Source organism: Triturus cristatus, chromosome 8 (assembly GCF_964204655.1).
Source record: "Triturus cristatus chromosome 8, aTriCri1.1, whole genome shotgun sequence".
NCBI classification, from domain to species: Eukaryota; Metazoa; Chordata; class Amphibia; order Caudata; family Salamandridae; genus Triturus; species Triturus cristatus.
Window position 1 is genome coordinate 644,950,779 of NC_140591.1, and position 144,179 is coordinate 645,094,957.

Genomic DNA, 144,179 nt, shown 5'->3' on the forward strand with positions numbered 1-144,179 from the left:
TGGTGGGGCCTTCGGATCTGTTCGTTTAAGAATCGGAATTATCGGTGAATTACATACATTGGAGTCTGTTTCCACAACCACTCCTTGGGCAATAAGCTCGTCAATGATTTGCAGTAAAGCCACTACAGCATCTGATGGTAACTTGTATTGTCTCATTCGTGGTAGTACCACTCCTGCCTTTAGTGTGACTCGATATGGTGTAATATTCATGCAACCAACATCAGTAGGGCCTTGTGCCCATAGATGTGTAGGTAAAGTCTGCAGTCGGGGATCCATGTCTCTAGACACATAGTGACCTTTAAAATCACGTAAAAACAATCTTACTCCTTCCGGAGAACAACATATTATAGCTCCTAGAGCTTTCAGTGTTTTTATACCTAACAAGTTTTCTGGACATGATTTAGTAAGCAATAAATCTGTAGTTCGGGTCAAAGGTCCTATCGTAAGTGGAAGAGGCTGTGACACTTCATTAACAATAGGTTTTCCTGAAAAACCAAGGGAAATATTCTGTGAGCCTGAGAGGGGTGCCCCTGGAACTTCACTACGTTTTATAGTTGTTCGACTTGCCCCTGTATCGAGTAAAAATTTTCTGTCTTGGCCTAATAATTCACTATGCACATAAGGTCCTTCTTGGTCTACAGGGACCTCGATAAGGGGTAAGTCAACTTCCCTCTCTAGGCTTGTTCATGCGTATCGTTGATAATCAGGATAGTCGTACTGTGCGGTCTGGTACAGTTGTCGTGTCGTGGTTTGTGTGGCAGCAACAGGCAGCGCTGGTGCAGCTGGCACAAACTGTATAGACTGTGGTGGAGCTGGCATGGACTGTGCATGCTGCGGGGCTCCTTGTTCATTCTGATCCTGTCTAGGTGGCCGTGGTCTTTCTTTTGTATTACCTATGGCGATATTATGTTTCAAAACTGGACAATCGTGTACGTAATGACCTGGCTTTTTACAATAGTTGCATGTCCCTTTTACAGGTCCTGTTGAATCACCGGAATGTGTCGTACCCTTTTTATGTCCTTCAGCTGGAACTGTCTGGGAGACTAGCATTTTCATTTTCGTGTCTTTCATGCGTCTTTGTTCATGTTCTTGTTCCTCTCTAATTCTATTGTGATGGTACTGTAACATTTGTAACATTTGTGATGGAGTGTTACCTTGCCAGGTACTCTCGAATTTTAATACTCTATTCTTCACTTGAGGCAAGGAATTTTCTACTAATTTTGTCACAAACAGATGTGGGTATGATTCGCTACTTGCTTTTATGCCACTATTTATACCAAAACATTTTTCAAATCGGGCATAGAAATCACTAGTGTCTTCATCTTGCTTCTGTTTACAGGCTGAAATTGTACCCCAATCTTCCTTTTTCGTAGTTAATAAGCGTGGCAGTACCTGTACTAGTAAACCTGGTAGTGCTTTAGTTTTATCCCCAAGTCCTGCTCCTGCAGTTCGGGCCTTTTCTTCTGCTTCTAATGCGGACCATTCTATCTTTTGGTCTCCTACCTCCCACTCTTTTTCCCTGAGTTTTTCATAAATGCCAGCAGGCATTAATACCTTTAATATTGTCATAATGTCGGGATAGGTATACTCTCCCATGAGTAACATGTCTTTAATTTCTCGGTGGAAACCCGCTGGGTCTTTGTCATGACTGGGTACCACTTTCTTCATTTCTAACAATTCTATTTTCGAGATGGGCGTATATACAAATACGCGTTTAAACTCATTGTCCTCGCCTTTTATTGGGTGTACTTCTCGTAAGGGATTCTGTCTGTCCATGTAATACGTGGTTCTTTCCTTGATGGGCAATGAGACATGTTCTGGGCATACAAAAAGAATGTACTGTTTTCTTGATTCTAGTATTTCTTTAATTAATTTAGTACCTGAACCTCTCCATCTATTCATGAGTAATTCAGTCAATATATCAGGCAAGGGACCAGGATCTGAATGCTGACTCTGATATAGTATAAGGAGTTGTTGAATCATATAAATCCCAGCTAAACGCTGTTCATCTGGGGTGAGATTCAAAAATGTGTGTGCTACTGTATCATCACCATACTTTCCGGGACTGGCAACCCAATGGACGGCTGACCTGGCTAATTCTTGTTCATCCATAGAATCGAGAAAATGATAACCCCTTCGTTCTCGGAGTAATTTGTCAGCGGCTTGGAACGAATGCTCGTTAGACCTTATATTAATTATAGGTGTTTGGAAATTCCTGTTATTATCTGGACATATCGGACGTATCGGGTCAATAAGACATCTAGTACTATTACAAGATCTTCCTCTACCTACATAGGCTATGGTGTCTGACTGTCCTGTGGGCAGTCCTGATCCTTCCTCCTCGCTCTGTTCGAACTGGTCTACCGATAATCTTTCTTCGTGTAGGCGTTCTATTTCTTTACGGATCTTTCGGCACATGGCTATTATACAATTTTGCTTATCATGTCTCCCTTCTGATATATTCTGGCTCCATCTGGTAAGAATTTGCATTGCTTCCGGGTCTACCCCCGGTCGGTCTTGATTTCTGATCACACAATTTATAAGGAAACGTAACAATTCCCCCTGTATCTCCACTTTCTGGTATTCCATAGCTCTGTTAATACATTCTGAATCTCGCCCTGTTTGGACAAAATGGTATATATTATCTAGATGCGCAGTCATTCCTGGTAACTTCCCTAAATACACTGCCGCTCGTCTGATACGTAATGATGCCAGGGTCATTTCGTCCTCTTTTCCGGGCACCGGGTCATATCTACAATCTATAAGAAGTTCCTTAAGCGTGCGGGCATTTATGAGTTTGGGGGTACGTGAATGTGCTGACTCTTGAAAGGTAAGTTTATTTATTCTGGGTGGCGTAGAAAAAATGTTGGTAGCACCTCCCGTAGCCCCGTCTGGGGTATCGGGCGTGAAAGGATTCGTTGAACGTGATACAGCAACTATAGGTGTGGACACAGCTATAGAAGTAGCTGTAGGAACAGATGTAGAAACAGATGTGCTCGCCGGAACTTGTGTCAGGATTTGTTGCTGTAGAGATACGGATACTGGATCTTGGTGTTGAACCTCCCTGGCAGGCGGTCTATGTGGGGCGGAATTTGCGTACTCGGGAGCTGCGTCATCTAAATATGAGGAAAGAAAAACATCTTCTGCGGTTCTCGGATGCCCCTTAGGATGTACTTTTATTGGAAATAATGGGGGTGGCAAGTCTTTTGGTATCTCCGGAGTAGCCTTAGGTAATCCTTCGGCCAGAAGGGGATACATACCATTCATAAGGGCATTTCTTTGTCTGTCTACTTGTTCTGATTTCACTCGGGTACCTTCTTCAATTAATAGATTTTCTCGGACTTTATTTGGATTCTCTCTATTTTTCTCTTCCTGTCGGAGTGCTTTTTCTGTACGTCTATGAGATTCTTTACGCCATAACTCAACGGCGTCTTTCTGTGACTGTCTGACTTTCCTTTTCCATAACTCTTCCTCTACTTTCATGATGCACTCTGCATCCCAGGTCCCAGCTGCGGGCCACCTCTGACTTTCTGGTAATTCCTTGGTGTAATCTACCCATAAATCAAGAAATAATATAGCGTCTAAGCCATGTTTATGATACATGAAGTACCCTGGAGTGTCCCTAGGAGGAATAGGAACGGCTTCTTCGAGTACCCCTTTTCTTGTTGTGATCTGTCTTAATTTCGAAAAGAGCGGCATATTGAAAACTGATCTGATACTTGATTTTGAACAAACTTAATACAGTAAACATAATAATGAACAGTCATTCACACCACAATATGCAGAACGTACTAAAAACATTTAACATTTAACATTTAACTGAGCAACAATGATGATGACGATCTAAGGAAAACTTAATCACTAAACATAATACTCGACTTTAACTGAATTATTCTGAATTTATATACTTGATATACTAGATATACTGCTAAACAGTACAGATACACTGCTGAAACAGTGCAGACCGGATTTGTGTACCCAAACCCGTCTTGACCGGCACAGCCTATGTGCACGTCAGAACGCCTCCCCAGTAATGGTACTCACCGGGTAGCTCGGAAACAGAAGGCCTCGGAAACTGAACTGAACTTGAACCGGACTGGACTCGACTCGAACACTTCGGAAACTGGACTCGACTCGGGACTTCGGAAACTGGTGGGCCTCTGTATACCTCGGATCTTGCTCTCTCAGCTAGGCTCTGGTCGGGATACTTCGCACTTCTCACCGCCTCGTCTGGGTGTTGATCGCAGCCTCAGTCGCCCCCGCTTGACCGGAGGGAGATACAGGAAATCCTGCTGGTACGCGTTGTTGTCCGTCCAGCTGTGGCAGGAGACCGGGCCTGCAACTCACCGCCGGCGCGTGAGATGAGAAAGTGTCCCTATTCGGGCGCCATTCATGTGGTAAATAATTTAATTACCGGGACTTAATTTGATACAGAAACATAATAAAATAGCTCAGTAAATAAGAGGCAGAATCCGTGGTATTAGAGGTTCGGAATGGGCTTTATTCCAATGGTCGATTATAATCGGTTGCTCCAAGTTCCATCACCACGAAGGTTCAGGAAGTGAAGTACATACGTTATTGACAATCAATCACTTTTATACAATAGGCATTACAGTGAAGCAAATACAAGAGGCGTAACAATTGATAGTGTGGATAATATATTCGTGCGTAGCAAAAATAGGCGTAACTGGGTGTGATGAAAGAACGTCATCAGATGTGATGTCATAATAGGGTGGTTCTATGAAAGAATTTCGCAATGTCAGCAGAAATACTTGGCAGAAATGCGCGCGCAGCAGCATGACGTGTAATTGACGTGCAACAACGTAGTGAAGGGGACTTGACATTTAGCTCTACATGTGGCGACAGAAGTCTGGAGGGTCAAGTCAACCTAATCCCAAATCATATCTAACATCCTATGTTTAAAGAACTATGTTATCCAAAAGAGAGGTCTTTTAGAGTAGAATCTTATTCTATACTGACTATACTGACTGTTAGTGCGTGTACAAGCGTCTAAGTGTCTACACTAGATGCGAGGGCGGAAATCTTCCATAGTAATAGGGCTATGAATTACTTGCATAAAGACAGAGAAGCCAGGCCTTTGCTCGGTAGCTGGCAGGATGTTTACTTAAACTACTAGACAGGAATGCATTGGGCAGGGAACGGAGCAGATAATTTCGAAGGTGAAATACAGTTTTTGGCAGGCAATAGGCTGATGTCAGGCTTCGTGAGCCGCGCAGGGAATGAGACAAAGTTCATGGTCACAGATGCAGGCTCAGACTGGAGCTTTCAGAGGCAGAAGGCAAGAAGAGTTCGATGACAGAATCAGGGCCTACTTGCCTGGACTGTAAAATGACATAAGTGAACCATATAAAGCCGGTGGCCTTTCATACTTAGGAATGGAATATCCGGCCTATTCGTGGCGGATCTGAAAGAGGACATGTTGACGGTGGACGCACATGTGTTTGCGTCTTCATAACTGGAACTGGAGGACACATACATGTACTTGTGATTCATACATGAAATCGTTGGGGTCCAAGATAGGGGACATAACTGATCAGAAAAATCCATATTTCCACAGATGGAACAAACTAGCCTATTGTTAGGGACAGGTCTCAGGACCAGACATGAGCACTTGCAGCCCGAAAGTTGAATTAGCAATCTATAAAAAATATCCCATCATTCTGAATGAAGGGACTGGACTAGTTAATGGCCTGAGCTTGAAAAGTATTTGTCAAGAATAAAGGAATGATAAGCATCTCTGTATCGGGCATAGATCTTCAACACCAATTTTGAATTCTTTCAGAACTCTGAGAAAAGATGAGACTGCAGTAGAAGAGGAAGGATAGACTACCTATGAAAAAAAACATCTTGATTAGAGGACACAGCTGACTTGCAATTCCTTGGACTCAATTGGACCCCTATCTCCCAGACCATCAGCACTGGCCTCCCCACTCCCTCTGTGGGAAAGTAAAGGGCGAACATACTAGGGACCTGGATGAGAGAGTTCCCCTAGGACCTCTTTAGAGCAATTCTCATTGAAGTATACCTAAGTTGGGGTACCTCAGATTGTCGCTTGACCCAAAGTTGCACTGTGTGTGGGCTAGAGGCCATGAGACCTCTGGAGTGCAGGCAAGCAGTGTTGTCTTTTCTTAGAATCTCTTGGTGCTGCTGCCTGGTGCAAGGAAAACAGCTGACATGCACCAGGCAGTAATATAGGTCACTGAACTTTCCTTCATAACGAGGGAAGGCCATTTGAAACACGCTCTAGAAAATGTCCTGGCATTGTAGTGGACAGGAAGCTTTTTTTTACAAAATGATTCTTTTTTATTGGTTTTAAAGACAGACAATACACAGAAAGCAGATACTGTTGATAGTTTGATAAGACACTTACACACTTTTCCATACAGAGTTGTTGAGTCACATGTCAAGAAGTACATAATATCTAAGTTTGCTATGCAAGGAGAAAGTCAAATAAAGATCATACTTAGGTTAAGTACTCACATAGTTATGTATGTTGTTGCTAAGCTGTTGAAGCTATGGGTTGAACTTAGTAACTGGGGAAAAGATGGGGAAGAGGGTTTTTCCAAGGGAGAGCACAGCAGGATTTATTCTATTCACAATGTCCAAGATAGGAGAGGGATTAGAACAACACCGGGGGATCCACTTTGTTGAGACAAAGCTGTGCAGCAAATAATGTCAGTTTGTGGGGTAGGGGAGAGGTAAGAATATAACAGTTTGTAGCGTTTGTCAGTGGGTTGCTGTGGGGAGAGGTCATCATTTCTAGAATGTTATACAAACTCTGAGAAAAGATTGGCCCATTGGGGAAGAATGGCCTTTTTCACCAGCCTCGCACCTCTTTATTACAGAGGGCATCTTCTTCAACTGTGCCCCATCTATGGACTGCTCCATACAAGGCATCAATTGGAGGGTATGTTTGGTGAGGAGAAGATTCAGGGAGGCAAACTGTGTGTGCACTTTGTGAGGTTTGCGACACTTGGAAATACAGAGTGAGAATGCCTCCCTTGTTTGGATATCAGGGAGCTCCGTGATTTGACCGAGGATGTTGTGTACTGTCTCTCAGTATTGGTGTAGGATTGGGCAGGACCAAAGCATGTACTGTGGATCTGCAGCTGGGGCCTGACATCTAGGGCATCCAGCATCTCCCTGGGGAAACATATCTGTTTATTTGGGTCGGGGCAAGGTATGCGCAGTGCAACATATAGAGTTGTAGATTCTTGAAGCAGGAATTCCAGGATAACTGATGCAGGAACTGTAGGACTATTTCCCACTCCTTGTAATGCAGCATCATAAAGCTGTGTCCCCAGACTCCCCTGGGCCACCGGTTCCTAGATGTTGCCTTGAAAACAACTGTCTTGATGACCCAGTTTTCAAGAAGGTGCAAGGGGATCAAATATGACACTTTTTTACAGAGAACCAAGTCACCACCAGTCCTCAAGAATAGTGGAATGAGACTCATTGAAAATAGTGATGCAGAATCACAGCATACAACGGGTCAGTGGGAGTCCACAAAACGCTAGATAATGAAATACAGGCTCTTGAGAAGCGCATTCCCAACTGAGTAAAGAGGCAGATCATGACCCATAGAAGCTTACATTCTATTACTTTTCCAAACTTTTACCACTCCAATTGACACAGTCACCTTTTTAAGTCTCGCCTGACCCAGCGCATGCGCTGGTCTGGCAAGACATTTTGTGAGGGCTCCAAAAAGTGCTACCAGGCCAGCCTAGACCTACAGTGCATGTGCGCAGGCGTGCGTGTCGCACTTTCGTGGCTGCTTTGATGTTTGATCGCGATCACTTTTACGGCCGCACGCCGCCTTGATGTTTTTATCCTCCTACTTAAAATATGGATTTTTGGACTGTCTTTGCATGATGGGCTCAGATAGAGTTGGTTACTGGGCCAGGATGCCCTTTTGGGAATCATTCGCTTTTCAAGTACACAAAATAAATAAAGAATACCTTTGAACCAGATGCCAAATAGGGCTAACAGAAATGATTTTGGCATGGAACCGTGTATCACTGCTCTCTACATCACATTATTGGAAGAAAACCTAGGTTTTGCTGATTTCAGCTTTCTTATTGGTGGATTATGGTATCAAGGTAGATGCAAATGAACCCTTTGGAACAGCAGGATTTTTGATCCAAAAAAGAAGGCGTAATCTTTTCCTCCTGCCCCCAAAATACCACGGGAAAGGCGAGGGTCAACCCGCATTTGTTTCCTGTCTAACAAATGAGCAGTGCCTTCTAGGCCCCTGTGACCTCATCTCTCCTCTCGATCCCCGTTTATTTGCTTCACCAATTCTCTATGGAAAACGTCACCAACTGGTTGAGCCTCGCATTAAAACTCGAGTTTAAAATGTAATCAATTCATTTTGCAATCTACCTTTAATTTTTTTCGAATAGTTTTTATCAGAGCTTTAAGTGGATCGGGTCTCAGCGCTGCTGAGCACCGGCAGGTTTTTTAAAGGAGGCCTCGAAATGGGTCACTATCGGGCTCTGTTTTGTGCCCTGGCGCAGGCGGTCCGTTTTTTCCAGCACTGCAGTGACAGCAGGCACATGGATGTGCGCTGCTCACACTGCTTACTTTTTAGGTCTCGCCTGACCCAGCGCATGCGCTGGTCTGGCGAGACATTTTTTGGGGGCTCCAAAAAGTGCTACCAGGCCAGCCTAGACCTACAGTGCATGTGCGCAGGCGCGCGCGTCGCGCTTTACCGCGATTACTTTCACTTTCGTGGCCGCTTTGATGTTCTCCGTGAGGCTTCAATAGATTGCAGCAGTTAAAACAAGCATTGGCATAGCCAATAGGTCTCGCTTTTGGGACCTTATAAGTGTTTAGTTATGCAACTGTGTCATGGCTAAACACTTATAAGGTCCCAAAGGCGAGACCTATTTGCTATGCCAATGCTTGTTGTATTTGAGTCCTCAATTTTAATAATATGTACATCGGAATCTCTTATATTTTTCCTCACAGCTATGATATGCAAATACTGAAAATCTTCATGTATTTTGGATTTTCTTAAGAAGAAGCATCACTTGCACAAGCTGAAGCATAAGCACGACTGTTTACTCTGACTCACATGAATGTACACAATACATACAGTATATACGTAGAATTTGCACATCCTCCTCCCTGTCCCTTCAGGATTTGCACAATTAGACCCTTTATTTGCAACTTAATAGGAGGGCAATTTGGCTTGAGATCCCATCTACAAAGCTATCTATTTGTCATGCAGACATTTCACCACTAGTTTCATGTCATATCTGAAAGAGATTTGAAAAACCTTGTAAACTGTTTATTCAAAAATTCTCTGGAAGAAGGTAGGCTACCCCCCACCACTGCAAAAGCACAGGTTACCTCATTATTAAAGCCTATCAAGCCTCCTTTTGAAATGTTCTCTTATAGGCCTCTCTCTTTACTCAACACTGAATATAAGATTCTCAGCAAAGTGTTAGCGCGCCAACTGCTTGCTATGCTCCAGAGACTGCTTTACATTGACCAATTCGGCTTAGTCCCTAATTGCAAAACCTTACTCAATATACACATCTTACGCAAGATCATGGACACCTTTAGATGCCGATATCAGTGGCACTTTGTCTCTCCATGGACCTAAGACAAGCCTTTGACCATTAAGCTGGGATTTTATGATTGCTGCCCTCCAGTGCTTCAATGTCCTTCCTACTTATATCCGCTGGGTATGATTATTATATGTTTCTCCCACAAAGAGGGTGCGGACAGGCCAACACATCTCTGATTCATATTTGGTACATTGCTGCACCAGACAGAAATGTCTGTTGTATCACTCCTTTTTGTATTAGCACTAGAACCCTTAGCACAGCGAATAAGGCAAGACGTCTCAGACTAGGGAATTCGATAGGACTCATGCAATCTTATTATATGCCGATGATATGATACTATGTATGAAATATCTTCACACAAACCTGTCTGCTTACTACATTTGCAACAATTTCTGGTCTCTGTATTAATGTCGACAAAACCTATGCATTCTTGTTTAAAGAAATGGATGATAGACAGATTTATCCCTCAGCAAAATTAGTATCTAAGTGGAGGCGGAGCTTGCTTGCATCCAAGATGGCCGCTTGTGCGTGGAGCACCCGCACATCACCACAATATCTGAATATTCATTGCATCCTGAGGCGTGTGGCAGGCGATCACAAAACTGGCTGTCGGAGTGTGCGGCGAGTCGTATGCTGCCGCTCTGAACTTTGTTTATTTAAGTTTAAAGTTTATTAAAAATTAAGGAAGAAAACACTGAAAAACATCATATATAAGAAATGACAATATAAGAGAATTATAAACTTCAGTAAATAAATAACCATTAGCGATATTGAAAAGGGAATAAGGAGGGAGAAGTAATGAGGAGGGAAACAGAAAAGGGGAGGGGGAGTATAATATTATAATAAAAATATTGAAAAAGGAAGTAAGATCTAAAACTTAATCTCTATCAGTATAAAAAGACATTTGCGAATACAAAGTATCCATAAGAATTCAAAACAGTGAAAGGAGTAATATTAGAAATATACTTAGAACTAGAAATAAAGATGAGTGCTTCAAGGAGGTTTTCTAACTTCATCAGGAGTATGAGCTGTTGTAGTAAGGGCTGAAGTAGTACAAGTTAAGTAAGTGGACAGAGGGAGCCATAAAAGTTCTCTTTTAATGGATAAAGTTATGGGTTTGACATGACTAGTATCAAGTCTGTGATGGAAGCAAACAGCATTCCACCATGCTCTGAAAGTAACTTTGTTAGCTCATTTCCAATTGGAAGTTATTAAATGGAGGGGTATTGCTAATAACAAATCAATTAGTGAGGGACTGGAAGAAGAGTGTGGCAGAAACGGTGATAAGGAACCTAAAAAGATGTTAGAAGGAGAAAAAGATAATTGAGTTTTGAAAATTGTATTAATTTGGGACCAAACTAGTAGCCAAAAATGGGTAATGAAGGGGCAGTCAAAAAGCATATGTTTTAAGTTCGCTGAGGGATGTGAGCAGGACCAGCAGGCTGAGGAAGAGTCTACAGGAAAGGGGGCTAGTTTCGTGGGGGTGAATAGAAGGCGTTTGTAAATAAAATAAAGTGTTTGGGACGTATTAGCTGCTCTCTAGGTTTTATGAATCTTCATCCATAAGTTATCCCAAAAGGGGATAGACCAACATTCTGACAAATCCTTTTCCCAAGCCAATTCAGTTTTCTCCTTGTCTCTATCAGAGGAGAGAAATAGTCTTTTATATAGAGAAGAAGCTGAGGGACCGTTAGATAATAAAGGAAAAAGAATGGAACATCTGGAAGGGAGAGTGGGAGTAGAAGGTAAAGAAAGAAGATATTGCAAAAGAGAGGAGCGGACTAAAACATATTGAACTCTGCACGAAGAGGGCAAAGAAAATTTTGATCTGAGAAGGATAAAGGGGCATTATCCGATAGTAATTGTGAAATCCATAGCAGTCCTTTGAGTCTCCAGGTTTTCCAATAAATGGTGCGACCTTTAATACCTAATAGGCGATTATGCCATATGGGTTGTTGATCTTACGTGGAAAATGAGGGATAAGAGGACGGCATAAGTGGTAAAAGTATTTTAAGGGTATGAGAGATAACATGAGGACGAAAAGAAGAAATATTATTAGTAAAAGTAAGGGCTTCTTTAAAATGGAAGGGAGCTAGAAAGTGTGTTTCTATATTCATCCAGATAGGAGGATAAACACATTGATCAAGAGAAAGCCAACGGGAGGACTGTTTTAGAGAAAAAGCAAAATGATATGATTTAAAGTCAGGAAATTTAAGGCCTCCAGAGATCTTGTCAGCTTTCAGAGTAGACAGAGCTATCCGAGGAGATTTGTTTTTCTAGAGGAATTTGTTTAGAAGAGAATCAATTTTCCTAAAATAAAATCCAGGAATATGTACTGGAATCATGGACAAAAGGTTAAGAATCAAAGGAGAAAGCTTCATCTTAATAGAGTCCAGCCGTCCACACCAGGAGAGGAAAAGAGGGTGCCAACGGTCAATAGAGTCAGATAAAGTTTTATTAATATAATTAAAGTTTCCTTTTAAAGTTACTGGGATGTTTGGAGAGAACCACAAGCCTAAGTATTTTATTTTAGGAGATTTCCAAGAGAAACCGGAAGATAGAAAATCTTGTTTTAGACAGTATAAATTTAAGGGGAGAACCTCACATTTGTCCGAATTGAGATGATATCCAGATAATTGGGAAAAAATATCAACTTGGGATAGAAAAGCAGGGAGAGATGTATATGGATTCGAACAATATAAAAGGATATCATCGGCATATACAGACATTTTAACATGAGTGGTATCAAGTTGAAATCCATTAATCCTAGCATCTAACCTAATTTTCGTTAAAAAGGGTTCTAATGAAATTTTTAAATAAAAGCGGAGATAAAGGACACCCTTGACGTACCCCTCTAAAAAGTGAAAAATAATCTGAAGTTCTACCATTAACAGAAAATAGATGCTCTAGGACTAGAATAAAGTAAAGAAATAAGAGAAATTAATTTAGTAGGCAATCCTAGCCATTTTAGTGCCTGGAACATAAAATCACAACCGATCATATCAATTGCTTTTTCAGCATCTAGAGTTATTGCAGCAATAGAGTAATCAAGAGAGAAAGCTTAACTCAGAATATTAAAAAAGACTCTAGAGTTATCGGAAGATAAATGGACTTTAACAAATCCAAATTGTTCCTGGCCAATAAGGGTAGGTAAAATGGGGTGAATGTGGATGGCAAGAATTTTTGCGAAGATTTTATAGTCTAAATTGACTAGGGAAATCGGACGGTAATTTTTGCCTAAAGAGGGATCTTTATTTTCTTTAGGAATTAAACAGATCATGGCCTCTTGAAAAGTTCCTGATGAAGACCCGTCTTTTATAAAAGTATTATAAAGTAATAAGAGCTGGGGGAGTATCAAAGAAGCGAAATGAGCATAAAATTCATTAGTAAATCCATCCGGACCTGGAGCTTTCTCTCTTTTCCACACCGATACAGCATGGGTGATTTCAGAAAGAGTGATATCGGATTCTAAAGAGGCAATATCGGTGTCGTAAGGGGGAGGTGAATTAATCAATTGAAAGAAAGTAGAAATTGCATCTGCAGTAGGTTGTTGCTCTGGCGCGTAAAGATTCTTGTAGAATGAGACAAATTCATTCAAAATATCATTATCCTTAAAAAGTGAATCACCTGCGTTTTTACAGATCAATTATATTTTAGTCCGCTCACAAACGTATTTTTAAATAGTTTGTGAGTAATTTCCCCATTTTATTCTGGCCTCTATAGTAACGGGCACTACTTTTTAAGATATAAGAGGAAGCGGCTTCAGTGGATAATTTATTAATGGTAAATTTTGCTTCGATAAGACTTTTTAACGAAGATTCAGAATTCAAGTGATAATAGGAGTATTCAAGTTGTTTTGATCTTGGCTAGTAACTGAGTATTTTTAGCCTCAAAGAATCTCTTTTTCTGTGAAACAAAGTTAATGCTAAAACCCCTTGCTGCGGCTCTAAAAGAATCCCAAATCATTACCAGGGAGGAATCAGGGGTAGAATTAAAAGAGAAAAATTCAGAAGCAAAGGAAGTGAATTGGCTTGTAAAATTAGGATCAGCTAATAATGGATGTATTAAAGCGACACCTGCCTGCTTGAGGGGAAAAAGGGGTGAATTCAAAATCAACAAAAACGGGAGCATGGTCTGATATTAGAATAGAACCAATCTCAGCATGAGAAACAAGTTGAGATAAAGGTTTACTGAAAAAGACATAATCTATTCGGGATTGTGAGTGGTGGGGGAATAGAAGCTAAATTCACGGACATCTGGTTTACAAGGCCTCCAGATATCCACTAAAGCTTTACGACGTATGTTGGATGTGAATTGAGAGTGCATCTGTGTGTTAGAAAATTTAACAGAAGAATGTCTATCTAATATAGGGTCAAAAACCTGATTACAATCCCCTCCAAAAATAATATAGTTTTCATTAAACATAAGAAACTTATCAGATACTTGAATCCAAAACGCATTATCAATATTACCAGGTGCATAAACATTAAAGAGTACTAAAGGTATTCGATCTATAAGTAATTTAACAATTACCCAGCGACCTTCCAAGTCATTTTTCTGATGAACTACTGAAATTTGATATTTTTTATGGCATAAAATGGAGACTCCATTCTTTTTTCCTAAAGCTGGGGAAGAAAAAACATTTCCTACCCAGCCTCTTTTTATTTTACCTGCTTCAGAGTCTGATAAATGGGTGTCTTGAATTAAAGCAATGTCAACATTTAATCTAGCTAAATGAGTTAATACACGCTGTCTTTTTATGGGATTATTAACTCCTTTAACGTTCCAAGTTACAACTCTAAAAATAACCTGTTAAAATGAACATGCACAATTATTATGTAAACATTTGAAATACCATGCTTATTACTCGGAGAAAGAGATTAAATAGTTGAAAGAGGAATAAAAAAGAGAATTGAGATTAAGAAAAGAAAGCAAGCGTACTTTAAGAAACTAATTCCAAGGAAAGAGGAGAGGAAAGAGGAAAAGAGAAGAAAAAGGACAGGGAAAATAAGGAGTGAGAGAGAACAAAAAACAGAGCAGATAGACACTACAAATCGAACCATTGACAGTGAAAAACAAAATCAAAAAGACATACCACAAATAAACAATGAAAATGGGGTGGGTGGAACTACATGAGGAAGGTAGCAGACTGGACCGAGGACTCCACGAAGACGCGGCAGAGAGAAACAACCTCCAGGTACAAACGAAGAGAACATAGTCAAGGAATCACAAAACTGCATCTGAAAGAATCAAACAGAAAAATAAATATGAAAAAACAGGTCACGCATCTTAACAGAAACAACTGGAATGAGGATAAAACATAGACAGCATCGAATAATGCATATATTGCAAAGCGATTAAGGTCGAGGAGTGTCCATAGACGCATCTCTGCAGGAATTCAGGAATTGTTGAAGAAGCGCAGGATCCTCATAGTTCGTCGTTTTATTGCTATAAGTCACTTTAAAGAGGCAAGGGTGGAATAGGCCATAACAGACATTCAGGGCTCAAAGAGTAGGCCTCATCTCTAGAAACGTCTTTCGATAATTTGCAGTAACCTTGGCATAATCCTGTGCAAAGAAGAGATTTGAGCCATTCCAAGACATCTTCCCTTTCTGTTTGGCAGCTTGAAGAACCTTAAGGAGATCCGTATATTGTAGAAAATACAAAATTACTCCTCTAGGTTTCATTGAGGAGGAAGATGGAGCAGCTGTGCGAGATATTGGACCTAGGCGATGGGCTCGTTGAATATTCAAGTTTGGAGAGGTAGAAAGACCAAGAAGAGTGGGCAAAAATGATTGAAAAAAGGATGTGGGATTAGATCCTTCAAGACCTTCTGCAAGCCCGTAAATGCGTAAATTGTTACACCTATTGTGGTTTTTCAAATTCTCAACCTGTTGTTTAAGATTTTGTACTTCTTTGTGAAGGCATGGAACTTGATCTGTGACTACTTGAACTGAGGCAAATTTTCTCTCCAACTCATCAACTTTTTGTTCAGTGTGTGAGCAATTATCTTCCAAGTTCTGAAGATGAGAATTTGTTTCTGCCATATATGGTTTGAGTGAGCGAATTTCTTCAAGCAACAATTCCATAGAAATATAGGAGGAGGAATTGGTAGGCAAAGGAGGATTCGTTTTCGCTCTTTTACCCATTGTAGAGACTGAAGAAGAAGGAATTTTGGGAATTATTTTTATAACCTGAGAGCAAGTTGTGAGAGGATGTACCTTTTGTTGTGTTAGTATCCATTGTAGCATCTTCCACACTATCTTGCAATACACTGAAAGAGCTAATGTCCTCCAATGACCCATTGTTTGTATTACTTTGATGAAGGCCACCTCGGGTGGAACAAGACATTGCCATTGAGGAAGAATTCGGTGTAGTCTTAGTGAGAGAAGCAAAGCCCAGATCACAAAATGGCGGTCAGAAAGAGCTGTTAGTATTCAAAACCACAGCAAAATATTTAAAAGACTTCCAGTGAGGGAAAGAAACTGGAGAAAAAGTATACTTTCAATGTGGGAAAAAACTGAAGAAAACGTGTATTTAATTCCCAGCAAAACATGCTTTATAATACTTAAAAGATGCACTGTGAGAATCCAGTCAGCGGATGCCACGGGGATCAGTAATAATTCAAAATGGTGGCCGCATTTCACTCATGAACCGCGTTAGGCAAAACAGCAAGAAAAAGACATAATGACCCTCACTCCGTGTATCGCAAATGCTGCATTCCAGGCAGCAGGCATTCCGATAATAAATTCTGCAGCTTTGAAGGTCAGGTTGCTGAAAAGAAAACCTGGAGGGCTCCCGTCACGCTACGGAGCCCTGCAGAGTGGCGGCCATCTCCTCCGGTGCATTAGCCACGCCCCCGCGGCTCTGAACTTTGGGCGACGTGAGACGGCGGAGTACGCCGCAGCTCCTTGGGACGCGGACGACTGGGCCTCCATCCCCGGACTCCAGTAGCTGCCACGACCGCCCTATTGTACACACCATCGCGGCAGAAAGTGGCACTATCACGGCCACTGAAGAAACGGGCCCCCTCTCCACGCCTGCTTGAATAAGGGCCCCCGCTGATTGCAGCCTGGCCGCGGGTTGCAATATTTGCTGACGATCTATGTGGGGGAGGTGCTGTTGAGCCCGGGCACCGTCTGATGACCTGTGTCTGAGCCCACGCGGATGGCACTACTGCGCCGGCCGAGAGCGGACCTGCGGAGGCCCAGAGGTGCACTGAAGATACGGAGTGTGTCTGGGGGCCCTGGATTGTAACTGCAGCACTGCCCCCTCATGCTTATACTGACGGATCATGGGCTGGATGAAGCCCCATTCCATGGATCAGGAGGGCATGTGTCTGCCATTTTGTGAGCCTACACAATACCTTGCCTGGGTTGCTGCTGTTTGGGGACGCCTGGTGAGCGGTAGTACCCCTGCGAGCTATATGGACTGAGCTACATAGTGAAGAGAGGAAGGTGCCCCTCCCTAAAGCTGATGCCTGACGGATCGACTGCTTTCTCCCCCTGGGAACACGCCAAGAGCATGACCAGGGTTCAGCTGCAATACTGGTGATAATGTGTCTACGGCTGCTGTAGCGCTTAAGCCCCTACCTGGCCTATGTTTGGTGCTAACTTGGGGCAGGGTTGTCCAGACACCCCAGATATAGATGGGGCATACCTGAAGTAGAGCTGTCCTGCCATTCTGGTTCAGCAAGGTGACGCAGTACCTCACCACGCTTTGGAGAGTGAGTCGACACTAACCATGGGTAAAGTGGACAAAACACAGCCGAAGATCACCTTTGATCAGAAGAGAGCTAAGAGTTGTGAGGTGGCCGCGGAGAACGAAGAGGTCACACAGGAATTACCCCATGTGGAGACGGCGGGAGACATTCGCACTATGCTGAAGGCAATGGAGAAGGGCCTGCAGGGTAGCCTATCGGCGCTGGTCTCCAACATGGATGCTCTCTCTTATCGTACGGATAGAATGGCTGAACGACTTGACAAGCATGCACAAAGATTAGACATGGTGACGCGCCGCACCACAGAGGTAGAAGAAGTGCAAGGATCACTCGATGTTGGACACAAACAGCTGGGGAAGGTCATGCAGATCCTACAGGACAAGACAGAGGACTTGGAAGCGTGCTCGCAACGAAAATATCTTAGAATCACCCAACTGGTAATATGGAGCAGTTAATTGAAAAGATGCTGGTGTCACTCCTCGGGCAAGAGACTTTTTCGTCCATGTTCATATTGGAACAGGCACACCACTCGCTAGGCCCGTGCCCGGTACCTGGGGTGCCCCCGAGGCCTATCATCGCAAAGCTCCTTAACTACCGTGACAGGGATGCAGCACTACGGGCGGCCAGGGTCAAACAGCCTCTTCAGTTTGAGGGTTCTACCATCTCGCTGTTCCCTGACTTCACCATCAAGGTTCAAGAAGCACGTCGCCAATTTGCCCCTTTCAAGAAGCAACTCAGGGACAACAACATTGACTACGCAATGCTCTACCCCGCCAGACTCTGAGTTAATCGTCAGGGCCAGTCTCATATTTTCACGGACCCAAAGGCCCTACAAAGGGCCATGAAAGGCTGGGCTAGGGACAATCAATGTAGCCCGCCTCTGCCACTGCTGCATGAAGCATCGGGAGGAGTACAGAAAGAGTAGGACTGAGGAGGAGGCTCTGTACTGTGCAGATAAGATGGTTTATTGCTGGGCCTGATGTGAGACGAGATATGGCGACTGAACGGTTTTCAGCACTATAGTAGTTTGAATGTGCCATAAGTGTGTGAAGGGGTCTTAGCTCAGGATTGAAAGGTGTGAGTATATGTGATTATGGAGGGTGTGCAACAGATAAAATGTTTCTTCATAGTACCAATTGGCCCGTCAGTTACTTGAAGAGAAGGTGGGAGGGTCCTCTTGTATGACTATTGCCTCAGGAGTGCAGGCACCCTAAGGCGATGGGGGGGGGCAGAGGCCACTCGAGATTTCTTTTAGAATATGTTTGGGAAGCGAGCTACCTCTGCCTGCGAGTGTTATGCAATATGGGGACATCGTTTTGGGAAGGGGGGTTGGGCCCTCACTGTGTTCTATCCATGTTGAAGTACCTATTGTTATTTCTTGCAGTGGCACAGGAGGTCTATCTGTTTGTTTCTCGTCTAGGCTGTGTTGGGGTTAGCCTGACGTAGGAGGGGGGTTGGGAGGGGAGGAGCCTTCAGCTAAGCTACATTGTCAAGAGGCACGACATGCACTACATAGGAAGGATGCAAAAATTGCTATTATATGGCTGACACTATCAATTTAAATACGGTGGTTATGAACACGACCACACGCGCACCCTGTAGGGTAGCTACACCTGGTTTCTTACGTGCACTCACATGGAACGTGCACAGTTTAAATGACCATAGGAAACTACGGAAAATAATAGCGTACTTGAACAGGCATGACATTGATATCGTACTCTTACAGGAAACCCACCTACCTCTCTCTAGCCTGCTATTTCACACAAAAGGTTTGCAAGGTAACATATATGCGGCTGGTTTCACTACCCACCCTAGGGGAGTAGTCACATGGGTCCGTCTGAAGTATTCCTTAACCCTGCAGCCATTACATACAGATGTTAATGGCCGGTTTACGATATCCAGTTGCAGGGGTAGAGGTCTGTAGCTAGTTGTTATTAATGTGTATGGACTCAATTACGACAACCCTGACTTTTATACAAACCTGTTTGACTGTGTACAGACGCTTGAAAGTGAACAGCAACTATGGGGGGCTGATTTTAACTTGACGTTGAACCCGGAATGTGACCACTCACGTGGTCCGCCTAGACGCGCTACAGCTTCGGCTGGTGCCCTGGCCGCAGCTATGACTCAGGTAGACCTACGAGGTGTTTGGAGACAGCGCTTCCCTGACAAAGGGGGGTTCACTCACTACTCAGCCTTTCATGGCCTGCACATGCGTATTGACTACTGGCTAGCTTCCAGACAACTGTATAGCCAGGTGCGAGCATGCCAGTTGCTCCCACTCACAAACTCAGACCACTCACGGTTCTGGTTGTAATCGCCACTCCCACGAGGAGACTTCCTCCTCACACCTGAAGGTTTCCTCCATTTCGCTCTTGGACGAGGTATTTTGTGCTGAACTAGCAGATATACTTCGACAAAAATGTGGACTCAGTAGAGAGCTTCCAGGTGGTGTGGGAGGTGCTCAAAGTATATATTCAAGGGATTGCGATCTCCAAGCACTCTGGAGTACTTAAAGCCCTACGTAAAAGACTGACTGACCTGGAGGCCTCGCTGGAATACATGGTGGCGCGACTACAACTTAGCGCAGATGATGTGATGAGGGCGGAATTCAAGACCCAATTGGCAGAATTCCACGAGACTGCTGATGCTGAACTTAAGCATCTGGGCAAATACGCCATGGCCTGTATTTATGTGGAGGGCGAAAGGCCAGGCACAATAGTCGCGCAGTTTTTACACAGCCGCCGTGACGACTCTGGGGTTACTGTACTGAATGCAGCGGAAGGCAAGGCACTAATGGATGAACAAAACATAGCAGAGCGGTTTAGGCAATTTTACTCAACATTGTATGCGACTTGCGGTACTAGCACTGAGGCTGAAATGGTTGATTATCTATCCTATATTATGTTGCCATGGCTGACAGACACGCATCGCGAGTTTCTGATGAGGCCCATAGAACGTGATGAAATTCTTCTAGCATTATCCGCTATGAGAGCGGGTAGCACACCCCGGAATGACAGCTTAACGGTGGCATTTTACAGGGCGTTCCTGGACCTCTTACTGCCCCAGCTAACTACTCTTTTTGACGACATGTGTGTGTCAGGCACGATGCCTCCCTCAATGAAAGAGGCGGTAATCAATGCCATTTTAAAACCAGGGAAGCTCCCTGCGGAATGCTCGTCATATTGCCCTCTTTCACTACTCAATGTTGATAAGAAGATTTTTGCAAAGATTTTGGCCAACCGCCTGGTGCCTCTGGTTCCTTTATTAGTGGCACCGGAACAGGCGGGGTTTTTTCCAGGGTGCAACATCACTTATAACTTGCGTACGGTGTTTGGGGCATACAGCAGAACACACAAGATGATGGATGGAATGTTGCACATTGGCAAAAAATTCACCCCCAGTCACAGACCTGGGTTTAATCCATCGTTATTTTGCTCACCACGCCATCCTAGTTCAGTCATGGCCATACGCAAATCAGTCTTGACCCTGTGCCTCATGGGAACAGTCCAGCCCGAACTTCCAAGCCATGTCTTCCCAGGACCGGAATCAAGCATCCTAGGACCGGTTTTGGGGTTTTGGGGTTTCACCCCTCTTCAGCCAGAATAGCTTGACTCCAGTGGCGTAGTGAGCACGGGACCCACGTCTGGGCGTACCCTTCCCACATAGGGCAAACAGCAAAACACAAAGATGATGGACGGAATGTTGCACATTGGCAAAACATTCACCCCCAGTCACAGATCTGGGTTTAATCCATCGTTATTTTGCTCACCACGCCACCCCAGTTCAGACATGGCCTTGTTTGGGGCATTACAACATACCATCCCAGAGTCGCGCGTGGTAGCAGTGTTTCTCGACATGGAAAAGGCATTTGACTCCGTTGAGTGGCCCTTCATGCAGAGAGTCCTGGAGCGCATGGGTGTGGGGCCAGTCTTTCTGCAGTTGTTGGCAGTACGAGGCAGGGCTGCCCACTCTCCCTAATTCTCTATGCGCTCGTTGCAGAGCCATTGGCTTGTACTCTAAGTGAATATCATGGATATAAAGGAATACGCATCCCTGGATATAATCTCTTTATCTCAGCCTATGCTGATGATACGCTTCTATATGTAAGGGACCCTGAAAGACACCTCTCCTCAGTGCTATGGGCGGTAGTACTTTATGGGCGACTCTCAGGACTGCAGGTCAATTGGCCCAAATCACTTGTGTTCCCCATCACGCCACCTACGTCCCAATTTGAACTGGACTACCCATTGCCTAGGTATCCAAGTACACTCTGACTCAGAGACAATCCTCAGAGACAACTACGGCGTGTTAATGGTAAACTGGAAGATGATGTAGAACTTTGGATTCGCCTTCCATTGACGCTACTGGGCAGAATTTCAATATTGAAAATTGTTATTCTCCCTCGTCTCCTGTATCTCTTCACGAACATCCCGATGGTCCTCCCCGCACATTTTTTAAGAAGCTCAACACCTTGAAGATCAAGCTGGCCTGGGCAGGCAAACAGCCTACAGTCAAATGGCAGATCCTCACCTACCCTACCACATGGAGGGGTTGGGAGCACCAGACTTTGACCTCTATTATAGGGCAGCACAATGTGCCCACGCGCATCTCTGGATACATGGCTCACCTGATATCCCCCACCTGTGCATCAAAAGGGAGGTTGCCGCCCCGAACCCACTGCCTATGCTGCTCTTTGCGCCTGCTGACCACAAGACGGGCATTCTGGATTCGATAACTGCTACTAATCATGCCTGGCATCATCTTCTGAAGTTGCAGGCAATGGGCTCTGCTGTACTCGCCTTTGGCACCAATTGACTTGTGTCACTGGCTGCTGCCCTGCCGAGACAGGGGCATTGTGCGTGCACTCAATTCGCTGGGGATACTCACAATGGGCGACTTATTCGAGAATGGAGTTATGAAAGATTGGGGCTCTGTAGCTGCGGGAGATGCTGAGCCCTCACGACTAACCAAGTTCCAATATCATAGAATTTGCCACGCATTGCTTCAGCAGCTTGGGAATGACCTGGTTGAACCGTCAGAGGTGACTGAACTTACCCTGAATATAAAAACGCAGGCTACAACGGGGATGGTATCTAAGATATATAAACAAGCTATATCATATAGAATGAACCACTATTCTAAACCACGACTAGCCTGGCAATCTGACTTTAATAAGGAAATAGACAATGCCATGTGGCTGTACTGCTGCCTTAGCACAAAACGAGTTTCTCTTAATGGGAGACATCATCTTAAACATTTTAAGTTTCTAAATAGGGTATACTGTACCCTAGAAAGATTATGCAGATATGTGCTCCGTGACAGCTCGCGATGTGAGCGATGCGATGAGCCTGTTGCGGACTGTGCACACCTTGCATGGCTTTCCCAGAAGTGGCTAAGTTCTGGAAACTAGTGTTTCTGGAATTACCAGCGATAACTGGGAAGGAGCTTACACCTGACCCTGCGCTAGCACTGCTGGGGTTCTCAAAACCATTACCTAAGGGGCTGCGAAGGTTAGCCGACAAGGGTTTATTCTTAGCAAAGCGCAGGGTGGCAATCTGCTGGTCTAGAGGCCATCTACCTACATTTACCCAATGGGCTTCTGATATGGTATATTGCTAGACACAAACGGAGAATTTTAGTGCCCTTATACCCCCACGCAATAGACCCAAGAACTTTTGGACACTATACAATACAGACAAGGCTAAAATAACCCCTTCGCTGCTAGGCCTTTTCCCCATTGTGCTTGTGCTAAGCCTTTTTTGGCTATTTGAGGTTAGGGGTGGGCGGAATGTGCGAAATCCACTTTCGCAAATTATCGCAAAAATGTTAAAAATTATCGCGGAAATATCGTGAAGATGCGGCAGTTTTTTCCCGCATGTTCGCGAGATTTTCTGCATGGTTGCAGCTCGCCAACTTACCCATGTGGTTGCTCGCGGGCGCGGCCATCTTGTTTTCAGTTGTCTCGCGGTGCATGATCGTGAGAAGAAAGACGTGATCGCGCGACACATGACGTCACTGCGGGCGCGAACTGTCGCGAGACAGCGCAAATGGCTAAAAACAATACAACATCTCATGAAGAACGCGACCGGATCAAGAAAACTTGTCGGCGAACGCAGGGATTCAGGTAAGGCGATCGTGCGCGCACGAGAATGTATTATTCTACAGCGCGAGCAAGATTCAAATTATCGCTAAGCTGCGGAATGCGGAAATTTTGACATTTTTGCGCTTTCCGTGGAACGCGAAAATGTCAAATTATCGCAATTTCCGCGAACGGAAGGAAATTTTCGCCCAGGCCTATTTGAGGTAGTTCACGCTTAGGCCCCTGTAACTTTTTGACCACATAAGTAAGTAATTATTTATTGCTCAGTTAATTAAAACCATTGCAATCAGTTACATGTAATACGTGCAAACGAGCATAAAATACAAATTTATCTGGACCTTTTTATGAATGAGTTTGTTAAAAATTATGTTAAAAACATTCAAACAATTTCATGAGGCTAAAAAGTGCATTGTGGAAAGTGTAGGCATCATTAGCATTTTCCATAAATTAAGGTAAGAGTAAGTCATTATATGGCCCAGAGTGTCTGTGTTAAAAAGCTTGCAACTGCAAGATCTTAGGGCAGATTTGAGCAGCACTGTCAGGTTGGCATGACACTTGAAAAATAGGCCTTCGAGGGAGCCTTATGGCTGGTTGCAAACGGCTTCTGCTGTTTTGTAACGTACAGACTTGCGTTGGGGTGATTGTTCCTTGTCAATGCCGAACGGGGCAAATAGATTTTAATTGCTGTATGGATTTGCTTCGTCCAATCTCTCCCTTCTGTCGTTCTGCTTTTTTTCTGCTTTTTCCAGCCGGCAAGTTCTTATTCCCAGCTGGTTTAGGGTTGGTTTTAGATGATGTCTGCGCTCCTTTTCCAGTCATTTCCAAATGCATATTAAGTGAAAGATGTCCTCTTTTGGGTCCCCGCATAAATGGCAGTTTGTTGTCGTTTGGGGCCGTTTCCACGGGGGAAGGTGGTTGTGTGATGGAAGTATGTCCAGACGTAGGCGTATAAACCTCTCCTTTGTGAGCCGTGTAAACCCGACTCCTAGATAGGTTTGACAGGAGCTGCTGGTATAATTTTGGATGACTGTCCAGCCGTGAGACCTGTTGGCTAGTATTGCTTTGTCCTTCATTAGCGAAATTATTCTTACTGATTTATTTACTAGTTGTTTAAAGGTATTATGGGATCCAATGCTCTTCCAGGCTTCTTGTAGATACAAGGAGTCTATTGAGGGCTTTAGATAATTTGCGGCAGTGCCTTTTTTCTTCTTTCTAACTCCTTGCAGAGATGGTAATTCAAGCTTTTGACTTCGGCTCCCTGAATTTTATGCCAACTTTTGGCCTAGGCACCCATTCGTTCAACTCTTTGATTCCTCAGGCCAAATTCGAGCCTTATTTGTGCCTGTGAGGTGTAATTAGGCAGGTTGAATATCATTCGCATTGCCCCAGCTGTTATGTTGTCCAATATCTGCGCGTTCCTCCCTCTGAGGCATTCGCTTCCGTAAGTAATGGCCGGTGTTAGTTTTGCTTGGATCACTTGTAGCAGTGGGGTAAAGCTACTGCCGGCTGATTTTGTTTTGAGATTCCTCAGTGCGATCACTGTGCTGATTCCTCTCCTTTTTATTGCTTCTTTCTGTGGTTGAAATGACCACCCTTTTCTGTCCACAATTACGCCCAAATACTTATATTCCTCCACTGTTTCCAGTGTTAAGCCTCCCATTTGCCAGCAAAACTTGGGTGTAGCATGTTTGCGTTTATTCTCATGGCTTTTGTTTTTGAAAGGTTAATGCTGAGGCCATTCGTTGCTGAATAATTATATGTTGTGTTGATTAGGTGTTGTAGCCCTATCGGCGTTCGGCTGATCAGCACAATGTAGTCAGCATACAACAAGTTCGAGAGGTTAACTCCTCCTAAGCTCAGGTCATGAGAGTTACTTTCGTCTATCTTCTGTGAGAGGTCCGACATAAAGTTGTTAAAGAGGGTCGGGGCTAGCACGCACCCTTGTTTGAGGCCCTTGGTCATCCGTATTTTCCTTGACAGGCAGTCTCCTTAATTTGTACCCATGTATCCGTATGTAATAACATCAATTGTGATAGTAGGGTTGATGGCATTTTCTTGTTGGCCAGCTTCTCCCATAATAGCTTTCTGTTGATGTTATCGAAAGCTGAAGTGAAATTGATGAAACATACGTAAAGAAGCAGATTGGCAAGTTTATTAGCGTCTATTAGAAGTGTTAAAGCCAGAATATTTGTCGTTGTTCCCATTTGTTTACAAAAACCTGTCTGTGTGATGGGAATCACAGCATTTTCGTTCGTCCATTCCGTAAGCTCCTCTAATAAACGACCAGCATAATATTTGGACTCGTTGTCAATTAAGGCAACAAGTCTGGATCATTTTTGGATCATTTGTGTTACCTTTCTTATGAAAAGGAGCTATTATTGAGCCTTTCCATGTGTCTGGAATTGTTTCAGTGTCTGTAATCTGTTTATACAATGGGGATAACGCCGCTGCCCAGTATTCTGGGTTTCGTTTGTACAGAATGGGGGGGATTCCGTTGGGGCCCGGCGCCCCCTCTGTCTTTCCTTTCGCTATCCTACGTATTATTTGTTTTTCTGTGAAGGCCAGTGAAGTAGTATCTGTTTGTAGGGAGCAAACTTGGGTTTTACTGTCAGGTTCTGGTGGCCTCGTTATGCGGTTCTTTGGTGCTGTGTTAAAGTGAAGCAGAAGGTATTCGGACCAAGCTTCTTCAGTGAGATGAGAATTAATGCCGGGTCTTCTCGGGTTCTGGAGGGTGTTCACCATTTTCCAGAATCTTCTGCTGGTGTTATTTCCTTTTGCGTTGTGGAGCAGCTTAGCCCATAGCTCTTCCTCTGCTTCCCTTTTTACGTGCCAGATTAGTTTCTTTTTGATGGTTTTTAGTTTTTGCAGTTCCTTTTGAGCGGCGTTGTCCGGTCCTTCTCGATATAGTTGCCGCAGTAGTTTGTTGATATTTCTCTTAAGGTACTTTAAATTGGTGTTTTGTTTTATTAACTTGTCATGACCACCCATGGTATGAAGACACTTTATGGTGCTTTGTAGGTTTTGGGCTACCATTGTTGTATGGGTCTTTGTTATCCTTGTAAGTGCAGACCCAAGGCTGCTCGTGAATTGCTCCCATCGACTTAAGTTGTCTGTCTGATTCGCGGTGCTTTTTTCCCACAGTTTTTCTGCTTTATGTTTTGTTTTATTAACTTGTCATGACCACCCATGGTATGAAGACACTTTATGGTGCTTTGTAGGTTTTGGGCTACCATTGTTGTATGGGTCTTTGTTATCCTTGAAAGTGCAGACCCAAGGCTGCTCGTGAATTGCTCCCATCGACTTAAGTTGTCTGTCTGATTCGCGGTGCTTTTTTCCCACAGTTTTTTTGCTTCCTTCTCAAAGCCTTCCAAGTTATGCGTATTACATTTTATTCTTTTCTGTGCCACCGAAAGTGAAGATCCTAAATTTACTGCTGGCATGGTTACCGCTACCCCGTAGATGTTAAGGGTGATCTCTTGCGGTAAATGGTCACTGGCTGACATTGTTCCTCTTCGGAAGTCCAAGACTTTGCCGAAAAGTTGCAGGGATGAAAATGTAAAGTCTATGGTTGAACTAACAGTCGAATTATGGAAAGTGACTGCCGAGGGTCTGTCGTTTGTGGAGTGACTGTTTAGAGCTACCAGGTTAAGATGTTCTCAATCCTTTAAGCTATCCCTTGCCAGCCGGTTTTGTTTTCCGCATTTGCTTGCCTCCTGTTGTGGTATACCCCACGCCAAGAACTGGTCTTCTACAACTTAGCCCCTTGTCTGGGGTCCTCCAAGATACATGTTGCAGTCTCCTGTTACTATGAGGTTGGATGTTGCCTCCTCTGACAGTGTTTTTGTCACTTCTGCAGTCAGTAGTTTCATCCCAGCTTTTTTCTCACAAGGGTGTAAATGTACATTTAGCAGTATTAACTTTTGATTGTGTTCTTTTCCCCAAACGTCCAGGTCTATTATTTTTATGCTGTTGTTGCCTGACTGTTTAGCGTCTTTGTTCTTTATTTTATTGAAACGCTTTATTGAAGTGTAAATTGTTTGGCCTCCTTTTAAATGACTGTATTTAGCATTTCTTGTAGCTGGCAGATGATATGCTTTAAAGCCCTGTATTTGGTGCGGATGAGCTGACCAGGTCTCTTGGAGGGCAATTATGTCACATTTTTGGAGGTAGAGTAGAAGCTGAGTGTCATCAGCTTTATTCCCTAGGCAGTTTATGTTCCAAGAACATATTCTTAATTGATGTTTTATTACGATGTTTCGTTGCATATTTTGTCATGTCTTCAAGGCCCTTGTGTTAATGGTCCTTGCTATCCAATTCCCGTCATTTTGTCCAAGTGACCCTTGCACTTGCCGGTTGCTCAGTGAGTTGGTGTCCATCCTTGAAATTGATGAACTTCGGGCCCCCTTCAGGACACTTTCCGTTTTCAATGTTTTTTGTTAGTTTTGAGGGCTACAATCATCTCTCTCATAATGAGCCTGACATAGTGGTTCTGGATACCCTATTTTTTCCTGTCTTTTTAGGCGTATACCCCATGCTTGAAAGCGTGTTTCCGTCTCCATGATTCTCTTTGCTATTTCCTTCGTAGCCCATGTTGTTTTGGTGAGCTCGTGGTCTGACAGGTAGTTATAATGAGCGAACTCCACTGATTCTAGGTCATTCGTATTAATATCCGTCAAGTCACTGATAGTGGATAATAAGCGTAAAATGTTGCCTCGGGTGAGGATATCCCCTCTGCCTCTTGACTTTTACTCAGGGATGAGTAAGATTATGCCACTTTCGGCTCCCTCCTGCCTGTGGTCCCTTTGTTTGAGGTCTTCTATAACTAGTTTGACCTGTGTCCAGTCGGATCTCTTACCGGGTATTGGTTCTGCTGCCTGTGCATCTCATTCCTCCGTGTCTTCTGCTGGCATAGGTCCCTATTTCAGGGAGGCTCCCTTGGTTCCATCTTGCGACGTTCCCAGCCTTTCGGTTATTGGGAGATCAGTACTATCTGCCCTCTTTGTTCTGTTGTTGTATTTTATTTTTCGGTGAATGGTTTCTGTTTGGTGCTTGGTGTTTGTACCTTGACCTATATGATTGTAGTGCTAGCTTTGTGCGATTTGTGCCGTCTTCTTGGCTGGTGATGTTCTGATGGTCGCAGTTGGCCTGTCTATTTCTGCTTCATCTTCTTCTTCTGTAGTCGAGTTTACCGCTTTCAAGAATGCTTTTATGTTACTGGTCTTTTTTGTCCCTTTCCGTTTTTGTTTTCGCCCTCTTTTATTTTGTTCCCTGAGTTTTTCCGGGCTTCCTTTCCATATGCTTTGGACATGGGAACTTTGATGAATGATAGTATCTGAGACCATCCCCCGTTGCCCCTGCATGTGGCAGAGCTGTGTGTTCGCTTGGGCAGAGCCTTCCCTTCGTTATTTTTCTACGGGCATCATTGAGGCTTTCCCTGCAACTGCGGCATAGGTTTCGTTTTTAATTTCCTCCAGGCTATTTGAGCTGATTGGCTCGCCCCCGCTGCTGAGGCTGCTGGGGTCGTTTGCAATGTTCAGCAGATTTACGCTCCCCAGAGGTTCTCTTGACTGGCTGAAATGTGGCTTTGTTGGCTCGTTCGCAATATCTGAGTTAACTTCTTCTCTTGCATTGTCAGTTGTCTTTTTTAAGTCCAACAAGATGCCCCCCAGTAGTTGTGGAATTGTTGTAAGTTTGTCCACAATTGAGTAGCATGCAGAGCTCGGCTGCACTATTTTTGTGTCTGCTTGGTCCCTCTTGATCATACCGTTCATGTCTGCCAGCTTGTTATCGATTTTGGCAAAATGTATTGCTAGGAAATTTAGGAGGGATAATTGCATATCCATTTTGTCTGAATGGTACTGCATGGCCTTTATTGATAACTGTAACGTGTTTAACAAGGAGGACCATAGTATTTCCAGACCTTTTGAATGCTCTTCTGTGTTTGAGATTGTGTCGGGTTCTCGTTTGATGTCTTCCTCCTGAGAGATAACTGGGGAGTATGAGGCTACTAGCCTCTCCCACTCCTCTGTTGTAAGCTGGGAGGTGTTTTCTGGCTTGAACGTTTCCATTTGGTCATGCTCATGATTTAGCTCTGTTGTTTCAATTTCTTCTGTCATTTCTGCTTCTTCTGTATGCTCTCAATTCAGCGTTTTCCTAGCTCTCTGCTGTCTCCCGCTGGATCATAGTCTGATTGATTCCCCTGGACTGGGGCCTGGTCTGTGGTGGCGACCGCATCCCGATTGCTGGTATTGACTCCTGGATTTGCTCTTAATTGGTCCGGCGCATTAGGGGCCTTTGTTGATAGCCGTCTTAGGATTTGTGACTCGTAATTACTCGATAGGTCTGTTTTTCTATTGTTAGTGAGTTCTTGATTGCCTTGCTCAGCCCCTGGTACTGTAATTGATGGCTGCAAAGTTGGCAAAATTGCTACCTTCAGCTCAAGCGGGTAGCCCCTTTCGTTAGTTGTGCTATTATTAGTATTGTGAGTTTCCCTGTTGTAGCCATTGCCAATGCCGGTAGTTTTGGCTTGGGTGGGGCTTCCCTTGGGAGTGTGTGTTCTCGAATCACCATCAGCCTTGCCCTCCCTCCCACTTGGTGTTGCCCCGAACCAACCCTGATGACTCTCTCATATCTCTTTATATCTTGTATCACATTTTCAGTTTTTTCACTTTTTCCACTTTCTTCGCCTCCTGGGGCAGAAATTTGGACTCTCCCCTCGGGTTCCATGGGCAAAGGGAGTCCCTTGAGATTGCTAATTGAGGTGCTTAGGAACGAGCCAGGTTCTTTAAAAAATGAGAAGAATGTGTAAATTTTTGGTTGGTGACCCTCTGTTGCTGGTCTGCTCGGGGTTTCCGAGTCTGCCTCTTCACAAATTAGGACTTCTGGTGGAGATGTCTCCTGCACCAACAGCAATTTATTTGTACCGTTTAGAGCTTTGTGCTTGCTGTTACCACGCCTTCTTACCGGAGCGTTGGTTGTCGCTTTCCTGACTTTCCCTGACCTCATACCGCTCTTGAGGGACTACAGTTGTGACAGTTGTGATAGTTGTGACTAACCTCCAGGCGATTAGTTCTCAATTGTCTGTATGCTTGTCTGTTAGCTCGTCTATTTGCTTGCTTGCCTCAGGTGGTCGATTGCTTAATATTGTTTGGTATTGGTTGATTCCTTTGTTTACTTAATTTGGTTGATATTGATGTTAGGTTGATGTTGTTTTGCTAGTTTAGCTTATTTCCTGTTCGGATTTTTGGATAATCTCTCTGCAGTGCTTGTTCAGGTCCTTCTTGGTGCCACGTAGTGTTAGTGTTAGAAGGCGCGAAGGCGTGATGTTAGGCATACAAGGAAGCCTAATTCGCCCCCCTGGACGGCCCCATTCGGGCTATTTCCACCTGTGTCCATCTGCTTCTACTTGGCAGAGCTCAGCTCTGCTCCTGACTCTGTCTCTGGCTCTTGATCCAGGTGCCTGCCCCTGCCCCTGCTCCGGCCCCACGCTACAACTGCTCTGTCGTTGTGTCTGGGAGTGCGCTCCGGGGGATGTTGTATGGAGGACAAGCGAGGCACACAGGCAGAGTCGCAGGCGTTTCCAAAGAATGTACATGCCCCCCGCGCTCTGCCAAGGGCACACACATGCTGCAGCCGCCGACTAAAGCTAGGGCGGCCGCGCTTGCCTCAAAGGTTCAGGAGTTTTTCGGGAGCTTTGGGAGTTCAGAGGCGTCAGCACCGGTGCCTGCAGTACCTCTAGTGGGCTTGTGCACACCGTCTGCAATCTCCACTTTCCTCCGCTTTCCTCGCTGTCGGGAAATTGGCAGGCGGCAGTGATAGGGCCGGCTCTGAGATGTGGCGCTGAGATATGGTTCTGCAATGGAGGGAAACGGCTAGTCTTTGCCTCTGCTGCGGCTAGGCTCCACACTGCTCAGATGTGGCTACTCTGTGACCACGCCTTTCCACTTCCACAGTCCTGCCCAATACCAGCAAGAGAAATCAATGATCATTTTTAACCACATAAGATATCCACACCAAATTTGCGTCCTTTTCTTCCAACATCCTGGGGATTCTAAAGGTACCCAGGCTTTGTGGATTCCCCTGGATTGGACCTAGAAGTTAGCCAAAGTACTGCTGAATTTGTTTTTTTTGGGGAAAAATGGGAAAAAAGTGCTGCAAATAAAAGCGTCTGGGTTTTTCCCTGCAAATGGTATCAAAAAAGGGTTTGTGAGGATGAAATCACCATTTTCCCAGCTTTTAGGGAATGACAGACTTTTGTCAGAAAACCAACATTTTTTACACAGTTTTGGCATTTTTCTGGGACAGAGCCAATTTTTCTATTTTTTGTACTTTCAACCTCCTTCCAGTTAATGGAGGAAAAGGGTATGAAAGCAATAATGGATCCTGGAAAGCTATACATTTTAGTAAAGTAGACAACATTTTGAATTCAGCAAGGGGTCATTTGTGAAGATTCTTCAAGGTTTCTTTATAGAAACTAACAGTTAAATATAGGAAACATTTTACATTAGTTGAAAAATACAGCCTTTTGTGTCAACGTTTTCACCTGTAACTTCTTTTAGTTATGACAGCTGTTTAAAAGCAATATTCCGTTATATCCGCAAGACCTTACTGGTTGTGGGGATATATAGGACTTCTGGGTTTACCAAGAACCTGATGAACCCAGAGCCAAAAACTGAGCAGCGACTTGCAATTGTTTTTTATTATATACAGGGTATATAGCAATTATTCTGGGAAACTGTATACATGGAAAAATTGGTATGAAAGACATCTAAGTATTTCTGAAATGGGAACAAAATATAGAGTTTATAAACTGTAGATATTTGCACATTTCTGAAATTAGGAATAATCATACTAGCATGAGAATTATTGGTCATTTTCCAAAATGACTTCTTTTTTACAAATTGTCTTCCATTTGGAAGCCAGAAATGCATTGAAAGTCAATAGGTAATAACAGTTGCTTTACAAATCTCAATTACCCTAAGTCTCCCAATAAAAATGGTACCTCACTTGTGTGGGTAGGCATAGTGTCCACTACAGAAAACGGCTCAAAACGCAACGTGAACACACCACATTTCACAGTGAAAAATGACCCTTTTTGTGCAAAGTGCCTAGCTGTCGTTTTTTAACCCTAGCTCTGCCGGCACCTAGGGAAACCTAGAAAACGTATACATTTTCGAAAACTAGATACTGAGGGGAATCTAGGATGGTGTGACTTGACTGGCTCTCACCAGGTTCTCTTACCCAGGATCCCTTGCAACCTAAAAAAAATTCAAAGAACCCACATTTTCCTCACATTTCTGTGGTGGAATGTTCTGGAATCTGTGTGGATCAACAAATTTCTTTGCACCCTGCATTCCCCAAAGTCTTCCAAGAAAAATGGTACCTCACTTGCATGGGTAGGCCTAGTGCCCGCGACAAGAAATGGCGCAAAACGCAACGTGGACACACCACAATTTCACAGTGAAAAATGATCCTTTTTTGGCAAAGTGCCTAGCTGTAGTTTTTGAACCCTAGCTCTGCCGGCACCTAGGCAACCCTAGTAAACCTATACATTTTTGAAAACTAGACCCCCAGGGGAATCCAGGATGGGGTGACTTGACAGGCTTCCACCAGGTTCTATTTCCCAGAACCCCTTGCAAACCTAAAAAATAGTCCAAAAAAACAAAAGTTTCCTCACATTTCTGTGGTGGAAAGTTCTGGAATCTGCATGGATCTATAACTTTCCAACCACCCCTCATTCCCCAAAGTCTTCAGCGAAAAATGGTACCTCACTTGCATGGGTAGGCCTAGTGCCCGCTAAATGAAGCGGCCCAAAGCGCAACATGGGCACACCACAATTTCACAGTGAAAAATGACCCTTTTTTGGCAAAGTTGCCTAGCTGTAGTTTTTTAACCCTAGCTCTGCCGGCACCTAGGGAAACCTAGCAAAACTATACATTTTTTAAATCTAGACAGCCAGGGGAATCCAGTATGGATTGACTTGACTGGCTCCCACTTGGTTCTGTTACCCAGAATCCCTTGCAAACCTGAAAAATTGTCCCAAAAAACACATTTTCCTCACATTTCCATGGTGGAAATTTCCGGAGTCTGCGTGGATCCACAAATTTCCACCCACCCCGGGTTCCTCAAAATCTTCCAAGAAAAATGTGTACCTCACTTGCGTGGGTAGGCCTAGTTCCGCGACAGGAAACGGCGCAAAGCACAACATGGACACACCACAATTTCACAGTGAAAAATGACCCTTTTTTGGCAAAGTGCCTAGCTGTAGTTTTTTAACCCTAGCACTGCCGGCACCTAGGGAAACCTAGCAAACCTATACATTTTGGAAAAATAGACACCCAGGGGAATCCAGGATGGGGTGACTTGACCAGCTCCCACCAGGTTATGTTACCCAGAATCCCTTGCAAACCTAAAAAATGTTCAAATAAAACACATTTTCCTAATATTTCCGTGGTGGAAAGTTCTGGAAACTGCGTGGATCCACAAATTTCCACCCACCCCTTGTTCCACAAAGTCTTCTGTGAAAAATTGTTCCTCAAAATCTTCCAAGAAAAATGTGTACCTCACTTTTGTGGGTAGGCATAGTGCCCGCAACAGAAAATGGCACAAACACAACATGGAGACACCACAATTTCACGGTGAAAAATTACCCTTTTTTTGGCAAAGTGCCTAGCTGTAGTTTTCGAACCATAGCTCTGCCGTCACCTAGGGAAACCTAGCAAACCTATACATTTTTGAAAACTAGACACCCAGGGGAATCTAGGATGGGGTGACTTGACTGGCTCCCACCAGGTTCTGTTACCCAGAATTCCTTGCAAACCTAAATCATTGTAAAAAATAACACATTATCCTCACATTTCTGTGGTGGACAGTTCTGGAATCTATATGGATCCACAAATTTCTACCCACCCCGCATTCCCCAAAGTCCGACGAGAAAAACAGAACCTCACTTGTGTGGGTAGGCCTAGTGCCCATGACAGTACATGGCGCAAAACGCAACGTGGACATACCAGAATTTCACAGTGAAAAATGAACCTTTTTTGGCAAAGTGCCTAGCTGTACTTTTTGAACCCTAGCTCTGCCGGCACCTAGGGAAACCTTGCAAACCTATACATTTCTGAAAACTAGACACCCAGAGGAATCCAGGACGGGGTGACTTGACTGGCTCTCACCAGGTTCTAATACCCAGAATCCCTTGCAATCCCCCCAAAAATTCACATTTCTGTGGTGGAAAGTTCTGGAATATGGGTGGATCCACAAATTTCCACCCACCCAGCGTTCCCCCAGGTCTCCCGATAAAAATGGTACCTCACTTTCATGGGTGGGTCAAGGACCCGCAATAGGCAAGGGTCCTAAACCTATTGAGGCAACATCAAAATTAGCAATCACAAACCAACCTGGTTTTGCAAGGGGGGTCCCATGAGTTTTTGTCCGGGGCTCGGCGGCCATCTAGGGAAACCTACCAAACCCACACATTTCTGGAAACTAGACACCCGGGCGAGTCCAGCGAGGTATGGCTTGCGTGGGTCCCCCAACATTCTCCTATCCAGAATACCGTGCAAACCTCAAATTACGCGGAAAAAATTACTTTTTTCTCAAATTTCTGTGTGGGAAAGTTCTGGAATCTGTATGGATCCACAAATTTCCAGACACAAGGGGGCATATTATCAAGACAGGCGATAAAATTATCGCCGCTTTAGCGTCAGAAAACTGCCGCTAAAACGGTGATAATGGCCTTGATAATATGCTCTATGGAATTCCAATTGAAGCTCAGGTTAGATGTCCTTCACATCTAACATGGGCTTCAATTTGAATTCCATAGAGCATATTATCAAGCCCATTATCGCCGTTTTAGTGGCAGTTTTCTGGCGCTAAAGCGGCGATAATTTTATCGCCTGTCTTGATAATATGCCCCTTAGTTCTTTGGTTGTACCGTGGCCTCCGTACACACCTGCTAATCTCTCAGACCCCCTTGCACACTAAATTGGAGGAGGAACTGGCCCATGGCCTATATGATAAGTAATGGGCCCTCCTTCTGGAATACCCTCAAAAACTCTCCTGCAACTCCCACTTCAAATGTATCCATTTCTCCTGTTTACATCATGCTTACCTCACACCACATAGACTCCATATGATGCTCCCCATAGTCCTGTTCGCATGCACCCAGTGCCACACCCCATATGCCAAGCTTCTACACATGTTATGGGACTGCCCAATAATTTTCTCTTACTGAGCACCATGTTAAACATTGATGAAACTAATATGGAACATTATATTGCCAGATATCTTAGATTTACCGGTCTTATTCGTTTAAATGAAAGTTTTAGTGTCTGCGATAGGAGCGCAAACTGAAAAGTACTTTTATTGTTCTTTCCGCAAAGATCGTGGGAAGTAATGGGTTCGATATCGTGCACAATTACCCACATGACTTACTAGTGAAAAGTGGGGTGACTTCTGCGCTTGTGTCCTGGAGGGCTGAGTTTCATCCCTGACGCTTCACCTTACCTGGCCATCGTCCTGGTGCAGCGAAACGAGTGCTGTCTCCCTCCCGCCGCCGCCATTCAATACGCGGCCGCTGTGCGGAGGGGGACTACCTTTCCCGACATCCCTAGCGCCGGACAGGAACAGGAACCCGCCTACTGTGCTCTCGCGCCTGGAGGCGCTTAAAATCTGGCCTGTCCACTGGCAAAGCGGGTGACTTCTGCGCTTGTGTCCTGGAGGGCTGAGTTTGATCCCTGACGCTTCACCTTACCTGGAAATCGTCCTGGTGCAGCGAAACGAGCGCTGTCTCCCTCCCGCCGCCGCCATTCAATACGCGGCCGCTGTGCGGAGGGGGACTACCTTTCCCGACATCCCTAGCGCCGGACAGGAACAGGAACCCGCCTACTGTGCTCTCGCGCCTGGAGGCGCTTAAAATCAAGCCTATCCACCGCCACGCGGGGACCGCACGCAGGACTGCGCCGGGCTAAGCCCGGGCAAAGGGCGGGCCCTCTGTAGCCCTCAGGAGCCGAAGGAGGCCGGGCCGGGCTCACCCCCTTGACTTTTCTCTGTGCTGTTTGTAAAGTATTTTGGTTTGTTCCTTATGTTGGGTGGTGTTCATACCCTTTCATTTTCATTGTACGTATTTTTATAGTGGTGTACGATATTAAGTTATATCGATATGGCTGATTGTGCTAATAGGGGTACTCTTGACGGTTATCTATTTAAAGTTACCTCGAGTTCAGATCGCGAAGCTACACTCGCAGAATTAAGAGTGAGGCGTCGTAACTCTATTGAACTGATTAAAAGTACGCCTCTACTCACGACCCCTCAGTATGTGGTAACTTCCCCAGATGTGAGTGGCCTTTCCTCTAAAGAGACTCCACCCCCTTCTGGTAATAATGATTCCATCGTATTGTCTCAAAATGTACATTCTGCTGAGTCACTGATTGATTTATCCCCTATGGTCTTAACCACACTCCCTAGTCAAACTGTCGAGCCAGTTGTTTCCAATGGGTCATTACTACAAGCTAGCAAGTCTCCACCCCATAAGGTTAACCTATCCAGGCAATTTAAATCCACGGGCCCAGTGCCTAAGAAAGGGAGAAAGATAGACTCTGATTTGTTAAGGAATAAAAAAAAAAAAAAACTTAGCCGCAACTCTGGTGTGGCACCTGCTGACAAAGGTCCTACACACTGTACAGCTAGTACATCTTCTCCTAGCAGGCCAACACCCTGTCTGCTAAGCGACATAAATGTTATAGAGTTAATGGGTAATATAGATCAGCTATTGAAATCTTTGTTGGTACCTGTTGTTGAGAGTCTAAAAACAATTGAGAAAAGGCTGGAGAAAGTGGAACTCCTAATGAATAGCAAAATGGAATTAGCCGCGGATTCTCGCAAATTATATACAGCGCCTCCTGCTGGTCTAGGTCCTGCTGAACCATCCTATACTGCTCCTCCTCTGGAGATCAATTCCCAAACCCACCCGAGTACTAGCAAGGTAACCTGCATTAATGCAGGTGGAATTACAACTTCCAACCTAATGCAACCCATTATTCCAAATAATACAAGCGATTACTTGGGAGATAATGTTCTGTCACAAACAGGCCCAATGAGTGATAGGAAAGGTTATAAGTTAGCTCCTACCTCTAAACTACGTGGACCTTCTTTTATTAACCTGCCACCAGAAGCTGTCCCTCTTGTGGTTGTCCTTGCGGGTGTTCCTATTTTAAAAGATGGCACAACAGAGGGATATTTGCAGTTAAAAAACAAGGTGATCCACTGGCTTGGCCAGAACCGCCCTCTTCCTTCATATATCAACGGGGAAATTCTACATGTTCGGCGCTTATCCTGGCTGGGAAACACACAAAAAAATATAGATGGGGATATCATTTTAATCAATTTTGGGGACACTAGAGCTGTCAGCCATATCCTTAATTGGTATACTAATTATACGAGGTCTTTTATCACTACTTGGGAATTAACCTATTTTTATCCCAGAACTCAGATAGTTCCCAATATTAATTTTGGGGCTCCACTTTTTAATCAATCCAACCCTCCTATTCCGCTCAGAAATCGATATGAGGTATTAGCAAACCTCGAAGACGTGGACTGACTCAATAGCCCTAAGGCTTCCTCCTTGGTCCCTGGAAAGCCATCTTCTGACACATTCTCAGCCTCTAGTGACCTAAGAAAGCCAGCATCACAAGCAAGCACAGATACCAGTAATGGTCATTTCTCTGCCCCAGATTTTTTACCATCTGTTGACAGCTTGGCTGGCACCAAGGCTATCACGGGGAACCTACTCTCCTGAATATAGCTGGATTGTCCTCTAAATTGGATTCTGAGGATTGGATATCTTTTGTTAATAGTTTTGATTTGTGCATATTCCAGGAGACTTAGTTATGTGAACCATCTTTTGTACAGGGATATTTGAATTATTCGGTACCTGCACTAAAAGGACCTAGGGGGAGACCAATGGGGGGTTTAACTATATGGGTCCGTCAGAATTTAAAACTATCCATTAAAGTTGTAGAAACTAATAATCAAGATATCCAACTACTTAAAGTGAACCTAGAAAAACTAGGTATGTTGGATATTTATAACATCTATGTTCGGAGTAATAGTGGGGGGAGGTCAGAGACTCTAGAAGCTTTGAGCTGTCTTCTTGATACCCACTCTTCAAATAACAACATTGTCATTGCGGGCGATTTTAATAGAACATTTGAGCCATTAGTCAATGAAGACGATCTTTTCGGGGAGGAAGAGGATTGTCAATGGGGAGTCCCCAAATTAGAGCTCAATGCGGTTGTGCGCTGGACTAATGATGTCATTGCCCTAAATTCCCTCTGTTATGAGAAGGGCTTAAGAGCTCTGAACGGAAGGACTAGTAGTGACAGGAATGGGGCCAGCACATTTGACAATGGGCGCCATAAGAGCAGAATTGACTACGTTTTATGTAGCCTTAGATTGTGGTCCTCAATATGCGACATGGAGGTTGCAGGGAGAATTGAGAGTGATCATAATCCCTTGTGTACAACACATAAATGGTGGTCCCATACCAACCAGCCCGATGGCTCCTCTGAGTTGGTTCCTCCCCTGATTGTTCTGACTAACGACCTGCGCAGATTAAAGTGGGAAAAGATAGCACCCAATCACCAAGCTATTGCTGAAATATCTGACCAGGTTGATCAAGCAATATTGGCAATTGAGCTTTCTAACTCACGTGATACTGGTTTAGACAAGGTAGAAGGAATACATAATACCCTCTTCTGCACAATCAAAGATTACTTTCTTAAACTGGTAAAAAACAATGGAGCCAGAGCCCCCAAGCCTACCAAGTGGTACAACAAACAGTGTAGAAATGCACGTCTAACCTTGGGTAACGCCATTAAGGGCGGTCAATCCTCTGTAATCCAAACAGCTAGAAGGGATTACAAAATTAGTATATCCAAGGCTAAGAAAGCATGGGACGAGCACCATTGGTCTGAGCTAAGGGTAGCCAGCAACAAAAGGGACTCCCGGTTGTTCTGGCACATTGTTAGGTGGGGAAAATCTGGTTTTCCAGAGACCCCGTACAATAATGTGCCTGAAGAAGAATGGGTAACATTTTTCAGAGCGCAGTATGCTGACCCAAACAGTTCTAGTTCGGGTCTAGAAATTAGAGCAGAACAAATCCAGGAAACTTTTTTTAGCATCTCTGAAATTACGACGGCCCTTGGCTCATTGGCTTGTGGACGTGCTCCTGGTCTTGATGGAGTGCCAGCGGACTTATTTATTAATGACAAAGAACGCTGGAGCAAGTACATTCATCTTCTTCTGAATGCTATTGCTCAGGGCGCATCGGTACCCACATCCTGGCAGGGGGCAGTAATTATACCCATTTTTAAGAAAGGCGACCGGTCCCAGCCGGGTAACTATAGGCCAATTAGCCTTATAGATACTATCCAAAAAGACGTGGGGCGTGTGATCGTTAACAGGCTCCTGGATTGGGCGGAGGAGTTTAATGCTCTTTCACCCTTTCAAAAACAACAATTGATGGACAGAATGCAGAACAATGTCATACATTCACCCCAGTACAGAGATCTGGGCCTAAATCCATCGTTTTTTTGCTCACCATGCCATTCCAGTTTGAACCCAGCCATATGCAAATCAGTCTTGACCCTGTGCCCCATGGGAACAGTCCAGCCCGAACTGCCAAGCCAGGTCCTCCCTGGACTGGAAACAAGCATCCTAGGACCGGTTTCGGGCTTTCAGCCCTCGTCAGCCAGGATAGCTTGATTCCAGTGGCACGGAGAGCAAGGGACTCACGTCTGAGCATACCCTTCCCACTCGGGGTGACAAATGCAAAAACAACAATTGATGGACAGAATGCGGAACAATGTCATACATTCACCCCAGTACAGAGATCTGGGCCTAAATCCATCGTTTTTTTGCTCACCATGCCATTCCAGTTTGAACCCAGCCATATGCAAATCAGTCTTGACCCTGTGCCCCATGGGAACAGTCCAGCCCGAACTGCCAAGCCAGGTCCTCCCTGGACTGGAAACAAGCATCCTAGGACCGGTTTCGGGCTTTCAGCCCTCGTCAGCCAGGATAGCTTGATTCCAGTGGCACGGAGAGCAAGGGACTCACGTCTGAGCATACCCTTCCCACTCGGGGTGACAAATGCAAAAACAACAATTGATGGACAGAATGCAGAACAATGTCATACATTCACCCCAGTACAGAGATCTGGGCCTAAATCCATCGTTTTTTTGCTCACCATGCCATTCCAGTTTGAACCCAGCCATATGCAAATCAGTCTTGACCCTGTGCCCCGGGTCAAGACTGATTTGCATATGGCTGGGTTCAAACTGGAATGGCATGGTGAGCAAAAAAACGATGGATTTAGGCCCAGATCTGTGTACTGGGGTGAATGTATGACATTGTTCTGCATTCTGTCCATCAATTGTTGTTTTTGCATTTGTCACCCCGAGTGGGAAGGGTATGCCCAGACGTGGGTCCCTTGCTCTCCATGCCACTGGAATCAAGCTATCCTGGCTGAAGAGGGGTGAAACCCCGAAACCGGTCCTAGGATGCTTGTTTCCAGTCCAGGGAGGACCTGGCTTGGCAGTTCGGGCTGGACTGTTCCCATGAGGCACAGGGTCAAGACTGATTTGCATATGGCTGGGTTCAAACTGGAATGGCATGGTGAGCAAAAAAACGATGGATTTAGGCCCAGATCTGTGTACTGGGGTGAATGTATGACATTGTTCTGCATTCTGTCCATCAATTGTGGTTTTTGCATTTTTCACCCTTTCAGGCAGGCTTTCGTCGCTCCACTAGCACGGTGGACCAGGTCTTCCGATTTACATTGTTACAGTGGAAGACCGTAGTGCTGGGAGAGGGAAGCTTGTATGCGGCTTTTGTCGATCTGAGGGCCGCTTTTGATCTTGTCCCTCGTTCTATGTTATGGTCGGTTCTTAAGAAGCAGGGACTCCCAAACGAACTATTATCCCTCATAATGAGACTCCACGAATCTAATTACGCTAGAATTCAGTGGGGGGGGATGGGTTCGGTAACTGCGGACTTTCCTGTTGAAAGGGGAGTTCGCCAGGGATGTTCGATGGCTCCCGTGCTTTTTACACTGTATATTAACGATGTAGTAGGCCGGATGCTCTCAGCACAAGTGGATGCCCCTTTTTTAGCAGGGATTAAAATCCCTATTTTAATGTTTGCAGATGACACGCTCATCCTATCGAAAACCCCTAGCGGTTTACAGCATGCCTTGTCTATTTTCGATCAATTTTGTGGGGAGTATGGCTTAGAGGTTAACACAGCCAAAACTAAACTTATGATTTTTAACCCCCATCGTAGTTTCAAATCCAAAATTACTTTGAATAACCGCCCGGTAGAGGTAGTGAAAACTTTTACATACCTAGGTATACATATATCTAAAGAGAAGAGCTGGCGGCATCATATTGATCTTGCAACACTTAGACACAGGCAATTGTCTGGTGCTATCTCTACAGAGCACAGTAAATCTTTAACTAAACCTGTTAAACCCGCCCTGCAGATTTATGAAGCAAAGGCTATTGGCTCTGCGCTTTACGGCGCCGAGCTCTGGGGCTTTGAAAAGGTGGCTGCACTTCAATCCTCAGAGAATAAATTTCTCAGGGCTATAACTGGTGTTCCTAAAAGCACCCCATTGTTGCCCCTAAAATATGATTTGGGTAGAAGAGCAGTTACAGATTTAGTTAAGCTTCGCCCAATTATTTATTGGCATAGGCTTTGGACCACTCCTGTGCTTCATCATTACGCCGAGGGTTTTTTAGATATCATAAGATCTGATGTATACCACAAAATTGGATGGCTGAAATCACTAAAGATTTCCTTGATCGACCTTGGTATGTGTTCACTTTGGGAAGACCATACGAGAGCAATCTTCCCATCTAAAAGTATTTTAAAGAGCACCTACTGGGAGATGGTTGCCTCCCGACACTGGAGAAGTTCCAGTGCTGGTTCAATGTCTGGTGAATTTTTGGAGGCTAAAATGTATCCCTGTTTAGAATCTTACTGGGACACTATAACCAGGCCAGGTGAAAGGAAGCTTCTCTTCCAACTCCGAGCAGGTGCACTTCCCCTTAAATTTTTGACAGCCAAGTGGGAAGGTGGATCTTGTGACACCTGCCCTGTTTGTGGTATTACCAAAGAAACCATTGGTCACTTTTTATTTTCTTGTCAACCCTATGCGGTACCAAGGCGTATTTGGTTGTCCCCAATGTGCAAAAATCTCGGGACAGATAGTAGCACTGTGGCTCTGCGTATTATATGCACCAGCACTTTGACATGGGTTTCAGTAGCCACCGCAAAATATCTAGGTTGGGCGTGGTCAATTAGAAGGAGATTGCTAGTTACTTAACTACTCTCTTTTTCATGACAGAGACTGCTAGCCATTTGACTATTCTCTGTTACGTTTTACTCCTGTATTTTTATCTGTATGCCATTTTTTAAACTATTTTCCATTATGCATCTTATGATTCTCTTACCATTATAAATAGAACAGTACATATATATAGGACCAATAATTTGAGTCAAAACATTTTCCTCTTGAAGTGTGCTTTGCACTTTGTTGCTAATGATTGAAATGTAATCTTGTTTTAAAATTGTTGTATGTATTCGTTTTACATTGTATTTTGTTTTTCTGCTTTTATGAATGAAATTCGAATAAAGCATACTTTGACTTGACTTGACAAATCAGTGCCACCCTGTCGTAACTCACAGAACAACATCAGTGGCAGTCGATGTAGGAGTGAATGTGAGGATTGTTCCCTAGATCCACAGGAACTAAAGTGGTGACACATTTTGTGGACTGAATGCTCTTATTGGCAAAATGGCTCTTAACAAGACCTGGAGATCCTCAACAGCACTCATTGTTTCCCAATGGCGGGAGAAAGTGGAGAAATGGGAAGTAGTGGAGAGTGGTACCCTGCGCCGAGAAGAGTACCGGGCCTACAGAAGAAATCCATAGCAGTGGAATGGGGTGCGTTGTTAAAGCCTTCAAGGCCTTACATACCACAGACACTTAGACTAGACCACCTACCCCCACCTTCAAATAAGCTCTTTAATTTGCATCATGAGGGTGCCAGAACCCCACCCTGCAAGCACATCCTGTTATCATGTCTACAGAGCGAGATGTGACTCCCTAACTCACATTTCAACTGATGTCAGCAACTGGCATACTCCTTTCTCTCTTTAGTTACAGTCTCACAACACAACCTTGACAAGTCTGCAGATTATGACATACTTGCTGCCCAGAGTAACAATGTCCAGTTCAGGGGACGGTGGGTGGGGGTTAATTAGTTCAGATATGTTCACAATTTGCACTTCTTGCTTACAAACAGTAAATACACAGGAAAATCTACTAGTAGTAGTAAAAGTACTTTATTCGGCCACAGGCTATTAAAGTTACACAATAAAACATTTAAAAACATGATGCATTGATTTAATAAAATGATACCACAAAGAACCTATACAAAATTACATAAGAATGTTTCAAAATCAACCGGTTGCACAGACAATAATACACAAGCCAAAATCATAGACAAAAACCTACATAGTCCGCCATGCCTAAAGGTAAGGTTCATGCATATCACAATGTACGTAGTTGCTTAAGCTAAGTGCGGTCACAGACCAAGTAAATAATTGACAATAAAAAGGAGTGCACCGATAAGTTCATTAGTAGATATATTATAGGGCAGGGATAACATTCATGGACCATTTGGCTAAAATGAAACTACATGGACATAAAATAAACTGGCTGATGGCAACAATGGCTCCCTCAGTTCAGTACTAGTATATGTGCAAACCATGCACTGACCTGAACCACAACGTTAATAGAAAAACTTTCAGTGCTCTATTATTCAGATAAAAAATCTTGTGACATCCTGATCCCATCCACTACAGAAATACCTAAAAATGCAGAGCTTTCATTTCAAAGTGGAAGACCAAGTTGTTTCCTCATCACTGTCACTGCCAATAGGAATCTGATTAAACTAAAAACGGTCAATCTTCTCGTGTCAGAGCTCAAGATTCAGAAAGCAAGTTGAAAGTGACGAAAGCCCAGACTCAGGCAGTAAAGTTCCGGCTGTTTTGCCCATGCAGTGGAATACAGTGGACAACAAAATAAGATTTGTTCTATGGTCTCTACCCTGCCGAGACAAATGGACATGATCGCTTGTCACTTGCCTCGAGGCTCGTCTTTTTCCATCGCATGAGTGTGGCTGTCCACCGCTAGAGTTTGTACCCTACATTTGATAAAAAATGCCTTCTACCATCTAGGAAACAACCTCATAAAGATTGGGTTCAAACTGAGAACCACATTTTACGGACCAAAGCCTCCCAGTAAGGCTGTCACTGTCAGCTTTCTGTATGCTCTCCCTATTTATGAGCCCCCCAAGATATTTTCTTCACAAAACCTTTTTTTTAAAGGGATGACAACAGAGGGCTTGTTCCTCAGAGCTTCCAGACCTAGCAAGAGGAGCCATGTTTGCATGTGAGTTAGCCGAGGAACAATTGTGCCCCCATCCAAAAGGATACGTTCACAAAGGCCTTGCCTATACGACTCAAGCTCAGGGCATGCCCATAACTTAACCCATTGAATATAATGGGAAACCCAATCTACACTTGAGGGTTTGGGCAAATCAAATGAACAGGTAAAAGGCGCCTTCAAGGGATTTATTTAAAATACTCTGTTCTATTGCTTTTGATATATATTTTTAACTGCAAGAAATATTGATAAACTCGCCAGAGAGATATTATTCAAATGTATTTTAACTAAGAAATATTTTTGTGAGGACATAAGAACCAATGAACCAATCACAAAACAATAAATATTCAAAACACGGGTATATATAGAAAAAGGTTTTATCTTTTGAAATTTATCAAGGGTACTACACAGTTATACAAACAATGTAACAAGAGGAAAATAAATACAATTGTATAATCCTTCAATCGTCAAAAGATACATGTAACTGAACTCTGGATACTAATCTGACTGCAGACTGCCGAATTTTCAATTGAGAAGTTGCTGAGGACTGGAAATTTAATTACACCGTCCAAAAAGCACCAGAGTTCACTTACCTGTATCTTTTGACGATTATTCACCTTAAACAAAAGCTACAGAACGACGATCGATTTGACATATAAGTATCAATTGTATTCTATAATTCTTGAATCTTTGGAAACACCATTCAGGGGTCAACTGTTAAATTTATGATAGTCCTGAAGATGGTCTCATGGACAAATGCATAGAGACTGAAACGTCAACATTCACACCCTCTTCTGGAAAAATAATGTACAATGAGAAGAAGTGTTTACAATAGTGACATTGAAGGATTATACAATTGTATTTATTTTCCTCTTGTTACATTGATTGTATAACTGTGTAGTACCCTTGATAAATTTCAAAAGATAAAACCTTTTTCTATATATACCCGTTTTTTGAATATTTATTGTTTTGTGATTGGTTCATTGGCTCTTATGTCCTCACAAGGAACAAAAGTATTTCTTAGTTAAAATACATTTGAATAATATCTCTCTGGCGAGTTTATCAATAATTCTTGCAGTTAAAAATATATATCAAAAGCAATAGAACAGAGTATTTCAAATAAATCCCTTGAAGGCGCCTTTTACCCGTTCACATAACTTAACCCAGCACACCAAAGTCCTCAGAACAGCTGAATCACCAATCCACTTTAAAGCCAAGTCAAAATACAAGGGATCTAGTGGCGTGGACTGGGAAGGAATAATATGGACCATATAAAATGGTTTTCCCTGACAGAGAGAGACTGTCCATAAAACATGTGCCCCAGACCTCAGACCCATAAAGTGCAGTTGACTGGACCACGACCTTCGAAACCTCCACTAATGGAGAGACTCGTCTCTGGGTTGAATTCCTGGGCATTCTTCCGGTAGTCACGGATTTATGTAATAAAATAGCACTGGACTTCTCGATATGGGATGACCATGTTGTTAGAAATGGGGGTCTCTAGTTGGAAAGGGTTTGCACCTTTGTCCAAGTAGGGACCCTTCCTTTTAGTCAGGATAAGGGAGCTACACTCCTAACATAACCCTTTCTCACTCCCTTGGTAGCTTGGCATGAACAGTCAGGCTTATCTTAGAGGCAGTATGTAAAGCATTTGCACATAACCAACAGTAACACAGTGAAAGCACTATAAAAGGACACCACACAAGTTTAGAAAAATATCCAAATATTTATTTATACTCAAACAAGAACAAAAACGATAAAAATCAACAATACAGTACCTAGAAATCTTCAGTCATAAAAATAGACTTGAAATATAGTTCCTTGAAGGCAATTGCTCTGTCTGGGGCTATCATGGCATCGTGAACAACAACTCCAAACAGTTCTGACTGACCGCGGCATCACAGGCCAACTACGGTGTCGGGAAGACCAGCAAAAAAGTACCTTTGGAAATGCAGGCTGACAGCACCCTCTTGATGAGCCCTGAAAGGCCGGCATCCGCAGGCATCAGTTCCAGAGGTAGGTGCAGGAGTCATCAGGCCCTTGAAGTCACACGCATTGAAGATCAAACTCCTCGCAGTTGAAGTCGGGAGCGCCGGTGTCGGCAGGTGTTGAGGTTAAGTGCAGCGGTACTGCGCATGGCGCTCACAGGTCGCAGTGCAGGCATCGGCATAGTGACGCTCGTCCAGCGGCGTCGGTGAGACCAGGGCTGCGCTGCGAAGAGCTACGTTGCTTGTCACGGTGCTGGCAGGTCACGGTGGAAGCTGCGGCATCGTTGTTGATGAAGTGCTGTCGTTGGCTGACGAACGGGAGTCGATGGCGTTTCCACCATAGGCCAAGGCTGCGGAGCGGGATGAGGACAGAGCGTTGTGTAACTTACGAGCAGTGTTTTCGAACCTCAGTGCAAGCAGAGGCGTTGATGTCGGATACCTAGGCAATGACGTGAAGTGAGGCGGTGCAGAGTGTGGTGCCCACCGGTCGCGGTGCAAGCAGCGGCTTGGTGGCGGTGTCAGGTGGCATCGTCGGTGAGACAAGGGTTGGTATGCGGCGTTGTGGCAGTGCCCTCTGAAGTACCTTCAGGACACAAAGTTGGCAGCGGCAACGTAGACGGCGTGGGGTTGATTTTCTTCTGTTGCAGCACAAAAGACACAGCCCCAGTGCTGATGGCAGAAGAACTTGAAGTCTTTGCTGTTCCTGAGACTTCTTGAAGAGGGGCAAGCTCCACCTCAAGCCCTTGGAGAAACTCACAAAAAAGAAGTCACAGAAAGTTCAGTCCAGTCCTTTCACTGCCCAAGACAGAAGCAGCCAAAGCATGCCAACACAGCAAAGTGGTAGTCTCTCCTCACAGCTTCTCCAGCTCTTCTTCTTGTCAGGCTTCTTGGTTGCAAAAGAGTTATAAAGTTCTGGAGTCTGGGCCCCAATACTTATACTCCGAATTCCTTTGTCCTCTCAGACAGAGAGTGTCGGTGCTTAGTCCAAACCAGTTTTGCTCTCTATGGCCCAGCTTCCAAGCAGGTGGCGGACACAGCATTGTCCAAGGCAGACAGGGCCTATTCAGGTGCAAAGGAAATCTCCTCCCACCACTCTAAATGCAGACCAGGCCTATTCAGGTGCTAGTGAAAACGTCTCGCACTACTACGAATGCAGCCCAGGTCTATTCAGCCCAGCCCTGACTCACCCAGACTCTCTGGAGCCACTGCACATCCCCAGCCCCTTGTACTCCAAAGCCAGACAGTCAATACACATCCTAGCAAAGGCACACAGGATGGGTAAGCAATAATACTAATAATAATATCCACATTTGTAAAGCGCGAACAATCACCCGTAAGGGTCTCTAGGCGCTGTGGGCCGTCGGGAAGATTAAGCAAGCTATTGCCCAGAGTCACATGGTGCTGGGCTAATCTGCCGCCGGCGCAGGGGATCGAACCATGATCCCCAGATTCCGGAGTCAGTCGCCCTGGCCGTGGCGCCACACCTCGTCCATACCTACTTTCTAAAAGGGGAATTTTCAAACACAAAATGTAAAAATCACCTTTACTCAAAGTGGCATCTTTAGATTCTGAGTTCAGGCATACTAAACTTTATTTTCCTATCTGGTCCCAATGGAAAGTTATATTTATAAGATGTTATAAATGAACTCCCATGCATTTCTATGGGACAGATAGACTTTCCATAGTAAAAAACGAAATCAGCAGTATTTCACTATCAGGACATACCACACACATCAGGGCATGTCGTTCTTTTCACATACACTGTACCCTGCCCACAGGGGTACCTTTATCCTAGGGATGACTCACATGTAGGGAAAAAAGGAAGGTTAGGGCAAGTCGACATGGCAGTTACAAATTGCGCGCAGACTCTGCAGTGGCAGGTCTGAATTACCTTTTCAGGCCTACTCATGTGGGTGGCACAATCAGTGCTGCAGGCCCACTAGTAGCATTTGATTTACAGGCCCTGGAACATTCAGTGCACTTTACTAGGGGCTTACCAGTAAATAAAATATGCCATTCATGGAAACACCTATCCATAATACATATGGCACAGAAAGCATATGCATTTTAGCACTGAATAGCAGTGGTAAAGTGCCCAGAGTCCTAAAACCAACAACAGCCGATCAGGAAAAAATAGGAGGAAGAAGCATACCGTTTGGGGATAACCCTGCAAAAAGGGCCTTCTCCAACACAACCCCCTTCCAGCCTAAAGCCAGGGTAGACCAATCCATACCTCAATGGGCTTCCATGCTCGGGGCGATAGAATATAAAACCTGGCCCGCAGCAGCAGGGGTCCATTCCCGTTCTACGCCTCCCTGAACCCAGTTGGATCTCTCTATCCATACTCTCAGGGCCCACTAAGCTGACCAATGGGAAACTCTTCTCTTTACCTGTGGACCCCATCTGTGCAGCACCTAAACTTACTTTGACCACAGATGTGTCCCAACAGGCTGACAGAACCCACTTAGCCAACACAGTGGTGTGACTCCGGACCCCCCAGGGGCCACTCTGCCCACCGGTACAGCAAGCCGCAGTGGCTACTGACATTTGTCAGCGATGAGGCCGAGGCCCTATGCCTTTCAGGGCTCTCTAACCTCTGTGGCATCAGAGAGTGGGGGAGGTATCCCTTGGTGCCTGGTACCCTTTGTCCACTCTCCCTCCTGTCAGATCAGGCATGACATCCTGACACTGGCCCACCAGCCCAGGGCATGTACCCTCCAGCTGGCCAGGAGCCAAGGGTGGGTTTTCCCTTACCCTGCCCCCCTCCTCTGGGCTCTGCATCCCCCACCAGGAGCAGTCCCCCTCAATTCCTAAATTGTCAGGGCACCTGTGGCAGTTGTTTTGCATCATTCTCCTACCAGTTCAGGGATGCTATCCTGCAACTGGTACACCCCCCCCCCCAGGGTCTGTACCCTGCGGCTGGACAAGGGGCTGGTGTGGGCTCTCCCACACCCAGTCCTCCTGTTGGGGCTCTGCACCCTCCTACCTTGAGCGGTACCCCCAGAAGACAAACTAATAGGGACACTGTTAGCAGTCACCCCTTCCTCCAGGTCAGGGGGGACACTCTCAACCTGGTTCCGCAACCCAGGGTCTGTACCCTTAGGCAGGACCTGTGCCTGGCAACCCAGGACTTCCGGGGGAGTACACCAACCCTCCCAAAGGAAAACAACTCCTCATGAGCTGTGGGAGAGTCTGCTGCCGCAGGTCTCCATCCTCCTGTCTACCTGACAGATCATGAAGACCCCACAGGCCAGAAATGGCCTCACCAGGTTCAGGCCTGGAGTGCTTTTACCTCATAGCTAGCAACCCCTGAACCACTGGTCCATTCATTGGGGACTGCACCCCCTAACCCTTTTCTCTGGACTCATGCACCCTCCCAACTGGAGCGGTGCTGCCAGACATCAGAACCGGTGGGATGCCCATTACAGCAGTACCCCCCAGCTCCCCAAACAGTAGGGGATCCCCCTCAATGGATGACCCCCAATACAGCCCAAGTTTCCCACCTGGTATTCCCTCATGGAAACACCCAGGCTCTGGGACCGGGTTTCAGGCACCTTGGGCCACAGCCCCCTTCCCACTCCTTCTCCATGGAGGATGTGAGTCCCTACACCCCTGCCATGACACCGATACCTTTCTGGGCTACCACATATCTTTCCCACCACCCTCGGTTGGGAAATACCTGAGCCACGTCCTTCAGGATCACTCCCAGCTGCTTCTACAGACCCTCTGGAATCCACATAAAAGTCTGCCTCAAGTGCAAGCTCCCTGTGGTCAGCGAACTCACACTCCACCAGGTGTTGGCATAGCTCTGGAAAACAGGGACTTAAAATATGCTCTTCAACAATTGAATCACACAGCCCCACACAGGTGTTAACCAAACTACCCTTCAAGCAACCATCCAGTGCCTTAGAAATGTGCCCCACAGCAATTTCATAAGACTGGTGAGACAGTGTCTGAGTGTTGCTGTCCCTCAACTCATACTTTTCTGGCTAGTCCGCATACTCACTTACCAGGGCTTCTACCATGGGGAACCCCTCCCTGCATATCTCAGCGACAGTCATTAGAGTGTCCTTCCTACCACCAGGAATATGATCCCCTGTGTCAGGTCCCCAATGCACCTCAGGGACACTGCGCACTACTTGAGTAACCTCAGAAACCTGAACCCCCTGGTGTATGTCAGCCCTCTCCTTGTAGCAGGGCAACACTTCTGTGTGCATGTGTACATCTCCCTTGTCAGTACTGGACATAACACTTTTGCTGTCACCATCTGAGCTGGACTCCACCTCCAGCCCAGTCAAGCTCACATCCTGAACTACACACTTTTTCTTTTCAGCTAAGGCTTGCTCTATCTCCTCACACTCCCAGGCTAGCTGCTTCAGCCACCGGCCACGAACACAAATCTGATTCCTCTCTTCACAAGCCAATCTTTCCCATAATGTTTCTTCCTCAGGGCCACTGCACTCTTGGTATTCTGGCTAGGGATTCTCCCCCTCAGATTCCTCCTCAGAGTCATCTGATAGTGTTGCCTCCCATCGTAGCACCTCCCAGCTATGCAGGGCTGCCTCAAGAGCCTGCCTTGTGGAACTCCTCTTCACAGGTAGTCCCCTCCCTTTGCAAAAATACTTTTTGTTTCCTATCTTGTAGATGTGCAGGTGCCAAAAGTTGATTTCCATTTTCCAAGACCCCACAGGTGCAACAAATATCCAGAGTTCCACAACCAAATTCCGAAGTTAATCAGGCAAAAACAGTATGTGGTACGTAATGGTCTGCAATATGGAAGTAGTGCACCCCAATCACTGTAAGTCAAGTGCAAATGCAAATCCTATCCTCACTGCTGACAACCAATGTTAGAAATGGGGGTCTCTAGTTGGCAAGGGTTTGCACCTTTGTTCAAGTAGCAACCCTTCCTTCTAGTCAGGATAAGGGTGTTACACTCCTAAAATATCTCCTGCTCACCTCCTTGGTAGGTTAGCACAAGCAGTCAAGCTTATTTTAGTGGCAATGTGTAAAACATTTGCACATAACCAACAGTAACACAGTGAAAGCACTACAAAAGGATACCTCACTAGTTTAGAAAAATATCCAATATTATTATATACTCAACAAAAACAATAAAAATCAATAATACAGTACTTATAAATTTCAATCATCAAAATAGACTTCAAATATATTGTCTTGAAGTCAATAGCTCTGTCTAAGGCTATCACAGCGTCGTGAACAACAACTCCCAACAGTTCTGACTGACTGCAGCGTCACAGGCCAGCTACAGTGTCGGGAAGACCAGTAAATCAGTACCTTTAGAAATGCAAGGCGACAGTGACCTCTCGAGGAGCCCCAAAATGCCAGCGTCCGTTGGTTCTGGAGGTCAGTGCAGGATTCGTCGGGCCCTTGAAATCACACGTGTTGCAGATCGAACTCCTCGCGGTTGAAGTCAGGAGCGCTGGCATCAGAAGGCATCAGGGCTGCAGTGCAAAGTGCAGCGGTAGAGCATGTGGTGCCTGCAGGTCTCGGTGCCCGCAGCGGCTCAGTGACGGTCGTCCAGCAGCATCAGTGAGACCAGGGCTGCAGTGCAAACTGCTGCGGTTCTCGTCGCGGGGCTGGCAGTTCAAGGTGCATCAGTCGTCGGCTGATGAACTGGAGTCAATGGTGCCAGTGTCGGTCGGCCAATGCTGAGGTGTGGGATGAGGACGGTGCGTCGTGTAACTTACGAGCGGTGTCCTTGAACCACGGTGCAAGCAGTAGCTTTGATGTCGGTGTGGAGCGGTGCCATCAGGGATACCAGGGTGACGGAGTGAAGCAAGGCAGTGCGGAATGCGCTACCCACAGGTCACAGTGCAAGCAGCAGCTCGGTGGTGACATCAGGTGGCATCACCGGTGAGACCAGGGTTGCGTGCGGCGATGCCCTCTGCGGTACCTTCTGGACACGGAGTCGGCAGCAGCATCGTAGATGGCGTTGGGGTACTTGTCTTCTGTTGCAGCACAAAACACACAGCCTCAGTGCTGATGGCAGAAGAACTTGAAGTATTTGGTGTTCCTGAGACTTGAACAGTGGGCATGCTCTACCTCAAGCCCTTGGAGAAACTCACAAAAAGGGAGTTGAAGAAAGTTCAGTCCAGTCCTTTCACTGCCCAAGACAGAAGCAGCCACAGCAGGCCAAGACAGCAAAGCACACAGCAAAGTGGTAGTCTTTCCTCACAGCTACTCCAGCTCTTCTTCTTGGCAGTCTTCTTGTTTCCAAACAGTTCTAAAGTTCTGGAGTCTGGGCCCCAATTATACACTCCAACATCCTCTGTCCTCCCAGGCAGAGAGTGTCTGAGCTTAGTCCAAACCAATTTGGTTCTCTCTGCCTAGCTTCCCAATAGGAGGCAGATATAACATTGTCCAAGGCAGAAAGGGCCAATTGAGGTGCAAAAGAAATCTCCTCCCACCACTTTAAATGCAGACCAGGCCTATTCCGGTGTTAGTGAAAACTCCTCCCACTACTCTGAATGCACCCCAGCTCTATTGAGGGCAGCTCTGACTTATCCAAACACTCTGGAGCCATTTCACATCCCCATCCCCTGGTATTCCAAAGCAAGACAGTCAATACACATCCTAGCGGAGGCACACAGGATAGGTAACCAAGAAATACCTACATTCTAAAAGTGGTATTTTCAAGCACTGAATGTAGTAAAAGATACATCTTTAGATTCTGAGTTCAGGCATACTGAACTTTATTTTCCTATCTGGTCCCAATGGGAAGTTGTATTTATAAGATTTTATAAATGAACTCCTATGCTTTCCTATGGGCCATATAGCCTTTCCATAGTGAAAAACGAAATTGGCAGTATTTCTCTATCAGGACGTGCCACACACATTAGGGCATGTCCTACCTTTCACATACACTGCACCCTGCCCACAGGGGTACCTTGGTCTTACCTCAGGGGTGACTCACATGTAAGAAAAAAAGAAGGTTAGTGCCTGGCAAGTGGGTGCAGTTGCAGGTCTGAGTTACCTTTTCAGGGCTACTCATCTGGGTGGCACAATCAGTGCTGCAGGCCCACTAGTAGCATTTGATTTACAGGCCCTGGCACACTCATTGCACTTTACTAGGGGCTTGCCAGTAAATCAGATATGCCAATCATGGAAACAGCAATCCATAATACATATTTCACAGAGAGCATATGTGCTTTAGCACTGAATAGCAGTGGTAAAGTACCCAGAGTCCTAAAACTAACAACAGCCGGTCAGTAAAGAATAGGAGGAAGAAGCAAAAAGTTTGGGGATATCCCTGACAAAGGTCCATCTCCAACACATGTCATGGAATTTCTGAACCCTATATCAAATTAATCAAAGTGTTTGACTTCCTCGAGCACCTCAAACTCTAGTGTTAAGTTCCTACGAAATGACCTGTGTGGCCCTAGATGTGGGTCTCACCTGATGTTTCCTCAGAAGCGAGATGGAAGACCCGATGCTGAATCCCAACTCTCCTCACCCACCAAGATCAGCCCAACACAATCAAAGCCAATGAATTAAATGTGGGGAAGAGGAAAAAACAAAACAAGGAAAGTGAGAAGGAGTCGAACACGATGGCGCGTATTGCCCGATGTCCGTACGTGGTTGGTTGAATACACTTCCTATGTAAAATAACATACAGTAAGTATCCTACATACACATGTCTGGGGGTAGTATTTAACAATGACCTAGAATACACTTAGGATTAATATACCTGATAAACATGCCTCTTCCAATTCAAATGAAGATATAGAAATGAAAGAAACAGCAGGAAACAAATTAGGAATGATGTGTCTATGAAATAGAAAATGACTAGGTATTAAATATTATGGTTAAGGAAATTAAATATATTAATTACAGAGTAAGTGAAAGACGCCAACCTCAACAAATGCAATATCATTCCAATCAGACCCAAAAATAATACATCCTGATACTACTAGGAAAAAAACAAAAAACATATTTTCCTATATAGGATGTAATAAGAAAAAACCCACACAAAAATTTGCTGGGTCAGATGAGTATAAGCGTCTCCTTAAGTAATCAGGAAACTAACCTATAGCTGTTTTTTCTTATAGCAACTAAAGTATTTCTTCCTTCTCTCGTTGCAGGTGAGCAGAACGAGAGGTTGAAGAACCCCCAGGCACGCAGAACATAGAGCTGATAAGCATTCATCTGATGGCGAAGGAATGCCAAGTCAGTCAGACACCCAGAAGACAAAAACACTGACTCCGGAAGTAGAAGCTCCACACGTCAAAGGAGGAGCACATCGGAGATGTCCCGCAAGACCAGACTGCTGGACAACAGGACTTAGAGCAGGTAAGTAAAACAAAACAATGAGTGCGGGATAGGCCCTGCAGAATCTGTGACTGAATGTGAAGCCCGTTCTTGTCATGGACAACCCTCTTTATTTGCAATCGACTCAGCCCCGCCCACCCACCTGCCCGCCTGCCAATTGTAAACAGCAAGCGGGGCACAATTGACACTAGAGTCATGAGTTTAGCTTTCTTTGCATTAATCTATAGCCCCCTATTACTACAGAATTCCTGAAATTTGTTTAACCAGTTCTGAATTTCCACATGTATTCTGGAGATAAGGAGCATATCATTGGCAAACAGCAGGCCAGGGACATGGCCTCCACCAAGTTTAGGTGCGTCATGGATGTAATCAAGGAGGTAATTAAACTCATCATTGACATGGAGGGAAAACAGAGTTGGTGCCAATACGTAGCCCTGGCGTACCCCCTGTGTGACACTAATCCTCTCCATTAGTGCTTTGTCCCTACCCCAATGCACTTGGGTAAAGTTATTCTCATCTTACATCCCTAAGATCCCTACCAGGGTTGGAGGAGCCCCCATTGACCTGAGAGTGGCCCAGTGATTAGCTCTAGGGACCAGACTGAATGCTGCACTCAGATCAATAAAGGCAACAGATAGATGATCCTTTAAGATCTTAATGTACTTCCAGGGTACCAAGGAAAATCTAAATGTTTTATCCACAGTTCCTATCTTGGATCGTAACCCAGCCTGAAATGTTGAGAGGACATCAAAGTTGGTAGCTCACGCCTGGAATTTGGCCAAGAACTGTCGCCAGAACACCTTTTGCAAGAATTCAATAAGGCTGATAGGCCTATAATTACTTGGATCTGATTTGGCACCTTTTTTTAAAAATGGAATAATCACTGCTCCTCTCCATGTATCAGTTAGAGAAGCCCCTGACATGAATGAATTGGACATGATGTTAATATAAGGGGCTAAGGTCTGTATCTCAGAATGGTACAGGTCTATCCCCGGTGCTTTCCTCAGTTTTACAAATAGAATTGCTTCCTCAGTATCATCTATAGAAAAAGTGATAGTATCAAGCATCACTGGATCTGTGTTTACCTGCAAGTGCATGACAGGGCTAGAAGGCAGCTGGGCTAGGGAGGGTAAGAATAAAGACGACTACATTATTTGCCCCATATCTACAGATAAATATGATGGGCAGTAGGAGTTCAAACTTCCAAGCTGCCATGGGCAATCAAATACCAAAAAGAGGTGACATCCTTCAGCTTGGAAGCGTCTAATAGATCCTGCCAATTATTCTCATCCAAGTCCTTCTTACTGGCCTCTAGCACCTTTAGTTACGGGTTCCTTGCCTCACAATTCTGCTGGGGGCATAGAGAACTAATAACAGTTAGTAGATTTAATTTAGCTGTGTTCAGTCTTTAGAGAACCAGGGAGCAGATTCAGAGGTGACCACTTATGATTGCTGGCACCCACATCCACCTCAAAAAGACACCTTAAGGAGGAGAAGAAGTGGCCATGAATAATAGTAATGAAGATGTCATCTAAATTGACATCCTCATATAGAGAGAGAGTTAAATCGTAGATATTGCAGATAGAAGCAAGCCGCGAAGGGCAAGAACTAATTGTAGGCGACTTAAGGCCCGGTCTGGTATTTTCAAGAATTACATCCCCACGTAATCAGGGCTAATACACAATCTCATACAGCCCATTTTTAAGTGTTAGGTGGAGAGGCTTGTGAACACTCACTGGCCTAATAGTAACACAAAAGTCAACCAACTATTCCTATAGGTCGAGAGATAAAAAAACGTATTCAATCCTACTTTTGGGTTGGCCCCTGATGAATTTATAAGCCCTAACATGGTCAGAAACAATCTCTCCTGCCATAACATGCCCAAACCCTATGGGTAATAGGGAACAGGGCCAATTGTGCGGGCACTACATTGCATATTTTTAAGGGGTGGTGTTCAATACCGGAATTTTCAGGGCCGAATCTCCCATTGTTACCAGTGAGATGTAGTCCAGTGGCTCAAAAGCTGTGTTAAATCTGCCCCTGGTTTGTACATCAAAGACTCTAGGTGATTGTCAAGGACAGACAGTGTAGGCGAGGGACAGTTGGAACCCACACTACGGTTGTAGATGTTATGTTAATGGAGGGGCCTTTAAGAGCCCTTACAGACAACCGTAGGAAATTAAGCGACTCAATTTGGACAAGAATCAGTATTCCAGTTAAGGGAGATTTTGACCCACATCAAGTAGTAGTTCCCAGAGGGGCGACGCAAGGGGAAAGAAAGTGTATCAACTGAAAAGGTTATAAAGCTAGATCTATGAAGTGGCTATCAGACCCAGGTCTCCTGGAAGAGGCAGAAATGGAAAGAATCAATAAAATTGCCCCATAATAGGTCGCTAAGCTTACTTTGTAAGCTGCCAAGTTCCAGGAGAGAGACTGTAATTGTCCCCTGGGTCTTGATTGATCAAGTGCACTGCCTAAAGGACAGCTCCTACCATTTTGAACAGTGTCTGCCTCTGCTTCCCTTCTGTCAGCAAAACTACGGGGGTACCACCACAACGGAGGGTGCAGTGCTACAAGGTATCCTACCTTGTAGCACTGCACTCTCCGTTGATCATAAATCACCAACTCTACCATTAGTGTCACCAAACACAAGCTGAATCCCAGTGTCTGCGGTGCGCATATCTCGTGCTGCAATTGCCATCAAACCACCTAGGATCTCCCTCTGGACCAATGAGATGATAATGGTATCATGCGAATCAAGATCTAAGAAGTATGCCCTGTCTTTGAAGCGATCCCTCCCAAAATTTGGTACATTAAATAGCTCAAAGTTGTAGTGGTTCCCACTCAGCCTGGGCTGGATTGGTTTCTCTGGACAGGTAAGGCCACAAGTGTCTCTAGACATGAATCACACCTGAGCCCCTCTTCTATAAGGCAATCCAGAAAAATGTAGGCAGTAATTTTACTAGGACCTGCTAGATTAAAATGAACAGTTGTATTACGGCTACAGGTCCCCTTATCAGGTGGTCCAAGTTGCCCCCCCTGAAGCCCAATGGTCAGAAGTAAATGATCAGAATGTTTTGGTTGCTGACCTTCAGGTATCCAGAGGTTGTTTGGTTCTAAACCTTCCAGACATATCAGGGATAGGGGGGCAAGAGGAAAAGACAGAGTCAGACTAACTGCAGTTCCCTGCTGTGAATTGCCCCAAGTTAACATCTGCGTTGCAATATTCAGTTTGCATTCAAGGGATTAGACCACCTCTTTTAGACCAGCTATTTCATCATGCAGTGGCATGACTATTTCATACAGGTTAGATGTTGAGTCGTGTTAACGAGAGGTAATGCTAGCCTTCTTGCCCCAGCAAACAGCTATGGAAGACTCCCATTGCACTTTCCATCAAAGGGGTGTACCTGTTGGAACAAACCGCTACCAATTCTAGTGGGGTGGGGGTGTCACACCAGGTTGGGGTTGCCATCTGTGTCGTTATTAGGTGCAGAATTTATGAGTGCAGGTGATTTGCTTCTGCCCGTCTGTACCCTATCAGGCTTCTTACCAAAATTATCAGGCAGGGTGACACAGCACTCTTCCCTGATCCGTGAGTCGAAATGTGCAGGAGGGATCAGTATTGTCTCAACCTACTCTATCAAGTCGTAAATTTGACTGAGGGTGCTGGAACCTCTGGCCCTCCTAGCACACTTGTTAGATTTGTTGGCAAGAGGGACAGCATCAGCAGGTTTCTGCTTGCCCATAGCTATCAGCTGGTCATTAAAAGATGTGATAGCAATTAGTTTTCACTCGAATGATCTGAAGAGTCACAATTCCAACCGTCTCCCAGGTCTAACTGGTCCTAACTCCCAACTTATAAGCAGAATGTGCTCCTCCCAATAATCCTAGTGTGCCCCCAGCCCAAATGATAATGCTGATGGTGCAGTACCAGGGGCACCCTCATGTTGTACTAATGTAGGATTGTGAATGATGCATAGTGGGTAGCCATGTTAATCTCTTTGAATAGAGTCAGACAATAAACCAATCCTTGTAACTGCTCAAGCGGTTTTCCCCCCCTTTGTGCCTCCACAGACACTGAGGGGCTTATTTATGGGCCCTTGCGTCACTTCTGCACCACAGGTTTGTCACTTTTTGTGACGCACTAGCAGTGTAAAAAATGCGCCATGTTGCACCATATTTACAAAGTGATGCATCTAGGTAGATGCGTCACTTTGTAAACCCCTGCGCCACATTATACCTGCGCCAGGTATAATGTATGCAGGGCGGCGTTCTGATGCAAGAAAGGGTCGTAGAAATGACGCAGTGAAATCTATGAGATTTCACTGCGCCACTTCTAGGACGCAAATGCATCAATATCTTACGCAAGGCAGGCGCAAAACTGAGGCAAGCACATTTAGCATGGGACTTGCCCATGTGTAAATGACCCATTGCTGGAATTGCGTCACTTTTGTGACACACTCCAGCAATGACTCATTTTTGCACCTACTGACATATCTGTAACTCCTTGCGACATGATGCGTCATACTGTAAATATGACGCATCATAGCTATTGCAAGGCGGGCGCAATGAAAAGTGACGCATCGCTGTTTTCACGCAGCGATGGTCACTTTTCATAAATGAGGCCCAAACAGTCTAGCCCAGTATACCCTGACAGTGCAGCAAGGCCAATGACACCAAAGATTAATAAAATGACGAACAATGAACACAACAGAAGGTATGGGTAAACACACCACTAAAACAGTGCACAACAAGTTAGTGTTAATGGATCGTGGGTAAAAATACACTTTAAAGAGTCACTTAATGGAATCCATGCAAAGATGTACGTGATTCTGCCGAAGCGAATTGTCCTGCCTTGACCAAATAGTGACCCAAAAGGTTGTAGACATGGGGAGGAGATATTCTAGATACATAACAAGGACAGTACCCTAGTAAAATATAATGGTGGTGGAACCACTGTCAACACCTAGTCAGAGGACTAAAGGGGGTGGCTTAGACTAGCCTCCTACGAGCTCTGACAGGCAGAAATTGGCCTGTCTTTGGCCTCGGATTGGCCTAGGCATTGACCGCATGTATCCTGCAGTGTGGGAGCGTTTTCACGCTGCTGGAGGAGGCACCAGAGAGCAGGCTCTCCTCCTGGCACGTGGTCTGTTGGGGAATTAAGTCCCTGCGGATTGGATAAGGTCCACAGGGGTTAATGACCCCCAAGTCTAGTCTCCAATGATGCCTGGGGAGCAGGGATGCAGAGGCGCTTTTAACGCTTCTGGAGGAGGCCCTACCCTCTCAGGGACCAGCGTGCAGGCTTGCCTCCTGGCACGTGGACTTTTGGAGAATTTAGTCCCCTGGTCCTGACGAGGTCAACAGGGGTTAGTGACCACAAGTCTAGTCTCCAATGATGCTATATTCTATATTTTTGTTGACTATATTCTAGTATGTCATGCATTCTACTGTGATGAAAGACAACTTCTATGACCATCATCCTACCTATTTTATAAACTGTTATGATCTATAGATGTTTACTGGATGATGTTGAATGTGTATAACTCAAAAATGCTAGAAAGATTTTGTAAAAAAAAAAAACTTGTAAAGTGTTTACAACGTAATTATGGCTCACTATGTAAATTTACAGGGATTGTTCTGGCAATTCTCCTCTTTGTTGGTTATTTGAATGAGCTTGATTTGTTTTATCTATCCCTATCGGTGAGAGCTTCAACTATTGAAGCCAAAACATCTTGCCAATATTGTGACCAGAATATCAGGGACAAAATATCCAAAAGTATATTTGTATAGATTTTCTATACCTAATTCCACTTACATGCACCTTGCTGCTACATATATATCAATATATAATAGAGTCAGAGTTAAGAATAGTAAATCCATACCTCCTGTGCATTTACCGCTTTAATAATTTACTGGATACTCTGGTCATGATATTAGGGCCTGTCAATATTTTAGCTTAAGTATTCCCTACCACAATCACGCCCGGGATATGCCTAATTTAAATCGTAATGCACTTTTGATCTACTGATCAGAGGTCTACTAAGCTACGCCTACCTTTCCTTATATTCAAATGTCACTTATGCCTGCTTCTCTAAATTATCACTACATTCCCACCATGCTCTTTCAGAGCGCTGCCACCTTCCTTCTCTTTCGAAGTTGTTAAATTGAGTGCACTCTTTAATTTCAACATAATAGATCAAAATACAAAAGATTTTCTCTTAGCCCCCCATTTTAGGTTTAAAGAATGACAGAGTAATGGTTTTGAAAATTAGGATAAATTACTGCACTCTGACTCTAGTGCAATAGGTATGTTACTTTGCATGTACAAATCCATTAAAATGGCATTTATAAAATGGAAAACTTAAATCACTTACAGTTGCTGAACTCAATTGTAATTGTAGTATATGCAACTGTAATGTTCAGCGTGGCAGAACGTTTGAAGTAAGAAAAACAACAAATGATCATTTTACTGTAAACCCTGCTCAATGTAAGACCACTCTATGATGAGAATACACTTACACCCCTACAGCGCAACAAAAAAAGGACTGCAGTGTTGCCAGCGATTGAAACACATAGTTGCGACTTCTCATCTTGTTGACCCAGGAAGGCCCTAGAATCGTGCCTAGAAGCCCTTTCTTTACTTCATCTCTGCTCCCCTGTATAACTTTAATTGGTCTGTTTCTGATCACTAACTATTCCTTAAAATCATGGGACAACCCTGAATATTTACTGTAACATCCCAAATAAGGACACTTGGACGGAAGAGGGAAGGTACACACCATGAGGAGTTTCAAAATTAGAAGTCCATTTAGCCATGGAGCTCATTGTGAAATGGAACATATTTGGGAAGGTGATATTAACACTTAATATACCTGTGTGAGAGTTTTATGAAAATCAGAAACTGAGAACCTTCCCAGAATGTAGTCGGGCCTTCAGAAAGACTCCCACACATTGCTTTCAGCACTGGAAAATAGAGAGGATGCAAAAGGTTATTTGGTAGAAGTTTCCAAATGTGTATTAAGCTACCATGTACTTAAGATTCATAATCCGTGAGAAAGAAATATCCTCCATATAGTACTGATGTAAAACAAATTATTAAATGAAGGGATAATTTGATAATAGACTTGAGTATAGATAATATTCACGACAAAGGGTGGAGCAGGGGTTTGGTTACACCACAAAATGCCCAAATCTCAAAATTGAAAAACACAATGTGATTAATTATATAGAATGCTTGACAACTCATTTGTCCTCTACACAATAAATTCAAATAATGACCAGAAGTACCCAGAATCCTTAATATACTCATTTCCTACACACTGTATGGAAATTTGCAATGGGACACGCACCTAAAGTGTGACAATTGGAGGACTCATCCTCCTTGACCATAAGTTGAGATGTAGAGTCCCAGAGGAAGCTTCCTTAACAACGATTTTGATATTTCGACACACAATCTCTAAAGGGATTGCTTGGCTCCCACTGCCTCTATTTTTACTTTATGCAGACATAGCTTAGAGTATGGTCATGAAACATTGACTTATGGATCAGGCACAAAAACGTCAAAATAAATTGTACAAAAACATAAATTCTACTCATGGACCAAGAGCCAATCTTCTAAACACTGAAATTCTGAGCTTATCACCCCTTCTTCAGCAAAATAGTAATTTGGGAGTACTGTGGAACACAGGTTCTTTGCTTGCACTTGAAAGTGGGAGCAGTTCTCAAAGCCTCTACACATCAAATGAAACTTCTAAAAAACAATCAAATTCATCCCCTTCAATACTACCACCTGGTACTGCTGATATTGGGCACCTCAGATTTACCTATGAGAATGTTTTGTAAGGCACACTTCTGGCTTACCATATCAAAGTTTCCACGTCTTGAAGTGTTAGACCTGCCAGCCTTAGGGTGGTCTTCTCTCAAAATTTGGCCTGCCTTACCTCCTCTTTTTGCTGATTCTTTTTGATGGCCTTAGGATTCTGAGCACTTAACCACTGCTGACCAGTGCTAAAGTGAACTCACCACGCTGCGGAATCAGATATTTTTTGCCAAACTCCACACTCCCAGCAGAGTGCGGAGTTGCAAAACTCCCAAAACTACGCTGGCGGAGCTGAGTTCACCGCTCACACCGCTAGGAATAAGTAATCTGTCTCTGACACCATCAATTCAGACTCTTCTGGACCTGTAATTAACCTCCGTCAGAACAATGGCTCTGCTGCTACAAGGGCTATTAATCGGCTGGACTGCTGCTTTGGAAGAACTTCTTTTCTCCTCTGCTGAACTGCTGCCTGCTGCACTCTGACCCTGCTGATGAAGAGTTGGACTCCGCCTTGAACCCAAAGGGATCTCCAAGGGCTTGTTGGCTTGCATCCTGTTTCATGGGTTCCGGGATATCAAAGATCCATCATCTGCTCCTTTGTCTGGTACATTGGAAGTGGATCCAGGTGCTTGCTCCAGTTGAACCAAAGCATCTTCTGTCTGCGTGTTGCAGAACTGATGAATCAACACTGTTGCAGGAGCAGAATCAGTGCATCACACTCTGAACCATTGCATCGCCTTAAAGAACTGATGCATCGCTAACGGTGCAGTGTAGGAAGACTGATGTATTCCCTCAACTGCATGGAGAAACACTATGTATAACTGGGGGGGTAAGCCAAATAACGCTCCTAGGCCACGGCTACCTACTGTAAGCAAACAATAAGGAAACGGCCCATGAGGGATCTATTATTCCATCAACAATAGAATGTTATTTACCATTGGATTAGTGCAATCACTTCACTCACTAAATTGTGGAAATTGTATCAAAGAGACTGCTCCAAATAGCTTCAAATCTGGTTTGTTCATGTTTTGTTTTCTCTTATTGAAAATTAGTGTCTATTCCCACCACATTCCATAGTACAACGAATATTTAACCATTGCAAAATAATTGTACACTTTTTCCTCATATGTTTTTTTTTAACCACAAGGTAATGGCCCACATCTTGTTTGGTATGTTGTATCTATCTTGTAGATTACTCAACATCCTTTAAACTAACTAAGAGACAGATAACAACAGACGAAGTCAAAGGAACAGTCGGGACGAGAGACTGCATCCAATGCCCTGGGATCGATACCCATCCTTTTAAACTTGGAGCGTGTGAGGGGAAGAGGATTATACCCACCTGGATGACTGACCATTTGGCTTTGCCCGTTGCTATTTATATCTTGTCTAAAACAAGACCGGGACTTGCCAGACCAAAGCCCGTTGAGACATACTGGTAGCCTTATCGGTTACTTGGTTCTCCCCTCTGATAGGTTGAAGGACAGCAATCAAGGGGCGGTACTCTTAAAAAATCATGGGTTACATTCACCTTATATAGTCCTGAGGAGGCCAGAAATCCAAAAAGCGAAAACACGTTGACTTTTCATATAAGAAGTCCACAAGAGATGCAAAAGAAAAAACTACAGAAAACACCAATCTAAGGATAATACTGTGTCGATCTTGGACATTAGAGTGGGGGGTAATCGGATACATATGTGGTTGACCTACAAGACGGATCCAACATAATATGCTGATTCTTGCCAGTGTGATGCTGGAAGGGGAAGGATTATTTGAATGCTTTGTAATGCAACAGGTTCTTTAATTCAAGTAAATATTTGTGTTCTCAGGAGCCTCATCACATCTGCTTACCAGGCCACACCTTTTTGTTACACTGTATGAAACTGCAATTATTTGTAAGACTCATAATTAATATATGGTATTTTTTTATTTAAGTCAATTAAAATGAAATAAAATGAAATGATGAAGTGCGTGAACAGCTGTCACATATCTTCCAACGTATGACTGTTGGTAATGCTGGATAGGAATTCAAGTACAAAGTTTAGCACTGAGTAGGCAAAGCCAATGCTTCAAAAGTTAAATGAAAATGGCAAAATCACTTGTGGCAATCTTCATTATGCACAGTCTCTTATTTCTTATACACTCCCCACCAATTGACAAATGCAGCCTTGCTGACAGCCCAATGAAAAGCCTTTATACACAGTTAATTGCCTTCATATTTTCTCTGCTTCTCAGTCTGATCTGACAGGGCCTGTGTCTGTCCCCTCACTGTTCTATAAGAGCCAAGTCAACCCTGGGCAGTTTCAGTTTTTAGGGTCAATATCGAGTGTGTACCTGGAAAGTTTGTTTGAAGTCTTCCGATGTGAAGAAGTCTGTGGATTTTTCGGTCATAAATACATCTCTAGCATCTGCCACCATAGCTTGGTAAGATGGGGTTGACGTGGAACATGCCAGGGTAAGGCAGTGGCATCAGGGACTATGGATGATTGTTGGCATTATGATGTAATTCAGCCTTTCATATCTGTACCACGATAAGCAGGGTACCTGAAATAAGAGAAAATATTCAAAGCTTTCTAGCACCCGCTGGTGATTATGTCCTCTTGCAGGAGTTGCTGGTGGAAGATGGGGTCACTAAAGTGGGTGTCAGTCCCTTTCTCCCTCTGAGAAACAGGTAGCCTTCTAAAATTAATAATTGCCGTAGCAGTGTTAGAGGTAAATGAAACTGACAGAGAAATGCGTGGGATGCCAACCTCAGCTGAATCTGTAATGGAGGAGCAAAATTTTCATAATCAGTTTTTTTATACCTCATTGAGTGTTATATTCCCCAGTTAGGCCCATGTGGCAAAGCAGTTTATTTGTTTTATTATCCTAAATAATAAAATTTCAGCGGTGAACTTTTGCACACATTTGCATGCACAACAATGTTGGATTAGTTTCTCAGAAACTACTTTGTTTACACATCCAGCTTGACACAATATTATCACGATGTCTTGAACATCATGTACTAGGCCTCTCTACGCACTAGGTGCAAAATCTGTCCTATCTTCATGAATGAATGAATGAATGAGGAGTATTTATAAAACACACAGCTACTCAGAAAGAGTGTCCCGGTGAGAATCCCAAAACTAGTCTGCTGCTGTCCTTAATGAGCGGGGATAACTTAAGGAAAGTGTAGGAAGAGCCAGGTTTTAAGCATCTTCCTAAAGGTAAGGAAGTCCCTCAGCTGTCTGAGTGTCACTGGCAGGAGCTCCAGGCGCGTGCGACCTGTACTTGGAAAGAGCGACCTCCTGTGCTAGTGCGGCATATCTTGGGGACACCAGCCAGATGCAAAGAAGATGACCTCAAGGTTCTGCGAGGGGTGTTGTGTGTGACTCCCCTTCTGAGGTAATGTGCTCCGGTGCCCTGCAGTGCTTTAAAGGCCAGAACCAAGGCCTTAAACCAAATTCTTTTCCTCATGGGTAGCCAGGGCAAGGCTTTCAGGTGAGGTGAGATCTGGGTTCTAGGTTTAAGCAGGAGGACCGCCCGGCTGCCACATTCAGACAGACTGTGCTCTTGAGGCGGAAAGCCGAGAGCGATTTTAGTCATTTTAAAAATCTTTGTTGTAACATTGTCACTCATTTCGTGTGTGCACTTACCCCTCCTGGGACCTCGCTAATCCTGCACAGCTGAGTTAGAGCTACCGCAGCCCTTTCCACTCTACAAACTTTCCCGCCGCCATCTCGGCGAGAACGGAGGCCACGCCCCTTTGGGAGGCCACACCCACAGACGCCACCCTTTAAAGCGCTGAATACTAGCGCTATCAGCCCAGACAGACTATGCTCTTGAGGCGGAAAGCCGAGAGCGATTTTAGTCATTTTAAAAATCTTTTTTGTAACATTGTCACTCATTTCGTGTGTGCACTTACCCCTCCTGGGACCTCGCTAATCCTGCGCAGCTGAGTTAGAGCTACCGCAGCCCTTTACACTCTACAAACTTTCCTGCCGCCATCTCGGCGAGAACGGAGGCCACGCCCCTTTGGGAGGCCACACCCACAGACGCCACCCTTTAAAGCGCTGAATACTAGCGCTATCAGCCCAGACAGACTGTGCTCTTGAGGCGGAAAGCCGAGAGCGATTTTAGTCATTTTAAAAATCTTTGTTGTAACATTGTCACTCATTTCGTGTGTGCACTTACCCCTCCTGGGACCTCGCTAATCCTGCGCAGCTGAGTTAGACCTACCGCAGCCCTTTCCACTCTACAAACTTTCCCGCCGCCATCTCGGCGAGAACGGAGGCCACGCTCCTTTGGGAGGCCACACCGACAGACGCCACCCTCTTACGCCCTATAAACAATGTGTATATCTCGGCTGCGCAGCGGACGAGGGCAGCGGGCGCGCCTAAGGCAAGCCCGTCTGCGCCCATCCGCGCCCAGCCGGCCCTAGGCCCGGTCATTATGCCCAATTCTTCCTCAGGCCGATGTTTCTACACCAGAGACAGGCTCCTTGCACTTAACCCTTCGAAAAACATTAAGTGTAACTACACCTATTCAGGAGAAAAACCCTTTACTAATTGTGCCCTCTGCAATCCGGCCCTTACCACCGTAAAATGCCACGACCTACAGCTCGGTCTTCTTAACTGTAGGTCCCTTCCTAAACATTCCCACAAGATCAACCTTCTTGTCCAGGATCATACCATCGACATTCTGTTCCTCACGGAAACTTGGCTTACCTCCTGCTCTGATTCTGACATTGTCAACGCTCTTCCATCTGGCTACCAAATCCACTCGCAGAACAGACCCCTCGGCAGAGGAGGTGGCCTGGCAATAATTTACAGAGAGCATCTCTCCTGCAGAACCAACAAGGGTAATATCGACGAATGCGAAAGTTGCCACTTTGCTCTACAGATATCCCCCGCAACTTCCCTTTCTGGTCTATTGATATACCGCCCGCCAGGAGCCCCAGCCAAATTCTCAAGCGCCCTTGTTGATGCAGTCAGCCAGATGGCAACCACTACTCCCAATTTTCTAATCTTGGGAGATTTGAACCACCATCTACTAGACCCCAAGGACATAACTGCATCCGAACTTCTCCTTGACCTCACGTCCTTTGGTATTCGTCTAGTGAACTCAGAGCCCACCCATGACAAAGGACATCTTCTGGACCCCATTCTCACCAATATCTCCGACCTCAAAACCTACACTCCTTTCCCCCTGCCATGGACAGACCACTTCTTGATCCCCATTTACTGGCATTTTCCCGTCCCACCCACCCAACCGTCTAAAACCCGGGTAACTGACCGACGATGGCACAAACTCGCGCCGGAAGAATGGGCCGACACACTCAGGATCACTCTTCCCCCCCCGGCCTCCGACCCAGTTACTGCGGACACCCAGTTCAACTCTTGGCTCACCCACTCATTGGAGGACCTCCTCCCTAAAACCACCACCTTGAAACAAGTCAAAAGAGTGAACCCGGCTCCCTGGTACACTCCTGAGCTTAACTTCTTACGTAAGGAGTGTAAAAGAACAGAGCGCTCATGGAGGAAGGATAAAACCACAGTCAAAAAAGCCGCATTCCGCACCTCCTTAAAAAATTATAAACTCGCCCTACGTAATACCAAAACCATATTCTTTGATGAAAGAATAAAAAACGCCTCCTGCTCCGCCAGGGAAACCTTCATCATCTTAAAAGAATTACTCAAAGTCCCAGATCCGCGGCCAGAGGAACCTCCAGACTCCAATACCTCTGAAGAGAAATGCCACAAATTGGCTAAATTCTTTGAAGAGAAAATTCATAAAATTCTCACCTCCCTACCTCCAGTCGACCCCAGTCTCAATGACGAGGGCTGCACGAAATCAGACCCTATCACCACTCACTTAAACTCTCTCGGCCCGGTAACTATCAAAGAGGTTCTAACTACGCTAGCTACAATCAAAAGCGGCTCCCCTAGCGACCCGGTGCCCCTACGTATTCTAAAAAAAGTAGCTCCCACAATCGCCCCTCCTCTAACAGACCGCATCAACTCATCATTGCTCCAGGGAAAAGTCCCCCCAAGCTGGAAAGCGGCCGTCGTCAAGGCACTCTTAAAAAAACCTTCACTTGACTCCCTGGACCTGGCCAATTACAGGCCAATCTCTCTCCTCCCCGGAATCAGTAAAATTACTGAAAAGTTAGTCAATAAAAAGCTTTCGCAGTTTCTGGAGTCTAACAACCTGCTCAGAAGCTCACAAACCGGAGTCCGCCCAGGTCAGGGCACGGACATTGCCCTGCTTGCGGCAGTGGAGGAGACCAGAGGCATTCTGGATGCAGGAGGATCAGTGGCAGTGATCCTCCTGGACCTCAGTGCGTCCTTCGACACTGTTAACCACCGAGTCCTAATCCAGCGACTCAGAGACATCGGTGTGAAGGGCACTGCCTTGACCTGGTTTGCATCATTTCTAGGCCATCGTTCCTTCCAGGTCTGGGAGAACGACGCCCACTCCCCTGTTACTCCCCTCCAAAGTGGAGTGCCCCAGGGCTCCTCATTAAGCCCGACATTATTTAATGTCTACATGTCCCCGTTGGAGGAGGTGGTTATCCCGTTCGGAGTGAAAATCATCAGCTACGCCGATGACACTCAGTTAGTGGTGTCTCTATCACATCCCAACCACGAACCATCTAACCTCCATAGCTGCCTTTCCGAAATTCAGGGATGGATGAATAGCTCGTCGCTGAAACTCAACGGATCCAAGACAGATATCCTACTCCTGGGTCAAAAGGGGCTCTCCCTTCCACCTAACATCTGGCCCGCTTGTCTGGGTGAACCCCCGGTCCCCAAGACCGAGATCAAGAGCCTGGGAATCTGGCTAGAAAAAGATCTATCCTTCAAGACCCAAGGCAAAAAAATCGCTGGGACTTGCTTCGGGCTCCTTAAATCCATCAGGAAAATTCTGCCTCTGCTTTCTTTCGTCTCCCAGAAATTGCTCATCCAAGACCTTATTCTCTCCAGGCTGGACTATAGCAACGCCTTCTATCTGGGTGCCCCCGAAGCAACCTTCAACAAGCTTCAAAGGATACAGAACGCCGCAGCCCGGCTTCTTACTAACACTCCGGCTAGATCCTCGGCCAAACTAGCTCTGAAGCACCTTCACTGGCTCCCAGTGAGAGAGCGAGTCAAATTTAAGGCTCTCTGTCTGTCCCATAAACTCCTGCAGGACAAAGGCCCCCCATTCTAAAAAAATTCATCAGGCCCTACAAAGCTACAAGATCCCTTCGATCTAACCATGAACATCTTATCGCGATTCTCAGAGTAAAGAAGGCACGCACTGGCGGACGACGTTTTTCTGTGAACGCAGCCCGATTATGGAACGCCCTCCCCCGTAATCTTAGGTTGGAACCAGACTATCTCCGGTTCAGAAAACTTCTGAAAACACACCTATTCCCCCTGATCCCCCGTTCCTTTCTTCCGCTCCTTTCCTCAGACTTCCCCCCTCTCGACTGTCTTTGTCTTAGCGCTGGGATACTTACGGGTTACTATGCGCTCTACAAAACCCTATTAATAATAATTAATAATAATAATTCAGGACCACCTGCAATCTATTTAGTAGGTATTCCAGGAGGCCTAAGTATAGGACATTGACATAGTCCAGTCTGGAAACAATAAGGGCCTAGACAACGCTCTTCCTGTGGTCAAGAGGCCGGTGGGGAAGACATTTTCTGAGCATCCGCAGGAGGCTAAAACAGGATCCTGAGACTGACTTGATCTGAGCTTTCATAGACAGTGTCATCCATCTTCAGATTCTTGCCCGTGCTAACGGAAGAGAGGGGTGGTGACATATCCGATGGCCACCATTCTTCCATGGGTGGGGAGCCGAAGAAAATAACCTTGGATTTCTCTGGTTTACATTTGAGCTGGTTCTCCCTTAACCATGCAAAAACCCTAGTCAGACATTGGTTGATCTTTTCACCGACAAAGTCTGCACCCTTGTTGCAAGTGAACAGAAGCTGCGTGTCATCAGCATAGGAGATTACTTTAGCGCTGTAAGCTTCTACAAAAGGAGCAAGGGGAGACATATAAAGGTTAAAGAATGTGGGGCTCAAAATTCATATATGGGGTGACAGTTCTATCTACATATTCATAACATTGCTAATCTAATGCGCATATCGCAAAGGCTGCTTTAAAAAAAATAAATAATAGGCATCCCAATAGATTGGTAGAGGAGGCAATTCTGCTGACACTGAAGGGGTTTGCATGCTAAGTAATACAATGCACTGGTATGATATTTTGTGAAGGGTTCTTTCACTCTCTCCTAGCAGGTAATGGGGTTGGATAGTCCCTTGGGGGGATTCTTGGCTCTACACACTCTAAGTACACTCAGAGTAGGGGCCGCATTATAGGAGTACTTTAGATTACCAAATTATGCATATATGCCTGCATATATTCATTCCTTCAGCACCATGGTAGAAATGTATCTACTGTTCACTCTTTCAGTGCTTGTAATCTCCTCCATTAGCTTCTGTCTCCTAATCAAAGTCAAAGTCAAAGTCAAAAATTTGCTTTATTCGGTTAAAATTTAAAACCATCAAAGCACAATCCAATAATTCATGGTACAGGTAGATACGAAGAATTCACAAAAAGTATAATACAATACATTGGCATATAAACACAATAAAAGTATGTCAGTATAAAAGTGCTAATCAATTACTCATCCATAAAAACCATAAAAACCATTGCTATTTCAACATTTCCATGCTTCACTGCACTTCTCCTCATCATTGTAGCACATGTATTTTATACAAGAATGACGTTGGTATTCTGCATTCTTCTCTGGGAGAAAGCAAGCACAAGTGACTGAGCGAAAGATTTTGTAATGTTTCCACAATCCCTGAGGGATCATGGTTGTCATATTTAGTGGTTGCCAGAGTCACTTTGCTCCCTGGTAAGGTTAGAGAGGGCTCATGGTGGCACTGTGAGCTAGCTGGTGTATAGGCCAACATATCCTGCAGGGGTGTCCGGAACCAGTCTAGACACTAAGCCCTTAGTTTATGTTATCCAAACAATGCACAGATCCTACAGATTAGTAGGAACTGCACAACATGAGAGCATCATTTATGTGTTTTCCTGTGTGGGGAAATTTTTATCCCTTGTCGTTCCTCACAGTATTTCCATAGTGATGGAGTCAAAATTACATAAAAATTTTTATGACATTGAGAAACCCAATTTTGTTACTTTCTAATAGAAAATTAATAAAAGTGCACCAATCACACATTCAAGAAATACGACAAAACAAGATATTTTAGTTACTGCATCATAAAAGCATTCAGAAAAAGTGTAGCTTAGCTGATATTATTCGTATGAATAATATAGGTTGTGATTTCTAATAGACAAAGGGTTATATTTCATTAACGTGTGTTAGAAATGTGTGAATGGTGAATTCTCATGTTATGGAATTTATCCATAATCATCCCTTATTATCTTTTATGTGTGAATAACAAATGAGAATTAATCAATTACTTTGAATAATCTTGATTAAAATGTTGAATATTATTAGAATTATGTCTTTTATGTGTAAACGTGTGCACCAAAATGACAAAAGAAAAGTAGGTGTTACACATTCATAAATAATTATGCTTTCACAAAACTTTCACAGATTGTATTTCACACATGTACTAATAATGTGCCTCTATAACAAGGTCTCAAAAATGAAATATAATTGTATTTACACTGTAGTACATTCAAAAGGCAGTAATCTGTCATACTGACACATGTTATTTGTAACTATACCAAATGATTTCCATGGCATCAAAATCATGCTAGAATTATTAGATCTTTATATTCTGCCTTCCCTTTTACTATGCACTCAGCCTTCCATGTTCTCTCCCCATTTTGAGCACAGATAAGTAGTCATTCTAGAAAGCATCATTCAAATGTATGTCACTGACATACCACATATCACGACTACACAACTTCACACCACACCAGACAATTCCACACCACACAATTCCACAACCAACAATTCCAAACCAACACATCTCTCCCGTACACTTCCACCAACCCCAACCTACACACCCACTGCCCTTCTCATTTCTCCCTCACACCACCACTACCCCTCTCATCCCTCCCTCATACCCCCTATCTCCTCTCTAATCTGCCTGCTCACACATACTAATCTCAGTTTCTTTCCCGTACCTTTTCAAGGTTTCTTTCTCTCAACCCCACGCTATGCTCCTCTTCTTAGTGTGTCTTCTGCGTAGACAGGTCCTCCCTCTTTATACCTCTGTTGCGTGCTCTCCCCTTTTTTCTCACACTCTTTCTGCTCGACTGTCTCGAGTTCATTGACAACTTTTTGCACTTTGCACTACTATCTATCTCTATCTTCCTTTCTATCTATTCTGTGCAGCTCTCATCCCTATCTATTCACCATGCCACACAATTCCACTACACAAATACACTCAACACCACACAATTCCACAACTAACAATTCCAATGCAACCTATATATTTCCACTCTACACCACACACATCAACTCCACTCCAAAACATATAGGTACAGACATTATCATTTACAAAACCAACACCTCTTTTTCTCCCAAATGTGGGACCTATTGCATTGGAAATGCTTGTTTAAAGCCAGTTTCACCACTGTTGCACCCACAAAGCAAAGCTTCTACATGGAAATACTATTACATATTACTTGAAGGTGCATAAAATTCAGCTCATCTGGTCAAAGCAGTGACAGATACACTGAGGATATTTGCAGGTGGCACCTAAAACAAGGATGAAACAGGAATTTACATGATAACTGCTTCCTGCCACAAGTGCTGGTCGCGGAATGCGTCCGCGGACTCTAAGCATCAGTGACGGCCACTCCAACCACAAGAATACCGCATCATTGGAATAAGATGCGGTTTTCATTAACATTTTTAGTCTCCCATTATCCACTCATGCAGAATCATAAACCTTGCATGAGAGGATAATGTGACTTGAAGTGACGGAGCAAGAGTGCCACTTTAAATGAGATCAGTAGCAGTCCTTGAGAATAGTCTAGATTGGTTAGATTGTATTCATCTGCTATTCTGGGTTCAAAATGGCCCGTAAGAATTTGCAGGAGGTTTTGTGCAAATGTCACTGTCATGGATCCCTTGGGTCCATGAGTGTCAGGTAAGCTCACTTAATTTTATACTTTCATCATACTAAAAGTTTGCATAATCACTCTCTTTTTCACTGTAACTAGCAGTACCACCACAGTGGTATTTTTCATAGGAATCTCCATAGATTTTGTTATTAGAGTTAACATAATCAGCAAAGGAAAAACCCGCTCAAAGGAGGCCCTTCTGACAGATAATGTCGGGCTTGCAAAACATATGAACATTTTTTAATTTGGCGATGACCAACAAGACAACACTCATGTGTGCGTCAAACATGTAAATCTGTACTTCAAATTATCATGCTAAGCAACATGCATTCCATGAGAATTCCAAGGGTCTCTCCCCCTTGAGTAACCTTTGGACAACTTCAGTGCCCTCTTTCGTGCATCCGTTAGCAAGTGCCCCAAAACTATTTCCTAACCTAAGCACTCTTTCAACCCAGGGAACGTGAGAAATAGTGAGATTATTTTCAGAGTCTATGACCTTGGCATCCCTAATAGATTTCACCATTTTGCCACCTGATCAATTTTCATTCAGCAAGTTGAAAAAATGTATGATCTTGCTTTGGATTACATGATTGTTGTGCAGTGTCGGCTGGCACATTACTAAAGTGGTGAACCCAACATCACTATCTAGCACTCTGCCAACGCCTGTGCCAGACATTCACGTTGCACAAAAGCAGACATCATGCATATACAAACAGTTGCAGGCACACACAGAGACATTCACACATACATGCACATGCACTCCCCAGCACACAAACGAAAACACACTCACACTAGTTTTAAACACAAAAAACTTACTTGAGCAGGACCACAATTTCCAACTCCCATCTGTTTGCAGTAGCCAGAGGCACACCCACAAACTTGCACCCAATCGATTGTGGAATAGGGTTGAACGTGCCGAGGTAGACCTTTTTTCTCTATTCCAGCTTCTGAGTAGGCAAGAAGGTGTGTGATTGACAAGCCCTGAAGCTCCATTATCTGACAAACTGCACTGCATGATACTAGTGCACCATGTGAGATATATATTGTGTATGTGTGTGGCCTGGCTGTAACAGCCCCTGTCTGACACATGCACAATACAGCCAGGGGAGCCCTTTTCTGCTTGCAAGGTAATAGTACAACCTTTACATGCAAAAAATGATCCATGAGATCATTTTCTTTCATATAAAAGCTGTAATATGCCAAGCACTAGTGGCAGAGGGAGGCTGTGGGTAATACGCGCTGGTGCCCCCTAGGGGCAGCCGCTGCTGTCTAAGCACTGTGCCTAGTACTAAGGAATATACCTTGATTGGGTGTGTAGCACACAAAATCCCGGCAGAGTCCAATTCCAGTTCCAAGTCACCACTGATTGATCCGCCATAATAAAAATAAAGTTAATTCCGGCCAATGGTACTTCAGTGTAGCTTCATAGAAAGCTAGTAGAAAGAACAATTCACTAAATATGATACTATCGCACATTGGTGAAAGTGTCTTCATGGAATCAGTGTTGGCGTCCCAACTCCTAATTTTTGGAATGGAAAAGTCACAAGGACTAAGCCACAAAATGTGGCTGACTAGATAATGGCTTAAATTGTTGATCCCTAGTTGAGACATTGACCCACTCAAGGCCATCCTCTAGAGCACAAGCTGGGGGTCCGAAAAGGTGCCTTTAGGGGTTGAATTTAGGTTAGCGAACATTTAGGTTTTGTCCATATGGAAACAATTCCCAAGGAACAGCTTCAAATTGTCTTCATCTTCTTCAAAATAATATATGAGTCTGATGTCATTTTTTTCTCAAGCCATCTTTAATAAAGTTGTGCATTATTTATGGCAGCTGTCAAGTGATGGTATACGTTTGTTCAATTACAGATTCAGCTTTGTCCTGAAAATGTGTCAGTAGCAATACAAAGTACCGGAGCAGGATCGCATATCATTCCAACCTTTGGCAACTTAACTAGAAATATAAAAGAAACGTGAGCCTACATCCCCATGTCACCTGTGACAGTAGAAGAATTGGGAAATACATTATTGAGACACCTGAAGTTCTTTTGTGGGGAAACAGAGGGGGGAAGATGAAGGGGTGGGGTGGTCTAGGGCCGTCCCCTTCAACACCATGAGCAACTGCATACAGCCTAAGCAGGTCGATGGGGCCATGCTCCTATTATGGTTCTGCCCCTTTGGGCGGGTAATACCTAGTCGGGGGAGGTGCTGCTATTACAAGGGACACTGTTCTGTGATAGTCAGAGCCCTCCTCGCTATCAGAGATCCTTTGGAGAGTGGACAACAACTCGTCCCACATAGTCACAATGGGTCTCCTTCTCAGACCTCTGACCGCTTCCTGCCGGGGCACCACAGCATCCGCCGTGCACCATGTTATGGTTTGTCTCATGCAAGAGCTCTGAGCCTCGGAGTGTAGGGCCTTTCCGATGCATGACTATCAGCCGTCTGGCTATCAGAAAAGGCAAATTAATTAAACCTTTGTGTCACTGACCATTCTTCAGCATTTATAGAGACCCAGCATACAGCTAACTGCTCCATTCAAAACCAAGCGTCCGGTGAAACGGGTTTTTAATGTGCATACTTCATTCCAAAGCATGCGTGATTCAGACAGGACCAGAACATATGTATCATGTTGTCAAGGTCAATCAGGGGATGTTGTAGGGTATGTTTTGTGCAGCTTGGCTGGTATGAGGTAGGCTCAATGTATTATGTTGAGCTGGATGTACTTAAAGCAGGTGCTACAGGAGATTATTTTGTGGGCACGACAAGACGCTGTCCTATTCCTTCTGGGTCAGCCTGAGCCCTTTGCCCACTCCCAGTGTTATGGCAAGGGTGTCAGTGGCTCTTATGTTGCATGAGAGAGGGCTTTAGAAAGCCAGGATATCAAATGGTGTGCATTGGCCATTATGTGGAGGACCTGCATCAGGGGGTGTGGGGCTAGCTTGGTGTCAATGATGCTCCACATGTGCTCCAGTTCACCAGTTCAATTGCGAAGCATCAATGCATCAGGAACTGGATTCCCAGTAGCCCTGTGTGTTCCGTCAACAGGTCAAATGGGATGAACGCTCAATCCTGTAATAAGTGGCCCAAGTTGCTTACTCCTGCAGCATCCCATATTTCCGATCACTACCTGCCGGCGGCTTCTGTGAAAACTCAAATGGAGGCCAGGGGATCTCAGGTGTGGAAAGGTGGCATTCCGGGCTTGATCGGCATCACTTCAGCTATGGCCCTCATATCACACATGAAGAAAGCTGTTAGATAGCACCGGCAACGCCAAGCTGATAAGGAACAATTCCCAAACTAGACTGGGTGCTCCTATCTTTGACACTGGTCTCACCTTCATCAAGTTTCACCCTGCCAGCCATTGGAGCTTTGCCACCAATTAGTAATGTTCAAACACTGGAGCGATGAGCCCTCTGCTTTCCGTCGCTTTCCCTTGTACCACACCAAGCCCCTCAGCATTACATTCAGCATCTGAAAGGTGCTGTGGGGATACGGATTTGTGAGCAAGTATAAAAGCCATGGCAGCATCACTACTGTGGAGAGGGCAACCAGGCCCTGCACTGTAAGAGTAAGTGAGCACCAGACGGCAATCTGGGGTCACAGGGAGGAGATAGCCTTTGAGATCTTGCTATCAATTAAATCTCCAAGTACCAAAAGGTGTGTGGTTCCCATCTTATGGTATGTGCACTGACCACAACAGTATGAGGGGGACAGTCTGGGAGCAGGAAGAACAGACAAGTCTAAGCCCAGTTTACCTCCAGGCCCAAAGTGGCTTTGAACTCTGCCATGATGCGGGTGATCTCCTCCATGTCATCTCAAACATGTTTCATATACACACCAGGACATCACGGCATACAGGGAGACTGCATGGGTTTTGCCGCCAACCTGCACAACCCAGTAGGCACCAGACTTGTAAAGGCACTGTGCCAGGAGCTCCATCGCCAAGGCGAATAGTAAAGGCGAAAGGGGACATACCTTGTGCGTGCCTCTGCTAGTGGGTAAGGGATTGAAAATTCTGCAGCTGATTTTCACCTTTGCTAATGGTTCAGTGTATAGCAGCTTGATCAACCGGTACATCCCAGATGCCCGCTTTCTGCAAGACTGCAAACATATAGTCCCATTCAAGGTGTCAAATGCTTTTGCAAGTTCATGACCAGGCAGACTGAGTATGGACACCACACCAGCCTCCTCTAATATTCTATGCAGCTGGTGATTGTTAAGGGTCATAGACATGCCCAGTATGAAACCATTCTGATCAGGGAGGACTAGCATTTGCAGGTGCTCCAGCAGCCCCACTGCCAGTTCCTTACTCAGGATCTTACAATCACTGCCCATCATAGACAGTAATCTACAGGAAGAAACGTCCAACAGGTCCCATCCTGGCTTAGGGAGGGACACCAACAGGGCCTCCTGCCTAGTTGGATGGATTTGACTAGCAGAAAGGGTGGCAGCATACAATGCAACCAGTTTAGGGGTTTAAATGGTATTGAATGTTGTACAGAATTCAAAAAGCAAGTCATCTAAGCCTGGAGACTTTTAGGTGGGGGTGTCTTGTATGGCACCCCAAATTTCTTGCTCTGACACTGGGCCATTTAGGGTTTCTCGTTGATCCACAAGCACTGCAGGCATCAAGATACTGGTGAGGGGTCCTGGGCCCTAAACCATTGGTGATAGGTTGTGGTGTTAGAGAGGTTCTAGTAGTACTCATGGAAAACTCTGTGTAACATGTCCCAAGTGCCAAGGGGATCATCAACAGTGGTCACTGGTGCCATGTCAGATGCCTCCCTCAGCAGCCATGCCAGCAGGAACCCCGGCATGCCCCCCTACATGTGAATTTTGACTTAGTAAGCCTTGTAGTCCAGGCATCTCAGCGATTCAATTAATTGACCGTAATGTGTTCTGGCTTCAGCCAATTCCACACTGGAATCATCATGCTCCATCGCGGCCCAGTCGAGATCACCTCACGAGGTCCCACCTGGGTGAGTTCCCGACTGAGCTTGTCCATTACTCCTATTAGTGTATGTGTGTAGTGCCACCAGATGATGTTTTTAGGGTGCTCCACTCTACCATACGTGTGGAGGCTGTGTTGCTGTTTCAGCTATGTAGGTAGTGTGGCCGGGACCAAATCGCAAAACACATGGCACTCCAGGGCCGTAGGCTGCAAGCCCCTGGTGGGCTCCAGTTGGGTGGGGCCCTATGTGCCACAGCAGTGGATAATGATCAGACAGAGTCTTCTCCAAGTACTCCGCCTCCACCACCTTAAGTTGGGTGGCAGGAGACAGAGGAAGTGATCCAGTTGAACATGAAGGTCGTACAGCTAGAAATAAAAGGAGTACTCCCTGGCATCCTCCCTGCAGAGATCACCAGCTATCCACTAGAAACCAGTGTGTAAGCCATTGCAACAAGTGTGATACAGGGCGCACTATGGGGTACTGAGCAAGAGCAGGATAAGACCTATCCAGCTCAGGGTCTAATACTCAATTAAAGTCACCCAAGGATCCAGGCAAGTGGGACCAGTGAGCCAAAATTGAGGATATATGTGCCAAAAAACTGGTCTGAACAACATTTGGCAAATATAGACTTCACAAAAAATATGTCCACCCCATCTATCTTCCCCCCGCAAACACATAATGTCCCTTCTGGTCCATTTCAACCATGTTGCACTCAAATGGCACCAACAGTTGCAACCATATTAGCACACCTTTAGCATAGCCCGAATACACCATGCAAAAACATTTCCCTCTCCAGTGTTTCTAAAACTGTAGGTCCTTCCCTTTTGCCAGGTGAGTTTCTTGCAAATAAGATACATACGCCTTTCACCACTGGAGGTATTGATGAACAGATTGGCACCTTCTGGCTGTTCCCAAACCCCTGACATTCCAAGTGAAAAACATTAGATTCAGCATCTGGAAGACAAAAACAGAGAGAAAACATAGTTGATAAACCTCACTATATTGGGGAGCCTCCAGAGAAGCTGAAATAGAACAACAAAATAAAATCCTAAACTCCCAACCCCAGGGCAGTAGAAGAACATCTGACTTCACAAACAGTTAATTGAACACAGTAAATTCACAGTCCCTGCAATGAGGCAGTCCAAGAGCTGCAGGGTTCTGTATGCATGGGATGTGAGCATGCCCACACTGAGGGTCAAGATTTGGTTACGTGGTCCATTGTCACCTCAGTACTGGCCGTTCTGGGGAAGGATTCGGCATAGAGACTGGAACTTTCAGCAGTCAGCACAGCAAGGAGAGCACCAGATGATGCGCTCAGGAGACAATTTGCAGATTCCTCATCAGAGGAGGATTTCTCTGACCCTTCTGTGAGGCAGGCAGTGACAGGGTACCGAAGGTGCGCTGCCCTAGCAAGGGTCTATTTTCTCTCACTGTGTGCCTTGGTGGGTATCAGTGACCTGGAGACACCGGCAGTAGCTGCATGGGTGGGTCTGCCCTGTCTCCATCTCTATCCTGGTCGGGGTGACCCAAAAGTTGACCTGCATGGTGCAGGGTTGCTGTTATCGGGCAAAGTATGCTTCCGGTTTTTGACCCAATCTTCACCCAGTTCAATAAAGAAGTATGTTGTGCCGTTTGATATTACTCAAAGTTTTGTGTTAAACAAAAGAGAGTTCTTCAGCCCTTCCCCTCATAGCTTGTTTTTTCACATCTGTAACTGGTGCTCTCTGTTGCTGGACCACAAAAATGTCATTCGGAAAAAGGAGGATTGGCGTGTTGTGAAAGGTAATGCAGTTAAGTCATCGAGCAGCTTGCAATATTGTGTTGCATTTCCTGAAGTTCAACAATTGAGCCACCACAGGCTTCAGAAGGGCCCCAGGTGGGGTCCCAGGTGAGGCCACAGGCATGGAGGTGCACAGCAGGCACTCTGTGCATGTGTTCAATCATAATGTTGGAGAAAAGTCTCTTGGGTGCAATTTTTGAAGAGAGCCAGGCTTCGAAGAAAGTCATGGGATGGCTTCCCTTTGCCCTCTCAGGTAAACCTATGATTCTGATATTATTTTATCCCGGGTGACCCTCCAGATCATCCAGTTTCCCCTCCATTTGCCTGATCCAATTAGTAAGATTGCCTACCTGCTTAGTGAGGGATTGAGTTGGAGTCGCAATTTGGAAATGGCAGACTCCACCCCTTTAACTCTGTCCGAGAGCTTCTTCTAGTTCCCACCGCAATTCAAGCGCTAAACCATCAGCCCTGTTTCCAAGGACCAATTGCATTGCTGTGATTGCATTGAGTATAGTTTCTAGTTTATCAACCCGTGGCTCTGCGTCTGGCCGTAAAGACACCTTCAAAGGAACACGTGTCCTCCACGGAAACTCGGGAATCCCAGGGTCACGAAGCGGACAAGGTCCGTTCGCTGGCTACTTGAGGGCAAGAAACAAAATGGATGCCGTATCTAAGATGGAACCCGAGGGTTCAGATGGACATACCCAGAAATGAGACGAACCATACATGGTAGCGTAGCGAAAACGCGTACACCCACTAAACTCGTCATTTGCGGTTCGTAGATACCAAACTCGTCCATATTCGAACACACCCAAAAAGTGCCATTACGATTCTCATGGAACCTCAGACGCTCCTTTTGCCCTCATGTAGGCAAGCACTAGTCGAGATCAGAATCGATTTCGATATTTATCAAATCGTTCAGTTGTTGCTGGAACATCATTCTATCCATCAATGTCTCCTTGGTAACAGATGGCCGTCTTATACACGTTGTGGCACAGAGACCACATAAGGCAGGACCACACTGCACACAAAGACAACACGTGAACAAAAACGTTACAACAACCCCTACGATCATCAGAATCTTCCAACCCCAAGTTGATATCAGGCCCCAAAACCATCCTAGAAGTGTCCAACCACCTTCGTCCACGTGTATGGACTCGGAGATCTTATGTAACTTCGAGATGGCTTGGTAAACAGTTGGAGCGTTGTCAGGGATGAAAATGCAACAACTCGAATGGATCACTTTGCACACACCACCTCTATCTGCTAGAACAACATCTAGAACCATACGGTTCTGCAACGTCATAAGTCTATCCGCCTGAAGTTCTGCTGTTAGATTACCAAGAGCACTCGCAGTTATGTTAGCAGTTTACTCTACTACACGGGTCAACTGTCTCAGGTTCCTACTATTAACCATAGGTCCCCAAAACGGCAAGAAACCCTTAAAGAAGTCTCCTGCTTCTTGACCGGCAGTGTCCTCTTTACTAATAACGCCTCTCACAACTCTAGTCTTGTGATAGTCTGAGGCAACTGTGAAAGTCGGTGGCAAAAGATTTGCAATGTAACAGGTACCCGAGAAGTCACGGGGCAACCATGTATATGCACGCTCATAACATACGAAATAGGTACCCTTGGCAGTCAAGAAAACTGGGGAAGAGAGCGTTGGTAAAACATACGTATCAGTACAAGCACTCTCCCCAAGTTGTGCTCTCGGATTTCGACCAAGACCCTTCAAGCAGAAATTACCGAGGTGGGGTACGATCCATATTGGAGACGAGCTCTTAAGCTGTCTATCACCCACTGACATTCTATACTCAGCCTCACTCAGATCTTTATAGGCTTGCACCTCTTCATCTGGAATAAGCGATGCGTCAAAAATATCTCTATCTAAATCAGCAATCGCTATCGCCAAAGGCTTGTGGTACGGACCAGGACCAAAGTTTGCAGAACGTGGCTCTCGACTGGGGTAGGAATCTAATGCACTACGGAACATAGTTTGGAATGCTCGAGCTGACCCTTGGGAACTATAAGGGAGAACCAAGTACGGAATACCCCGATCCATGGTATGTGGCATTAACCCGCACACCCAACAATTGGTAGTATTCACCACCAACTGATGCTGATGTAGGAGTTGAACGAAGGAATTTTTCATGAATTCCGCACGCCTAACCTGTTCATGTTGGGGCAGAGGATGAAAGGAATGTGGAGAAACAGTGGTGACAGCACTAAGTTTAGGAGAAAAAGTAGGTGAAATGGAAGGCAATAACGATTGTATTCCAAAATACACTCCACCCACCAACAGCATAGATACAGTCAGAAACAGCAGGAATACCTGAAACAAAAAACATTTTGTCCGTATGATTTTATGCAATTTTGATCTTTGCGCCGACATCCTTTCTTCTTCCAACAGCTTAGAGAATGCCATCCTCTAAAAACCGTCCGTGACGTCCTTGACGCACTTTGTTCTGAGTAGCAATTATCAATTCCCAGGAGTTCCCAGGAGTCGACAAAAGTAACCGACCTAGTGTCAGGAACCTGCTAAACAGAAAGGAGTACCCGCACGGCCCTACGGTTAACCCGGATGATAGGTTTTCCTAAACAAACACTCAACTTAATAAAAATCTCTTAGCTGTAAAGAGTACACATAAAAAGGAACTCAAAAATCAGAAAAGGATGTAATTGTTCATAATGTTCGTGGCAACAGTAAAGGAAAAGATGAGGAAAAATGTATTAGTCTTTGTTGCGTGGGCGAAGAAAATATCGATTTCTTCCAGATCGAGTCTGCTCCTCAAATAATTGTTCAACTGGTGTAACAGTGTTCAGTCGATCAGATGACAATGCAAACCTTGAGTTCTCCAAAACTGATGACTCAACAGATGTGTCTGGCTGCGATGAATTGTCTCTTACAGGTTGAGCATCACTGAACGGCACAAAGCATAGAGGGGTCTCAGTTTCCGTTGCCGCAATACCAGTTCTCACCCAACTGTCTGCTGGTAAAGGGATCGGAACTTTCTTGGTATGGGTGGCGTGAACCCAGTTCTTTCTGCCTTCCAACCGAACTGCAGTCCTCGTAGCCAGCAGCACTTGGTAGGGTCCCACGAATCTCGGCTCCAGGTTACGTTTTCTGCCAAAATTACGGGTAACAACCCAGTCACCCGGTTGAAGCCGATGTCCAGGACCCTCTGTCTGTGCCGGTAAAGCTTCAAAGACCTGTTGATGAATTAACCTCAGTTTAGCAGTCAGATCATGAAGATAATCAATTAGCATTGGATACTCAAGACTGTCAAAGGCCTTAGGCCTCGGGACTCCCCAAATGTTCGCAGGGCGGCCGAACACAATCTCATATGGGCTGAGCCCTACTCGAGAGTGCACAGTCGCTCTGGTCGATAAGAGAGCCAAAGGCAAGGCATCGGGCCATGACAAACCAGTCGTAGCTTGTATCTTCGCAAGTTTCAGCTTCAGAGTACCATTGTACCCCTCAACCAAACCCGCTGACTGGGGATGATTGGCGCTATGGAATTTCTGTCGAATTCCAAGGCCCTTACACACACTCTGCATCACACTTCCCACAAACTCGCTTCCATTATCTGACCACACAATCTGTGGCATTCCATACCGAGGAAAGTATTCCTTCAGTAGGACTTTCGCGGTGGACAGGGCAGTATTATCCTTAAGAGGATAGGCCTCGATCCATCTGGAGAACGCACAAACCACAACCAAAACGTACTTCAGATTATTGCATCTCTCCATATGGATGAAGTCCAGTTGGATAACCTCAAAGGGACAGGCAGGAGGAGCAAAATGACCAGGTGGAGTGGGGGTGCCCTTGCCAGGATTATGCATCAAACACACCATACAACTCTTAACCACCCTCTCAGCACATTTAGCAATACCATCGTTCTTCCATACAGGGGACAATAACTTACATATACCTTTCGCACTAATGTGTGACAAACCATGAGCCATAGTCACAACAGCTAGCACATATGCATCCGGTAATATCCACCTCTGATATTCTGACAAGTCAACCCAACATCCATGCGTGTCTAACTTCCCCGTGCTTTCTTTCCACTTAATCTTTTCAGTTTCAGTGGCCTCATTCTGAATTGCTTTCACGCTCTCAACAGTGTCTTCACACATACTAGTCTCCGTCGGCCACCTCACTGAACTCGTAACATACATTCGGGTTGCAAGGTTCTTAGCCGTTTCTTTAGCAATCTCATCCGCAAATGCATTACCACGACCAACGTCATCCGTAACCTTTCGATGCGCACTACATTTAATGATCGCTACTTGTTTAGGCAATATAAGTGCATCCAAAAGATCGTTCACGAGCTGTCCGTGTTGGATCTTCGCACCATGCGATGTCATAAATCCTCTTTCTCTCCACAGTCGACCAAAACTATGTGCAACACCAAATGCATACTGACTGTCGGTAAACACATTCACTCGCTTTCCCTTTGATAAAACACACGCTCTTGTCAACGCAATCAATTCCGCCGCTTGTGCTGAATTCTGTCTCAATCTCGCAGTTTCCACAACCGTACTCAACGTCACTACAGCATACGCAGTCGTCACATCACCATTCGGCAACTTAAAACATGAACCATCAACATACAAAGTGCCATCGGGACCTGTCAATGGAGTGTTTTTTAGGTCCACACGACCCTTCGTTTCTTCCTCAGTTCGTAAATAACAATCATGTGGTGGTACATCATCTGATTCCATATTAATCGGCAACAATGTCGCCGGATTCCGCACATTATAACGCTTGATCTGTATATGACTTGCAAAAAGTGTCAACTCATATCCGGACAACCTTGCACTCGTCAGATGTTGAGTCTTTGTCCGATTCAGAAGAGTGTCAACTGCATGCGGAACCATCACTATGAGCATATTATCCATGACCAGACCTGCGGATTGTCGAATAGACACCGCAGCTGCCGCTGTCGCTCTCAAGCAACTTGGCAGCGCTCTAGCTACCGGGTCTAAGGTCGAGGAAAAATATGCACATGGACGCTGCTTACCACCAAATTGTTGCGTCAAAACACTCAACGCACAACCTTCTCTCTCGTGAACGTATAGTGTAAATGGCTTACTGTAGTCAGGAGTACCTAACACAGGAGCCGAACACAACGCATCACGCAGTTCAGAAAAACTTTTCTGACATTCTTCCGTCCATGGCAAAGGAGTCGAAACATCCTTGCACGTGAGAGCTATCAATGGCTTCGCTAACAGTGAAAAGTTCGGAATCCACTGCCTGCAGTATGACGTGATACCTAGAAAGGCACGCACATCTCTCTGAGTTGTTGGCACAGTCATTCGAGCAATTGCTGCGATTCTTTCAGGGGTCAACCTTCTTCCCGCCTTTGACAATAAGTGACCTAGATAGGTTACTTCTTGACAACAATATTGTAGTTTAGAAGGTGACACCTTGTGATGGAAGTCACACAGATGCTGTAACAGTGATACTGTAGCAGTTTTGCAAATCTGTTCAGTGTCAGCAGCTACCAACAGATCATCAACGTACTGAATCAAGGCCGCACCAGCCGGTAACACAAACGCATCAAGTTGACTCTTAAGAGCTTGGCTGTAGATCGATGGACTCTCACAGTAGCCCTGAGGTGCGCGTTTGAACCTGAAGCTGCGACCACCTAATGAGAAACCGAATAGATCTCTGCTCACTTCAGCAATTGGAATGCTAAAGAAAGCATTCTTCAGATCAATTACCGAGAACCATGATGCAGAAGCTGGAATCAGAGTCAGCAAGGCCGTAATGTCAGGCACCACGGGAAACTGTGGAATAACAATTTTATTTACCTCCCGTATATCAATAACAAAACGATACACAGGAGGCTTGGATGGATCAGTTCGTTTCAAAATAGGTAACACAGGACTATTACACACATTACCCCGAGTTTCTTCAATGACATCTTTAGTGATCAAATCGTAAATGATCACTAATAGTGCTCGTTCTCCATCAAGAGAGATACGATACTGAGGAATGCGTGGCAGTCGCACGTTGGATTTTAATTGAACAACATAAGGTGGTATATCCAGCAGGCCCACATCATTGGGACCTGTTGCCCACAAAGACTCAGGAAGAGAACTCAATTCCGGTGGGAGCTTATCAGTCGACAAATACATAGGAGAGATCACTCTCTGACCCAACGTAAGCTCCACTCCCGCAGGAGAACAGTACAAAGTCGCATATAACCGCTTCAACAAATCCAGGCCCAAAAGATTCTCACCACAACCAGTAGTCAAAATCAAAGGAGCATCTAACTCACGAGACCCAATTGTAAGAGGCAAAGGGCTAGAAACTGGATTGCTAACGGGGGCGCCAGAGAATCCAACGGAAACATTCGTTAAGCCAGACAAAGGCGCGCCAGGGAGTTTCGAATGCATGATGGAACTTTTAGCTGCACCAGTGTCCAACAGAAAAGGCTCAATTACGCCCGATGTGGCAACTGCGACATAAGGCCCTCTCTGATCAACCGGAACTGATACTACTCCCCTTCTTTGTCTAAGGCTGTTCTAGTAATTACCGTCAGCATCAACATCATGCTCGACATAATAGTCGTCCACATGATACTGTGCAGATCTACCAGACGATGGATCGCGCCTATCAAAGCAATTTTGCGAGTCTGATGAAGTGGCAAAACGCTCAGTCTGATTCTGAGTAACACCATGACCTCTACCACGTGACGCCTGTTGAGGACCACTACGACCTCCTCGAGCCGAAACACCATTGTTTCGGTCACGCAAAACTGGACAATTAAACTTCAGATGGCCCTCACCCCTACAATATGCGCATTGATTATACCCCAACACAGAGCGAGGTGTAGAAGAGTCAGTACGCAACTGCGATCTCGAAAACTGCGATTGTAATCGATTTGGCTGTTGCGAGTCATTTTGATTTGAGCGCGGAGGATACGCTTGCTGCAACAAGACCTTAGTTTTAAGATCCTTCGTTTTCTTATCTGCGCGTTCGCTTTCTTCTTTCTCTCTATTTTCGTAGTACTGGGCCGTGGCTAATATCTGAGCAGTGGTAGAAACGGCCCACGAACTTTCGGAATTCTTCAACTTGTTGCTTAGTTCAGGCAACAAATTCGACACAAATTTATCAACGAACAATCGCTGACCTCCTTCAGAGCTCATATCCTGACCACTATGATCGATAAATGCCTCCTCAAATCTCGTAAAGAAATTGGAGACACTCTCGTCCTTCTTTTGTTTGCACGCAGACAATTTGTCCCAATTAACACGTATTGCTGGCATAAGTGTCTTCATAAGTGTAATTATCCTCTGGGGCAGATTCTCAATGATCTGTTCAGGTTTAGCCCCACCAATTTGCCGTCCGTCAGACGCCGCAAGAGCAGCCCAATCACCGCCTAACTCAGCTGCGTGATTCTCTTGACGGATTTTCGCCCAAATCGGTTGAGGCACTACATTACCAAACAACATGTCAATATCGGCAAGGTTCATAATAGTAGCATCCACTAATTGGGGACAACTCCTTGTAATAACCTGCAGGATTCTTGCGGGGGTCAGGCAAAGTCTGCTTTACCTGCAAAACTTCCGATCGCTTCCACGGGAGGTGTATCCAGACTCTCTGAAAGTGCGGTGGAACAACAGGATTAGCAGCAGGATCACCTGGCATCCATACTGGGGGAACTTCCCGCATAGGATACTGACCAGGTTGAGCCAACCTCTCCTCAGTGTCGTCCTTAAACAATGTGCGAGGTTGCGCTGTAGAAGATAACCAACGCTCTAAAACACGTCGGACATTACCACCCACAATCATACCAGTCGAAAACTGATTCTGAAGCTCAGTCATCCCGGGCAGTACATTGTCAACCTCCTCATTATCCCACTCTTCTCTCAAGAATTTACACATTTCCTCGAACACGAATCTTTGTGTGGGCTCATTGAACTGGGAAAATGTCTCAAAAACTATACGCGAAGTGTACTTCGCAGGATGCCTAATCCATTTACGCGCCATTTTCACTAACGACTCACGTTCCCTACCATCAGGAATTTGACTGCGCCTCTGAGCGACATCAGAAAGATCAGACCCGAGTATTGGTCCGAAAAGTGGAGAATAGAGATTAGCGACAGCATTAAATATATGACTACGAACAGAAGGAGAAGAAGAAGGAAGCACAGGAGCAATGACATTAGGAGTAAACGTAGAAGCAGTAGCGGTAGTCGGGATAATGGGAGTAGTAGCAAGATGGGGCTGATGAGATACTGACAAAGGAGCAGTAGGAAAAAGAGCGGGCAAAGGAGGATAAACAATTTGTGGCACAAGGGGATTCGGAAGAACAGGAGGAGCGACAGGCTGACCAGCAGCCGCCAAAACAACAGGTTGAGGAACAGGAGGAATCACAGGACCCACAGTATCTGGTGCATAAGGAGGTGGTGATTTAAATAGATAAGACAATATGGGATCTTCTATCGCTTCTTCTCCCGTCTTATCAGAACTAGACGGTAAAACCGGATAACATTTATCCACCGCCATATGATGCAGTCTAGCAGAAACTTCCTGCTCCTTCTCGTCTTTGTCTCGCTGATACTGTTCTGCATTTTGCATCACCGTTATAACACCTTCTCTCTTATTTTTCTTAATCTGTTTGATTTCTTTCTGCTTGGCCTCTTTACGCCATAACCGGAAGGAATCAAACATGGCCGGCCTAACCTTCTTTTTAAACAATTTAGCTTCAAGATTATCTAATATTGCAGTTTCGAAACTACCATGTGATGGCCAACTAAGAACACCATCATTTTTAGTATAACGAATCCAATAGTCATTGTATACAATAGGACCTACTCCATGGCGACTATAGAGCTCATAAATTGGAGTTCCAACTGGAGGTATCGGACATGAATCCTCCAATCGGGAATCCGTGCTGCAACATTTAAGGAAACCAAACAAAGTACTACGGCCAGGCATCGTGCACACTAACCGAGTTTACAAACTTCAAGGGCTATCGAATTACGATGTCCTCGCAAAAAATGCAAGACCCTCGGTTTTTGGCAATTGCAATCGTCAAATAAAACCCAGCAACTAAGAACCAACAACTAAGAACCACAAATGCAATTCAACCATGCAAACAACCAGGTTTAACCAAGAACTCTGGGAGCTACCCACAAATACTTAACTGAAAGAGCAATGGCGTCACCAGGAAGGCCCGTCTATCGTCTCGCCGTACAAAGGACTACGCCAGGCGCCAAAACAGGTCGACAGTCAGGGCATCAGTCCGTCGCAGCCGTCAGGAGGCAGGAATCTTCGCGGGAAAAGTCTTCGGGCCACTTATTTCGACAACTGGATCGATGAAGCGGGGTGCACCTTCCCTCAGAGATTTCACACAAAGTTCCTCACGATCGTCGGGCTTTGGACCGGTACCGCTGATGTCGCCCCACGTTGGGCGCCAACTGAAGGACTGGGCTATTCTAAGGCCCAGCGGTGCCAGGGGACAACACCTGAAACCTTCGTGGGTTACCTGTTCCGGCGTACAAAACACAGAGACACGGGACACTTCCGGCGGCGTCAAAGATCAGCGTTTATTACTGCAGGGATACAGAAGTCGCAAGAAGTACACAACGTGTAGGTTCTGGGAGACTGCTTCAAATTGCACAAGTGGATCGCTCCTTTTATACACATTTTCGTCATTGCACAACATGACGAACAAAGGTTACAACTCAGTTCCCACAATAAACTTCAAGAGGGTCGCATTCATGTTTCAGAAGCCCGGAACATAATTACAGCAGCATTGCCGGTTCCCAACTGTAAAAGCACACTATCCCCACATTAAGCACATTCCATTCTGGCTGTAAACGAATTAGGAGAAAGGACAGGAACAGATGCAAAGGAAAAACAAGGATGCACACAGATTGGAAAAAGAGTGTAAAAAGTAATATCGGAAACTTAATTGCAGGATCAAAGGACTCGTGCCTAATGCATGCATGACTGAAACAATACACTGGCACGGCAAGATGACCCTCGAGCGGAGCCATCTGCCTTTGCCGTGTCATCTCCCTCATCGTAAAGACACCTTCAAAGGAACACGTGTCCTCCACGGAAACTCGGGAATCCCAGGGTCACGAAGCGGACAAGGTCCGTTCGCTGGCTACTTGAGGGCAAGAAACAAAATGGATGCCGTATCTAAGATGGAACCCGAGGGTTCAGATGGACATACCCAGAAATGAGACGAACCATACATGGTAGCGTAGCGAAAACGCGTACACCCACTAAACTCGTCATTTGCGGTTCATAGATACCAAACTCGTCCATATTCGAACACACCCAAAAAGTGCCATTACGATTCTCACGGAACCTCAGTTCTAACCCCATGATTATGTTTTTCTCCAAGGCATCTCCAAGCCTACCACAGGCCACCACTACCTCCATGGTGCTCACTGTATGGCTCGGTAATTCGAGGGAGGAAGGGAGAAAGGCATGTCCCAATGTGTTGCAACTGCACCATGCTCCATGCTCCTAGGCAAGGTCTTCTCTGCTCTGGTGGGCCCAGCAGTCCCGCCACCAACCTAGTGCTGCCATAACCTTTGCTACCACCACCTGATCAGGAATGGGAGCCTCAGGTTCCTCCTGGGGCATCCAGTTCACAGAGGGGGCACCTGCAAGCACTGCCAAAGGCTCTCCTCTCACCTCCATATCCAATGGGTTCAGAGGTCCCGCTGCGGGGACTGTGTCCAGGACTTTAACCATTAATGGCCCTGACCCACCTCCATCCCCTCCAATTAGCCCAGAGGCCTTGCTGCTGGAGCATCACTACTGTGGCCTCTGAGAGTGCTGCATAGCCGACAGCAGGAGTCCCAGGCCCTTCACGTCCCATTTATATACTCGAGGGGACTCAACCCAGCACCGCCAATAGCCCATCCACGTGCTCGGCCACACACCCCCATGAGCCTAATGTCCTTGGCAATCTATAGTAAAAATTTGTGTCGTTTAAATGAATTCAGTGGCTAATTACATGCTCTCATATAAGGGCCCCCAAACTGATGTACATTTTCACTCTCATATTCCATATATGTGATTGGCCATAACTTGTAACCAGCATAAAAATTCTTTCATTTTTCTGGCGTTATAGTATTTAACACAACAACAAAGAGAGGGTGAGGGAAAGTCACTCTTGTTCCCCCTGGTAAATTGTATTAAACAACGAAAGAGTGAAAAAAGGAACAAATGGAGAGCAACAGCGTGGGCAAAAACCAAAAGGATTTGTTAAAAGAACCCTCACTCACCAACCTAGTTGGTGACATGCTTCATCGTCAGGTTCCCACCAAGGAGGCCGAATGCCTCCCTGGTGTGCTGCGACGCCTGAATTACAGCGGAGCTGGTTTTTGATGGGAGGGTGGGAGTGAATTTAAAAGGTTAATGGTTTTAACCAACAACTGATTTAATCAAGGCAAACCAAAAACCAAAAAAAAACAGGTGAAACGGACTAGAACTGGTTGGTGAGGATAACCAAAGCTCGTCCGATTTTAATTAGTGAGAAAGAAAAGTGGTCGACATGTTTCTGCTTGTCATGCCCAGTTGGCTAAGCATTATTCAGGACCAGGTAGACCACCACGGCGGTATGCGCACGCTAAGGCGCACCCTAACCTGTGGAGATCAAGTGGTAAAACTTACAGTTCTACCGAAAAGCCTTCTTGCTATTCCGGGGCTAATAAAGTCTGTATGGAAAGGAAAAACAGACAAAATATACATGAAGAACATGTACATATGACTTGTTGGTTACATTGCTGTCCTTTACGAAATCGAGTGAACAAATAATTTGGTAATCCCATGCTGTGGAGCGGGAGTGGGTGTAAATAGCAATTTTAGCCACTAACGCCCAGAGGCGAGCGTTACTCATCTTAGCAGTGAGCATATAAAAACTCCGAAGGTGTTTATAATGAGCTCAGTACACTTGTTGTGCCTGCATCAGATTTATAATGTTCTGTGCATTCAGCAGACATTATGCCTAAGTAGTGGCTATTAGCCGCTGTGTTTAAAGAAATGATAGCTAACTCGTGAACGTGTCATGCATTTCGGATCGTGGGATCAACAGAAAACACATAACTTGCAGCAAAGTTCGCTCGAAAACAGTGGTGCGTCTGGTTATTACGAACACATTAACACATTAAAATTAGTTAATGTGAGTGTGTTGTAGTTTTTAGGAACGATGTATTAGTCTGCATTGTCACGGGTTAAGAGGACGAAGAGCAAAAACATCCTCATAATTAAAATCGGACGAGCTTTGGATATCCTAACCAACCAGTTCTAGTCCGTTTCACCTGTTTTTATTGGTTTTTGGTTTGCCTTGATTAAATCAGTTGTTGGTTAAAACCATTAACCTTTTAAATTCACACCCACCCTCCCATCAAAAACCAGCTCCGCTGTAATTCAGGCGTCGCAGCACACCAGGGAGGCATTCGGCCTCCTTGGTGGGAACCCGATGATGAAGCATGTCACCAACTAGGTTGGTGAGTGAGGGTTCTTTTAACAAATCCTTTTGTTATAGTATTTAAGGCATTTATGAAAGAACTACATTTTTATTTAGTTGTTTATCCATATCTATGTTCTTGCTTCAGTATGTACCTCATCCATTTACACACTCCTTTCACACTGAGGGCTGGATTTACAAACAAAAGTGACGCTAACCAGCACAAAATGATTTTTTCCTAATTTACTTTCCAGTGCAAAACTTGTTTTGCACTGGAAAGTACCCTAATAGTAATGCAAACTAGTGCGAAGCACTGCTTTGTGTCACGTAGCGCCAAGGGGGAGTTACTTGTGTGGCAAATAGGAGTTTCCATGCAACCACCCATGCCTTGTGACGCAAAACCCTCTCTACAAGCAATAGTAGACAGGGTTTAGTGCCAAAATGTAACTCCATTTGAAAGGAGGCTTTAAAAGGGGAAATGTTTTTATTTCTCCTTTCTTTTCTAACTTTGCATATGTGCTGTACTGTGCAGAACACATACGAAATAAGAAAATGTTTACAGTGTGTCTAAGCATAGTATTTTGTACTGGAAGGGTGCCCTTCCAGAACAAAAAATATGGTAGACTCACACACACACACACACACACACACACTAGCACAATGGCGCTAAGGTGTGTGCCTGGTGCACGGCATATCAAATTTGTGCCGGAGTCAGGGAGAGAGAAGTAGAAAGCTGTAGATATGGCGCCCTACTGCTTCCCCCCTGTTACGCAAAGCAGCTCAGCATTTTTGTCTGCTGCGCTGCTTTCGGTGACTGTTCCCCAGTGTCATTTGTCCAATGTTGCTTTCCTCTTTTGTTTTGCTTTACAAACTATTAGTGCTGTTTTCATTTTTTAACAACATTATTCAAAACATTGTTGTATTTCTAAAACATAAATCTCATAGTAGTAAACAGGAATATATTACTCTGGAACGCGGGTCAGTCTGGCTTACAGGGAAATCAGGTAGTGCAAGAAGGACTGGCCTGACAAGTCAATCTTTGGGACATTTTTTATGGGCCTATGTAATGGTCTGGGGGACTGGTTTTTATTATTGATTTCCCTGATATTAACACAAACCTGCCTGCAGCAAGTGTATGCAGTCTCCTATACCTTGCAAAACACCTGTACAGCATCTAATAAAAGTTCTAAATTGCCCTGATTTGAACCTGTAGGCAAGCCTTTAAGCTAACTGATTTGCTAATGGTGACCACTTTTATTTTGAAGCCCGGGCCAATTTTCTATCCCAGATTGACCTTGCAAAAAACCTGCACAGCATGTATTAAAAATTCTAAGTTGCCCTGATTTGAGCATGTAGGCAAGCCATTTAGCTTACTGATTTGCTAATGGTGACCACTTTTATTTTGACGCCCTGGCCTATTTTCTATCTCAGTTTAAACAAGAACAAGTCTTGCAGTATCATATTCTGCGTCTTTCCTTACAGTTAATGGACTTCAAATGCAATGTTATTGTATTTGTAGGCTTAATTGCAGGTTCACAAGGTAGATTGCATTTGTATGTCATAGTAGACATCAACGCAGGACCATGGTGCCATGGGGCCTGTGTGGTAGACAGGATTGTTTTTGAACAGGAGGGGTCATCATCCTGCACAAAAACACTTTTTTAAGGCTTCTACCTTTTTCAGCACACGTAGAAAGAGGAAAAAATTAGGAGAAATAAACATGCTTCTCCTTGTTACGTCTCCCTTTTGATGGTAATGCATTTTGATGCATTTACTAATTGTAAATTTGGGAATGCGCCAAAATCCATGGGTGGATGCATGGGAAAACCCACACTCCACCATGGAATGCCTCACAGAGGCAGAGTGACACAAGACAGTGATTTGCGCTGGCTTGTGTTACTCCACATTTTCCAAGTCATGGAGGGTCAGAAATTCTTTGGTCTACCACGTGGAGGCAGTAATTCTCTGTCTGGGTGCTGCAATACAGCATATTGTTCACCCACTGGGCTATCATAGGAGTCGGTCCTCGCATCCAGCATATCGCCACCCTGCGTTTTGCCAAAAGCAGTCCCATGTCTATCAACATGCACACCCCCCTGGGTATTGGCTTGGAGTAGCCCACCTCAGTCATCTCTCCCAGCTCTTTAAAAAACAATTCCCAAAACTTGGATAACCCAGGGCAAGTTCAAGCCAGGTGTAAGAAATCAGCGAACTGTGCACCACATCTGTCACAGCCCGCCTCCTCTCTGAGGCCATATCTGTGCAGTATCTCTGGTGTATAGTAGACCCTGTTTAGATATTTAAAGTTTATCAGGCGATGTCTACTGTTTAGGGAGATGCGCTTCGTACTGGTGCAACAGTTCGTCCACATAGCATCATCCATGTCTCTGTCTAAATCTCTCTGCCAAGCAAACGCATTTTAGTGAAATGATGTTCCCTATAGGACATGGACCACTTATATATTTTGGACACCGTCCGCGCCGGTGACTCAGTTTTTATGACATAGGACAAGGCTGGGAGTTCCAGCGGTTCCAGCAAATCACTTCCGAAGATATGCAACAACGCCTGCCTAATCCTGTAAAATTGAAACCTAGTAAGAGGGGAGGCTGAGATCTAATCATTTCCCAAATCCTCCCAGCATCTCGCCGTGCCCTCTGCAAACAAACCCCCTATGACCTGTACATCTATTGAGTTAAGCGCTCGTATAACACCCCCTTCTGTACACGGGGACAGCCATTGACACCATTTCAGTGGAGTAAGCGGTGAATTCAAAATAGCGCCCGCCTGTAGCTTTAGAAGGTGGTGCCAGGCATGCATTGTCTCATTTACTGAATCTAATATCCCTGTCCTGCAATCGGCAGGCAGAAACATCAATGCAGGCATTGGGAGGGGCGCAGCCACAACACCCTCTACACACAAGTGGGGGGTGTCCGTGGCTCCATGCATCCAGTGGTAAGCATGTGCACTTTGTGCTGCCCTATAATATAAATCAAAATCTGGTGCGCCCTATCCCCTCATGTGGCACGGAAGCGTAAGTATTTGCCATCAAACTCTCGCCTGCTTGCCCGCCCAAGCCAGTTTAACCATTAATGTTCTGAGTCGCCTAAAAAGGAGCACAAATGGAATGTTGGTGTAAAGGAAAAATAAAACGAGGCAGTATCACCATTTTCATAATGGAAACTCTGCCCATCAGTGACAACGGTAGTCTGATCCAACCCTTTACCTCATCTTCCAATTTACTAATAGCTACTCCGTAATTTTCCCGAAAAACAACCTCAGAGTCCGTGTGTATCTTGATCCCTAGGTATCGGACCGCTTCGGTCGATCATTGCAACGGGTAGTCAGGCTCGAATGGAGTTGTGGCTAGAGTGAAGGGAAATATAATTGATTTTGGCCAGTTAAAATGGAGCCCTGAAACTGCTCCAAAGTGCACCACTCCGCGTAAAACAGAGGAGAGGTTCAGTTCAGGATCTCGAATATATAGGAGCGTGTCATCTGCGTAGGTGGAGACAATCAATTTGTAACCCTGGAAGCGTATACCCTTATACCTGTGATATTCACAGAGTGCACAGGATAGCGGATCAGCCACCAGCGCATATATAAAATCGGAGACTGCGGACAGCGCTGCCACGTGCCTCTGGTAATATGTATAATATCAGTAACTACGCTACCAATTTAGATCCTGGCGGTGGGTGCATTGTATAAAACTCCTATCAGCTGAAGGAAGACTTCTCCCAGACCCATCCTTGTTAATACTTGTCGCATAAAAGGCCATTGGACAGAGTCGAAGGCTTTCTCCATGTCGAGAAATACCGCTACTGCTTGGATCTCCGGCCTATTGTGCTGCACCGCTTCGAACACCGTACGCAAATTATAGGTTAGGTTACAGTCTGAAACGAACTCCTCTTGTTCCGGAACGACCAGAAGTGGGATCAAGGGGGTCAACCTGTTTGCTAGGATCTTTGCTTACATTTTCGTGCCTACATTAAGCAAAGAAAGTGGGCGATAGGATGCACACTCATCTGAGGGTTTGCCCGGCTTCAGAATGGCAACAATAATCGACTCTCTCATCGAGGGCGGCATAGTACCTGACACACAGATCTCGTCAAATAGTGTGGCTAAATGCGGCACCAGGAGGTCCATGAATGCCTTGTAAAAGGATACTGTTAGGCCATATACTCCTGGTGCGCTACCCGATTTCATGCCCGATAATGCCATGATTATTTCATCTTTCTCTAAGGGACGCTTGAGAAATTCGCGATGTGTGTTTGTGAGCCATGGAAGCTTTATATGGGTTAAGTAATCCAAGATTTCTGCATCCGTGCCCTCGCTATGAGTGGAGTAAAGATGCGAATAATATTGTCGAAACCTACCTGCCTTAGCAGTACCTTCTGTGAGCACTTCACCCTCACTTGTCCTGACCTCCGCAACTATTGTGTTTTCCCACCGCTTCTTGAGGAGTTCAGCCAGTACCGCACCCGGTCGCTCGCTCTCTCAAAAGGAGCGAGCAGTGGCGTATTTACCAAGGTGTTTTATTTCAGCATCGGCTGCAACATGATACTCCTCCAACTGTGTTTTGAATTCTTGTTCTACATCTTCATCGGCTCTAGTCTGGAGACGCTCCTCCAAACCAGCCAATGTTGTCTCCAAGTTCGCGAGTCACCCCTGCAGCTCCCTAAGAGCTCCGGAGTGCTTGGTCATAGTTATACCACAGATATAAACTTTGAACACCTCCCAAACCGTCTGAAAGCTGTCCACCGACCCCACATTCGTAGCAAAAATCTTTTCGATCGCCTCTGCTAGTTCCTCTTTAAAAACCGCGTTTAGGAGAGAGAGTAGGGCGGGAACCTCCACGTAAAGGGGGGAATAGTCTTCTGGGGGGGTGTCAAACTACATAAGTATCGGGGAATGGTCCGAGGAAGCACCTCGCAGACCCGGATTTTCTCCTATAGTTGCCTGGCTGCCAGCCAATAGTCTATTCGGGTGTGCAAATCGTGGTACGCTGAACAATGCGTGTAACCCCCTTTTACTGGATACCTCTGATGCCACACATCACACAAGTCAGATAGGACCATTGCATCCTTCACCGATCAGGCTGCGGCCGTGATGTGTCTCTTTGGTTCCCCTGATCTATCCTTCCGTGGGTCCATAGCCAAATTGAAGTCACCTCCCCAAAGCTGTAGTCCCTTCCAACGTGGACAGACCTTGTCCGATAATGCTGTGTAAAAAGTGGGATTGTCAAAAATCGGACCGTATTTATTAACTATAAGTAGGTCCAGTCCCATACGCCTGCACCTGGATATCACAAATCTTCTATCTGCGTCTGTGTCCAATGGTTCAAGTTTGAGAATGGCCCCAGGGTTCACCCAGGTGAAACCAGCTGCATGTATATTTCCTAGTAGTCCCCTGCTATGTTCCATAGGGCTGGTAAGGGGGAGGTGTGTCTCCTGAAGTAGTGCACGGTCAATGTTTTGTCTCGTCAAGTAGGCTAGTACTTTGTGAAGCTTCCTGTGGTCATTAAGTCCTCTCAAGTTCCAAGTGAGTGCACGAAGCATACAAGTGGTTGTCGCACTGTTGGGTCCTTGGCTGTCATGCTTTTGGGTCTATCAGTGACTGCCATGGCGACGTATAGCGTCTGCCTCATCGTGCCCATCCTGGGAGCACCTAGATTGTGCCCAAATCATGCTTAGAAGTGCATTGATCTGGAAAAATGTGACGTTACTGAGTCTACAACTCCTCCCTCCCCCCACCCACATCAGGCTTGCCCCAACTGTGCCTGAGCGGAATACTCCCAAACATACCCCTTTCCCCATCTGAAACATCAGCAGATCAAAACAGCATAACCTTAACTGAGTTACCCCCCTCTCCCTCAATGTACTTTCCCTGATGTGTGGTTCACTCGTGGGTGGATGTTGCTCCCCTAGTAGGGTAGAAAACCGACCCTGACTAGATGTCCACCCCACCCGCCATCCAACAAATGTGCATCTGTAATAAAAAGAAAAACATCCCCATCCTCCTTATATGTCGCTTTAGCTAAGTCTACAATCATCTTCCCCGGACTCCCGCCCAGAACAGACCCCCCCAGCAGCAGACATCGTGATCTAATCTATCTCGTAGCGATCCCCAACTGCCCTCATCGCATTCAGTTCAACTCCTTCCTCACAACCCTTCAAGACATCATGTGTGACCTCCCGGTACCTCTCCAAAAATGTCCTTCTTATCTGTGATTCAAGTAGATCAGAGTTCAGTCCTGGTCATCTAGTCGTCTGCCTTCCACTCCCAGCAAGGAGTCCCGCTCCGGGCTGCCACGTCGTTCTTTAGACTAGTCCTTCAGGGCTTTCTGCAGAGCTTTTGGATCTGTGAAGATTCGCGAGTGTCCCTGTCGATTGACTCGGAGTCTAGCCGGATACAGCATAGAGTAGTCGATGTTTTGATCTCTAAGTTGTCGTTTCAATGGAGCAAACTCCCTGCGCGCTTCTTGAACACGTATCGTAAAGTCAGGATATAGAGATATGTTTGATCCTTCGTACTGCAGAGATTGTTTCTCCCTGGCCACTCATAGGGTGGAATCCCTGTCTCGATAATTCAGCAACTTCGCAATTATCGGCTTCGGTGGAGCACCAGGGGAAGGGCGGGTGCCCAGGGAGCGGTGTGCTCTTTCAACCACAATGAAGGGAGAGAACGTTTCGCTTCGAAGCAACATAAGCAGTAATTTCTCAACAAACTTTTCCATGTTATCCGTTTGGGTCAATTCCAGAAGGCCCGTAATCCTTGGATTGTTGTGGCAGGAGCGTGCTTCAAGATCTTCGGTCTTATCCAGTATCAGCTGCAGCACCCTACCCATCTGCTTGTGTTCAGTGTTCACCATTGTCTCCGCCTCCTCTACCTCTGTGTACCGTTGTTCCGACATGACTAATCAGTCTGCATGTTTGTCTATTCTCTCGGACATTCTGTCCATCCGCTAGGAGAGGGAGTCGATCTTAGTGCCCAACACAGTGAGACTACTTTGTAAACCTTTCTCCATGGCAGTCAGCATAGACCAGATGTCACCATCTGCTTCCTCCTGAGGCTGATCCTGTGTGTTATCTCCATCATCTGCAGCATTGTCCCGCACCCTGGCCTTTCTTTGGTCAAATGTTATTTTAGGCTGTGACTTGTCCACCTTGCCCATCGTGCCCATTCAGCAGCGGCCACCAAGCTCCGTGCACTCCGATCACTCAGTTAGGCGGCAAGAGTCATGCCAATATGTCTAAGGCGTAGTCTGTGCTCCCACCGTTGGCCACAACCCTGTGCTCTGACCAGACCAAGCAATTGGCGTAGGGAACTTACAGACGTGTCTTCTAGTCCAGCAGCTGTCACAATGCACCAAGTCTCAATGCGGGCACCCCAGTCTCCTCTGCCACTCGGGGAATTAGGCCAGCTTCGATATGCCAGGAGATGGGGCTTTATCAGGGTAGACACCTTCAGCAAGTTCCCGTAGCCAGGGGGGACCCCACTGCAGCTTGTCCCTGGGGGACACCCTACACAACACTGCACCTCTGGGAGAGTCTCGTAGCACTAGTTGCGTGCCCTTTTCAGCACCGGTAACGGGAGGCTGTCTATCACGCCATAGCACCAGACTCTGGGACAGTCAACTCTGGCCCGCCACGCTCTGCTCAAAATGGCGTCTTCCCCTTCCGGCCATTCCCTCAGGGTGTATTCAGCAGCAGGCAGCTGTCAGACACTCGCTCTCCTCAACTTGCCTCAATGTTTGCCAGAGCAGGAAAACCACTGTGCGACGCAGTCTCCCCCTGTCAGCTCCTTATACAGCCAATTTGTGCCTTCGTCAGGGCACTGCAGGGGTCATATTGCGAAGGAGACTCTCGCACATCTCCACGCCCTAAGATGGCCGACCTCACTTGCTGTCGCTGTAGGCTCCTCATCGTGCATGTAGCGCTCAGGGGCTACCAGCCATCTCCCCATCTCCGTCAAATGCTTCTGGGCTTCACAACAACAAGCCAGGTCACCGCCACTGTGTATCTCAGAGGAGCCGCCATCCGAACCTGCTCCCAACAGAGGGGTCTCAACTGCGCCACCGTACCGAACACCAGAGCATCCTCTGCTTTTCTGGCACCGCTAGCCCCAGGGCCCCCCAGGCACCCAGTGCTCCGAGGTGCTGGACTTGTCGCAGCCTTTGAGTGTGCCAGGTAAGCGCACTTCCTCCGCACCAGCTTCAGGACAGTAGCAACTGGGCAGTTGCCAGAAGTCAGGCCTCCCCGCCTCAGCTACGCCAGTCCGGGAATCCCGGCCCCGTGCTAGGCCACCACCAGCAGAGTCCGCCCGCTAGGTCGTCCGGGGGAGTAGAGTGACCGGAGTCGGCTCCCGACACTCCCCAGCTTTTCCGGGACGCATATCAGCCCAAAGTGTGCCGTATTTAGCACGCAGATGCAGGATACCTTTAGGATATTTCAATGGCGGCGCGGAGCTTTCTGCTTAAGCGGCCATCATTTCTGCGAGCAAGCTCCGCCTCCGCCCTTGCACAACCTTGCGTGGTGCAAGGACAATGCAAAGCCATGATAAACATGGCCCAAGATTTCTTGTATTTTGGCATATTCTGAGGTATGTACTAGTGTACCGTGTGATATTCATTACTTGCTTTCAGGAACATGCACTATGGTAATATGCATCCTCTAATTCTAAAGCAACACGTAAGTGGGTAGGTGCATCATGTCTGATTTTCTTGGGCCTCTATATTGCAAAGTTAACAAGACGGAATAGATTTTCACAGCCATAGAGGGTAAAATGGTCAGAAAGTACCTTCAGAAGGGAGAAAAGCAAAAATGCTGGCTAAGACCGCATGTCTTTAGTCGCAGATATCAACTCCTTGCTTAAACAAACCATGAATAAAACTATTTTGAGCAATTCTTCCCGCAAACACCCTTTTGGTGTGGTCAAGGCTCACTTGCCTTATCTGGCTGGCTGAGAGACCACGCAGAAAATGCTTAATATATACAATTGCTTCAAATGTTTTCAAAACAAGATGTTTCACTTAAGCTGCCCACATCTGTAAGTATGCCTCTGGCAAATTTTAAAGACGAGTCCCCATGAGTGTTCTCAGAGAGATTAAATCAGTTTATCTACATTTTTCATAGATTTTTTTATGCCCACAAGCATGAAACTGGATAGTGTTGTTGTACAGGCTGAATAGGTCGAAAACATGTTCAAGGCTCAGCTCATTTGGTCACAAAAAATAAACAACCTGCTAAAGGGAATGTTTCAAAACCTGCATATTTTCAACATATGTGTGTAAGTATATGGTAATTCTATAGCACAAACCTAGCTAAAAGGCAGAGGAGTGCTCTAAAGAATCAAATACAAGCACAAAGTCAACAAGAGAAGTAGCTTGTTTGTAGGTGATTCATGTATTGTGAGGTGGTGGTTCTTAAAGAGATGTCTCTCCAACTTTCTCTAAACTGGAGCAGCATTGGGGCGGTCCTGATCAATGCAGCGATGTTGTTCCTGCTGCCTTGTTTTTTTTTTTTACACTTCTTAGTCTGCAATCTGATGGTTGTGGTTGTGCCCTGGATGAGACATGCTGCAGAGCATATGATGCTATAGAAGGGTCCTGGTTGGAGTTTGGAAGACCAGGGAGCAGGGCTTTACCACCCTCCAGAGGCAAGAGTATGAAGGTTTGAAGGTTTGAACAGCAGTTGTGAAGTCACTTGCTGGAGGAAATGGCTTCACATTCTTTAGAAGAGAAAGCTATACCAGTTTGTCTTCATTTTTTGTCAATGTGTTCCTTGAGGGCGAGTTTGGTATCCATAGTGAATTCAGGTGACATGGCTTTTGGTGAACGCCTGGGTTCAAAGCCATGAAGGTTCATGACATATTGCTGAATCTTGTGGCTGTTGTTTGTGATTAGAGCCTCTGTCAGCTCTATGTAGAGGTTGAAGATGACAGGGGAGAGTATGGAACCCAGGGGGACTCCTGAGGTGATAGGGATATTTTGTGACCATGTGAGCAAACTGTTGTTAGGAACGTTAGGTGGAAAATCAGTTAAGGACATTGCCAGTGAATCTCATTTGAGGCGCCAGGGTGCATATGACAGTGGAATGGCTGACTGTGTCAAAGGCAACTTTAATGTCCAGCAATACCAAGTGGTAGGGGTCATTTTCATACATGTTTAAGAGGGCATCATCTATGATGTGTAAGGTAGGGGTCCACAAGCTGCAGTGTGTACTGGAGCCAGATTGGTAGTTGTGCAGGACATGGTTAGGAATATTGTGCTCAAGTTGAACAAGGAATGCTTTTTCAATGATCTTGTCAATGAAAGGTAGGTGATTGATGGGCAAATAGTTTGCTAGGTCATCGAGGTGTAGTGTAGGTTCCGTTAGAAGTGAGAGGATCTGGTCTGCATTGAGAGCTTCTTGGAGGATTCCTTGCAGAAGGGAGGCATTTACAATGGTGAGAAGAAGTGAGACAGTCTTCCCTGAGAGAGCTTTTATGAAGGACAAGAGTAAGACATCCTCTTAATAAAGAGTGGCATTGAGGGAATTAGGCATGTCAGTGATTTGAAGGCTACACATTGCAGGAGTTTACTGGAAGGGCAGGTTCAAGACCTGATGCAGTCTTGTTATTGCCAATGTGCTGTTGAATCTTTTGCATTTTTTCACTAAATAAGTTAATAGCATTGCTCTTTTCTATGGATTCATAAATAGGTGGGTGTGGCCGGGGCTCGATTCAGAGCTTGATTGACTTGAAAAGTGCTTCTATTGGTTGCTTACTTGGCTGTGTTAGTACTTTGCTTTAACTAGTTGTCTGACATGCATTCACACATTGAATGTGTTGATGAGGTTGAAATAGGTGTCTCTTGTTTTTTGAGCCTGTGTTTTCTGAAGGTTGAAATTGCATGAATGGGTTCTCTAGGCATGTCATGTCAACAAAATGGCAAGGCGATATAAGAATTCATCCATGTAGTCCATGTGTTTTCTGGGAGGGATGTAGATAAGATAGATCGACAGTGGTGGTCTGAGTTGCTGAGAGTCAGAAATAGCATGCTAGCAGCTCCATGGAGTTGAGTATTACTTGCCTGTCCAGCATTTAGGACTGGGGGACTCATTGATAACAGTGAGACCTCCTCCCTTCAAATGCACCTGACCCACACAATGGATGCTGTAGCCTGTGCAAAAAAGAACATCTATGATGTGCGAGGATGTGGGGGGAACTATGTTTCTGCTGTCAAGAGGATCTCAAGCTTTTGATAGATGATGATGTTTGTTATGCATAGTGCATGGAGTACTGCAGATCTAGCGTTTACAAGCATGAATTGGAATGCATGTTCCATAGTTTGAGGATGTGAGGTAGTTAGTGGAATGTGTAAGAGTTGGATCTATATGTTGTGTGTATCCTGTGGGAGTATTTGGGTAATTTATGTCTGGGTGTGATTGTGGGGATTGGCAGAATGTGGTACAGAGGTTCTGGCTCAATGTCATCCTTATCCATAACAGGCCCAAACAGGCACTACCCTTGTCTGTGTCCACCCTTTACTGGGGATGTCCGGGGATGGGACACACTAAAGAGTTAAACAAACACAAGGAGATAATGGACTGAGCGCTGAAATGTTTTAGACACTCACCCCCAGTCACAGATCTGGGTTAAATCCATCATCGTTCTTTAGCTCACTTCGCCACCCTAGTTCAGACCCAGCTATATGCAAATCAGGCTTGACCCTGTGCCTTATGGGAACAGTCCAGTCCGAGCTGACAAGCCAGGTCTTCTCTGGAGCTGAAACAAGCATCCTGTGACCGGTTCGGGGCAACACCCCTCATCATCCAGTCTAGCTTCAATCCAGTGGCAAAGTGAGCAAGGGGCCCACGTCTGGGCATACACTGCCAACTTAGGGCAACAAAGCAAACACAAGGAGATGATAAACAGAGCGCTGAGACCTTTCAGACACTCACCCCACTGAAGAGTTCACTGAAGTAAAAAGAATGAAGAAAGTGATGTTACTTACTGTGCAGATGAATGATTGGAAATTCAGTGATGTCATTTTGTGTTGGGATGCATGATGGGAATTTAAGTCCTCTTGCATGCACTGTCAGTGGAAATCAAACCTCTCTCACCCTGACTAAACTAGATGACCAACAGGCATGTCAGAAGTAATTACATTTTCCTTCCAAAGTATCAACATAAAATATGTGTTACTCTGAGTCTCCTACTTATGAATATAAATGTACCTGCTCATTCATGGGATTCATTGGGGCTGATGTGTCTGGAGGCACTCAACCAGTTGCAGTTCAAGCAGACATATTGTGAATAATTCAGGTGACATACTAGTTTGTAACACTTGTCCTTTGGAAATTGATTTGACCTCCTGGACCATATAGAAACATGTCAATATCATATATATTCAAAACCTCTGCACAGAATCTAAGTAATGGATTGGTGACTGTCTTTATTCTTATTATCTGATAGAGAGAGCTCATGGAATGTGATATTAAGACAAAACGTACCTTCACCCTCGTTCACGTAAGAGCGTCTATCTGACAATGTGCAATATATTTGTGTGTCCGCTTTATCTCTTGAGTGTGGACACTTCAGATATTCATACACATCTGAAGTGTTATGGTTCCCATGAGCACCAACCTGGGTAAAGTACAGTGGATAGTTTCTGAGAGAGGTCTAGGTAAGCTTCCTACTAATAGCTCATCGATATATATATTCAACATCTGCACACCATAAGTAATAGCAAGCCTTTCCCACCCTAATTGAATGGCTACAAGATTACGTATTACCTATTAAAGTTCCAAATAATAAATATATCCCCCTTAATCCATGCAAACAAATTCAGAATAAAAATAGCAATAGTGCGTTGTGCAAAAAGTAAAAATATAAAAATCACTATATACGCATACAAAACCAATACAGTAAATATTTACAAAACACCAGACAAAATGCAAGCCTAAACCCATACATTTCTCAATCAGAGTCATCCAGAAGCTAGAATGTGATCTAAATGCAAGTGTGAAATTGCCTGTACCACAAGTTCCAACCCTTTTCCAATGAGCCACAAACAGTATGAGAACCAACTTAAGGAATATGCAATAGGAAAAGTAGTGTCAGATTGAAGAATTCTTAAAGTGGGCAAGTGCTGGTGAAGGCCAAAATGAAGACCATTAGGGCAGCTCCACTTCCTCTTAGCTGCAAAGTAGGCCAGACAGAAGAATAATAAGTGCTCAATATTTTTTATTTCTGTGCCATTACAAAGTGAACAGCAAATGCTGGAAGGTCGGGGAGTGGACCACTAAGATTTGTAACTTTTAATATGAAGAATGCCAAACCGAAACTTCAAATAGACAGTCGTTGCTGATGGTGTATGCATTTCATCTACAAATACCTCTAAGGAGGGCAAAGGTTTAAATTCCAAACATTGGCTATAAGACTTTTGCCTGGGGCACTCATTTGTATCTGACCTGCTACATAATCCTAATAAGACTTTTTCAAGAGGGCTTTAGAGGCAGATAAAGTTAGAGGTAGGCTAGGGTCAGTCCATCAATTTCCCAGTCTTAGGGTACTTACCACACTTTTGATAACCACATTTTATTGATTCTAACAACAACAGCAATGTACTACACTACCAGCATCCATACGGAAACACAGTAATTACAATACATGAGTACAGTCATTACATTGCCACATCTAGTTCTAATAATTTCACCACCTGCCCCATATCTTCTTATGTTTGCGGGCATTACCCTGTCCCTTGTATATAGGTCATTCCTGTTGGGTACAAAAGTCCGCCCCCCTCTTCCACTTCACCACTGATGGGGGCTCTGGGGATTTCCACCTGCAGGTAATATCAAGTTTAGCCACCAGTGTTGCCACCCAATAAAAGCGTGTTTCATTCTCTGTCCCACCACCTTTTCCAACAGTCTCAACAAAGCAAAACTGGGGGTAAGGTCTATCTGGGGTCTGAGAATCACAGAGAGCTCCCCCTTGATTTCTTTTTTATAAGGGACTAGTTTTAAACATGCCCAAACTATGTGGAGGAAGTCCGCTTCTGCTATGGCGCAACAGACGGTTTGGTAAAGCCACTGGGGAGACATGTACACAAGGTGCAGATAGTTAAGTTAGAACATTCGGAGACGTGAAAAGATAGCCACTGCTCTGTGGGGCAATCTGGCCTAACAGAAGTCATCATCCTAGAGGTCACCCTCCCAGTTCTCACACATATTGCAGGGAATTGGTCTGGAGCATTATGAGAGACTGGTAAATCTGGGAGATGGCCCCCTTGCCTAACCTCCCTAACATGAGCTTCACCTCAAGGGGATTGAATTCCAGAACCTGTGTACCGGGGGGAACATTAGCCAAGAAGCCACAACGCAACTGCAGGTACTAGTAAAATTGTGTGAGGGAGAGGTGATATTGCTTGTGCATTTCCTGGAATGTCATCACTCCATCATCTCACGAGACGTCTCCAGGCTGAGTGATGCCCATTCTGTTCCTCTTCGCAAACACCTGCAACCCAACAGTGCGATGCATATATGCCCCCTGTCACAGTGAGGTCAACCCGGTGAGTCCAATCTCCCAGCCAATAAGTTGAAGTGCTGCCTTCCAGGTACAGCAGTGTCATTCGTGTACAGTCAGGGAGGGATTAGGGTAATGTAAAGCAAGGCCAGTAGTCCATCCAGGCCCAACAAAGCAATTTGCTGTGTTGTCCTACCTTCTTTTGAACTAGTCATTAATCGTAACTAGTTGTGCAGCTAAGGGGTAACTAAGTTCTGCCATTACCATTCCCCCATCATATGTAGAACTTTGCCCATTAGCAAAGGCCGCCTGAGCATGACTGTCTGCCCAAAGAAAGCCAGCCACCCTCGGACCTAGTGTCTGGAACCACTCCTAGGGATCATATTGGGGAAATTTGAGAAAAAATACAAAAAGGGCAGCAAGAAAAGGGCCATGCATCTCAAGGCATTCAATGGCAGACAGCCCTACTTTTGCAAATCTCTGTTCATCCTGACAACCAGTGAGGTCTAGTTAAGGCTCCAGGCCAAATTAGGGAGGTGGGAAATATAGACGCCTAAGTATTTAAGACAGTTGGCGTATCGGGATAGCAGCACACCAGGAACAGCTGCTCTCATTCCCACTTATAGGCACTGATTAGGATTTGGATTCATTGACTCAGAGTCCAGGAACCTCTCCATACAAATGTACAATTTCCAAACAACAGGGCCCTGAGGACTAAGGATCCTCTGAGAACACGAAGATGTCATCAGCATATAGTGCTATGTGCTCCTCCTGTTCCCCTATCCCAGGACCATCCCCATGCCTGGGCATCACATCGAATGAGGTGTGCTAAGGGTTCAATTGCCTATAAAAGAGGGGGGAGGGGACAGCCTTGGATTGTGCCTCAATGAATCAGGAATGATGGTGAGATGGTCCCGCTAATTTGAACTTGGCGTATTCTACCTTTACTACGCGGTCATTACTTTGTATTACCATTATTATGCATATTTTAGTTCGCAGATGCCATTACTTAGCATGCATTTACTTAGCAAGCATTTACTACGCATGTTCTATTACTTATCATGCACTTACTACGCATAATGGAGTTACTGTGAAAATTAAAGTTATGGGGCACAGGAGTGCTTTTAAGGGTCAGGGTGGGTTAGGGTTTTGGGGTTTAGGGGATATTTTTAGGGTTCAGGGTGCATTTAAGGTTTTGGGGTGCTGGGGTATTTTTGGGATTCAGGGTGCTTAGGTTTTGGGGTAATTTTTGTGGTCAGGGTTGGTTAGGGTTTTGGGGTGTAGGGGGTATAGTTAGGGTTCAGGGTGTGTTTAAGGTTTTGGGGTGCTGGAGTATTTTTGGGGTTTAGGGTGGGTTTAGGTTTTGGGGTGCTGGGGTAATTTTAGGTGTCAGGGTGGGTTAGGGTTTTGGGGAATAGGGGGTGATTTTAGGGTTCAGGGTGCATTTAAGGTTTTGGGGTATTTTTAGGGTTCAGGGTGCGTTTAGGTTTTGGGGTGCTGGGGTAATTTTAGGTGTCTGGGTGGGTTAGGGTTTCGGGGTGCATTGGGTATTTTGAGGGTTCAGGGTGCATTTAAGGTTTTGGGGTGCTGGGGTATTTTTGGGGTTCAGGGTGCATTTAGGTGTCAGGGTGAGATAGGGTTTTGGGGTGTAGCAGGTATTTTTAGGGTTTAGGATGCATTTAAGGTTTTGGGGTGCTGGGGTATTTTTGGGGTTCAAGTTGCATTTAGGTTTTGGGGTGCTGGGGTCATTTTAGGGGTCAGGTTTGGTTAAGGTTTTGGGGTGTATTGGGTATTTTTAGGGTTCAGGGTTCATTTAAGGTGGTGGGGTGCTGGGGAATTTTTGGGGTTCAGGGTGGGTTTAGGTTTTGGGGTGCTGGGGTAATATTAGGTGTCAGGGTGGGTTAGGGTTTTGGGTGCAGGGGGTAATTTTAGGGTTCAGGGTACATTTAAGGTTTTGGGTGCTGGGGTATTATTGGGGTTTCAGGGTGCGTTTAGGTTTTGGGGTGCTGGGGTAATTTTAGGTGTCAGCGTGGGTTAGGGTTTTGGGGTGCATGGGGCATCATGGGGTATTTTGAGGGTTCAGGGTGTGTATAAGGTTTTGGGGTATTTTTGGGGTTCAGGGTGCATATAGGTTTTGGGGTACTGGGGTGATTTTTGAGGTCAGGGTTGGATAGGGTTTTGGGGTGCATAGGGTGTTTTGAGGGTTCAGGGGGCGTTTAAGGTTTTGGGGTGCTGGGGTATTTTTAGAGTTCAGGGTGCGTTTAGGTTCTGGGATGCTGTGGTAATTTCAGGCGTCAGGGTGAGATAGGGTTTTGGGGTGTAGGGGGTATTTTTAGGGTTCAGGGTGCATGCCAGGGAATAGATTACTATTACGATAATTTTTTTGTTTTAAAGTACTAATTACGCTTTGTAACGGTATGCGTAATAATTAACTGAAAGTAAAAGCATTTTTAACGTATTTGTATATATTTGCAAAGTAAAAGCATGTGCACTAAAATCATGCGTAGTAAAGGTATTTGCAAAGTAAAAACTTCGGAGTAAATACCTGCGGAGTAACGGTATGCTAAGTAACATTATGTATTCGATCTTGGGCAGTCGGGCTGGAGTAAACAAGTCTACAAAAATGAGGTCAGAGTTCTGCAATCCATAGTATCGCCTCCAAAAATGATCAGTCAACAGGGTTGTATGACGTTACAATGCATGCCATTACAACGCATGCCGTTACAATGCTTACCTTTACCCCGACTTGCGTTCGGGGTGCACTGGAAGTTGGAATAGTATAATTTACTATTACAACTCCAGTGTGTGCAACAGTAGGGAAGGTGTTGAAGTTAACTCTAACAACTTCTACCCCCTGCAACAAGCCTTATGCGTTGTAACGACATGCGTTGTAATGGCATGCGTTGCAACGCTACCATTGTAAAGGCTGTTTCCCGTCAACAGTTTTGAAAACCTTCTCAAAATCTGTTAGGAGTAGTGCTAGAGGGCCTCAGAGGTGGTGCACCTGAAAAAAAGGCCATTTGGACCCTTCAGATACAAATTTGAGTGCTCCTGTTTGGCATAAATTCACACTGGTCTGAATGAACAGTTAGGGCAGGGTACAGATGAGCTGGTTAGCCAAGAATACACAGGAAGTGTGATCTATCTCCTCTAATGAAAGAAGGAACACAAAATATGATTGCTTGAATGAGGACAGAATTTGCTTTACGGCAGCTAGTGGAATAACATGGATTACTTTTATTTTCTAACTATGATACTGCAAAGGAGGTATGAATATGCTATTGAAAAAAAACATTCCCTCAGTTGATTAAACAACTGTGGGTTAATATCAGAAATAGGAATTTCACACCATGGTAAATCAGGAAAGTGTGCAAGTGCTGAGTAAAATAAACATACATTTTGATTGGACTTCCCGATTGACTAACACCTTCGGCCACTTGGATGTTGTAAGATTGTTACTTATTAAAGGCTCTACTTAGGTTGGACCGCTACTTTCTGAGTAATCCAGATGAAGGGTGGAGCTTAAAATAGGCTGCATCACACAATGGTCACAGTTAGTTCTTGGAATCACTATGAAGTGAGGAATCGTGTCCCATAAAGCTATATCCATAGGAAAGTAATCCATCCTACTTTTGTACTTCCCTCTGATAAAAGTATGAAATCTAGCTTGGTCAGACTGGTCAGCCATTACAACTGCATAAGCTATGCCACAGTGTCAACAGGGGGAGATAAAAACGGGCAAAAGTCAAGAGATGCAATACCCTTTACTTCATCTTCTTCAGTTACCAAATGCATACTATCAAGGAGCCAAATGTGACATTAAAATTGCCAGTGATCAGGAGAAACAGCTTTGATGTATGATTAGACAAATGGGAGTCCAGGGCTGCAAGAGTAGATGACTCCTTATTGCATGGAGAGTGATGATTATAAAATGAATATAAATGTAACCGTAGTCCTTATAAGCTCAAACTAAAAATATCTGAGGAATCAATGTGCCATGATTTAATATTACAATTCAATGATATCTTTACCCAGGTGATCAGTCCTCCAGAGGCAAATCCATCTGCAGATGTTAGTGCACCGAATAAATAAGTAGTAAAGCCAATCTTGTGAGCAGGTTCGCTCAGCGATGTTTCCTGAAAACATTAAAATATGGTTGTTAGTCACAAATATATGCCACTCAGGGTTGGATAGCTTGAGTGTAGGCCCACAATGATCCAAGATAAAACCTCAAGAAGTTGCATGTGATCTGGTGCCTGCATTTGGCTGTGGATACTGTGAATATCCTCTTTGGTATCTTTCCCATGGACTGGACCAAATCTGGATCCTGTGAACAACCCAATCAATTTGGGGTTATCTCTTCTGCGATGGTTGACAAAGGGGCAACAGATGCCGCACTTAGGTAGAAATCATCAATAGCATATAGCATAGGGTTTCGTCACTGCTGAAGTAGAAAGGGTTAACTTTGGAAGAAATGTTATGTGTCCAAAGGGCTATGGATTTTTTTTTGTATGGGACAACATCTGACCAGGAGCAGAAGCAGTAAGGGTAGGAAAGTGATAAAGCTTGAATTGAAATAAAGCATAGGGGAGAGAAATTACATCCAAAGATATGCGACCCTCTGCTAGTTTACAATCAATTAAAGACAACTGAATTGTGTTATATTGTTCCCCACTCCTGGACGAGCGACGCACACCTACTTTTCTGCTCTAATGAGGGAAAGCCAGACAAGCTGCGACCTAATCCAATCAATAACTTAATTTTTTAGGGTGTTGCTATCTTCTCTTGCAAGCTGGGTAAGCTTGTTGTAAACAACTGCCCCCTCAGTATAGCTCTTCCTTCTAAGTACTCCACTGTTTACATCAGGATTATAACGAAGAGGGTGGTTGGTGATGACCGGGAGGTCCAAATAGGTAAAGGGGTCCCTCTTCATATGCAGTCCACTGGTAGAGTCATGTGAACTGCAGACCAATATGATTATTTTAGCCCTTGTGGTTACACTGGGCACAAACAAGAGGCTCAAGTCCACAATTGTTAGATGATTTGAAAGTGTCATTGCTCAAAACAGACTGATTTTGAGGCACAGGAAATGAAAAATTCTGGTTACCCAAATGATCCTTTGGTCCATTACTTATTAACACTGGTTGGATAGGATTTATGGTCACCGGGACATCCTGGTTCCTTGTATTCTGCATCAAGTGCTTGAGTTCATTCACACCCTGAGTTAGTGAATTCAGTCTACAGTTTAAGGAATCTGGAAGAAAAATATGCTCTCCCTATATTGCTCCATGTTATCAGTTGTACTGAGATGGGGCTCATTGATGGGTACAAGCAATGAGAGAGACTACCTATTCGAACAAGAAATTGCTCTTTCAGTGAGAGAAGTTATTTTCAAAGGACAAAAAGTTCCCAGGGCTAGAAAAACAATCAAAATTGATTCCAGGGCTGGGGCACTAGGGCAACAATCTCCCTTCGGTCTACAAGAGGTTTTCTTGGTTTTAGGCAAGTGGCCATTAGCATTTGTCTGATAGAAATGAGTTATCTTGGTACGATATTTGGCTTCTTTTGTTGAATTGTCATTTTGGGTAAGTTTGGGTATTCGACCTCTTGAATCAGATAATTATTCATGTTGAGTGTGCAGTTTTCAGGTTCATGTCTTGGGGCCTTCAGTAAAGTAGCAGGTGCTTTGTCCTTGCCCATGAAACAATGTAAAACAATGGAGGGACCAGTCAGTGAAACAATCTCAAGTGATTCTTGGGATACCAAACATCCGGGAGCTGTAATATGAGCCATGAATCTAGGAAAAATTATCGACTTGCTTAAGTCATTAGATGTAGGATTCACCTTAAAAACAAAAGCAAAGGGTGGAGATCCAGCCCAGACACTTACAGTTGATGACGGGCGAAGATAGGCCCACACACGGCCCGTGCATAGAGAGAAGTGTCCGCACTATATAGCACTAGCCGCAGGAGTGGCCAGCTTCCTCCACCCCTTTTCAGCAACAAGGCCTCCTGGGACTGGTAATCCCCTCCAGGAAATTACCTAATTTGGGGACATATTATCAAGCATGGAGTTAAAATGATCGCCGCTTTAGCTAAAGCGGTGATAATGCGCTTGATAATATGCCCTGGAGAATTCCAATGGAAGCCCATGTTGACACCAGAACATGGGCTTCTATTAGAATTCTCAAGAGCATATTATCAAGCCAATTATCGCCGCTTTAGCAGCAGTTTTCTGCCGCTAAAGCGGCGATAATTTTAACTCTGTTTCTTGATAATATGCCCCTTATTTCATTATTTAAATTCTCACTCACAAAGCAGCAAGTCTGTTGTAAAGGTTGACAAACATACTTCTTACTCTCAATTTCCTGATGGTTGCCATACCACAAGGTGTTTTTGAAAGGTTTGTCCTGTGGACAGTTTAAGAAGGCAGTGAAGCTGATATGTTGGTTTTGTGTTCCTTCAGATTGGTCATATGAAATAATATCATTCTCGTATAGTTTTAAAATCTGCACAACCTGAAGGATTGATTAAATCTCCTCCCATCTTGATCATTAGACTAGGACACTTTGCAAAATATGACTGTTTTATGCCTTTGAAAAATGAGTGGACCCTAAAATAATGTTTTTTTCAATTACTAAGACACAGAAATCAATTTCCTTTCAGAAACCTAATTTAGTAGCAATACAAAGAATATATGTCCTGGTTAGCCACGCTCAAAACCCTCTAGCAGGAGGTGGGATGGTAATTTGCTCTTGATTCACTGGTCAGGAGACCACTCTGTAAAAAGCAGATTCTATAGAATTATTTTAACTGTCTTTTTGGAAAGTTATTGGTTGAGCAGTGGGTCCCAAATATTTTCTCCTGTTGTGTTCCAGAATTTTTGATTTCCTTGCATGCTTTGTGTGTGAAGGTGTTCTGGGCTTTGAGCTTTCCCATACACCATTGAAAAGTGTGTATAGTTATAGACATAAGTTATATCTAGTTGGAAATCTATTACATGAATACGGACACATCACAAGTCATATACTTTCTGATTCTGGACATCCTAAAGAATCAATTGAATCAAGGGCAGGTTGCTTCTAGATGACTAGGCAGTTCTCTTTGCGCTATATGCATTTTACTACATTTCGTGCAATAAACACAGAAAGGTCTAGGATCCTTTGGAGCAACACCATCATTTCCTGAATATTTTCCTTAAAGCAGAGTTCAAACAGGAGAGATGTTCCCATATGCATAAGGCCTGAAAAAAAAAAAAAACATACATTTCCAGCTGTAGAAATCTCTGAAGCAGGAGTCTATTTACAAGAATTTAAAGGGACATACAAATGTTTAAATGTGCCTCATGTATATTTTCATCTGTAAAAATATCTCATCTGAGACAATTGAATTTCATTTAAAAAAAAATCTCCAGAGAGAAAGCATTTTTTACATTCGAGAAATCCCTTCTCTGATGCCTTAGCGTATTTTGTGGGAATTTCTTCACAGTTTCTACCCTGAAAAAAGATTTCATGCAAACTTTGACAGGAAATAATTCCTGACCTTTTAAGGGGCTTCAAAAAGTCATGTGTGTTTGTTTTCAATCATTCTGGAGTAATCCAGCTCTGGAACCACTTGTCTCAACTGTGGGAGCAGCTTAAAGGGCCTCATTACATGTATCACAATGTAGGGGGTGACAATTTAGCACCCCTGAATACAGTTGCCCACAGAGAATGTGGCTGATTTTATGGTGAGAAATATAGAAAGAAAGCATGGCATGTCTGCATTCATTTTATAACCTCATAATTCCTGTTGGGTCGAGAACCACATTAATAGTCCCATCTAAAAATAGAGGGGCATATGTATGAAACTCCCGTTTTGCGAATCCCAATTTGCGATATTTAGCGATTAGCAAATTGAGATTCGCAAAGCGGGATGTAAAAAACAAATCGCAAAATATTCTCAGAAACCTCATTTGCGATTTCTTAATTGTGAAATTCGCAAATTAAGAAATCGCAAAAACGGGAATCAGCAATACAGGTGCAGCCTGATGACATCACAAACAGGAAACTGGAGTGATTTCCTGCACCTGCTCACCTGAGCCACACCCAGAGGCTGCTTGGAGAGTGTGAGGAGGCATCCCAGGAGAGAGCAAACAGCAATGGAGGCCAACAAACAACAGGATGGCAGGGATGCAGAGAAGAGGAAGAGGAAACACAAGTTTTCAGAAAAGGTGCAGGAGGTCCTCATTGAGGAGATGGTGTGCAGCCATGAGCTCCTGTTTGGCAAGAAGGCACTGCGTGTCCCCGAGGCAAGGAAACGCAAAATCTGGCTGGACATCCAAAGTAAGGTTAATGCAGTGGGAGTGACCAATCGCGCCTTCGAAGAATTGCGCATGCGATGGTATGATATGCGCCAGAGGTCGAAGGAGAGGGTGGCAGCCAGACTAAAGGACGCAAACCAGACTGGGGGAGGACCATCCACGGCAGCACAGCCAACACCCCATGAGGAGCTTGTTGAGTCCACTCTCCTGCCTGAGAGCGTCGGTGGTGTGGCTGACATTGACAACTCCAACCCTGCATCCAGCAGCCAAGGTAAGATGCATGCAAAATCAATCTGCACTGATCCCCATCCCATGCACACTTCCCCAAACGTGCTAAATAACCTCACAAAATGTCATTCCAGTCCAAGTCTTACAGCACACCCAGCAATGCATCATGGGACTTGTAGTACTATGTCTGACAGTGTATCCATGAGACAAAGGAAATCTAATGCAACATGTGGGTTGGGGATAAGTGAATGATTCAGTGTCAGAGGTTAGCCGATACAAACTGTATGAACTTTATTGATTGCTAATTGCAGACAAAGACACAAACTCATGTAGTCCCCTTTACATCCAAAGCACAATCCAGGGCACGTGAAGACAGTGCAGAGGGAGAGGAGCCTGCACATACTGGGGACTCCAGTAACGAGACAGAGCTCATACCAATTCAGTGCAGGAAGCGCACACATGTGCCCCCACTGCCTCCATTTGAGGATGAAATACCGGCCACAGGGAAGGACAGTGACAGGAGAGAGGGGGTCAGGGTGTGTCACACATGCCCATTCAGGACACACCAAGGCCAAGGATTCGACCACAGGACACACGCAGGTCAAGGCCCAGGAGCAGCACTGCCACTGAAGCCGAAGAAACCGTTTTTTCTGGCCTGAAACACAGCATGCTGCAGGAACAGCGCCTGCAAAGTAAATCACTCAGGTCAATAAATAGGCAGCTATGCCGTATCCACAAGGATCAGAAAAACGCGGGGGAGGGCATCATGGCCATGGCAGGTGCCATCCGTGACCTATGTGACACTCTGAGGCACAACCAAGCCGCCAGTGAGAGGCGCCTTCACAACTATACCAAGGCCGTGAACCACCTCTGCACCACCACCAGCACTCTCACACGAAGAAGCGTCACCATGCAGGTGGAAATGGCGCACTGCTGCCAGGACATAGCCAGAGGACTAGCACAGGTCACCAGTGCTGTGGAGCAGCTGCAGGTGGCCAACGCAGGTGGCAGCGCTCTCATGGCCACTGGCGAGAGTGAAGACACCTCCAGTAGGAGCAACATCACTCCTACATTGCCAGGAGAAAGACAGCGCAGTTCCAGACAGGGTGCAGGACAAGGGAACACCATGGCGGGCACTCAGCCTGGACGCCAAACACCACCAATGCGTCACCGAAGGAGGTGAACTGTGCGGTCACACTTAATGCAAAAAGGGTGAAGTAACCCTAGTATGCTGTTTGCACAGTTACTTGTGCCTTACCTGCACTGTGTGCATAACATGTGCTGGGGACAGCTACAAGTTTCATTATTGTGAAGTGTGAATAAACACTGCACACATTATCAAGCTTTTTTGTCTCATGTCATCATTGCTCACCTAGAAGTAAATTTGTATGATCTCAGTCCATCTCTGGCGTTCCAGCAGCTGCCCCGACTCCTGATGCAGGTCTGCCAGGGGGAGCAGGGTGATCGTTATCCGATGTGTCTGTATCGGTCACATCAATTGTGGTGCCTTTCCTCATTGCCATGTTATGTTGCATTGCACAGCTTGCCACGATTTTACAGCAGGACTCAGGGTGTAATTGCAGTGCGCCTCCACTTTTATGCAGGCACCGGAGGCGGCTCTTCAGGATTCCAAACGTACGCTCAATGACGCTGCGTGTAGATCTGTGTGCCCTGTTGTAGCTCCTCTCAGTTGCATTTGCTGGATTCAGATATGGGGTCAGGATGAAGTCCCGCACTGCATAGGCACTGTCACCTGCAGGGATAGACACAATAGGTAAGTCAATGTCCCCACCCTCCAGTGATGTAGTGGATGTATTGATGTGTGCCATGTATTTACCTAGCAGGTATCCCTCCCCAAACTCTCCAGCACTCAGACGTCTGTGTATTCCACTGTGTCTAAAGATGAAAGAGTCATGTGTACTGCCGGGGTATTTGGGTACAATGTCAGTGATGATATACTTTGCGTTGCACACAATCTGTATATTGAGGGAATGGTAGCATTTCCGGTTTCTGTAGACATATTCAGTTGCTGATGGGGGTGTGATGGCCACATGGGTCCCATCGATACAGCCAATGACGTGGGGGAAATGTGCAATCTGGTAGGAGTCCAGTTTTCTTTGCTGTAATGCCTGTTGGGTGTTTGGGAAGTATATGTGATGTGGGAGCCTCTGTAGCATTGCATCTAGGAAGGCATGTAAGAAGCGCGAAGATGCACTCTGTGACACCCCACCAACCTCCACTATTACCCGTTGAAAACTCCCTGACGCCAGGAGGTGCAGGGAGCACAGGACCTGCACATGTGTGGGAATTGTTGTGTCCTGCGTGTAGGGTGTTCCAAGTAGGGTTTCAGCTCCTCAATCAGGTCCATTATGGTCTGTGGTTGCAGCCTGTACTTGTCATTAATGTCCTCTTCAGTGTGCTGGAACAGACTGATGCGCAGCCTGAATATACGTTCCTGTCTCATTCTCCTGTGTGCAAGAGCCCGAATACGCAGCCTCCTTGCTATCACGAACATTGCTGCCATTGTGGGTGGGTCTGTTGCATTGTGGGATGGTTTAAGTACCTTGCACCAGTTTACCACCTGCATGCAATTGGTGTTAATTGCGATTTCTTATTTTGCGAATTTCGTGAAATCGCAATTAGCGACTTTTTCATACATTTGTTAGCGATTTGTTAATTTGCGATATCCTTATTGCGAATTTCGCTAATTAAGAATATCGCAATTTAAGGATTCGCACAAATATTCGCTATTTTTGAGTGTCGCAGCCTGAGAAATCGCTGATTTAGTGATTTCTTAATTTTCACTGGGAATGTGTGTCATACATATGAAATTGCGAAAATTTTGTCGCAAACGCTGTTTTTTGCGATTCGCAGCGTTTGCGACTAAATTTTGATTTCATACATATGCCCCATAGCCTTTATTCAGGCAAAAAGCATGAGTTAGCACGTCTTCCTCTGATGCGCGCAAAGCTATGTTTGAGAAATTTGAAATATGGCATAAACTCGTAAAAAAAGATAATTTTCTCAAATAGGTTCAAATTACTTTTTCAAATTTGTTTTAAAAAAAAATTAAAAGGAAAGCAATGGGAGGCTAGGATTAGAATGCCTACACAAACCAAGAAAGCTAAGACTGTGATGGAGCATGATTATTTGCAAATGGTCTTGCTGGATCAAATCTACTCATAGGTGTGCTTTAAATGAACATAACTTACAGTGTTAAAATTCTTAACATGTGAAACTTTTAAAAGTACAACCTGAAGATGTGCAAGAAACACACAACACGTTCAGTAAACAGAAGCAATGAGTAACGTGCCGAAAGCATGTAAAATATGAGACTTTTATTTATGGAATTTAAATTGATACAAGAGAGAAACTTGACAAATGTGCTAAGTGATTTACCAGTAGAATTTTGGAAATATTGGTAATGAAAAATGTTTAGAGTAAAATGTTTCATGAGTATGTTTTTGGCTTGCATAACAAGAAAATGATTGATTATTAATAGCTTACATTTTGAAATTAGATTATGCTTTGAGTTTAATTAGAATAATGTACCCTTGAATATTGATTTCTTATGTATTTTCTCTATTTACCTAACAAGTAGTGTGTTTTATTCTTCAGAAAACAATGATGATTTATGGTTTCTCTATGAAGGCCTCAAACCTGCTAGAGTTATTTCCTTTTTCCCTAACATAGGCATCAGAAGAATGTATTTTGTCCTTCCTTATTTCTAAAATGCTGATTTATTTGTATAGTTGTTCACAGCATATCACTAGAATCTCCTTCCAACAATTTGAGTATTTCTTTCTATGAATAGTTGTGTCGACTATGTTACAAGCAGATGTGGAAGTGAGCGCGAGGTTACGGAAAAGTCGCAATTTCTTTCCTACTTCCGAGGAGTAACAATGATATCCATTTTAACAAAGAACTGGATTATTAAAGTTCCTCAGGAACTGGCTTAGAAAATGATCACTTATGAAATTAACCAATAGAATTGTGTAAAATTGAAAATGAAACATTTTGGGGTTGGAATTGTGAACTTCTTGGGGTATAATGATTCCATGGGAAAATAACTTGCCAGTAGCTGTGTCTATAAAAAGGGAGACTTTGCTGTTGTACTCTTTATGCTACTGTGGCTGACTATTATATCTTTGCAAACCTGGATGTGACATACTGTTGTTCCGAATTTTGAAATTCCATTGAGCTGAACTATCCTGATTGCATTGCACTTCATCGGCTGGTCATGTTGCTCAAGGTATACCTTATTCGGCTGAAGGGTTAGCTATTTCTAACTATTGCATGCTGTGCATTAGGTTTGTATGCAATTTGAATTTGCATACTGTATTTGCAAAAGTATAATTTCTTTTTGTCTCTCTCTCTCTACTCTCATACTTGTTATTGATTTTATGATGTATTTGCCATAAACTGTATTTTCTTATTGTGATTTTACCTGTAACTTTGAAATCACACTGAATTGATAATTTACTTCACTTTGTGTGTTGACCATTCATATTTTGAAGATTTAGATAAAAGTAACTTAGTAAGTATACAGAGTTTGTCTTTATTTATGAAGATATTTGACATGTTTTATATTATGCTTATTGTTCTTGGTTAGGCTTTTCTTCATTATAGGTCCTGATGAAGGAAATAGCATTGGTCTCTTATTATCTGAGTCCTGATTAGCTCTACCAAAGATCTATCGGAGGACCTGATGTTTGTAGGTGATTATAGAGTTTCTATGGTCCCAAACTCTCAGTTATAATAATGCCTCTGTTCATGATAAATTGGAAATATCATAAATGATTATAGAAAATTACACCGCTTCCGCGGGATCAAATGCAATAGAAAAACAGGAGAAATAACAAACTTCTGCTTCATATAACCACACCTTGATCCCATTAATTTACATTTCAAAATTACAGGAAAATAATTTTACAAATGCACGAAAAATAAAATACGACTGGAGAAATGTATCAAGGATATAAGTAAGTGTAGAAGTATCAGAAACATTTTTTTCCAATGTGCATAACCTTCAACATTGTACAAATTACTAGGCTGTAAAGCACAATCCCATGCACAAAACAAAAGGCATAGAACTGTAGACGATAAAAAAACATGAGACAACATGACACTTCTCCCTCATCCAGCCATTTCAAGAGAATAGCATATGTATTATGGAGATTGTAAGAATCTGTGTGAAGAGCTCTACCATATCAACATGCACCAAGAGACGCAACAACTCATGAAAAATCTTAGAAAAGAGAATTTCCACTGGAAATGCAAGCACATGTAAAAAGCAACAGTACATATTACATTGACTCAAGGTGTGTGTAAGGATTTATGCTATCTATGGGGAAAACTTCTATTCGTTTTCACTTTCACACCAAACACACCTTCTTAACATTCTGTTCATGTAATGTCAGCTGACAGAAATGTACTCATCACACTAATCAATTCCTGGAAAATTAACACCTTTATTGCAAAATTCCAATCTCCTGATATGATAAAGTTTTTAAGAAACAATGAGATCATATTCTTCTAGGAAACATGGTCAGAGGCAAGCATCTCAATACAAGGTTATTTGGAATTCCGGTCCCCCACCCTAAGGCTGCTCAAGCATTGCAGACCCAGGGATGGTCTTTCGATATATGTCACCAGCAAGCTAAACATAAATATCAATCAGCACAAATTTGAAGAAGACTGGATCATTGGTATCATCAAACATATGGTCCTGATTAATGAACATATTACACCAAATGCCAGGGAGAAATGGGCCACCTGATCCGGATCATGTGCAATCTAATAAGTGAAGATGGAAGCACACCCTGTCTAATTTCAGGAGACTTCAATGCAAATCATTTGCAAGGTGCTGCAGAAGAGCTGGACAATATACATTTGGGGGATAAATAACATATTATGGACCAAACAAAGTACCCCGGCAATAGATATAATAAACAAGGAGAATACATGGTCCTTCAATTTAGCAGCTTGGTTTATACAATATTGAACAGCCGTTCTTCCTTGGATACACCTCCAAACTGGACAGGTACAAATGGACATACTCAAACATTGTTAGATTACACTTTATGTAACAACAAAATGTTTTCCCGATAGAAAATTACACTATTGTGGTACAAGGCGAGAGCGACCATTGCCCACAATACTTATTTTGTCTTCCAGTGTCGCCTGACATGCAACAACAAGTTCTACAACAAGTGGAATCTATACAGAGAACCTCAAAGGATAAAATGGTCCGGCTCTTCCATACTGGGTATAATGATAAAGTGCAGAGATATGCTAGGTGCAAGGACCTCCATCAATACTGTGCCCACTGCAGCATGTGAGTTGTTCTCAAGTCAATTACTCAACAAATTCCCATCTACCTCAGAAAAATTACAACTGGCAACCTATTATTTACTTCTGCAGACACCAAGAAACTGAAAACCTTACGAACAGCTACTCACCAACTACAAGCAAGCACAAAAAGCATTCAGGCAAGCAATAACCCAAGATAAACAAAAAAGCTCTGACCAGTTTTGGTTAAAATTAATCCACAAAAGTGAAAATCCTAATCCAAGGGTATTCTGGTCTCTTCTGAATAGGAGGACACAATGCCCTAGAGGGCAAAGCAGTGCCGATATATGCAAAAACAAATGGGTATCATTTTTAATTGATCATTTAAAAGTGACCAAAAATGAAGAGGGTCAATTTTCTGAATTTACACCATCTGCCTCCACGATCCCTCCTTATTATTTACAGCTCCCCTTGGGCACGACACCTTCCGGAATGCCAAAGCAACTAACAGACACGGTTGCCAAGATACAAGCTGAAAACATCACCGACAACCCCGTACCAGAAAGATGAGCTTTTCTCACAGACTTTAAAGACACTCAAAGCATTGGTAATTCAAACGGTTCAAAGTATAAGCAATGGCCGGTCGGATGGGGCCCCCGGACCAAACGGCCTATCTCAGGCCTTGTACAAGGTGGACATCGAGTTGTGGGTTAAACATCTGGCACCCCTGTTTACCTATTGTTGGTCCAGACAGCATATTTCAGAATCCCAGCATGGAGCCAGAGGTGTGGCGCTGCAGCCAGGGCGACTGACTCCGGAATCTGGGGATCACGGTTCGATCCCTGGTGCCGAGGGCAGCTTAGCCCAGCACCATGTGACTCTGGGCAATAGCTTGCTTAATCTTCCCGACGACCCCCAGCACCTAGAGACCCTTACAGGTGATTGTTCGTGCTTTACAAATGTGGATTATTATTATTATTATGGCTAAAAATTGCAAAAATGGGGGGGCCATAATCCAACTTTACTCTAACACCTTGATCCGTATAAAATTGGGCGATGGATCCCACATTTCAAATACAAACATCTCACGGGGTAAAACAAGGGTGGTGCCGGCACCTCTTCTTTTTAACCTCTTCATCTCAGATTTATCACAGCTTCTTGAGCTATGAGCAGGGACAGATTTTTACATTTGCTCGGAAGTACAATGCCCTACGCAGACAGAAGGGGCCAGAAAATGCATTGACAGGACATAGCAAGGAATCTACATTGAGGAGGGGGGAGCATCAAACATTTCCACCTCCGATATTAGTACTGCCACGAGTAAAAGCAAATCAGAGAATGGGGGCAATGTAGATGCAGGAGAGCGAGAACATCTCGGGCATCTGACCCTTGCTGAAGAGGTAGATTTTTTATGCAGGGAGAGAAAGCAATCGTTGAGACCAAGGCCAAAAATGAAGGGGCAAAGCAAAAAATGAACACCAGAAGGCTGCAATGCAGAAAATGCAGGAAACACAAGAGGAAGGAGGCAGCAATATCCATGATGGAAGAAACGGCAGCCACAGTAGATAAAACTATCATCAGCCTCTAGGATGTGCAATTGAACCAAGCAGGGAAACAGATCTCGGCCCTTGGTCTCTCATTCTGTCCTGAGAACAGTTTAAATTATTGCCATACTAGGGTAGACATTTATAAATGTATAAGAAAACTTAAATTGGCTAAATATTATGCTATTAAACAACCAGTAGAACTACCCATTAAAGACATCTCCAATGTACATTTGAAATTATCTAAAGGACTGGTGGCCGGAGATATGCCACTACTCAAAACCATGTGCCAATTGACAACAGGTGGAAATGAGGCCAATATGGAAACAATTCTAACAGATTGATTGATGAACTGAACATTCTTAACCATGCCACTTCTAAATACAGTCACAGAGGGATACAACAACAAATCTACTACAACAACCGCATGCTGAAACTGAAGAAAAATTCTGCAAACATTGTTAATAAATCCGACAAAGGAAGAAATGTAGTTATTTGGGGCACTGCTGATTATAAAAAGGAGGTATACGGACATCTTAATGTTGAGCATTGTTAAAAGAAAACCAACATGGCATTAGTCAAAAAGATAAGGCTCAATTATAGAGATGAACTTATGATGGGGAAGAGAAATGGTTTGATTTCCAGGGATAAATATTCCTTTCTTTACAATGAATTTCCCATTATGCCCACATTGTATTTCATCCCAAAAGTGCACAAAAAAGAATTACTGGTTACTGGAAGATCAATCATATCGGCACAGAAGAGCCTGTTTGAGAACACTTCGAAGTATGTGGATTTTTATATGCAGGAGTTTGTGTTGAGCCTCCCTACCTACATTCGCGATAGTACTGAATTCTTGTGTAAACTGAGAGAGCAAACTTGGGATGAGAATCTTATATTTTTAACAATGGACATATCTGCCCTTTATACTAGTATCAGGCATTCAGATGGGATGAAGGCAGTAAAATACTATCTTGACAAACGACCAATGGAAATGTACAACCACAACAAAATGTTATTGAATATGGTGGATTGGTACCTTCACAACAATGTATTTCTCTTTGATGGCATGGTATTCCAACAGCTGTGTGGTGTGGCGAAGGGGTCATGATTCTCCCCCAGCTATGCATGTCTTCATGTGGACTGGTGGGAGGAGCATGTCCTCAAAGTAGATCACTGCAGCGACTACACATCACACATTGTTAAGTGGTGGAGGTACCTAGACGATGTGTTTGTGATTTGGAGGAGGGTATGACTCAAGCACAGCAATTTGTGAATAACATTAATGTCAATGACATTAACTTGCGATTCACTGCCCATATAGATGCTTATGCCACTAAATTTGTAGATGTTCAGGTCTACATAGAAAAAGGAAAAATGGAGACTTGCCTTTATAGAAAGTCTACAGCAGGCAATTTTCATCGTCGCCACTCCATTGCTAGCATCCCCTATGGGGAGTTTCTCCATATCCGGAGATCCTGCAGTATGGAGAAAGAGCTTAAGCAACAACAAAACTGAGGCAAAGATACATTCCAGTGAAAGAGGATATAAACCTGTACTGTTAGAGAGAGCCCTTAAAATGGCCAACAGTACAGACATGATACAGACACGTAATCCCAGCATAATGAGCAACAAAGAGGTTACCCCTGACAGTACTGGTGTTCTAGATATTTCAGAGGAGACTAAGGAAACCATGAGAGTGGTAACTACATATAGCAGACAAGCACAGAGGATAATTGCAATTATTAACCTTCAATGGCCTATTGTCCTCACAAATCCCACTCTAAAACAGATATTACCTGCTAGACCGACTGTTACCTTTCGCAGGGTGTACTCTATGCTTAATGAGCTGGGGCACACTAGCCCAGAGATGTGCAAGGCCGGCAGTTGGCTTGCACTGAGGAGAGGGTTTTTTAAATGTAATACATGTAGGGCATGCAAATTTGGGGCTAACATCACATCTTACAAAACTGCTTTTTCAAATGAGACTATAGAGTTGACTAGGCACTTTACATGCATAACTGACCATGCGGTCTATGTTTTACAATGTAGTTGCAAGTTGCGCTACATAGGAACCACAAAATTACAAGTTCATGTCTGCATTTTGCAACATTTACGGGTTATTGTCAACTCAGACCCAGTCGTGAGACATTGCAGAGCCGTGCTTGATAATGACCTTAGCTGTTTGCAATATTTTGTCATTGATTCTGTTCAGGTACATCCTAGAGGAGGAAACCGTGAAAAGCAGCAACGCAGATTGGAGTTGAAATACATTATGCTATTAGGTACAAAGGTTCCATTAGGTCTGAACATGGGAGAAGATTTGTGCAATTATCTATAGCACTCCACCTACTGTAACAGGTTTCAGAAGTACCCTCATTTATTGTTCACAATCTTTCTCCATGACTGTCACTATTTGTATCTCTACAATTTTGTGATACATTTTGGCTCTATTCATTAAACAGTTGAAATAGTAGATGATTTTTAATATAGGTACAGATAGGATATTTTAACTTTTCCTCGAGCTAACAAGTATTGTTATTTATATTTGTTTAAACACAAATGGTTTGGGGATATTAGATTTTTTCACTGTTTTACACTGCACATTTTGTTTAGGGTGAGTGTACAATAATCATGAACTGAGAACAATATGAATGGGATACAATTGCTGAGGTTTTGATTCTGTTTTAATAACCGCTTTTTTTACAACCTATTTCACATTCAGAATTTAGGGAAGGTAACAATACTGGCCTTTTATACATCTTTAGTACTGAGAGTAAGAATTTTTAGCGTATTTGCACATACGAATTGACCTAGTCACCCATGCAGGTAATGTGATGGCCACAAGGGACCCTACAGACTAATATTTGTTTTTATATGAAGTGCATGTTCAAATATATAGTAGATCTGCAATTTTTCACAGGGAACCAAGGTGTAGCATCAGAGTGAGGGCTGCATCTTCGTAGCCATTATACAAACTTTCACTAGGCTGGACTATGGCAACAACGTACCGAAAGATAAAGCACTAGCATTTTATTATGTTGTATTTGGCACACCCAGTATGTAAGTACTGTATTAAGCAGATTAGTGTATTTTGCACAGTATATAATTTTAATTTAGCGTATTTGTACATTGTACATTGTAATATCATAGTACTGTAATATTTGCAGATTTGCATGGCAAGAATGATCATGCGTATTTTGCACAGTATACAAAGTTAATTTAGCGTATTTGCACAATGAAATATCATAGTACTGTAATATTTGCGTACTTGCATGGCAAGATTGATCATGTCATTATGCTAGATACCTTGATGAGTGTTATCTATAAAAATCCGCAGGATGTATGCTTGTTGTAGAAGTTATACATACATAGGATTACAATGTCATTTTGTTACAGCTGTGGAATATTACGAAATTCATTAGTGAATGATTTGCCCCTCGGTGGCTTACATATTATATGTGTATAAGCAGGCTAACAAGAGGGAGACCAGCATAGCACAACCCATAACATAAGAAGGGCGGCATGCCTGCTGTATTTTGTGGTTACAAAATTTCTGCTTTACACTATTATGATTTTTACTGTGGGTCCTGTGCGGTAAAACTCTATTTAGCACTTTATAATTATAAATTTGCACTTTTTCTATATTATCAATGTGCATTATTCATAGATGTATCTGATCATAAGGTATGTCGAACACAATGAAGGTATACGCAATAAGCAAGCTATGTATACTATATACGTTGTTTCAATTCAATTGATGTACGGCAAATTTGGTTACCCAGGCATCTTTCAGATGAAGTATGTCCTCTATTTTCATGATGTATGATGTCAGCAATCATGTGGGGTGAGGTGTTTCCTTGAAATGGTTTCCAAAGACACAGCGTGATCCTGTGATCAAGGATGTGGCCGAAAAGCGTCATGGGCAGCACGAGCATTGTTAATAAAACGTAAAATTTGAGCACCAGCAAGACACTGGAGTCTGTTGCATCTGTTTGCGAATGCAATAATAACATTTGTATGCTTTGTTCTGGATATATATATATTTATATATATATATGGATATATATATTATCTACTGGCGGTCGCCAGTAGATAGTTATAGTTAGGACCGTGTTTCCATAGGAAATCTGAAAATTCTATTTTGAATAACTTTGGCTCTGGTTGACGAATCCTCGCGAAATTTTCAAAACTAATAGGGCGCTCCGCTCAGCTCCTACACTGAAAGTCTCGGGGTGATTCGTCAAGCGGGGGCTGAGAAAAAAGGGGGGTCCTAAAACGCGTTTTCCCCATGCATTTTCCCATAGGACCTTTAGTCAAAGGTACAGCCCGAACGGCTGAACAGAATTACTTGAAATTTGGCAAAGAGGTAGTACTCAGGTCAGGCATGTGCCTTTTGCATATATGGTGTCAATCTGTTCAGTAGTTCCTGAGAAAATTGCAGTTAAAAGCACATAAATATCTATAAGCGCGCGCACACATTAACGTGCGCGAGCGTAATTCTGATTGGTGGTTACATGTGAGTCAATGTTCGAATCGGTCGAAATCAGGAAGTGTCGGCCGCCATTTTGTGTGTTGTGTGTGTGACAGGGAAAAAGAAAGGTGGAGAACGTGAAAAGGGGGCAGCGTAGAGCGTTCCTGACCCCCTAGCCTTTGTCAGGGGGTCCCCGAAGGACCACGAAGGGTGAAAAACCATTTTATTTGTTTTTCAAAAAATCGCGGGGTGCGCGCACGGTGAAAAACCTTAAAAAAAAAGAAAAACATTTTAAACGAGTGTAAAATAAAAATATAAAAAATAAAATATAATAAACCATACATAACTTAGCATTTAAAAAACCTTACAAATTCACTTAAAAAACCATAGATTTCACACACGTTATAGTTAGGAATTAGCATTTAAAAAACCTTGCAAATTCACTTAAAAAACCATAGGTTTCACACATGTTATAGTTAGCTGGACATTTCACTCGTAAAAAACCATTAACTCGCGCGACCGCCACTCTATCACAAGGATGATGTCATCAGTGATGTCACGAGTGATGCCACTGACCATGTCATGAGTGATGTAATATGTGACGTCATCAGCAGTGGATTGCGGGTGCGCGAGTTATAGTTATCTGAACTAACTATAACGGTGGAATTTCAATGGTTTTTTACGAGTGAAATGTCCAGCTAACTATAACATGCGTGAAACCTATGTTTTTTTAAGTGTATGTATATATATATATATATATATATATAGACCGTCTCTTGCGTGCATTATGCCCCATTTCCACTTGAAATAAATACCCTCTAAGTGTCTTCTGTGGTGCTGTGATTCTTACCCGCGATGAACCTTTGAAGAATCGAGGGAGAAGCAAGAGGATTTTTTTCGATATATATATATATATATATATATATATATATATATATATATATATATATATATATATATATATATATATATATATATATATATATATATATATATATATATATATATATATATATATATATATATATATATATATTACGTACTGGCAATTGCCAGTAGGTATTTATAGTTAGGACCAAGTTTCCATAGGAACAGCATTTTTTGATTTGCCAAAAACGTTGGCGCCACTTTACGAATCCTCTTGAAATTTTCAAAACTAATGGGTTATTCAAGTCAGCTGGCGTCTTGAAAATTTCAAGGTGATCCATCAAGCAGGGGCCAAGAAAAAGGGGGGTCCAAAAATGCTTTTTCTCCATGTTAATTTCCATAGGAAAGTTTTGAAGCGACTAAAGCCGGAACTGCTAAACAGAATTACAACAAATTTTGCAGAAAGTTAGCTCTTGGTCCAGAAGGCACTATTTTTGTTAAATGGTGTAAATCAGTTAAGTAGTTCCTGAGAAATTTAACATTTGCAGATACACAACTGAGGCCGCGGTGAATCTGCGAACCTTCCCGGTCTCATGCCTGAGATATGATTGGCTGCCAACACTTCAAACCAGGAAGAGTTTGCAGCCATCTTGTGACTCGGTTTTACTGAGTCACAAGTAAAAATGTTTACAAGAAAAGAAAAGGGGGCAAAGTAGAAACCCCCTGACCACCTAGGCCTGTTCCCCAGTGCAAAAAAAAAGAATTGCAAAAAATATATATTTTGGTGGGAGTCGTGTTGGATTCGCAATCACGCAGAAAATGTTGAAAATCCGAAGTGTGAGTTGCTGCACTTCACTTAATTAAGCCCCCGGGTGGGCCAGGTCCTTGGGGCGATAAATTTTAATGATGGGGGGCCCAAGCAGGCACCCTGCAGCCCCAGGGACCGCCACCTCCCCAGGACTATATGTAAATTAAAATGTGTGGGGGGCTCTTGTCCCTCCATATATCCCCTTGGTCCGCCACCTCCCTGGGGCTAATATCTAGGAGTGCGGGGCACACAGCCCCCCGCAACCCTGGGGACTGCCACCTCCCTGGGGCTATATTTCAAAAAGATGTGTGTGGCGGGCTCATTTGAGATGTCATCAATGATGTTTCTGACCATGTCAAGAGTGATGTAATATGTAAGGTCATAAGCAGTGCATTGCGGGGGCATGAGTAATAGTTAACTCAGCTTAATAATGGCTGAATTTCTCTGGTTTTTTATGAGTAAATTCTGACCCTAACTATAACGTCCCTGTAACCTTTCTCTTTTTAGGGGCTTTCTAAGGTTTTTTAAATTCTATTTGCTTACTATACCGTCCTTGTAACCTTTGTTTTTTTTCAGTAAATTTACAAGGTTTTTTAAATGCTAATACCTATAACTCCCTGTAACCTTTTTCTGTGAAAATATATATATATGTGTATATATATATATCTAAATATATGCATAACAATGGTATTCCTTCACGAGCAGCACTCGAAAAACGACGTAGGTTACCAGCCTAAATACAGGGTATGGGCAATGTTCTCCAAGTGGGTTGGTTAAAAGCAGCCCTTCACGTCGCCTGACGCGTTTCGCTATAGAGCTTCTTCTGAGGTTCCGGTGAAAGGTACGTGCAGCGGTGTACTTACTCTCCCATCAAATAGCCCATTCAAACACGCCCCTGCATGGGGTTACCAATCACAATTATTCTAGGCATTATGGGAGATGTAGTATTTTATTTCACCTTTAGTCATCATTAGTGCACACTTCCTGCTACGATAAATTCCTCATTGGACCCCCGCTCAGGATTATTGTCCTAAATCCCTCGTCGCTCCTCCGTTCTGCCGGTATATCCGACCTCACGGCCCCCTATGGATATGGGGTGGTGCTTTCTCGACGGCAGGACCGCCGCCCTTAAGATGCATAACAATGGTATTCCTTCACGAGCAGCACTCGAAAAACGACGTAGCTTACCAGCCTAAATACAGGGTATGGGCAATGTTCTCCAAGTGGGTTGGTTAAAAGCAGCCCTTCACGTCGCCTGACGCGTTTCGCTATAGAGCTTCTTCGGAGGTTCCGGTGAAAGGTACGTGCAGCGGTGTACTTACTCTCCCACCAAATAGCCCATTCAAACACGCCCCTGCATGGGTTACCAATCACAATTATTCTAGGCATTAATGATGACTAAAGGTGAAATAAAATACTACATCTCCCATAATGCCTAGAATAATTGTGATTGGTAACCCCATGCAGGGGCGTGTTTGAATGGGCTATTTGATGGGAGAGTAAGTACACCGCTGCACGTACCTTTCACCGGAACCTCCGAAGAAGCTCTATAGCGAAACGCGTCAGGCGACGTGAAGGGCTGCTTTTAACCAACCCACTTGGAGAACATTGCCCATACCCTGTATTTAGGCTGGTAACCTACGTTGTTTTTCGAGTGCTGCTCGTGAAGGAATACCATTGTTATGCATATATAAATATATATATATATATATATTCAGTAAAAAGAATCAAATGTTAAAATAACAATATACTTAGGTGTGATAAAAAGACTTGTTTTTGTTTAAAAAAACTTCACAAAAAAAATCAAAGGTTAATGTAGCATTATAGTTAGGTGAATTTCTCAGTGACAACATTAACTTTTTGAACTAAAAAAACACAGAGGTTCAGAAGTTATAGTTAGCAGCACTAACTATAACTTACACCCCACCATTTACTGCTTATGACCTAACACATGACATTCCTCATGACATGTTCTATGATATCATTTATGACATCACTGATGACATTATTGATGACATCACTGATGAAATCCCTGATGACATCTTCCAATGAGTGTGCCAGTTTGTTAACAAAGTGGCAGGTAACTACTGTAATACTTTTCAACCTAGTTTTCTTTAGCCTGGGTTCAGCTAATGGATGTAAGTGTTTCCAAAACATAGGTGCTCCTAATGCACCACAGATGTGCTCCTCACAAACTTTTGGTTCTGTAGAAAAAGTTTCCAACAGGATAAAATTCTACGTAGCTAATGCTAACTTTTCTAAGCAGCCATGCGTTATTAGAGAGAATTGTGTCAGCATCATAATTTATACTGAACATAGAAGAGTGTGTGCACACCGGGTGCTAACCTATGAATGTGTGCTTGTTTTGCTTCAGAAGATAGGCTATCTGTAAAGTTTTCACCACAGTATGAAGGGTGTGGGCAGTATTATATTTAGTACCTTCAGATCTTGGGTATGTGCAGCATAGAATGTGCACTGTTCTGAGTTGATTATTTTCAAAAGTATGTGGTGCATTTCTCATGAGTTTCACTGTTTGCAAACAGTGTGCTAAGTATGAACTCTATCCATAGAGTAAAAACTGCTTGCAGTACTCAGTTCTCTTCTGATATCAACATAATTTCATAATGTAGCTTCAGTGTTTTTCAGTAGTTTGATACAGATAAAAGCTGTCCACACTAGGGCATTTGTTTTGGAATTGGCATTCACTAGTTTGGCTTTCTCTGAACAGTGGTATACAGATTCAACACCGTACTCAATGAGTGCTTCCCGAATATGTGTGGTCGATTGTAAATGTGAACTATGTTAGCCATGGGCGTCACTTGGGGTAAGTCTTGTGTCACAGCTGTGACCTCTAGCTTGCTCCCTGTTACTCCTCGTACATCCTCTGTGACCCCTGGTCTAGAGGAGGCAAACGTTTTGCCTCCGCTGAGACCAGGGGATTTTAATGAAGTGCCAGAAGTAGCAGGGAGCAAGGTAGAGGTGACAACTGCGACCCCTTACTACCCCCAAATGACATACATGATGCTCGCTGTAAAGTGTATGGTATAGGATCAACGTTGCACAAAATGTATGCTTCACAAAGCTGTGGGAGTTGTATCTGTGATGGGAGTAATGATGACTGACATTCTCCTTAGCTATTTTCTTCTTACTGTAAGGCCTTTAATACCATAATAATTTATAGACTAATATGACAGAAAGTGAAGTTTGAATGATGTCATCAGTGATGTCATCAATTATGTCATTTGAGATGTCCTGAGCGATGCCCTAATTGATGTCATAGAACATGTCATGATTGATGTCAAATGCAAGGCCATAAGCAGTGCATGGCGAGCTGAAAGTTATAGTTAGAGCTGCTAACTATAACTGCTGAACTTCTGTGTTTTTTTGGGTACAAAACATTAATGTTGTCACTGGCAAATTCACCTAAATATAATGTCTCTTTTAACCTTTGATATTTTTAGTGAATTTCTAAGGTTTTTTTCAAACAAAAACAAATCTTTTTATCACAGAGAAAATATATTTTTGGGGTGTATGTATGGTAGAATGAAAGAAGAATATATCCTGTGTGTGCACATCATTTAGGTGATAAGTGTCCATAGTGGGGTGTGAAGAGGGACTGGCAACTCCGCTGAGTCCTCAGTCTTGGATGACATGTGTCTACTGTAGGGTGTGGGGAGTGACTGCCCTCTCTGCTGAGACCTCTGTCTCAGATGGTGGATATGTGTATTAGGGTGTGCGGAGGTACTAGGTTCTCCAATGAGACCCTTCTCTTGGATGATAGGTGTACATAGTAGGGTGTTGCCTAACAGTGAGCATGATGTTTTATTCTCGAAATAGCAATATCCCCACTCAAACATCTCATACGGGAAAAATATGTGTACAGTAAGATGCATAAAACACTAGGGGCCTCATGTAGGTAGCCTCACATTTACCGATTCATAAATACCGAATTTTACCGATTCGGTATTTATGAATCGGTAAATGTGATGTAGGTAATGATTCGGTAAAGTTTACCGAATCGGAAAAATTCGGAAATTATGAATCGGTATTTACCGATTCGGTAATGAGGCATACCTTCCCATTGATTCCTATGGGCCTGGAGGCCCATAGGAATCAATGGGTATGTATGCCTCATTACCGATTCGGTAAATACCGATTCGGTAATGGGGGGAGCATATACAAGGGTGGCAGGGTGTCACATTGACACCCTGTTGCACCCCTGAATCTTGCATGTGTGCACATGTGGCGCACATACATGCTCTAAGGGCATGTATGTCTGCCACATGGGACTCTTAAATCAGCAAAATATTGCTTTTTGCAAGGTATTCGTTATTTATCACCAACCTGTATTTGGTGGTAAATAACGAATTCTTAATACTGATTTTCACTCTTTAGAGTGCTCCCTACATTGCATTTCTGGATTCGGTATTTACCGAATCAGTATTTTACCGATTTCTTAATTTCCGATTCGGTAAATCCCGAATCCAGAAATCAGCCCCCTTCATAGCAAATGCCTAAATACCGGTCGGTAACGGGATATTTACCGAATTTCGGCCATTACCGACCCGTATTTGGCTTCCTACATGAGGCCCTTGGTTATGTATTAACAGATTGCAGATTCTGTGTTTTATAATTTTCAGAAATAATGCCTCTTTTACTTACAAATACATACACATTGAACTCTCTGCATTCTAATCTCTACTTCTCAAGTGCCATATTTAGAAATCTTTACCTCTACAAACAGCTTTTAACTTAGTAAACTGTGTGTAGAATAAGTTTATGAACACTAGTGAACACTAGTGAACACCCTACTTATTAGGGGAGAGGATTCTTACGGCTAGAGCGGTTGACCTCGAATCTGGGGAACTGGGTTCGAGTCTCGGGAGACTCAATTTCCCTGCACCCAACCAAAATGAATGTGTCCATCTGTAACGGGTCAAGGTTGTGCTTTATAAAACTCTAAAAAAAAGCTACAAAAAACTGACACTTCTCAACAAACTTAAGAAAGTATACTATTAAATATTGGAACTTGGAGCTCTTTCTTAAATGCCGCTGAAGACGCCAGTCTCTTTCATTTTCAAATTAAGTAACATCTGCTGTCACAAGTCTAAGAGACTTTCTTCACCTTCAAAGCACCAAGGACAATCTGATCTATCTCTGGTTCTGCACCAATCGGAAATATAAACTCTGTGGATAAGGTTTTAATTAATAGAATTATTCTGAATGTTTCTCAATAAACCCAACTCATATAACTTAAGGATGGGAGTAGTTACTCTTTCTAATCTCGAGGGAGTGTTAGCTTCTAATTATAACATCACACACAGAGGAAACACATTTGAATGTACACATTTTTCTGTATTTTGAAGAACACCAAAAATGGGTACATGATAGACATATATGGCTGCTCCAAAGAGATACATGAAGGGATGCTCAGGCAAGAAGTGCTAGTGCATAAAGTTTTAGAAAAGGAGAAAGTAGATTTATTACATGGATTATCTTATTTAGAAAAAAAGCCTGTTCGTATGTGCTTATTATCCGATATAAGTATGGTGCATGTATGAACACTAGGGAGATATTTACTTGAACACACATAATGTCACTTGGTTTTAATAAGTGTGGCATATGTCCTTTTATTTAACTGGCAGGTCCCCATTTTTTAAAATGCTTTTCCATTCCTGATGAAGACCCGCTTTTGAGATGATGATTGCCCCACAACCCCACAACACACTCCTGGGTTGAAACGTCTTCAGAATACAGTAATATGTATATATTCAAATGTGTTTCCTGTGTGTGTGATGTTATAACTGAAAGCAATCTCTTCCTTGTGATGAGAAGGAGTATCTACTCCCATCCTAAAGTTATATGGGATGGGGCTACTGAGAAACATTTGGGATAAGTTTATACCTTATCCACAGAGTGGATCTTTCTGATTGGGCCACTGTTGTCACGTATCATTAACTACCCAGGTACTTCCAGTAATTTTTGGGGTCACCCCATTGTTAGATAATGGCCCTATCACATCACTGCATTTCATCAACCATGAATTAAGAACATTAATTAATGGTTGAAACTTTGCTCTGTTTTTCTACGTTTCCGTTATGAATCTCATGAAATACTTGCGGTATTGTAAAACACTTCATGGCAGGCCTAGTAAACTTCCATGCGGGTCTAGCGAGATGCTTATGGGATCGAATGAGCCCCATGGGGCAAGTTTCTCTACCTCAAGCTTGCACACTTCTCTTGTGAGACTCATGCGGGATCACACCACAATTTTACAGAAATAGTAGTATATGAAGGGACTAGCTGCTCTACTGAGAACCCTCTCTGAAGTAATGGGTGTCCACACTAGGGTGTACGAAGCATGCATGAGAGCAACTGTTCTCTCCTTTCATTCTTCTCTCTCAAATGATGAATATGCGTAGTAGGATGTGAGGAGTAACATGCCTCTCATTTCAGTCTTTTCTCTCTGATGACAAATGTGTGTAGTAGTGAGTGAGGAGGGACTGGCCTCTCCTATCAGTCTTCCCTCTCAGATGATTTGTGTGCGTGGTAGTGTGCGGGGATTAACGGCCCTCTCTTTTCAGATCTCACTTTCAGATGACGGGTGTGCGTAGTAGTGTGTGTGAATGGACTAGCCTCTCCTTTCAGATCCCTCATTCAAATGAGGGGTGTGTGTAGTAGTATGTGTGGATGGACTAGCATCTCCTTTCCGACCTCTTTCTTAGATAACGGAAGTGCGTAGTACAGTCTATGGATGGACTGGTCTCTTCTTTCAGACCTCTCTCTCAGATGATGGGTGTGCATAGTAGGGCGTATAACTGGACTAGCCTCTCCTTTCAGACCTCTCCCAGATGTCGGGTGCATAGTAGTGTGCAGAGAGGGACTACCGACTCCGTTCAGACCTCTCACTCAGATGACGGGCGTTATTAGTCAATTGTATACTTAGACTGACCTTTACTTTCAGACATCTTCATACAAGGATGGGTGTGCATAATAGAGTGTGTGGATGGACTGGCCTCTTCTTTCAGACCTCTATTTCAGATGATGGGTGTGGATAGAAGTGTGTGTGGATGGACTGGCCTCTCCTTCCAGACCTCTCTTTCAGACGATGAGTTTTATTAGTAGAGTGTATGCATGGACTGACCTTTACTTTCAGACCTCTCTCCCAGATGATGGGTGTGCATAGTAGGGTGTGTGCATGGACTGACCTCTGCTTTCAGACCTCTCTCTCAGACTTCTCATTTCAGACCTGTTTCCCAGATGATAGGTGGGTATAGTAGTGTATGTGGATGGACTGGCTTTTCCTTTCAAACCTCTGCCTCAGATGACAGGTGTGAGTGTTAGTGTATGTGGATGGACCAGCCTCTCCTTTTAGACTTCTCTCTCAGATGACAGGTCTGCATTAGAAGGGTGTATGGAGAGTAACAGACCTATCTTGTCAGACCTCTCTCTCAGATGAAAGGTTTGCATAGTAGGGTGTGTGCATGGACTGGCCACTCCAGATGACTGGTGAGTGAATGTAATAGTGAATGGGGGGACTGGCCTCTCATGTCAGACCTCCCTCTCACATGAAGGGTATGCATTGTAGTGTGTAGAGAGGGACTACCTTCTCCTGTCAGACCTCTTTCTCAGATGACAAATGTTATTAGTAGAGTGTATGCATGGATTGACCTTTACTTTCAGACCTCTGCCTAAAATGCTGGGTGTGCGTAGTAGAGTGTGTGGATAGACAGATTTATCCCTTCAGGCCTCTATCTCAGATGACGGGTGTGCATAGTACGGTGTGTGGATGGACTGGCTGCTCCTTTCAAATCACTTGCTCAGATGACAGGTATTCATAGTAGGGTGTATGGGGAGCAACAGACCTCTCTCTCAGATGATGGATGTGAGTAGTAGTGTGTGTGTGTGGGAATAGCCTTAACTCTACTCACAACTCTTCCCAAACAAATGGGCATAAATAGTAGACTCTGATAAACTCATATCCAGTAAAACGAATTTCTACAGTAACAAGTGTGCATACCAGAGTGTATTCAAAACTCACCTACTCCTTCCTACTTTTCACAATCCTGGTAGAGTCTCATGTGATCGTAACATTTTCTTAAATAAGAAAGAAACTTCTTCTCACCACGGTACTTACCTGTTACACACTTCACAAAAATAAGGACCACAATATACATTGCTACAAGTGTTTTGAGAACTCATCTACTTCTTCCTTTTTACTATTCACAATCCCGCAAGAGTCTTGTGAGATTGTAAAGATTAGTTAAAAATAATATACATTTATTTTCATTCAGAGCAGCTATCCCTCGGACACCTCGTCTCTAAATCTAGAAGGACAGAATACCTTAGCCTGCCCCTTATAAAGTGTTTTACTTCATTTCCACAACACCACCAATTTTTCCCAGGATCAGTAATGACAGCGATTTCATTTCTGAAATTCCAACAGTCAGCCAATCAGGGTGCTCCCTCTCACAGGATTTGCAGGAGCCTCTTGCTTAATGGAGAGCATGAAGGCTCACAGCAAAAACGGCTTCTCCACCAATCCCAGCCCTCTATTTTTCAAATTACGCTCTCATGGGAAGCTGATGAGACCCTTGAGAGCCCAACTGTTAAAATATAGAATTATTTTTGACCCTTAATATTTCAAAAACTAGCGAACAGATTTACACCAAATCACAAAAGCACAATCTGGGGACCAAGATCTAGCTTCCTGGTGCAATTTTGTTCAGCAATTTTTGCCATTACCTTTCACAAAGAAGTCTTTGGAGAATGCATGTGGACTCGGCTCCTGCTTGATGGATCAACTTGAAACTTTCCAGGATGGAGTTGAGATGGATGAACTTTTTTTTCCTTAAGTTTCATGAAGGTTCATCAAACAGGGCCATAGTTATAAGCAAACACCAAAACGCTCTCTCTATAAAAAAGTAGACCTAACAATAGCTACCTAGTGGAAACCTGTATTTGTGTGTGTGTACGCATATACAGGTTGCCAGTAGATAGTTAGTTACAACCTAGTTTCGATAGGAAATCTCAAAATTCTATTTTGAATAACTTTGGCGCCGGTTGACGAATCCTCGCCAAATTTTCAAAACTAATGGGGCGCTCCGTTCAGCTCCTACCCAGAAAGTTTTGGGGTGATTCGTTAAGCGGGGGCCGAGAAAAAGGGGGGGTCCCAAAACGCGTTTTCCCCATGCATTTTTCCATAGGACCGTTAGTCGCAGCTACAGCCCGAATTGCTGAACAGAATTACGTGACATTTGGCAGAGAGGTAGACATAAGGTCAAGGAAGTGCCTTTTGCAGGTCTGGTGTAAATCTGTTCAGTATTTCCTGAGAAAATAGCATTTTAAAGCATATCAATATCTATACGCGCGCACTGTGCGCGCACCCTGCCGTGCGCGAGCGCAATTCTGATTGGTTGTTAGATTTCGGTAAACATTCGAATCGGTCGAAACCAGGAAGTGTCGGCCGCCATTTTGTCTCTCGCAGTCTGAGGGGGTGAAAAAAAAGGTGGAGAACGTGAAAAGGGGGCAGAGTGGACAGTTCCTGACCCCCTAGCCTTAGTCAGGGGGTCACAGAAAGACCCCCAAGGGAGAAAAAAATATATATTTTTAAATCGCGAGGTGCACGCACCGCGCGTGCACGGCACGCACTGCGAATCGTGTGTGCTTGGTGCGCGTAGCGCACCGAGCGCCCACAGCACGCGCACGGTGCGTGCACGGTGAAAAACCTGAAAAAAAATAATTAATAAATACATAACTTAGCATTTAAAAAACCGTACAAATTCACTGAAAAAAACATAGGTTTCACACACGTTATAGTTACGAATTAGCATTTAAAAAACCTTGCAAATTCACTTAAAAAACCATAGGTTTCACACATGTTATAGTTAGTGCAGGCAACTATAACTCACGCGACCGCAATCCTCTGCTGATGACGTCAGATATTACATCACTGATGACATATGTGTCTTTATGAAAAATAAATATTTGTAATATATGTATAGCTAAAGATTAATGGAAGAAGACATGGGTAAATAAGTGTCTAAATACAGTGATGTAATATCTGACGTCATCAGCAGAGGATTGCGGTCGCGTGAGTTATAGTTGCCTGCACTAACTATAACGGGGAAATTTCATTGGTTTTTTATGAGGGAAATGTCCAGTTAACTATAACATGTGTGAAACCTATGGTTTTTTAAGTGAATTTGTACGGTTTTTTAAATGCTAAGTTATGTATTTATTAATATTTTTTTTTTCAGGTTTTTCACCGTGCGCGCGCTGTGGACACTCGGTGCGCGTGCCCACCGAGCGCACACAATGCGTTGTGCGTGCACCCCGTGCTTTTTCGTAAAAAAAAAAAAGTTTTTTTTCACACTTGGGGGTCCTTCAGTGATCCCCTGACAAAGGCTAGGGGTTCAGGAACTGTCCACCCTGCCCCCTTTTAACGTTCTCCACCTTTGTTTTTCACTGCCTCAGACTGCGAGAGACAAAATGGCGGATGACAATTCCTGATTTCGACCGATTCGAATGTTTACTGACATCTAACAACCAATCAGAATTGCGCTCGCACACGGTGCTCGCACGGTGCGCGCTTATAGATATATATGTACTTTTAACTGAAATTTTCTCAGGAACTACTGAACAGATTGACTTTCAAAAGGCACATCCCTGACCTGAGGACTACCTCTCTGCCAAATTTCAAGTAATTCTGTTCAGCCGTTCGGGCTGTACCTTGGACTTAAGGTCCCTATGGAAAAATGCATGGGGAAAACGCGTTTTGGGACCCCCCTTTTTTCTCGGCCCCCGCTTGACTAATCACCCCCGAGACTTTCAGGGTAGGAGCGGAGCGCCCCACCTATTTTGAAAAATTTGCGAGAATTCGTCAATCGGCGCCAAAGTGATTCAAACTAGAATTTTGAGATTTCCTATGGAAACACGGTCCTAACTATAACTATCTACTGGTGACCGCCAGTAGATAATATATATATTATAGGAAAACCGCAACATTCTATTTTGAATAACTTTGGCGCCGGTTGATGAATCCTCGCGAAATTTTCAAAACTAATGGGGCGCTACGCTCCGCTCCTACCCTGAAAGTCTCGGGGGGATTCGTTGAGCGGGGGCTGAGAAAAAAGGGGGGTCCCAAAACGCGTTTTCCCCATGCATTTTTCCATAGGACCTTTAGACACAGCTACAGCCCGAACGGCTGAACAGAGTTAATTGAAATTTGGCAGAGAGGTAGTCTACAGGTCAAGGAAGTGCCTTTTGTAGGTCTGGTGTAAATCTGTTCAGTAGTTCCTGAGAAAATAGCCTTTAAATCAATATATATATCTGTGGCAGCTTACCGTGCGCTTACGGTAAGCTTACCGTACGCGTACGGTGACGTGCGCAAGCGCGATTCTGATTGGCTGTTAGATCTTAGTAAACATTCGAATCGGTCGAAACCAGGAAGTGTCGGCCGCCATTTTCTCTCTCGCACTCTGAGGGGAGTTGAGGAAATTCAAAGTCGGAAAACAATAAAAGAGGCTTGCTAAACTGCTCCCAACCACCCAGTCATGATGATGGTGTTCCCAAAGAACCTACAAGGCCAAAAAAGTAATTTTTAGAATTTTCGAAAAATCGCGATTACGCTTACCGTACGCGTACGGTAAAAAATTAATAAAAAATAAAAAAATGTCCACGTTTTCTACTCCCCGTGTGCAAAATGTGGCCGAAGGCCACCTTTTGTGCATGGCATCGAAAATATGTACAGAATAAGTAATATTTAACATTTAACAACGATGCGCCTAATATGGCCTCCGTGTGCGCACATGGCCCATCTAGCGTAACGTGGGCACGCGGTGCACGTAGCGCACCGCGTGCCCACCGTGCGTGCACGGCACTAACTGCGTAAAGTGGGCGCGCGGTGCGCAAAGCGCACCGTGTGCTCACTGTGCGCGCACGGTGCGCGAGGCGCACCGTGCGCGCACGGAACGAACTGCGTAAAGTGGGCGCGCACGCCATGAATGGCGTAAAGTAACTTAGCATTTAAAAAACCGTAAAAATTCACTGAAAAAACCATAGGTTTCACACACACTGATAAAAAACCATTGAAATTCCCCCGTTATAGTTAGTGCAGGCAACTATAACTCACGCGACCGCAATCCTCTGCTGATGACATATGTGTCTTTATGAAAAAAAAATATTTTTAATATATGTATAGCTAAAATTTAATGGAAGAAGACATGGGCAAATAATTGTCTAAATACAGTATTAGCATCAGCAGAGGATTGCGGTCGCGTGAGTTATAGTTGCCTGCACTACCTATAACGGGGGAATTTCAATGGTTTTTTATCAGTAAAATGTCCGCTAACTATAACTTGTGTGAAACCTATGGTTTTTTCAGTGAATATATATATATATATATATATATATATATTTTTTTTTCTTTTTTCCACCAACTTCCTCAACAAGGAAAACACCGCACTCCAATGAAGTCGTAAGCTTTCAGGTACCGTGAGCAAGACCGATTGTGGTGGAAACGCGTTGGTGGTGGTCAGTGGTGATTAGATGCATGAAAAATAAATCCTGAAAGCTTACGACTTCCTTTGAGTGCAGTGTTTTCCTTGTTGAGGAAGTTGGTGGAAAATTAATAACGAGGACTGGCCCATTCTCGACACTGGCACCCGCTATGAAAGAGAGCGCTCTCCTTTGGGCTATTTGGTGATTTATATATATATATATATATATATATATATTCACTGAAAAAAACCCTAGGTTTCACACACGTTATATATATATTCACTGAAAAAACCATAAGTTTCAGGCACGTTATAGTTCGGAATTAGCATTTAAAAAACCTTAGAAATTCACTGAAAAAACCATAGGTTTCAGGTGCATTTGAGATGTCATCAGTGATGTCATGAGTGATGTCCCTGACCATGTCATGAGTGATGTAATATGTGACGTCATCAGCAGTGCATTGCGGGCGCGTGTGTTATAGTTAGCTGAACTAACTATAGCGGGGGAATTTCTATGGTTTTGTACGAGAGAAATGTCCAACTAACTACAACGCACCTGAAACCTATGTTTTTTTCCGTGAATTTGTAATGTTTTTTAAATGCTAATTCCTAACTATAACGTGCCTGAAACCTATGGTTATTTCTGTGAATTTCAAAGGTTTTGTAAATGACAATTTTTAAATGCATTAATTGTTATATTGATTTTTTTTATACTGATTTCCTACATTTTTAAAACTATTTATTTTTAGATATTTTATTTTTTAAATTACATTATAATTACATTATACATTACATTACAAAATATACTTTCTCAGAATGAATTACTTTAGTTTAAATACTTTGTAAATAGGCAAAAGACATTTAAGTGCAGTAGTTACAGTTATTGCAATGGGCAACACAATTTCAAACACAATGCACCTTTGATCTCAATGTGAATTTCTAGTTAAATGCAATTAGCTACTTTATGGATTACTTTTCTAACCACAGGACTGGATCCTAGATTCAGTCCTTGGACATCTCCTGTAAACAGTTGAGTAAAAGCGTTTTGGTTAAAGTAGTGATTTTTAAGGAATATTATTGTATTTTAAAAGTTGACACTTAGAAATATTTTCACATAGAATCACCAATGTTATCCTATGGCAGGAAATTTACTTAGCAGGTAAGTAGTGTTATCGTCACTTTTTCTTACTCAGTGGTGGATCCTGGATCCAGCACTGGTGCATCTCCTGTAAACAGTTGAAAGAATGCGTTTAAGTCATACAGGCGATTTGTAAGGAATATTTTTAGTTTGTGAAAATAGACAGAAACTTTTCTGCTGAAAACCAGACAATGGATTCCTATGGAAGGAAATACAAGTTACT